A 144,179-nucleotide genomic window follows, 5' to 3' on the forward strand; every position below is an offset into this window, starting at 1 on the left:
ATTGGGCAGCTCCTGCGTGGGAAGCTGGGTGTTGAGACTGAGATACTGTTCTATGAAACAGAGAATGAACAGAACTCCTTTGTACACTTTGGTTTGGTCATCCATTTAAGTTATAACCATGGGTCACCTTGTTAAGATTTCTCTTTGACAGATGTTGATACGTAACAAGGCTCAAGACGCAACTTGTTCCGGAAGTACAACGGTACTTAGGAATGTTTTGCTGAACCCAACGCTGGTTTCCTCAAGGATCACAATGACTCTTGCTTTGACTGTTGCTCTTGTTTGTTAGTGGTAGCTGATTTAAACTGTTTTCTATTTTAGTTAATCCTATTTTTATTGCTTTCCTACAGGTACACTTGCACTCAGAGTTTCATGTTGTTTAACTACATGCTCTTATGGTTTCTTCCCTTTAGCACTTATTTTTGGGTTGTTCACAATGTGTACTTCTTGTTTTGGCTACCCGCAATGCTTTGGGGTTATCTTGTTGTTATTATCAGTGACTTATGCTCTTTGTAAAGCTCTCTCTTGGAAGTCGCTTTGGATAAAAGCGTCTGCTAAATGAATAAATGTAAATGTATAACAACGTTTCTGATTCCGCTCACAGTAATGACCAGCTGGGTGGGACTGAAGTGGTCCAAATTGAGTCACATCGAACAGCAGCTACAGTAGATGAAAGGATCACTGAGCCATGAAGGAGCTGCCTTTGCTCCTTTAAACACTGTGGGTGTGAAGAAGCCACCAGCACTTTCTCTGTACTTGTGAAAAAGGCAAAGACTGTAGGCAAACACATCACATTATTCAAGACTGGGCCTCAAATGATATTTCTCTATTGAAGACAAGACAACCAGTTTTTTTTAGCAGCTCTGTCAACACAGATATGATCAAAGAAATCTTTATTTTAAATTGTATTGATATATTTTTAGGTACTTTATTAAAAATCCAACTGTCATATGATACTCATGTCCATGTCAGATGTCCAGTATGTCCCCATTGTATGTATTCAGGCTGTCTGTTTATGTGGAAGAATTTGCTTACAAATCCGTTTATTGTTTCTTAACAGTGATTACCTGTCAAGTGAAGACAGACTGTGAAACCTTCAGAAACTGTCTTTGCTTTCATGGTGGGAAGAAAAGTGATCAATACAGCTCACAAACATACCCCATTTTCCTATTCCTTGAGAGGAAGAGAGCCAACAGTCAGTTGAACTTTAGTTTAGTCATGATCAAGATTCTGCCTCATCACTTTAAGTACTTGTGTCAGATGTCTAATGTTCAGGCTGTTGTGGACAAAGAGGTGACATATGGCTGTGTTATGTGACTGATGTCACGTAGGTGCTGTAGTGTGTGAAGATCGTGCTCTCAGTGGAGTGACAGACCATCCAGGTGGCAGGGCAAGGGTGCTAAGCCAGGGTCTGATCCGTGCTAAAAGCCTCATCACTTACCCGATGACTCATGTGTCTTTCCTGCCTCCGTTTCTAGATAGTTACACGGATGTCTTTCAGCTTCTCCGAAGACACTCTCATCAGCAGATGGCAGGCCGCTCACTGTTGCAGTGAAGTTACTGCAAAGCTTTGCTGTATGAAAGTCAGGCCCATAGACACAATATGTGGGATGGTGAAGATGATATGCTCTACTGTGGTCTGTCATAACTATCATTTCGGGACAGTGACTTATTGGGCGCAAGTTGTAGACGTCCAAGGCTTTTCTTCTAAAGTCATACTTCCAAAATCAAATGCACATTCCGTGATGTGGAAATATTCACCAATTGGACATAGAATAGGTAGGATGTGTTCACCATAGCGTATAGAAAGGGTATCTCCTACAGGCTTTGTCTTCATTAACCCAAAGATCAATATGTCATTGGTTCAATTACTGCAAACATGCATAACATTGAGCTGCCATTCAATTAGTTCTGAGTCACTTCTTTGTGCACATAAACCTCTTGATAAGTAAATCACAGCCATTTCACCAGGCTTTATCATCAGCAAGCCCACCATTATAGGATTTTTGCCCTTAAAGACCATTTACATAATGGTGTTTATGGGGTAAATAAAGCTTATTGTGATTGTGTTGAGGCCTATGACCTAGGGCGGGGAGGATGAGAAAGAGGCCTGGGTGTGGCTGGCAGCCTGGGAGGTTTCTAGGTTTGTTGGGCACTTCAGGCCATGAGAGCAGGAAGCTACATTTAATGAGATTTGTCCAAGCTTCTTATGTGTCTTACATGACTCCAAAGTGGCACTCTGTTGTCCTAGTTTCTAGTGCTGGTGCCTCACAAGAGTCTAGGAAAGCAATACTTTGACTATAGCAAAATGGAGAGTACGATTTATGATGGACTTAGGGATGTTATGTAACCACATAATGTTATATCCTACTATACACTACATTGGCATTGCATTACATGTATTTGTTTAGCAGACGCTTTTATCCAAAGCGACTTCCAAGAGAGAGCTTTACAAATTGCATAGGTCAATGATCATAAACAATTAGATAGCCACAAAAACATTGCGGGTAGCCAAAACATGAAGCATACATTGTAAAAAGCAAATAAGTGCCAATAGGAAGAAACATAAGAGCATGTCAGATTACAAATTAAACAACATGAACCTCAAAAGTGCAAGAGTGTATCTGAAGGAAAGTAAACAACAATAACATAATTCAAAGCCAGGACCAGTAGTTAAATCAGTTACAACTAACCAACAAGTCCCTCAATAAGTGTCATTGTGTTCCTTGAGGAAATAAACTAACATTGGATCCAACATATCTGTCTTCAGTACCATTGTACTCCCGGAACACTAGAGACTGTTGAGAGACTTGGGAACTGTTTTGTAGGTAGTCTGCTTTCATGAGATGGATCATTTTAGTAAAAGCAGACACAAAAGTGCCAAGAGATAATATACAAAGAATTGACTTGGTAGAAGCTTCACCTTTGAGACAATGTATTTAAATGAGTAATACAAATATGAATGGCCTGAGTGCTTTCCAGAGAACACTCACACGCTGAGCATTTGACGAGTGCTCGGATTCTCAAGTTCTTTAAAAAGATTCAGGCCAACCGAGTCAGAGAGGGTAAGTGTGTGTACGTGTTCACATGCCAGTTTTTGTTATTTGTGTGTGTGTGTGTGTGCGTCCTGAGAACTCATCCTAAGTCGGGTGCTCTCTGGTCAGACAGACACAAACAACAGATCAAGGTCTAATCCTTTTAAGGAGGGACCTCAGCAGCCCCTGTACAGTGTTTAACCCCTGTCCATACATACTGTGGCCCTCCAAGTATATGTACCCATTTACTTTACTGGAGAGACATGTCACCCTTGGCAAGCTTTCTAGTCTTGTTTGAGATTTGTATCCTTTTGTGTAGTTACCTTGTTTCATAATCCATTGAATTCAACCTTCAGTAAAACTGGCAACTGGAGCTAAAGCTGTAGTTGCTAGCAAAGCTGATCTCGGATTGTGCAAATAATACATTTGTCACCATCCCTCCAACGCAATGTTATGGTCATGATCTTTGGAGAGGCATAATCACTGCTGTAGAAATATACTAGCGTGGGGTGGGCATGCTTGTTATATTAATTATTTACTATGAATTGTACATATTCAAGGTTATGCAACAGCAATTTTGTCTGTATCAATGTTTGATTATCAAACTGTCGTCTCAAGGCTATTGAGAGACCAAGTGGATTGTCTATGTCAGCAGCACTGCACAAAGAAAAAAGATAAAAAGCAGCCCAAATTGTGTTTAAATGCTCCAGGGTTAGATAAAGTTTGGTTGTGACACTGAGATTTTTCAGTATGGTGATGTATGAATCATAAATCATAAATACAGATGTCCTCGTCTTCTAACTGACATTTTTCTTTGTTTTCCAGTGGATGTCCAGAGTCACCTGTCAGGCCTGAAGCCACTCACTCAGCTTGCTCCACAGATAACGTCAGGTAAGAAGTGTATTTCTCTATCTGTGCGTTCATGCAGTGTGTGTGTGTGTTGTGTGTGTGTTGTGTGTGTGTGTGTGTGTGTGTGTGTGAGTATGTCTGCGATTTGGTTTCTGTGTATCTCCACATGTGTCTGTCTGCGTGTGTGCGGCCAGCTGCATCTCAGACAGTAAGCTATGTTTAAAAGGTAATCTGTGTGTTTGTGCCATTCATGCCACAAAGACGGAACTGATAACCTGATTCTTACAACCTTATGCTGAGAGGATGGTGAAGACAAATGTCTTGCTGTAAGGCGTTGGCAGGCAGAGCCCATATATTACAGAAGGGTCACCTTGCTCCAGTCCCAGTCTCATCTCAAAATAACGTTGAATACTGTACCTCCTCACTGTGGGTAAGACCATAAACTGTCATATTTCCACCTGCTAAGCCATCTTTAGGTTAATCAGTCTGAACAGAATAAACTGAGAGATTGTAGAGCTGTGTGCTGTTGAAGGGTGCTCTCTAAGCAGACAGTATCTATTCTGTACTCAAGATAAATAACTTTCTTGGTCCCACATTGGATATTGTATTGGCTGTGCCATCACTCTCTCCTTCCATGAATCAAAGTCCCTTTGTACAGTAAGTGCAGGGGTATTTCGATAGCTGTCTTGTCCTAATGTGGAACCACAGTGATGCATTATATCCTAACACAGAATCAGAATCAGAATTTGGTTTATTCGCCATGTATGTTATACAAACACAGAATTTACTGTGGCAGGAAGGTGCAAACAATAAACATATACGGATCTTAAATTAAGTTAAAGTATAAACGTTTAACTATTCTTAGGAACTAAACAATCTAAGAATAAAACAATTTAAATATTATATATATAAAAATAACAATAAGAATGCAGCATGAGTGGTCAACAGTGCAATCAGATACTGAGATAAAGGTGGCTTATGCGTACTGTAATAATTGCCATTAGATGGATTATAATAGTTGAATAAGTAAATGAATGTCAGTAGGAGTCCTTGGCCTTGTTAAAGAGGCCAGTAACAGATGGAAAGAAACTTTTCTTATGGCGTGTGGTATTGATCCTGATGGACTGCAGCCTTCTGCCGGAAGGGAGTAGCTGGAACAGGGAGTGTCCAGGGTGGGAGGGGTCGGCCACAATCTTCCTCACTTGCCTCAGGGTCCTCGAGGTTTGCAGGTCCTCGAGGGTAGGCAGATTGCAGCTGATCACCTTCTCAGCAGTGCGGATGATACGCTGCAGTCTGCTCTTGTCCTTGGCAGTGGCCGCAGCGTACAAGATGGTGATGGAGGAGGTGAAGATGGACTCAATGATCACTGTGTAGAAGTGCACCATCATTGTCTTTGGCAGGTTGAATTTCTTCAGCTGCCTGGGAAGTACATCCTGTTGTACTTTCTTGATGAGGGAACTGATGTTCAGTTCCCACTTGGGGTCCTGGGATAGGATAGTGCCCAGGAAGTGGAAGGACTCAACAGTGTTGACTGGGGAGTCCCACAGGGTGATGGGGTGAGTGGGGCTATATTCTTCCTGAATTCCACAACCATCTCCGACATTCGACCATCTACAGACATTGAGTCTGAGGGTGAAACACTGCAATGTGGTGCACAGTTGAGAAATCTTAAACATGAATCATATAGTGAAGGAAGTACGGGTACTTAATGCAGGTTTTTCAGCTACAAGCAACACTTGGAAACCTCAAACAATAGTCTGCTGGTGTGTCACTTCATTTATAATGCTTTAACAACAGGAGGGAAGTCAAATTAACATATGGACCATTCGGGTCATGTTATAGGATCAGCCTCCCACGATGTTCAGTTTGCAAAAAAGTCAATTTATGTGTGTGCGTATTATGTGTGTTTAAGCATGTGCATGGGGGAGGAGGGCCTGGAGGAACCCTGTATTCAGTGCCAGAAGATGATTTCACCTCAGATCAATACCCTCTCACAGGAGATCCCTCTACTTCACTCTCCACAAGATTCTGTTACACGTTACTCCTCTAGGAAACAAGACCCTCCTTTAAGCAGAGCTCCTTTTGGTTTCCTTATCATGGGGCCACTATTCCGTTCCTTTTGTCTCACACACATAACCTGTCAGAAGGACCCATTTGTAACAATAGGGGCCAATGTATTTGGCATGAAAGGGGACTGTTTGAGCTTTGAAGAAAGGGAAGGCGAAATGTTCTTTCTCTCCAACCAGGCATTCACACTCCATCTTGGCAACCATGGTTACACAATTGTGTGCTTGCTGTGTTGTCTCAGCTTCTTGGAGCATCACAAGACACAAGGAACACAACACAATTACTGTATAGAAATCAGTAGTCAATAGACTGTGAAAGTTGGGTGAGAGATATAGGCAATGAGAAAAGGCTATTAGGCTGACAATAGGAAATGCAATGTTAGATACAAACAGTCATCTGGGTTGAAGAAAACGTGGACATAAAACCAAGGGGATTGATCCAGACAAAGGTGGCATAAAGGATGGAATATATTCATATCAGTGGAAAAATAAATGACAAAAAAAGGCATGGTGCTAGAGAACTACAGACACAGAAGAACCAATGAAGATAAAGGCAGAGAAAGTGATAAGGGAGAGCAAGAGAGAGAGGGGGGGGGGGGCATTCCCTGAGGCACGGCCTATGAGGCTGCCAGAGGGCAGACAGGATAGATTTGACCCGGGATGTGGCAGAAGAAGGGAGGAAGGCACAGACCAGGACAAGCACAGAGAGAGACTGAGGGGACATTAACAAAGCGTGAAATTAAAGCTGCCGTGCTGGAGCAGCCCTGGGCCTGGCTGGGTCCCACCGATCCCTCTGGGCCTACCCAGGGGGACGAAGCTGGGATGGGGGTGAGGGGCATGGAGGAGTCCTTTCTCCATGATGTATAGAGAAAGGACAGTGAGGAAGCAGATTATAAAGGGGCAGAAATCACAACCCCATAACACACAGCTCTATCTGTAAGAGAAGCTGGCAGACAGGTGGAAAGTAATCAACAATTCTGCTATGGGGTGTCTCCTGTGTGTGTGTGTGTGTGTGTGTGTGTGTGTGTGTGTGTGTGTGTGTGTGTGTGTGTGTGTGTGTGTACAGGTGTGTGTGTACAGGTGTGTGTACAGGTGTGTGTGTACAGGTGTGTGCAGGGGTGATTTATCCATTAAGTTTGTGTTTGTTTACTTGTATACATCCATGTTTCTCTTTATCAATCTCAAATATTCTTTTGAGATACAGCTACAGTGCAGTGCAACGTATGGCAAATGTGAATGTAATAAAGTTATGAAGAAATCTGGAACCCCAGAGCCTCCTGGTATATTCATAGATAAATAACCAGGTTCATGGCACTTTGTTCACATTCCTTTGTTAACTCTTAAAGATAGTGTTAAAATCCATTTCATTTGTTATTCACATGACAAGTAGACATCAAGTAGTGTTACAGTAATGAAGCTCTCTAAATTACTAAATGGCCTCACTTTCCTTTCACATCACATGGTACCATTCAGTGTATCTAAACAGGAAAAGGGAGAGAGAGAGAGAGAGAGAGAGAGAGAGAGAGAGAGAGAGAGAGAGAGAGAGAGAGAGAGAGAGAGAGAGAGAGAGAGAAAATGTTGATGTGTGAGCATGTTAAAAATCCAACGTTTTGCTGTAGATGTGCTGCATGCTTTGAATTTAAATGTAATTTAATTTTGAGGCCATTTTGTTGGTTGTTGTCAGCCAAGGAAATTAGGAAACCAACACACGTGTCAGCATCACGTTTCCTCAGATTTCCCTTTATTTCCTCTACTGACTCTTGTGAATTCCAAACATGCTCTTCATCCCCTCCATGTAGCTCAGACCAGGGACTAAGATTGGAGGATAAACTTCAATTTTGTCCACGTACCTGTCACAGTCTAGGGACATTGAGCATTGTGGCAGTAATGGAGGCTGGCTAATGACCCTGGCGTGAGGTCTGGCGACAGCACATCATCGTCCAGCTCTGAGCGGCTGTCAGGAGCTGTTTACCAGCACCGCTCCTTCCCTAATGGAACATCTGAGTCAATAAAAACAATCATCACCCTCATTCCCACTGAAAGCAAGGAAATCATTTTAGCTGGTCAAGGAAAACATGCCCTGACAGGGTGCTCCAGTCTGTCCGTCCAGTGAGTTGGCGTGATGTGCACTTGGGAAGGATGACATTTCAAATTGAGGTTTGTCACGTAGATTAACAATAAGTATTGTCTTTTGTACACTGCACAATTCTACAAAACCATAATATATTCAGACTTGCAATCAGCTTCTCTTTGAGACAATGATCCTGCTGTTTGATCTTGGGACAATGTAGTAGACAGAAATCTATGTGTCTGTCTGTGCTGGATAGAGCACAGACATAATCTACACCAAATGTTTTTCTCTTTCTCCCTGGTTTAATGAACTGCTCTCAGCATCCACTCAATATTCCCTCAACTAGGGCCTCCATCTTGACTGGGAAAGGTCAATAGCTGGACAGTCTGTCTTCGAGTGGCTTTTTGCCTCTCACTGTAAGACCCTTAATGGTGTTCAATGGAGAGGCCCACACACAGCATTCCCAGGGGCTGCTCCCAGATATCCGCTCATGATACCTAATCCGGACCCATTAGTGCTCCTTCCAACCATGAAAAACATGGCCCCCGCCCTTCAAAGAATTAAAAATTAACTAGCTAATATCCATTTGTCTGATGGCCCAATCCGTGCTGGTGAAATAGCAGATTCCCCCAGCGCTGGTTTGTGAGAGAGGACTCCAGCAACCCAATCTGCTGTGGAAAACGCTGACAGCAATGACAGGAAGAAAGAGAAAGATGAAGCCTAGCCATCACATTCATCAACACTCTCTAGAGTAAACAACCTGCAGATAGATAGCTGGTACCAACTTTACTCCTGTGGTCCAAAGCCATCATATAGATATCATGTTGTCAATGGTCAAAACACAATTCTGTTTGGGTAACCGATATAAGAAGTGCGAGCTTTGCCAAAGCAGAGCACAGAAACTCTCCGCAGAAGTGTTGAAGATTATGAAACAATTTGTGCTGTCGCCTCTACCACCTTGGATCCTTGTCCTCAAGGGTCTCCCCACCCTGACGTCCACAGAGGGGGATTTTCTTCCCATCAACAGCTTGTTCTATACCCCTTTCCTCTGCTGGAATTTTCTGCCTTTGATTCCAACCCCCCTCCTTCTGAATAACCAAGGGCTCCTTTCAGAGTTGCCAACTCAACAAGGGCTTATGTATCTTTCATCCTATTCCAACCCAGCACTCTCTTGCCATTACTCTGTCTTGTCCTTCTCTGCTTTCCCTTTTCCAGTGTCTTTTCCATGTGTTTGTTGTGGCTCCAGGGACCTTCAAGGGCGTCTGTTTCCTCTTGTTGAGTTGTCGAGTATATGTGCAGTCTCTCTAGCTTGAGGTCTTCTTTTAGTAACTGAATGCTGTGCGTCATGTAAACATTTAAAATTCTAGATGTAGAACTTCAGCTAATTCTTTCCGTAAAATGCCAAGCATTTTACATGGGGTATGACCTTGGAGTCAGTTAGTCTAGTCTAATGATTGCAGTTCAGAACCGGACCAAAAGAGAATTATACATGATAAGGAAGTTAGAAATCTGTATTTTATTGAATATAGGACTTTGATGACCTTTATAAAAAGTATATTTGTCAATAGCATGACCAACTTTCCATGTTTTTATAAGCATTAGTTTCCACTCCCAGTAATCCTATTGTGGTTAAGAATAAGTACATTAACAAGTACTGTAGTTGCAAAATCGTCACACACAACACATAATACAGGTGTGAGACATTACAGTGTAAATCAAACAAGGTGATACAATATAGGTTTCCCTACTGGTATTTTATTTCCTTGGCTGCCTTTTAAAGACAGGACTTTGCATATAAATGGTCTTCACAACTTTATTCTGACAAATGCGATTCTTTGTAATGAAGTAGTGATGTTACTGAAGTGGTGACTTGTGTTGAACCATATTTCCAAGCTACAGTGCAAGTACAAGAGCTCAAGCCTTCGCAGATACCCACATAGATGTTATCTCAATGACATGCACACAGATGACCTTCAAGAATACAATTATTTTGCCTTATATATTAACTTATTTTATGAATACGGTTCACATTTGTATATTTACTGTGGTACACATGTCATGATACAAAACAACAGTGCAAATTTTGATGTGAAGTGGATTTTTTTCTCTGACAGGTCAATTCCATGGGACATTTATGACTAAGTAAATTAATCTGTGAACGTCACCTACAGGAAGGTTAGACGGGTGTTACCCAGAAACAGTTCACAGGGGGTCCAGTCATGAAATTAATGATTGGTGATAGCGAGGGTGGAAGCCAAAACAGGTGGTGAGACTTGTCAGTACCCTAAAAATCGTTCAGGCCCTCATTACTGGGGGTCACAGTGACACAGCCCTGCAGGCTCAGACGTGCCGCTTGAGTGCTCAAGCACAAATGACCAGGATGTATGCTGAACCCTCACTGAGCCCTCCACATTCCCTCGCTCACAAAGCCTGTTACCAGCATATCCTGTCCCCCATGTCACTCCCACTTCAATAGCCTACTGTAGGCCATTGTGGCAAATGTGATCTTTGGTTAAGGAATCATAAAGGTCAAGTTTAGACGACACTTGTCTTTCCTGTCAATGTATTGGTACATATGGATTTAAAAAAATACATTTATAAACCCTTTCATGGCTGCTACCTACACAAACATTTACGTTTCGAGAGGAAAACGTTTTTAAAACAATTAAAATCTTTGCTTAAACCCCCCACTCTTTGTATGAGAATGGAATGTTATGGATTTTTTGTTCTGTCATTATTGTTTTTATATAATTAAAATTTGAGTATATGATAGCTCCCTATTACAAGGTCGGAACGTCGAAGAAATACTAAAGAATAGACAAATTCCGTATTGAAGCGAGCATTGCCGAATGAATCCGAAAATCCTCGCGACCAACCTGTGAGTGAGCGAGAGGGCAGAAGCGTGACAGAGAAGGGGACCAGAGAAGAAAGAAGTCCTTACCGAACCTGCCTCCGCTCTGGGGACGGTTGAGAGAACATGCAAGTTGACATTTGAATACAACTCTAATTACTTTTTTTAAGGAGATTATGGAGCTCGATTAAAAAATATATATATTAGTTTTCTCTTCATATAAGCAATCCGTTCATTGCACCAACATACGTCCCATACGTCCCAGGATTATATTACCGCGTGGTGCTCTTCAGAAGACTGCTCTCTTTTTCTTGTTTACTTGGGGGTTGGTCTTTGTTATTTTAAAGTGGATTTTTACATTTAAAACTGCATACGTGGTTGAGCGAAGTGGTTAGAAGGCAAGGAGAGAAATGCTAACGACGGAGAAGTGGAGATACAGTAAGTGCACCGTTCTCTTTCACTCGTTAGTTCTTTATTGCGGTATGACTGTCTCCCCATGTAAACTTGAATTGCGAACCAATTCTTTGGGATTATTTTGGTGTGGACACATCAAGTAAACTGACAAGTTCATTTAATATGGAATTGACATGCCGTGTAGTTATTTAATCAGTTACACTAAGCTCGGGAAACGCAAGAGGTCCCGAGTTTCCCGAGTTTATAGTGTGATCAAACCATGTTTTCTTAATCAGTCAGACTCAGACAGCTAAACGGCCAGTTCAGCCACGCATGCAGTCTGTTGCTGTTTTTAAATACCTAGCGAGCTAGCTAAAAGGCTATGACAAGTAATCTCGAGTCCCTTCACGACTGTTCATGAAATAAATAGCTAGCAAAATAGTTAATCAAGTGTAAATGTTGGCTTTCTAGCAGAATTTGCCAGGTTGCATATGCATAATGAGAGTTGAACGTAGAGTGATGCCTGTGTTATTGGCTGGATTGTGGCTCTACATAAAAACTAGTCTAGATTGCTTTGCAAGTCTGGCAATGTTTTGAAATGTTCCCGTGAGTGTCTTTAGTTTGAATTGCCAGCTAACGAAAGGGGGTTGTTTTGTGCTAAATGCAAGTTTTCTGAGTCGAACTGCTCTGTTGCTGACTGGCCAGCAGATGGAATAATGCGTGTGGTATTTGTCTGCTGCACAATTATTTAAGAAGTCTTTGCACAGTCCTCAGCAATTAGCTGGCTAGCTAGCTATTCAAATGGTGCAATGGCGCGAGCAAAGATCTATCAAAAACCAGGGGGCCAGAAGGAACGATCAGTATAGAGGTAATTCTTTGTGGTCAAAAGTGAATAACGTAGGTTCAATTTAGCCATTTCATCATAGCTTTTCACTTGCAGTGTTGGATATCTACAATTAGGAAAGCACAATATGACATTTTCTTGCAGTACAATATCGTTTTTGTCACTTATCAATAAATGTCGTTTGTGGTGACGTCATTTTAAAATCAGCCTTAGACATTATGTTTTAAATGTATATGATTATGTTTTAAATATGTATTTAAATGTAAATGATAGCCTTTCCAAGTATTTTCGTTCCAACAGTATTGTCATAGGTCCCCCTCCCCTCTTTCCTTGTCAAATCACATTCTGATGCTAGATGTAATTGAACTGTGGAGGAAGGAACGCATATTTGCTAAGAATGTATATGAACCAGAAGTTAAGCTGAGAAAATATGAATGCATCCCAAATCTTAGGCTATATGCTAGCTTTCCCATCTATGGCAGTTCCATTTTTGCTGATCTAGAATATAGGGACATTTGCGTATGTTTAGGTCAAGTTTTTTAAAATAATAATGTTTGAACATCTAAATCTTTTTTTATGAAACTCAGTGTCTGCAGTACAATATGACATGAAACTGCTACCAACTATTAACACAGAGACATCCACATTTTAATGAGAGGCAGAGTATGCATAATTTCTTGGAATTTCATCAGAAGCTTTATAAAATGTAATTAGTCAATCAGTTGGCAGATAGTCCTCTTCCCTGAAAAATAATGCTGTGTCTCTTTAAACCGATCTAGTGTAAAAGGTTCTGTATATATTTAATTTAAATGCATTTTCATAAAAAAAATTGTAGGCTTATTATGATTCTTCTACTCATTGGCCTCAGAGGATGCTGCATGTGAATCTGAGCTTCGAATTATTCATAATTCATAAAGGTATTATGGCAGTTTATGCATAAAGGCCTGTATATGAAGTCTCATGACTAACAATAGTCTCACATTGGATAATCAGACATGCGTCCAGTTAAGTGTTTCATTTACTAACACAACATGGTACAGGTGAGTGAGTGTATGATTCCATCTGTAGGCCTATCTATTCCTTATGTCTGTCTGTGAGTGTGTGTTGGTATCCGGTGTCTGCCTCTCTGTGTGTGTGGTGTGGGTTTTTCCTAACAGACCAGGCCCAGTGCCGGTAGCCAGAGCATCTGTCTCAGCTTCCTCCCTCCCTGGCGCTCCCTGGTAGGGGATAGGCTGATTGGCACTGTTAAAGAGCCTCAGCCCTCTGCGGCCACATGCTGAAAAACCACTCGGCACAGACCTCTCCCAGCTGACGCTTTCTCATGCTTTCCATATGGGCAAAATCTGGGTAATTTCAGGGCCCCAGAGTTCTAATGAGGGGTTTTGCCCATAGTGTGTTGGTCTGTGGTGGCAGAGATCGGCGTTTCAGGGGTTTATTGCAGGGATTATAAGTGCGCCGAGACGCCTCACTGGCATGCTGTTGGGGCGTTGGCACTGAGAAACCCGGAGCTCTTTTTAACCATCCAAACTGGTTTGAACTGGATGTAAACGAGTGCTTGGGGAGGATGAAAATGGAGCCAGACCCATCCAAAGGTTGTGACAAAGGTTATGGGACTACAGCCTTTGGTCAAAGACGTTATGTTATGTTAACCTACTTTAGTAAAACATCCTATCCTTAAAACAACTTGCATGACATTAGATGAAATTAAATGTAATTGAAGTGCATGGTGCCAAATGATGGCCTTGTGCCCTTCAATAGGAATGTTCTGGGACATTTTTCCTTTGGTTGCCCAGAAAGGTGCCTTGGGCAAAGCCCATCTTTGCAGCTCTACTTAACATTCCTACATAGGGACAGGGTGCCCTCAGTAGCACACATGGTTGGTTTTTAACAAGGCCTGTTCCTGAAACCCAGCGGCTTGGGGAGAGTGGTGACATAGTGCGCTGTTGGTGGTGGGGTAATGCAGATGGAAACCAGGTCTCCTATTTAGGAGTCCACTGGTGGCATTATAAACCATTTACACTAATGTTTTACAGGGCATTCCTGTTCTGGAGAAAGTGGAAACAGACGCCGGACTAGAAAACGTCCCAGACCGCTCCTATGGGGCCTATTGTCAACCATCCCTAGAGTGTGCTTTGTTTTGGGAGATTATGTTAATGCTATTGCATTAAAGTGGTGATGACAGCGATAGGTTGAAGTCAAGGTTAATTGGAGCGGTCTTGTTCCCATTTTGGCAGAACAATGAGGTTCCAAATATAGTGTCTAAAGGCGTCTACCATGTCTGTACCCAATTTGTAAAAGTAACTAAAATAGTATTTCCATGTTTGCTAGCTTTATTTCCAAAAAAAGTCAGGTATAAACTTGATTGTCTACTTGGCTGTGTATAGCTCTCAGATCAGACTACTAAATATGGAAGCCAATAAATCACAGCATAGCTCTTCTAGAATTGATTATACAGGAATTCTATGGCTACAAGGTGTTTACAGGTTTAACCCCTACATTTCTGCTGTATTACAAGGAATGATGCCACACGTGTGTCAGAACTCATGGCCTTGGCAGTGCATGTGCCCAGTCAGTAGAAGGGAACAAAGGACATACAATGCTGGATAGGTACAAATGGAGCAATGGCCTAGGAGGCAGTGTCATTTGTATGACTTGTCATTGTCACCCCAGTCTTCTGGGTGTCTTCTAATTAGAACACAAACACATGTACACAAGTGTGTGCACAATATAAGAACATGCAACAGTGACGTCATGAAGGACATGGGTGTCGCAAAATAGAGGACACTAAATTTGTGCATTTTCATTTTTGTAGGTCTTATGATGGAATACCAAATTTACATTCAGATTATAGATTTGCATTCAGCACCATCAAGTGAATGTGACCATGCAGGTTGGCTCAATAGCAAAACTCAGTCTTTTTTTTTTGCTCAGGGGAATAACCCAAAACTGATGTTTTTACGGTGTCTGTGTTGATGTCGATCCCCCTTCAAACCAAGTGCCAGGGCTTTACCCGACCCGTTATCACTAAAATAGCTTTAACCCGTGTCAGATCCATTCATAGTAAACCTTTGACAGGGAATTACTCTGCTGTGGCTTTGCATACCAGGACTTGACATCACTGTTGATTCTCAATATACATGTCAATTAACACCGGTAGACCCATTCACACCCGTGTTTAACCCCCAGGATAACCTATATTATTAATGGCATGCATCTCTCGATTCACCCGGGTAGGATTTTGAATGTTAGATGCGTCTTCGCGCACGGTGACATCTTAAGATAGCAACACATACTGCAGGATGTCAATGCCATGGCTGTTTCTCTTCGCTACCGCCTTTCATGTCTTTTTCTCAAGGGGATCTCTGTCCAAGCCATTACTGTTCCAGGAACAAACACTGTTATACAAACCAACTGACAGTGGGACCAGGGAAAAGCACAGTCTCAGGTGCAGAAACATTTTGTGCTAGTTATCTAAGGTACAAGGTGGCTGTGTCAAGGCAGTTTGTCAGATGCTGCACCAGCTTGCTGTTTCACAGAAAGTAAATATGGTCAGTTTTTTTCCTTCCTGTAATGGTCCAAGGCCGAGCTGTTGACACGTGGGACTGTTAGAAGAGCTAGTTGGGCAAGCGGAAGCGCGACGGGAAATGGCAGGAAAGTGCATTGCTTGCACTTGCCCTGCCCTGCTGATGCGGCAGATGGATGGGGTTTTGGGGAGGGAGAGGGTTCATAGGAGGAGAGGGGTGCTGATGACAGCTCCGCCTCCACAGAGGGCCACCATCCCTGCTCCCAGCATGCCCTGTTGTGTCCCTGTCCTCATGACAGTGCCTTGATGCCATCAGAGACCATTAGTGTTGACAGGATGACAGCATCACAATGGGGCACACAACCACGTAACGGATGCGTAAAGGTATGATATCGGACTTGCCCATCAACAGCGTTCAAATGTCTGTCTCTTGTAAGGCTTTTGACCTTTCTTTGTGTTAACACACAGGCTCTGTAAACTCATATTCAAGATCCAGTAGTGAAAGGATCTGAAGCCTCTTTTCCTGGAGACGCCTCACAGCTACGGCTGAAACGTTACAAAAAAATCCTTGATTGGATTAGAGCCAGATCATATGACCCAAGTGGAAGCAAGTGACTCTGATAAAACCTTTTGAAGGTAAAGCAATAAATCAAGACTGTAAACAAGGCTGTGTAGAAGATGTCCCCTGCTCCAACAAGAATCTTCCCACAACAAGGCCATTTCACAAAATAATTAAGAAGTGAGAGTAGATGATTACAATGATCTTAAATCCCTCTATGTGGTTTGTACTGCTTGGTGTCTTAATCTACACTTGACACCCATGTTCTTGAAGTAAAAACATCTAAAAGAGAACTCGCTAATGGGGTGTCCAGGAAGAAGACTATGCTCTGCTACCCCACTGTCTCTGACCAGCCTTTGCTGATGCAGTCAAAGGAAAGAGACAAGCCCCAGGACTTCTAAACTTCAGCTACTCACTGACTGTACTAAAATTGCCTCACAGTTACAGGAGCTTCGGTGGATGCTCCCGTTTGGCAGGAAGACTGCAATTATACAAATGATGTAACACTCAGTTGCACATTGCCTGCATCCATCACAGTCACTTTTAAGACATACTATTCAATGTTTAGCTTTGTGTGCACAAAGAGTCAGTCTTTACATATATTTTTCCCCTTTGAACTTGATTCAGTTTCTTAAGATGGTTTTCTGTGGACCAGAAAAATACATAGAAAGCCTTACACAAACAAAATCTTGTTTGAAATATGTAGGTCAAAAGTTCTCCTGAATACATCCCTGATCTTAAAACAAAGATGTTAAACAGGCAGCTTGGAGTTTTCCCATCTACAATCAGTGTGGATGTGTGGCATGTGGATGTGGCTACACATCTACAACAGAGGCAGTGATGCTGCCTCGAATTGAAAGAGAATTGAAGATCTTTCATGTTTGAGGTCAAGGCTGAAGTTACAGTACATACTTTCCCGTAAAGAATATTATTTGGACACTTGTGGGTCTTACACCAAACATCTGGGATGCTATATTGAGTGTCTTGTCCAGTGTCCACATGTTGTTGTGTCCACCTCTCCCTCAGTGACATGTCATGAGGAAACAGAAGACCCTGTGGACACAGCAAGGTGAGGGCTGTGCTGCTGCACCTCTAAGAGGCCTATGATTCATGAGGCCGGTTCCCTCGTCCCTGGGGCTGGGAGGAATAGCTGGCATTATCTCCAGCAAATGGGTTTGAAAACGCTCTCGGCCAAGTCGACCAAGGCACTGATTTATGGCTCAAGATGCTGTGAACAGTTAGCTCGGCACAGGTATGACTGTTTTTCCCCACTCTGCAGCCACAGTTCAAGTTTATTCCAGCCATGTTTTTGTGAAGGCACAAGAGGAAAACAAGGGGTGAATTTATGACACCAAAGTTGTTGTGGAATCGCCAGCGAGTGAAGTTTTGTTTTAATGTGTCAGGGACAAGGATAAGCAATTTCTTCCTCCTTTATCTTTCTTTGTCAAGAAGTATATTATGTACCTTATCCTTGAGCTGAAGAGTAGAAACAATGTCCGGGGAAATAGAAAATACCTGTTTGAGCTGAATTCTTGGACTTTTGCAGCTTGCAGGGTTGAGGTGCTAGGAAACACTTCACTTCCAGTGAAAACTGTCTGACAAGCATCATAGCTCAATTGCAACTGGAGAAAGTTGCTTTGGATTACCATTCATTAATTGTTCCTTTTTGTTGGCATGAGGCCCAAAGCCCAATGTTCCGTTGCTATACATGAAATGGACTGCTTTGTGTTTCTCACGAAAAAAGGCGTCGGCCTCGCAGTGAACTCAACAATGATTAGAAACTGATAAAGTAAAGTACAGACATTGTGTTTTCATATCAAACAGGCTCTTTCCTTGTGTTCGTGTTTTGTACGTTAGATTACCTACCTCAAATGGACCACAAACATGGACCCAAATATTTTCATTGCAAACACGGTTACACAAACCAGATCCGACTGACTTTGTGGAGCGTTTCAAATGCAAACCGACAGGTAATGTTTTAGCCGACATCACCTGCCTCCAGTGTTGCATGCTCCCCTATTAGAAATCAGCCAGTTGTCTTTTGCTAATGTTACGTAAGAGCAAATCCACATGAAGCCTTGCAGAACTCTCTTTCTTCTCTTTGTCTCTTTTTGACATGTCATACTTTGTGCCTCTGGAGTTGTAAGGGATTGTCAAAGGTATCCCTGGAATTTAATCAGTGGCATTCAGAAGCTGTCTGTCTCTGACATCTGCTCAATCTCCTGGACCTTTCGGTTCCATCCCTGCCAGAAACTCACCTTTTCCAAGGTGATGTTAATGTTTTAAACGGTGTACTTACAAGTGGATTATTTCAAAGGCTATATGTCAGACTGATCTTTATCTGGCTGCTTGGCAGCCTGACTTGGATGTTCTGTTTCCCGTCTGTGCATGTTGATTAGCTTGTTCTCCAATCCCCATCCTGCCTAGCTGTGCAGTCTCATTTACTTACCCTGCTCATGTGACTATAGCTTTATGTAGTAAGACGTTTCACATGGAATGGTTAATCCTTGCTAACATGGGCCAAATAATGTAATTGAATCAAAAGATTTTCAATGCGTACGGATTAGTACATACCGTACAGTATGTGCAGTGTGCATCAAGAGCAGTGACAGAGCAGTGAATGTAGCCGTGGTGATGTTGAACTTGCCATACATTGTAATGCTTCTTTTCAGTGAAGTCAGTCTGTGGCGTAGTGTGACTGGAGTAAAATGTACTCAATTTAATGTGCTTAGACTAGCTTGTAGTCTGTTCACTCCCCCTTAAAACAATTTGGCAGCAGTACTCCCCGAGGGAAGGTCATATTTTTGTGCTTAGCAAGGGACTTTTAAGGGCAATCCAACTTTGATGTCTCATCTAACCTTAATTTAAGTAATTACCCTTCCCACCTGAAAACACTCATTATCGTTTAAGCATGTAGGTGGTGCTTTCACCATCTACATCTTTTTGTATGGATTCCTTTTTTGTCAGGTATTAGGTCATTTCCTTCTCAGCAAATATGGTTGGCAAAGCACTGAATACTCATCACTGAGGATTTTTTTTTTTTTGAGAGAAAGAAGATGTCTGAGGAAAATGCTAAATACCATAATTTCAGTATGGGAACCAGACAGAGTGACAGTCCAGTCATTTAAGTTAGCTGTCACTGTCATTATCAACTGAAAACAGTCATGTGCTCATCCCACATACACTGGAACTACATACACCCCAAATCAACTGGGACAGAGTTTCAACCTTCAACATGTTGGTTCAGCATTGAGGAGGTGAAATATCACCCTACATTTTCCTATGATACTGCCAATATAAAATGTAAAGCTGTAAAGGCCTCATTCTTACTAAACTGCAGCTCCTCCAAGAAAATAAATGTGATTGAATGTATTTTAAGTATATAGCTGTAACAAATGCCGCTTTTCTCTTGCGACTTATCTTATCTTGTCTTATCTCCTCTTTTTACCTTGAGTTCAAATCAGAAGATCTTTTATAAGGTAGCTATATACATTCACATTAGTGGGGAAAAAAACCTAACTAAACAAACACCAGAGCATGTTCATGCATTCAAGCAAGTACAAAAAGTCTGATTATTATAATTGAAAAATTAATTGGTATACAAACTGACTCTCAGTGGTGGACCTGTTTGAGGAATCTGGTTTATTGGTCAAAGAGAACTAAAGAATTATGCACCCAAAGGTTTTTTAAAGATAGGCAACATAACACCTGTAAAATGGTGAACTCTTAACTTCATTTGAATTTCTTGATAAACTCCATAACTTGTGGATTCTGAAAGAAATACTAAGCTAGATGGTGACTTCTACCATTATTCAGAGGTTAATTTGCATTTTAAGCAGAATGTCATGGTCAAGGTCTGATAGTACTTTCTTTCACACATTCAATTCAATCCAATCTTTATTAAACCAACATCGCAGACATACTCATGGAGCATCCCACATTCATGAGCTCCTCAAGGGGACAGCTATTGGTAAAAAAAAAACTACTGAAATCAGCTGATCACTTCTACATAGTGTTCCATACTGTATCATTGGATGTGCATGCATCAACAAGCCAATTCTGTTTGTCAGATCAGTGGATTCTATTGGTTTGTGAAAAATCATCCTACTTCCATTTTGCCAAATTATTTCTGCTCCCTCAGCCTTTAATCTAGCTTTTGTCACAGATGTTAATTAACAACAAATGTTTGTCACTAATGAAGATGTCAGTCTGGCTTGGTTCATAAATGGTTAGCATGTGTCGGTTTTGACGTGTGAGTGGCGTGAAAATTAAACTGTGTTATTTATCTTTGCCACTTGTATTGGCACAGGAGATCATATTCTATTGAGCATTTGCTAGAGTTTTTTAATGATTATTATATATATTTCTTGAATCTCTTAATAAAGTATAGTCTAGCCTACATAGCATAATATTAGTGGAATCACAGATGAATTACCAATAAGACTAGCATGCTAAATAGTAGCAAGCATGGTAAGGTTTCAGATGTGACCTATTATAAGTGTGGCTAACCATGTAGCCTAAGTATTGTTTACTATGAATATAATTCATTTAATCTGCTCTTTCTGGCAGCATGCCTGCATTCAACACATTACACCCTAAAATGTAGGGTCCTTTTTTTGTGTATATTTCTATTATAAAGGCGTCAATTGCCAGAAGGTTTATTTTGGATCCTAATGAGATTTCAGGCAGATGCAGCCTTGTGCTTGGTAGGTGTTTGTCCTGGGGAGTTTAATCTCTATGGTGCATAAGGGGCCCGCCCCTTTGAATTAGCAGGAACTCCACCGCTTGACTCAGAGCTCGGAAACAAACCAGCACCCTCTGTGAGGTTGTGACATGGGATGAGCAGTAGGAGTATGTGTGCAAGACTGGGTCTCGCTAGCACACATACATTAACAATGAGGAAGCGAGGGGATTACATTGCCCCTTGCCAATCTAAAAAGACAGCCTAAGAGTGTGCTGTCATGGCCCGTGGGCCACACCAAATGAGGCAATATTTAAATGTGTCAAAAGGGTGGCAAGTGGGTTAAGCTTCCATAAGCCAATAAGTTGACATCACATGCAGGTAGTTCTGTACTGGAATAAGATGTGAATCGGAATCGTTTACATTTCTACTTTTCATCTGCATCACCACAAACGCTTGACTGAGTCTGAAGTTCATTCAACATCAGCTATGAAAGCATTGTCTACAGAGTTGTCTGTAAGCTGTGAAGGGAATATAAGGAACGTTTTTTGTGATTGACAAAATGTAACTTGATCACAATGCTAGTATTCATGTGGGCTTGAAATGCTTGAAATGTCAGCAATGATATGGAACTCCAGTCACGTTCCTATATCATGCAGCCTTCCCAATATACCTCATCACACAATTATGTCTGAAACATAGCACACACTGGCTTCTTAGGTGTCAAAGTATTCTCCACTACTTTGAGGAGAGGGAATTATCTTAGTTTAGTTATGTATACCTCTCATGTTCATGTTGCCAAGACAGTTTTTGTTCTAGACTGTCATATTTTGAATGATTAAGAAGACGCAGACCCTGGATGAATATTTTAAAGTATGTTGCTGTTTGTTATTTGGTTCATTCAGCAGTAACCAACCAACTATAAATATACATACTATATGCTAAATGGTTCTCATAACAGCCTACAAGGTCTCCATTAAAATACATAAGTAAATACTAAGCAGATATGAGCGATGGTGCAACTGATGGAAAACTCCTGATGTTGCATCAAAACAAGCTGGATTTGAACTAAAGTCACCTAGTAACAATTATAGAAATCGACTTTTAATGTACCTTAAACTTCAGATATGCTACACAGGTGTATATAATAATAGCTGTGTCTTAGACTGGGATGTCTATATGATTCGTCTTCACAAGTTTCAATGTGACAAATGGCTCTGACATAAAAAAACAAAAAAAAGTCATCTGTATTCATATATTAATGATGCCTTTTGAATTTGAACAAAAATGGACTGTCAATGTATTTCTGTAGTGCTTTACCAGGACCATGTGAATATATGCATGGCCTATGCTATTCAATGGAGCAATCAGGAACATTTCAATCATCTGTTCTTGTGCTGAAGGACTGAGTTATTATAATCAGAATAGTTTTAACCTCAGATTCATTTTTTCTCTGCTCGATTCTTATTAAACATGCTTCTCATACTGTAATGTTACAAAATATAGCCTAACCCAACGGGCAATATGTTGTGGAATTATTCCATCTAGGCCTCACAGTTGTAGTGCCTTATCCAAAAGCATATTAAATAGGCCAGAAATGTCCAACTCTATGTGAACACCATTTTGTCCTTACGAGATATTGGATTTTGTACAGTCTGTGATTTTATGAGTCCATGCTACACAATAGTTTGAATACATGGTAGAGAGCCTTTAAGCAATTCAAGAGGATGAAACATTTCTCAAATAAGAACACTCTGAACAGCCTTTTACAACAAAAGGCATCAGAATAACGGCCTTCACCCTGAGGAACAAGAGCACTAGTCCCTCCACATCTCTTCTCCCCCTCTGTTCCACCCCACCACGCCACACAGAAAGCCTCTCTGCAAACTTATTGTGATGGTGCCCTTGGAGACCTTCAAAAGATAGGAACATGGGGTGGGGGTTGAGGGATGGTTTTAGATGACTACCTCGGGCCTTGACTTATATTGTCCATTTTCAATAACCTGTGTCAACAAACTTTACGTTTTGTAGGAAATTTGCTTTCACTGTCTGCAAGCAACAGTACAGGGGCATGGGCTGTTTGTTGTTAATGTCTTCAGAAAACTGGACACATAATAACAATGTTTATGTGCATTCATTCTTTAGCCTGCATGTCAGAGACTAAAACGAATTCATTAAAAAACACATTGTCTTCCGAAATCAAGCAAGGCCAGTGTTTTGTTCAACCATGTATGGTTATGGGGCGGTCTGTCCCTTGTGAAATGAGTTGAAGCTAAATGAGTTGTCCCACCATGGCATGATGACAATGTTGGCATAGTTATGCGCCTATCCCCCCTCCCTCTGATGACCTCCTATTAGATAAATGGGGCAGCCTATTCACTAGCCTTCGCCTCTGATGGACAGCATCAGGCTGTTTCCGATAGCCTATCCTTGTGAGAAATGTGAAAACAAAAGCCAACCCCCCCCACTCCCCTTCCCGGATGGAAGTTTGTGTCATATAGTTTCTCTGAGATGATTCTCTGGGTATAACAGAGGGTGGGACGGAGCAGATGCTGATTTTCCCCACTTGCCGTGTTGTTTTCGGGAGGAAGTTGAATTGATTTGTCACACTTAACAGCACAACGGTTGCTGTAAGAAGCCTTACTGTGGCAGGAATGCAATCATGGATTCCATTTCTCTTGGACATATCTTCACGCGTTCCTGTGTGGATTTAGACACAGATTAAGGGAATTATTCAGCGTGTCAAGTCAATGCACCAATGCCCTCCTACCCGGAAATATGTATCTCTCCATCTCTCCTTATGCCCGCTAAGCATACCCATGCCTGACACAAATTATGTATTTCCATGTCTTACAACAGAGAATGTCATTCCAATACAATGCATCCTGAGAAGTGACCTGTCTTATAAATCTATCTAATCTCTTTTTATCTAAAAATTTAGATTTTGCTCAACTCAGCAAAATGCAGGACCTACAATATCACTAGTTACATTTGCAAATGTATATGTTATTGTGACGATGTTGATATCATCTCATTCTCAGGCTACAAGCGCTAAGTCTAGCCTTTTCTTTAGTCTTTATTCCTTTGCCCAATACGAGACAGATAAGACTAGACTAGTTAAGAGACCGGGATGCCTTTTTGGAAGGAAACACTGAACTCAGACTGAAAACCTCTTCTATTGAACCACTGCAGAGGCAGCGCTGTCCACAGCGACATACATGCACAACAGTATGTTTGAGGTGTGGCCCTACTGAAAGCTGAGTTGTGGAAAAGGCCTTCCTCAGCACTCCTGTCACCTTACAGTATGTGCATCAGCACAGGCAGACAGGCAATCTATAACCCAGCTTGTATGTCACGGGGAAAGGTCTCCCAACAGTACTGTAGTGCTACACATACCATCTTCTGTATGTTGGAAGGTCTGTTGGTTGTCCCTGGTTCTTTACGCGTGGAACAACGCCCTTGTTCTTCCTCATTTATTGCTTCTCAGGTTTTGTGTTCTTTTCCAGCCCACATCATAAATAATCCCTGATTTATTACACCACCCAGTGCAGTACAATTTGTGGTCTAGATTTTAAATAAACCATCAGGCTTTTAGCCATCCCTGTGTCCACCTCTTTTGTGGCTTGATTGAATGGGTTCGCTGACTGCTACTTGAAAGTGCCGGTCTAAAGGTGTAACGTCTGATGTCATATCTTCTTGTCCAGGGCTTGTTCTTCTGCAGCCCTGCTGAACCGAACCCTCAGGCTATGCTTTGATCTCCAATTAAAACCGCAAATGCTGTTGTGAAAAGACCTTGTTATGTTTCACTGGTTAATCCACAATGTGCATATCTCAGCAATTATGGACCATCTTTCTCACCCTGAGCACAGTTTAAAAAGCACTGAGAGGTTGTGTTAAACTCAAAGGACAAACTAAGAGTTGACTTGGCTGTTTTTGGTTAATTTATGCTGTGTCCGTTTCAGGCAAACACTGATGACAATTCCGTAGATTTGAGACTGCGGAGAGAGCAATAGATTTAGCTCCACTGGTCATTCATGGTAACCAACTACCCTTTTGATCTGATGCGACTTGCTTTAGTGATTTTGGTTTGTTTGTTACACAACCATAAGAAAGACAAAGATTCAGAACCCCAGAAAGTCTTTGAGTTTTTGTCCTTGTGCTAGCATGGATGATGCAATCTGATGTACCAGGCTCCATATGGCTGTACTCGTCCTAACATTGTTACCACCAAGTTGTCCCAACTAATCTAACACAACATTTCTTATCAGGTGGCATAGTAACATTGACATTCGAGGCTATGCCAACAGTTTGCTTTTTTCACAACTTGAGAAGGAAAGCTGGTAGGATTTCTGTATTTTACGAAGTAGAAGTGGAATGGATTTTTAATATGTTTGTTCTTTTTGTTGTCTGTGTTGCTAGATTCCTGTGGGAGCTGTGAACCACAGAAACCCATGTAGCTTTGGAGCTCTTAAAGCTCATGACAGACAGCAATTTGATTGTTTTCCTTTTCCACTTTTGAAGCTTCCTAAAGCTTGGTTCCCTAGAAATGACTGTCTTGACTTTTTATAGTATGAGGAAAAAAAATTCTTCAATTGGACATTTTCTTTTTGCTTGCGAGTTGCATAACTGATTTCTGCCTGAGTCATGGTTATAGGCCAACGTAAAGAAAACAAGCCTAGTTTCAGGAAATAAATTAAATGTAAGAGAAGCAGAGCGGATGTTGCTTATTCATGAGAATGTATGGACTATCACAGGGATTGTCACTTCTCATTTGTTTATTTCATGGTAAGCACCCTGGTAGAGAAAAGGGACTGAAACTCCTTGAAAATATCTTGTGTATGTCAGTCTGTATTATTAATAAAGAGGACCAAACAAAAGGTTAAAACCGAATCATAAAACCGTCCTCTGAAAGGAAAAAACTGTATAAACTTCGAGACTTAACGTTTCGAACAGACAGTATGTTGCCGTTGATTCTAAACAGGTAGTCAAGACAGAATGCTATCAAAAGCCTACCTCCAACAGAAGGGCACTTCAAATGTCTATTCCATCTGGAGCTGACGTTAAGGTCACATAGACTGACTTACATGATGCCACTACTCATAATGTGATGGGAAAGCATTTATTCTGAAGGCTGAGTGCTACGCTGAATGCATAAACATCTCAGAGTGTTGAGTAACTAGTCAGATGCTCAAGAGGGCAAGAGGAGACCAAAACTTCCTCTTTCAGGATACTACAATCCTCCAAAAAATCCTCCAGTGACTGCATTACCCACCTTCTGTCCAGGATTGTGAAGCGTCTGATAAACCTGACACCACGTGATGGATTTCCCAGCCAACTAACTCTGATGTAATGGGAATCCAGAGCGTAACAAATGGTGGTGCCAGGACTGGAGCTGGCTCTGATGGTGTGCAGGTGGTCTCCCCCTGTTCCCCTGTCGGACCCCCACTGCTCCCCCAAATGGCCACGGAGACTTAGGCTGCAATATTTTGAGTTCACGTTACAGACCAGCTTTGTCACTATAACCTCTGTAACTACATTTGGAATACCTTGACTGAAATGTCTTTAGGAAGCCTTGTGCATTTTGTCTGTTCAGGTTTTTTTTTTTATTGTGGTCTTCCTCCAAAAGTGTACTTATTTTGATATGTCTCCAGCTACCTCAAGGCAACAGCAAGTTATTCAGAAGTAAAGTTTGAACAGTGACCACATTTTGTTCCCACTGTAACTTGTCCTCCTACAAGTGTTTGCCATCTGGTGTTGCAATCAAAGAGCCTTTCCCATGAAAATGAGGCATTGTATTACCAGAAGAGTTGCATCCCCCAAAATATATTTTATAACCTGCATTATGCATTTTTATAAAACATATAGGCAGATGGAGTATTGGAGCAATTCATCTTGCACGACAGATCTGAAACCTGGAATAACTGCCATAGGTTCTGACTTATTACATTGCATAATCAGTTTTAACAATTGTGACACTACTTAGTCCTTTTACTTGGAAATATAAAAAATGAATTGACATCTAAGGACGTTCTGCTTTTCTTGGTCCCTCTTAAAAAGCTGTTCTGTGAATGTTTAGAGCTGATATCCTTGGTGTCGAATCCATAATGCTTTGCAATAGTAAGGAGATTGTTTCATTTTTTACATTCATCAGATGTCACTCCAACCTGGGACTATGGGGAAATCAGTCATGTCTAGTGACAGAGTTGTGATATTTGTCCATCAGGAGGCTGCTCTTAATATTTTAGGTGATATAACTGCTGTGGCAAAACTCATTACTGAGATGTGAATTGATCTGAGCACTTTCATAGAGGGAAGCCTCCTTAGAGGCGAACACTGGGTGCAGCACATCGGGAGATGGTTGAGAAAATTTCATCATGGTTCACCTCACAATTCGGTATGAGACTGTCCAATGGGATCACCCGTATTGCCCGAGGCTCTGAGATCACCCCTCAAAAGGAAGTTGCACCTTCTCTCCAGTTCAACCTAATCCCAATCAACCCCTTTAATAACATCCCAGACAACATGGAATCATGTCTGTCTGTCAGGCAGTCTAAAAGGGGAGAGAAGGATTTACTGTACAGGGCAGGGGGTAGGCTAAATGGTATGTTGCGTTTTTATGATCGTGAAGTCTGAGGTTTAGGACTAACCTATGACCTCTGTCTGAAGTATTCCATCAATGTGTCATAAGGCATTGGGTGGGTACCAGCACGTAAGTCTCATGTGCTATTTGACCCATATGTTGCTGCCATGTAGCCAGGCAGTTTTGCATTTCAGACAAGCACTGTGTTGGTTATGCAGGGAGGGCGGGCGTGGGGGACTTAAAAGGAATTTAGCGACACTAGGAATGCTGATCCCTGACTGTGGCGACTACTCTAGTGTTGGTACAGTGTTCCAATCACATAGTGATTACCAACAGGCTACATTTCAGTTGTTTTCAGTTTCACTGTATACGGTCAACGCTCCAAGAGCCTGTGTGTGGACTGGATGAGTTCTTGATCAAATCATAAAGGACAACCAGAGTTGTATGAAGCATTACTCATCACAACCTCTAGGAAAGCTTTTATTAGAAGGAAAACAGGGGCGCTCATGAACGACTAAATTTAGCCTCATTGATTGAAGGAAAATGCAATGTCAATGTCAATTTTTGTTCTCTTGGTAAAAATAGCACCAGGATCTCTTGAACTTTGAAATGTTGAAGAGCAAATCTAGGTAATGCACTGGTACTGTAGGTTCCTTATTCATTCAGGAGTTTATTCTAAAATGTTTTTTGTGTCTTTGTTTTGCTTTCAACAACACATTGGACTTTTTATAATCTATATAGTGTATAATGGCATGAGAGTAACTGAAAACATATTAGGCTAACCTAAAATATAGCATATTGGTAAAAGCCATTAAATGCAGGACTTTAGAATATGTATGTAAATGGGGTTGCACACGTTTTCTTAAATCTCGTTGAATGAGAATACAGGGGGGAAATGTTACAGCTTACCCCAACACGTTCATTTCAATTAATCCAGACTCATTTAATTTCCTTTTAATGTTTTAGTGCATGTGAGAAACTGATTCTAAATGAGGAGGCTCATGTTGAATATTTAATTTATCTCATTACTTTGGAGTAGGGTTCAAGTCCATTTCTCTCTTCCAACCTAGGATGGTTAATGATGGAGCCCAAGTAGAAAATCGCTGTAAAATCTGTAAAAGGCAAAAACAGTCTTTAGAACAATCTAGTATTTCAGTTATTGTTTATGTTCTCTTTGTGACTGTGTGTGTTTTTGTTGCTGTAGTAGACTGTGTTGTACACTGACTCAGTGGCACAGGGGCTCTTATCTTCTCCTGTCAGTAAAGCTATTGGTAAAGAAACAGACCCTACAAATAGAAAACGGCACTAGTGATGGATTACTCCCTCATTTTGCAGCCTGTTCATCTGTTGACTAGCTGAAAGGGCCAATGTGTGGGAGTTGTGTGTGGGGGTTGGAGGGTTTGCATATCAGTGGGTGGATGCATCTGGTGGGAAAGAACTCGTATATGGGTCTTTTGCTGTTTCATGTTTTGACGTGTTGAATTCATGACTAAATTGAATGGATTTCATAGGTTCCCTAATATAATATAATTTAAATAGCCCATATTTATGCAGCACATGGGTTGTATCCTACTATTTTAAGGGCTATTTTGTTGTTCTTAGCAGATCTGTTAAACTGGCCAGGCACTAGAAAGACACTATTTGGAATGTGATTTTGTGGATGTGTGTATAGTAAATGTGCATTGACGCTGCATACGTTTCACTTTGTATATGAAGAGTCCTTCACGTTTCAGTGTGTCCTTACTTATCCCCCCAGAGTGCCGGCACCATATCCTCTTTAGAGGGACAGCAGCAATGCATTGTGGGAGAGCGACTGGAGAGACCTCTCACCAGAGACAAAGTGGCCATTCTTCAAGCTTGGTGAAGCTCTCCTTCTCCGGCCCCTGGGATTTAAACAGGGATCATCCAAGGAAAACTTTCCAGATTAATCAAGTTGTCCTCAATACATATCCCTACTCAGCTGAGACTCTCCACTTGTGAAACACACATCTCTTTTCACCTTACTCTCTTCTTTCTCCTTTTTCAGTTTGTCACTCTCCCCTCTCACTTTGTCACTCATTCTGTCACTCACATCGAAGGTCTCATGGAAGGTCACATCAGGGTCAGTTTTGTTAGCAATGAATTGCAGTCATTACATTTTTTTAACATTTTATTCCGTTTTCATTTTGTAAAACATAAGTGCTGCAACCTCCATCTGCCTGGAAGCCTTCTAACAGTAATCTCAATGGAGGAGTCATTGATCAAACAGACAAACAGAAGAGGTGAAGGTGGGCAAGAAGAGAACAAGGAGATAAGAAGAGGGAGGAGCAAGGACAAGGTGAATCAAAACCATGACTTAGTTGGAAGAAGACCGAGAGGACTCTAAATGTTCAGCTATGCCTACATATAACCTGAGTCCAGTGTCAATATCATTGATTTTGGCTTTGACTTTTAAAAGTAGTTTGAAGTTGAATTTCAGATTCACATACCAACTATTGACACCGCAGCCAACTGTTAGACATAGCAGCCTACAATTCTGCTACATAAAATGAGTGGGCAAAAAAGGATGGCAACAAGACAAGTGTTCAACAGGAGTGTGGTCGCTCGCCACTCACTAACAATTCTCCCTCCATAATGCATGTTGTGCCCGAAAGCTAATTCTCCCTGCCAAATCTCTACTCCTTTACCACTCCCACCCTTCTTGACACTACTCTGAGGAGGGCTCCATCTCTGGAGAGGTTGGGCAAGTGCTGGGGCCCGGAAGAAGAAAAAGGGGCACCGTGTTTTAAAGTGTTTCAATGTCGCTTCATTTCCTTATTTTAATTGGGCTATCTAAATGCATCCCCGGTTTGTCAATACCCGCCGGGGTCCCAGATAAAAATGATTTGTCTCCTGCATTCGCCGGCATGCCCCTCTGTTACCTTGGAGGATGCACCCCGCCACTCATCAGCATGAGTGTAATGAAGAACGCGTGTTTTGTTTTTTTTAATCATCCAAACGAACAGGGAAACAATGTCTCGTTGGGTCCAGCGTTCCTGGCCGTCATTCACAGAAACGTACGCTCTCAAGCACACACAAGGTCAGCACAGTGAAGTCTGTCTTATCTTAATGCTCCAGTTGGCGTTCCCACCATACTTGTCTTGTCCTTTCACCATGTGTGGTGGCCCTCTCAACACTAGAGGCTCTGCTGTCTGCAGTCAGCAGCTGGCCGTGAGGTAACGCATGGTTAAAGCCCTTAGCTTGGCGAATCTTGGACTGAAGTACTCCTCAAAAATGTTGAGGATGTGAGGAAGCTCAGCCTACAATTTAACATGGAGAATTCAGGATTTTAGCTCTGCCACAAATAAATATTTGGTTCCCAGCCAACCATTCAGTAACTCAATGTGGTCACAGCCAAGTATTCCAAGGGGAAGGTTACATCCAGTTGTGTAAACTGGTGTTGGTAGATTGTAATGTTGATAGATGTAAACCACCCTGGATAATGCTGTCCGCTATGTGTACTAGATAAATAGACAACAAATATAGGACCTTTCTGTAACGCCCAGGTAAATTAGCTTGAACCACCTGCAACGTTAGCACTCGCATAACTTGTAAATGGTCTAACCCCTGCTGTGGGTGTTTCTGTGAGTGAGTGGGCACAGGTGCTACCCAGATGTGCTAATGCACACGATGACATGGTTCTGGCCTCAGTCCATCAGTTCCGTACTCAACCAACTCACTGTTTACTAAAGTGGAACGTTGTCCAGGAGAGCAGTACCTCTGCTCTTTTTTAAAGGTATAGCCTCAAAGTTTTAAACAAAAAAGGTTTCTCTGAGCTACACATCTTGGGGTTTGTGGAATAAAGGTCATTGGGGAGAGAAAGGAGATATCAACACATCAAAACATTGAATCGTATATGAGATCTCTCTTTGCCCTCAACATTTTAAAATAATGTATCATTTATGATTTTGTGCACCACATAAAAAAATGACACCCATGGGATTTAACTCCTGAATTTTAAATGAACACTAATTTGTGGCTATGGTACTTTCAGATAGAGACTTGACTACACCCTTGGACATCAGCTAATTTCACCTATAAGAGCTTATCCTATAAATACTTATTAAACAAATCAATGTAGTTAGATCTGCAGTTAGACAATGAATGTAGCCTAAGCTTAGGCTTTGCCTCATTGCATTTGGACTCTGAATCTGGCAGACCAGCTTTTTGCATTCTATTTTGCCAGTTCATTGCCCTTGCTTCAAAATCTTTATCAGAGAGAGCACTGGTTACCTGTCAACCTAAACTAAACCTAATGACCTGTTCACGAGATTTTTCAACCTTGTCAACTGATTCTGAAGGCTTTTATTCATAAAGACATTGACCAAGGAAATCACCAGCTGGTGACACGTCTCTCAAGTATTGAGAAAGTGTGTGTGTGTGTGTGTGTGTGTGTGTGTGGAGATAGATCGGAGTGCTCTTATCTGGTCAAGGAAATAACATTGGTGTTGTGCAACCCAACTGTGCATGCTGGTTTGCACGTAGAGGAGTAAACTAACCAATCAAGTCACAAATCAATCATTGTCCATTACATTGCCTGCTAATGCGGGGTGTTGAAGGGGGGGGGGGACTGGCTGTAGACAAGGAGGGGTCGGCTTCTTCACATTGATAGAAGTAGAGGGAGGTTGTCAGCCTTTGAAATTGAATGAAAGGAATCGGGGAGGAGCTTTGGTGAGGGGTGAAGGGGGGGGGGGGGGAGGGTCATCTTGTTATAAATTCACAGACTTGGTAGTTCTCCAAATCTCAGTTACATCTCTTGGGGGAAGAGGTTCTAAGTAAGTTGTGAGACTTGGTTTTCAGAAACTAACCAAGCTAACTCAAGTAAAGGGGGACAGGATGAGGACATTGGTTATCTTTTATAACTTGATCTTCATCTGTAGTCTTTATTGAGTTTTACCCACGAGGATTGGTAGAATTAGCTCCGGATGTTTACAGCCACAGAAATAGTTCTCATGCCGTTTTCTTGCTGTGCTGCGTAGAGCCAGTGGGCCTACTGTGGATTATGGCTGTAATTACGGCCCAGAAATCCCTCTCTATGTTATTCCCTTAGTCTCTGAGGGACTAGAAGTGTCCTAAGTAGTCGGACTGTTTTTTGCTGATGGTTATTATATAAGAAAAAATAGTATGTTGAGATGAATGTCTATTTTGAACTAAATGTAGTGAAGTTCACAGATGACTGACTTTTTACATTTTCTTAGTACCCAAAAGGCACAGGATATCCAGTAGTTCCTATTGCAAGAATACCACTATTACCAGTAAAGGATCAATGCAATTTACAAAGAAATGTGCATTGATGCATTAAGCTTGCATCATAAAAGTAACTGTGTACACAGTTTTATTTGGATGAATGAAGACACTTTTTCTCTAAGGTCTTAGAGGCTTTGTGATCTATTAAACAGCCCTGTCTTGGATTGCAAACCTCAACTTGGGAGGGTATTTTGGGAGAGTATTGCACTGCAGCAACCACTTGGAGTGAAACCCCCTGTCCTTGTAGAAAGAAAGAGAAAATCAGCACAAGAGGCTGACTTGGCTGTTACCCCGAGCTTCGTCATAAATCCAACTGAACATTTCTGAACATCTGCTCTGGATGATTAGCTCCTTGGCTAGTAGAATTTGACCGGAGGGAGTGAGAACCAGTTTGTCTTTTTATTTGGGCTCTTATGGGTATGTTGCCACTCTGCAGGCTCAAATAATGAGGATTTATTGTCATGTTCAAACTAAATGTTATTATAGAATTTTAAATAAGTTGCATCAGTTGGAACTTGTTGTTAACATTGTTAAATTAATTCTGGAATTCTCCAGGGAACACTTGGGTGTGGGCTAATCTTTTCAAGGTCACTCACAATTAACCCTAATTTAAGTCTCTTCTTCTTTGTTCTTGTAAAATGTTTCAGGGGGTCTGTGGGAGTGGGTTTGTGGAACCTATGAAATATTCAAATAATGGTGTAAACTCAGGCTCTGAACTTGTAATTGAAGCTGTGTGTGACCTTGTAACTGAACTCCTTTTCACAAATTCAACATACAAAATATAAACAGTATAAATAACTAAAATAAATGTTTATTTATGTATGTAAAAAAATATTCTTAGTCTTATTTTTTTTAAGTGCAAACCATAATCAAAGTAGTAGTCTATCAATAAAAGCAGCGTTGTCTGGCCTTTCAGTGTTAGTGGCAGTTGCATCTTCTATGGTAATTTTGTCAAACTCCAAGGTCTTGCCGGCTGAAGCTCAATACACATTATCAACAAGTTTTCATTTGTCCCTTTTTTACAAACAGGTGAAATCCAAACACCTCCTCTACTGGTCACAGTTCAGGAAGATAAAGCTTTAAAACCAGCCCTTTCTCCTTGCATTGAAACCTGACACCTACAATATGACATCACATGTTAGACTTGGCTCCTCCCAGCCCGGCTCTGTGCACAGTTCAGTGTGTGAACAAGCTTAGCCTCTGACGGTTCTCCCTCCAAGCCACCTTACAATACACTACTACTCAGTAGCCTTCACCGGACTTGCCATTGGAGTTTAAGAAGGCAATGCATTCAACTGTATAACTGTGGAACTGAAATAGCTGAAAAAGATAAGGACTGGCTTTCTAAAGATACCACTAATCTCAGAAAACCTTACTTGGATACTTGGATTATTGGATGTACTCTTTGGAATAATTGAAGATTTAAGATTTTTGGGGGGAGGAAAAATTATTTACTTGTGAAGAATTGCTTTGACATGGGTAAGTGTTAACCTCAGACCTGTTTAAAGTATTTAACTTTACAGCCTGCCTTATTCAGTAAAACATGCTAGAATTACACAGGACAGGTGCTAAGAAAAAAATCATACTCAACATAAAATATTTAAATTAAATAACCTAAAATGGTTTATGTGAGGGGCAAGACTTTAACAGTGGGGTATTTCTTTTGTCTATGTTCACTGTTGCTTGTTAACCCAAAACAATAGTTTAACCTCGTCTTGGCTTAGGTATTGACTGGCTCTTTGGCAAATTGCCCTGTCTGGTTCTAGTCCTCCTCGTTTTTTTAGGGGAATTTGAATAGAGGGAGCAAAAAGTGTCCCTTAGCTACTGCTGCTAAGGTGAGACACCCTGCCGTTAGACAGCACTACTTTGAGGCCAAACAACCTGTTATTCCAGTTGTCTTTCAGCTCCTGGGCAATCTCGTAGCTTATGTTTCAGCAGGGGAATTGAGTAAGTTCCTCTGTGAGTTTCCACCAGTGGGAGCTGTAAGAATGACAGCAAATTATGGTTTTAACAGATATCTTGATTATGTATTTACTTTTCATCGGGTTTACATTTGACATGTAAACACAAATGTCCCTCCAGGGTAGGCTGGACAGGTTTGAATAGTGCCTTTTGGGTTTTCATGTGAGGCTCCTGAGTCTTTATTCTTTATTATTTGTTGGACCATTTTAAACATATGGCATATATGGAGTTTTCTTGATCCACCAACGAAGCATATATTACGCAATATGTCCCCTACTCAATACTGGATGTTGCTGTCAATAGAAATAAAATAACAAATATCCTTTTTTTTTCGTCTTGCTCTTTTCCACCAAAGCTGTCTTAGGCTTTTAGGGAACAGTGTAAAGACAACATGTCTGTCTTGCTTTGTTTGGCATGAAAAGAGAGAGACCTCCCCATGGGTGTGTCTCAGTGGGCTGGGAACTGAACGCTGCTGTCCTGGTTGGGACACATTTGAACTCTTTCTTCTCAGTTAATCATTCACTAACACAGCTCTGTGGCCGGTTACTCTTGGCAAAGAGTGGGAACACAAACACATAAAAAATGACCTTGTGATGAAATCCCTGCATACATGAAGTTTATATCATTTCCTCAACAGCATAAAAAACCCACGTTTTGCCGTCAAACAGGAGCAGGGGTCTTCCCTCATCTGACCTCGGAATCGTCTTTCCTCACCTCTGTTGCACGGGCCACTGACCCCACATTCCACTTTTTACGACTCAGGCTCAGTCACGTCGCCAAGGGTAACGCTCCGGGGAAGCAGTTGGCAGCACAGGAATGGGGTGATTGTTGTCCACAAAACAATTTATAATATTGTTCGCTATCATGTTGTACTGGGACTCGCTATAGACTGGGACTCGCTATTTCTTAAGGTTAAACGCCCTCAATATAATTTGCTTCGTATCATCTCTACCTTTTGAAATGTTTCTGTGTGTTCAAGCTTGATAAGATGTCAATCAGCAATATCTGATAGTCTGTTACTTTGTATTGAAAATGAAAATATAATAATAATATAATTGGTTCCTACTGGGATTCCCAAAAGTAATTAGGTGTACAATGTGGATGGTTCATTTTGTTCTGCCCTTACTCCCACACCAGAGAGGAGGGTGAGTGAGTGTGACAGATGTAGATGTGATGAAGAATGGAAAGATGTTAGAGGCCAGAGTCAGTGTTATTGTTGGCTGCCCACTGGCCTCAATCACAGTACCACATGGACACTCTCATCCACTCTGACCAACTGTGATGAGTGGTGTATTGTGTGAAAGTGCTAGTGAGCAGTGCTAAGCAAGTTTTAAGTCTTTTTTTGCATATTGACTTCTCATTTGGTATTGGTGTAATTTTTGGCCAAACTAAACACTGTACTCTATGAATCATTCTGCATAAACCCTTGAAACTAAATGTACTTATCCATTCCTTAAGAAGATTCTGCTAAATACTATAATCTATTCAAATTAACATTGGGAATATCATGAACAGCTTCTAGATATAGCCTAGCCTAGGAAGAGTTTTATTATCTTGTTAAACAGTGTCTCGCTTTACAGATGTATGGTCCTCGACTGAAGCGTTCTGTGGACATTTCTTCCATGTACAAATCATTTGACTTCCAAATGATGCTGAAACAGCCTTTTTCCCCAACATTTGCCACGTGTACCACGTGTGTTGTATGACAACCGAAGCATATGAAGTCATGAGCAAAATGTTGTGCTGTAAATGTCTGTGCATGTCTGAGGTAGGGCAGCTCCTGAACATTTTACATTTGTGTAGCCTAATAGGTTACAGTACATGCAGGAAATGGAGTGCTTCTTGAAATTCTAGCTATTACTTTGCCATTTGATACTCTCCGACTTGAAAACTTGGAACAAAGGAAAATTTAAAAGATGGAGATGGGGGGGGGGGGCTATTTGGAGTGTGAACTGGCTTTTGGGGTTACCCAAAGGTCAGTTTCTTTGTGGTAAATGTCTCTGTTCGAACCAAAACTATGTAAGGTGATGGCATAAGTCCAAATGGGAACCACAGCTAAACAACAGAAAGACTGTAATGGAATATGGATTGGTCTGCGCCAAGACACTATGGAGTAGTGGAAAGGAGGGTTTGTATATCCTATCCCTGCCGACCTTGTTCACTTCTCTACTTTCTAGGAGTGCCTGTCTGGTGTAGACTGCCCATGTGTTGTACTTGATTACCAAATCGATCTCCAGTCTTTTCTCCCATACTCATGATGAATCCCTCCCTGTACGATTCACTGCTGCTGATCTCATACAAGGAGAGGTGAGCTTAGAAGGTTTTTTTCTTTTTCTTCTGTCAAGTAGAGAGTTATGGGCACCTGTTTTGTCCGTGCGTATGTGGGTGTGGCGGTTGGAACAGTTGTTAGTAAGTTTGTGAGGTGTGTGTATAGGGTAGGCCTATGTTGTGACACATTAGTAATCTGTGTGACGTTTGCCCTTTGTATGTCCAGTAGTCTCCCTCCTCAAACACACACAGTGACTCGTCTCTCCCCTGGCTGCCTAGCAGCGCCCCTGCTTGTTTTAGGAAGATGGATGGAGATTCATTATGTTTCATTAGTGGAGCCTCTCTTATTTATAGCTTGGCAAGGCTGGGCCAGGTCAACCCCATTGTGCCCGAGTCAGGATGCAGGGGGGCTGGGGTGTTGATGAAGCATTCTTGTGTCCGGAGGGTATTCTCAGAGGAGCGCTATGCTTGCTTCGGGGGGAAACAATGCCATGCAAGGCTATTGAAATGCGAGTCCACTAATTCTGCCTAGTTACAGCACCCCCAAAATTTCTTTAAGGTCAAAAATAACACATTGCCAAGGAGGCATTTTGACCCAGGCTGTGGAAGTGCCTGCTTGACAGAGAAAATTGAAATAGTATGTTTTACACAATTGAGGCTGAAGTGTCGTATGGAGTTAACATTTTGGTGATTTAACTTCTTATCCCTTACTGGCATCTTCCCTACAAATCTCTTGATTTTAGTTCACTGGTGAACACTAGCAGTCAAGCACACATTGGAAGTGTGGACCACTTTATGGTCAACAGCATGGAAAAGCCAATAATTTACTAACATGGAATAAAAAAACTATTGTATGTTACATAGCATGTTACACAGTCTTTCATGTTATACTCAACAGTAGTTTCTTGTATCTGTCTTACATAGGTCTTCCTCAGTAATTATTTCTTAAATTAATTAGCTTTTTGACCTGAATACTGTCAGTGCACATTGGTATGGCTAGACTTAAGCCCTAACTTCAAAGGAAAAAAGTTCCTTAGATCTAACTTCACAAGCAGAGATTGGTTAGTTACTATATCTAGGCTAAGCATCGACTGAGTAACAGATGTTGGTAAGGTCTAACTACATGAAATCCACCACCGGTCCCGCGTGAGAATGCAGTAGGAAGCCGTAGGCTAGTTTTGAGCTGACTGTTGATGTGTTTCTGCCACCTCAGTGCGAGTTCTGTTTCTGGGTGTCTCTCAGCCCCATTGCCCAGCCAAGTAGACATGACAGTCTATCTCGAGCTGGATCAAAGCTGACGCCACAGGCCTGAACACGTTCAACCAAATATAACAAGCACTGGCAAGATATCTAGCATTTAACAAGTCCCTATCACTGCTGTGTATTGGAGTTACCTCTGCTTGATGAGTGCTACATTGGCTGTGATGGCCTTTGATTTGCTGACCTGACATGGAGGCTTTGAAAATCTGCTGGTTTGAGTGGCAGGTCTGTCTGTGGTGCCCTCTCTGTGATGGCCTCTGTCCACTCTAATTGTTGTCAGAGAGAGAGAGAGAGATGAGGTGGCACGGAACATTTAGCTGGAATTCTCTTTTTCATCAAATCATAGGTCTTAGTCAGAAATCATGTGATCAAAAAAGACCGGTAGGTTCATGGGAGAGAGAGAGAGCGAGAGAGAGAGAGATTTGGGCAGCTGGCTGGGGGAGGGGGAGGGTGGCTGCATGGAATGTCTTTATGTCTGTACTGTCAGCTGTGCTAAATTGCACTTTCTGTACATTGTAAAAGGGCCTAATTAATAGTCTGAACACTGCCTCGGCTGCAGGTACATTCATTACCTCTGTTATTGTGTGTTTGTCGTGTGTGTGTGTGTCTGTGTGTGCGTGTGCATGCGAGAAGGAGAGAGAGATACAAAGAGAGAGAATGGGTCATTTGTGAAGTACGAAAACATCTTTGTTAATAGCGCTAAGCCTTGCTCTCTTACTACTGCACTTAAGTTCCATTGGCTTTAATGGTAGCTTTAACTCAATTTCAAACCCTGTCCATAGACGGAAGATTCATCCATGGTCTTGTGGTCGTGGTAGCAGAGAGAGATTCATAGGTGGTAATGAGTATGTCCGAGGAAAGCAGTGCTGTAGCTCTGTCCGTGTCAGTGTAATGGACTGCACTTTTCACCCAGGGATCAATAGCACTCTCCTCTCTTCTCTGCCCGAGCATGTTGTTTTTCACTCTTCCTGTCTGTCTGCCTGCCACCTGGAGATGGAGTTTACCCCCCAAGCTCTGACAACAGATCAGAACGCACATCTTCATGGGGAGGCTTAGAATAATGATCCAGGGTAATATAATCCTACGTTTGTGATTTGGGGATATGGCCCGGGGAGCTCCTGTGTCAACTCAAGCCTCAAGAGAGATTTGGGCTGACTGGCATATCTCAGATCAGTGAAGTGTCTCCTGTAGTCCAGCCAGGCTCTCTGCAAGGTTGTACTCTTTGACTTGTCTCAAAATATATTGGGGTATTTGTGGTTGTGTCTCCAAGTCTGTGGTCCTCTATGGAGGTTCCTGCTGATCCTCCAAGCTAGGCTCTTTTACATTTTAAATCCCCAGGTCTCTGGACAGCGATGGGGATATATGACTCCATCTGCTCCAGCAGACTGGCTCATAGCTCAGACAGAGCGCCGCAGACAGAGAGGGTTAGAGACTAGGGAATAGAGAAAGACAGAGACTGACAGAAAGACAGAGAGGCTTATTAGAATCAAGCTCTTTTCGAAGTAAGGCAGGGGGTATAACAGAGAGCCTTCTGGAGTTGGCGGAAAAAGGAGTAGGATTACACGTCTGTGGTCCAATTCTCTAGGGGGAAGAATGCCATTGGCTACTACTACATTGGCTAGTCACAAAAAAGCTCTATTACTAACTAGACTTTCTTTATTTTCCTCAGCGTTAGGACATTTTTGCCTTTGATTGCGATAGTAGCATACATTTTGAAAGCCCCTTTTTAGTGTTGTCAACCAGCACGTTTCAGGCTTTAGGGTGGTCTTCCCCTGTATTACTAGACACGATCAGCTGTATATCCCAATGTCTTTACATGCTGTGAATGGCGAACAACATCAGTGCTCTGTTTCTTCCCCTCCCCTCTGTTAGGCTAACCCTTCGCTGTGTCAACATGGAGGTAGTTTTCTGGACTTTGGTCCACAGATGGTTATTTATTCTGTCTTTCACACACATACACGACAGTTAGATGAAATAAACTTAACCAGTCCCTCAATAAACAGCTCAGTCCTGCTCAAATAATTTACAACAACAAAGTGGTTAAAGGGGGGGAGGGGAAAGGGGGGCAAGTCGGACGCAAATCTGCCACGGCTGGTGCAGACCAGTAGACCAGTATGACTTATTTGTGTGAATATAACTGCCGCATAGTTTGAAAATGGTTGAAAAGCAGAATGACCTCTTATATCAGCCCCTGGGGTCTTCCTTCTGGCCGAGGGCTTTCGGTTCCAGCCTGTTACAGTTACTAATCTACCCTGACACAGAGCTGATTTACAATGCCCTGCTACCGTTAGCACCAGCCTGCTGACTGACTGGCTGGAGGTAATTGATTTAGAACCGCAAAACAGACACACCTGCTCAATACCATGAACCCCCCCCCCCCTCTCTCTCTACTGCCTTCTCCTGATTGGACCACCTGAGGAAGGAATTACCAACAATGACCCTCAACCCTTAAAGGAAACAAAGACAAGGAAAAAGATTGTAGGAGAGTGTATAGAGGATGCAAATTGAACACGCCCTCTGTACAACCATTGTTACCAAACCTAGGGAAGCCCAAGGTGTTTTCACATGGGCTGGTGTCCTGTTTTCAGTAACCACTGATGAGCATGGTTGGACCGAGCCCGAAGAGGAGCTTCTGTTTGGGTAGACATTGATCCTGGCCCAGGGACCCCTCATTTGCCAGCTTCCTTTTGACATGCCATCACACTGTTTGTCTTGTTCTCACCCAGACTCCCAGAGACAGCCTCAGGGGCCAGCAGGGTTGGACTGCTCTTTATGTGAGGGTGTGTGTGTGTGTGTGTGTGTGTGTGTGTGTGTGTGTGTGTGTGTGTGTGTGTGTGTGTGTACATGCATGCTTAAGCCTTGGTCCCACCATGTCATTTTATGATGCCATCTGCCTGCAGATAAACCCTCAAGTGGCTGTATCCAAAGCCATTCTACTGACTGCTCAATGTATGTTTCTTTGCACGGACATGTGCCGTTCATGCTGATGTTATAGCCTTTGAAATGTTCAGCTAATGTAGACACACAGCTAGACTCATTGAAATGTTGGATTATAAGAGCCAGGTTTTAATGTAGGCAATTTTGGGAGCAGGACAGTAGACCGTGGAAAGTTATCAGATTTGTTTAATAGACACAAATGTAAGGTCTTACTAGGCATCTTTTGACCAGCAATTTAAGTTACCACCAGCAGTAATTCTACTTGTTTGCAGTGACCTGTGTGACCCATAGGTTTAATACTGAGTCTGGTAGGATCCAAGCGGTGGCCAGCCATGTTCTCAATAGTAGTTGAGCTGATTCATTAGATTTTATTGCTGTTTTATGATGAATGTCAGTTTTACATTGAATCCGTGGGTGATTTATCCAGGCTTTCATACCAGGCTTTTTCTCTAGCTCTGTGTAGGGCTGGCCATTTATACCTTGCTCCACTCGTTGACAACGTCAATAATCACTTTGCGATAAATTCAAATTGAAGTGGCTCTCCTGTATGTGTCTTTCCTACTCTGTATAACACATATAGCTTTTCATCTGAATCGCCCGCCGATTGATCTGCAGCCATATGGACGAGTAGTCCCTAAGAGGAGCCTGTAAATCTCAACTCCACTGGTAATTTATGTAGGTCCTTGAGTTTTGTTAAATGTTCAGTCAACCGGAATAAATACCAATCGACACTATATCATATGGGAGTGTACGTAACAGGCCTCCCATTCTGGGTCGTAGTGACTCATGGTGCCTGCCAGTCTTGACGTGATCTGAGGGCAAGCCCTGCTGAATCCAGTCCTCTCGCTTTAGCAAACTGAACCCCTGTGCGTCATCAGAGAGTGTGTCATGTCTTAACGGTCTGTGTGGATTTGATGACTCTTTTATTTGATGTCTAATTATGAAAGTGGCTCGGTTGCTCCCGCACATTTATCTAATGTGACTGACGCGCTGCTGAGGAGTGGCTCCTGACCTTGTAGTTGTTTACCACGGGAAACGTTGGGTCACTTTTGCATTTTTTTGTTTGGCGTAATCAGTTTTTGTCACTAGCTGCTCGTTTCAATGAAGTGCACTTTGCCTTTTTTTGTTGTTGCACCCAGCAGTAAAGCATTTACAATCAACTCCACAGGACAGACTTGTAAACAAAATAGCTTAGTTGTAAAAAAAATAAAAATAAAGGTTACAAGACATTGGCCTTTGTTGTACTGAATTTCAATACACTGTATTGTAGCAGCACTATAAAAAGCATGCACGGTAAGGGCTCCTAAAACAGCAATTCTTTGAGTTGCAGGAAGCCATTTGATTACCCTCCTTTTTCATTTAAATTGAAAGACAATCTTTAATGTCTATCACATAATGATAGAAAACCTTAGGCCAGAGGCTCACCATGAGCCCCTGGGCTCAGCCGTGGGTTGTAGTCTCCTGACAGCTTCTCTTTCCGTCTTGCTTCTCTCTCTCTCTCTCTCTCTCTCTCTCTCTCTCTCTCTCTCTCTCTCTCTCTCTCTCTCTCTCTCTCTCTCTCTCTCTCTCTCTCTCTCTCTCTCTCTCTCTCTCTCTCTCTCCCCTCTCTCTCTCTCTCCCCCTCTCTCTCTCTCCCCCTCTCTGTTTTGCTGCCATGGCATGGAGGACTAAGCCCAATCAAAAGGCCAGAGCTGTACAGTGCTGCTGTGCAAACGCTCTGCCTGTGATTGTGTTTATGGAGCCCTGTAGTCTGGGCCAACACAACCCTCCCTAGGTCGCCTTTATCACCTCTAGAGACGGCCATGATTAGGTCTGCACACCACACACAGGCAGACGTATATCTCATCTCACTCTGCTATGCTGCACGTAGGGTGAGCTATAGAACAGGGGGGAGGGGAGGAGGAGGAGGAGGAGGGGGGAGAGAGAGAGGAGAGACACACAGAGAGAGGGAGAGAGAGAGAGCTAAGCTAATTACATTGTTTATTCAGCCTTCTTCTCTGCAGCGTTCTTACACTGCCTGTTCAGTCTGCCTGTGTCAGTGAATAGGTGGCTACACCTCCCAAGGCTCTAAAGCGCGGTGTCCTGAACGAGGCTTATTTAGGGCGTTTGACCCATGTTGCAAATGACTGATCCATTCAGTTTAAGATGGGCACCTCAGCTCTCTGTCACAGCAGAGCTGGTGCTGATGACGTTTTCCACATGTCTCTGCGAAGCTGTGTTTTAGATGGGATAAACATACCCAGAGTGAATGTGGGGAGTAGATGCTGAAATGTTGACCTGATGCAAATGGAGGTCCAGTTGTCATTCTTGACTTCACAGGCTAATACAGCCATGCTGTTTGAACACCCCCATTGTCTCTACAGTAATTAGTATGCATCACCTTCACAAACAGTATGCACCCACAAAGTTCCACTGAAACGCAGGCATTCACATGCTTATTCACAGAATAGGCGCAAACTCTCAACTTGTTTTCTACGTTTCCTTCACTCCCACACGATGGTAAACAGAGCGACGCGGTTCTCCGAGCCACATGCTCATTTTCCAGATCACAACGCCTGGCTTTTCCTGCGGTGCGTTGCTGTTGCAGAATCAGGTTTTGCTACACAGCACGCACACACACACACACACATTCCATTGCGCACACACACACACGCCCAGACCCCCCCACACAGGCAGTCTCGCAGCAAATGTCCCACTGTATTTGCGTGCAGCAGGGAGGTGCCAAGCCGCACTGGGATAATAAGTAGTTAAATAAATAAAGAATAAACATGGCTCTAGGAATCCGTCTCATTGAAGATGAGAAGCATCTGCCTCTCCCTGGCATCTGCTGTGAAAGATATCCCTCCACTGCTGACGGTTGGGCGCACGGCGAGCAGCCAAGTCTATCAGCCTCGCTCTCTACCTTCCGACTCCAACTAATGTCATTCTCACACAGGAAAAAAGGCAAAACAAACCTTTGAGCCAACAAACTTGAATATGAAAATGAAGAAAAACCATTAATGCGGTTTTTATTTCGCAAAGTTAACTTGAGGTATTTTTCTTTCTGTAACTTTAAGGTTTCCTTAGCCGTGTGAAGGGTCTTGGGCTTTGATTGGCTCTTTGGCACACTTCCTAGCATTCAGTGTGTCAGCTTTTCTGTGGCTGTTTGGGATTAGCGCACTACAATGAGCCGCTTTCTCAGGACCAGTGAATGAAACAGGGCATAGATGGGGAGGATCGAATGTAAGTGTTTTTCACAGTATCATCTGATGTTAGCCATAAGTGAACATTGACACGAGGGGTTATTCAAAATGCAATTAAGTAATTCATGGTCAAATCTAGCACTTTGTCTGGTGTAGCAAATCGTGACAGTTATCCGTTGCCAGTACTTCTCCTCAGACGTGCCTAGGTGATGCGCCAGCAGCGCCAGCAGTGACTCACCGCACAGCACACCATTCCTTCACGTCACTCCCCTCCACTCATCCGTCTTTCCTTTCTGTGCCAAGCAACTTGTCAGAAAAGATTAAAGGAGAGTTGGGATGAAATTTCCCCTTGTTAAGACCTCCCTCCCACAATGTTTTTCTTGGCCCTGCTTCATAAAGGGGGTGGTCGAAGAGATGGCCTTGTGTAGATCTACGTGTCTCGGCGTTTCCACACGCATTGAAATGCTCATGAGTAATGGGATACTCAACACCTTCCCTGGCTTAAGAAAAGCAAGGTTTTTCTCTTCAGAATACTAGACGTATTGTATCCCTGACACCTCTACTTAGTTAAATTACTGGACTAAAGTTGACTGACCACCCACAAAGCTCTGAGACACTAGGTTTTGAAGAGGCTGTGGGATTGGCCAGACTTAGTTCCTTTTCCTTTCACAACGCTTATGAGCTTCGCTCTGTACAGCATGCACTGAGTCAGAACCGAAGTTAAGAAACTTCCTAAATTGAATTTCTGTCGAACTCTCGCCAAAATCTTTTTGCAGGATTCATGTCAAAGAATTTTCCATCAGCCGAGACTTTGTTCTAAACTTTTCTCATGTCGTTTTTTTTTGTCATGCAGCTGTCTGCCAGTCTTCCTTTGTAAATTCCCAGAAAAAAAGTGAAGTATCCTCTTCCTCCTCAGGTGCACTGTACTTCCCCTCGTTTGAACTTGTTTTATTGCCATGGGGAAGGGTAGAGGGATACGTGATTGAGTTAGGATACTTTGTGTGCAGTAAGCTTGTCCAGTTTGGCAATAGACACTAATTGAGTTAGTGGTTGGACAACATGACAGCCTTTAGGCTAATATGGCTTTAGAATGAGCCAAGGAGAGACAACATCTCAACATCCCAGTTGCTCCCTGATGCCTGTTCCAAATGTAAAAATTAATTAGAAAGGCTTTGCCAAAATGTTTGTCGGTTTGTTTTCTTGCCGGTCTATCCACCAATCTCGAGGAACTGGAAAGGGGAGAAATACATTCAAGAGCTAGCGCAATCATGGTTAATTTGTCGAACACCTGCCACCACAACCACGTCCAGACCCACTTTCCCCGGGGAGGATTTGTGCGTGTGTTAAGTGTTTACTCGTGCGTGTGCGTGTTCTCATGCTGTGATATCATAGCACTTCGTGAGATTTGAGTCCCATCTGGAAGACGGTGTTTCAATTTCTTAATGGGAACATTAAATGGCCAGGGGTCCTCAGGGAGTGAGCCTTTGGGAGGTCCCCCGGTTCACCTTTTGTGGGAGGCTGGGTTAGAGGGGGCTAGAGGGGCTGGCCTGAGTCCTGGTATCCCCGTGAGCCTTTGTTTCTCTCCAGGATAATTTCCTCATTGTTATACATTCACTTCACTTTCAGCTGTAATGCTGAAGGAGCTTATGGTTCGACTTGAACTTGAATTTTTAAGAAATAAGAACTGCTTATGCAGATGATAAGGATATCATGTGTTTAGAGAGATCATGTTGAAATATAGTTCACTGCTTTTTATTTGCAAACGTGCCTTATAATAGGCACTTCTCCAGATGCTAGTTTGTTGGTGTTAGTGTCTGTTGTCATGCACATTGGAATACATGCAAATCTGAATGTTATGTCATCTCTGCTCTCTCTCTGTGTTTCCTCCCAGGTGTTAGTTTTTGATCATCCAAGAGTGGGAAGTGTCTTCTTGTGGGGACCGAGGGGGAGCTGTACCAACCTGGAACATGGTGCCTAACATCCAGCCTCCAGTGTCCCTCCAGCACAGAGGGGCAGCACCAGTCATGCTGCTTCTGCTCTGCTGTATGGTGGTCTGCTCCCATGCAGACAGTAAGTACCAGTCCCGAACTGTAAAATCCCTTTTTGTTAGCCTTAAAGCCAGACACGAGGACTAGGACTTTGTATCTGGGTTAAGAGCAACAGTGCTGATCATGTCATTTCATTTGTCTACTGCCTCCTAAAAGAAGCGTCGCTTTTTCAGAGTGTAGCCGCATTACTGCCTGCATATTAATTGTTTGTTTGGACGTTTAAAAGAAATCAACTCATGCTGTGCAATTTACTGCCTAATTAGACTTAGAACATACTGCTTCAGTCCATTTACATTTAGTCTCCTTGGTGAATTGCAGTAAAGAAAGCATCAACAGCGGCATTTAGAAGGTAGCTTTTGTAACAGTAGTGTGTCTCTGGCAAAAAAGGATGGTTTGAAGTGAATTGGCTCTCCTGGCCCCTGTGACTGAATGGATGTCGGGGCCATAGCATTCTGAAAGATGTCACTGTCACTAGGGCTAGAGGCTGCAGGGGTTGGGTGTGAGGCAGTGCCCTGCAGCACCCAGGTTCAGGGACAAAATTAATTCTGTGCATGACCCCTGTGAGGCCTCCGTCACAGAGTTACTGTAATTCAATTAGACCTGCTCTACGAAGCTCAGATAGGATTTGTTTTACTGTACCACCCCCCCATCCCGCATCTCACTCCTTCCCCTCTCTCTCTCTCTCTCTCTCTCTCTCTCTCTCTCTCTCTCTCTCTCTCTCTCTCTCTCTCTCTCAGTCTCTCTCTCTCTCTCCTTACATTTGAAAACTGGGTCAGAATTAAGCTGACCTCATTCCTATATTACTGGCTCCCAGTACTACATTCTGGGAGAGCCTTTATCTTATGACTAATTCAATCACATTTTCACCTCCTGTATGTTCCATGTGTTTTAGCAGAGCGGCCTAAGAGTGCTAATGGGAAGGTTTGGAGAGACCCCCAAAAATACATGAAAGAAAAGGACACCAGCCTGCCTACACAATCGTGTCAATCACTTTTTGTAGCAGGTGGCAGCTTTTGTCTTCAACAGTAATTGGCTATGAGTAAACCTTTTGTGTGCTGCTTGCCTTTCTATTCTATATACATGCCTTCTATGTCAACTGTCCCTGTGTGTCTATGAAAGCAGGTCCCCTCTGGTCCCCAGTTTGAGTAATCATATCATTACAAGATAAAAAAGACCCAGCCAGGCCTTTTAATTACCAGACAAAGATGCTCTTTGTGTGATGTCTGATGCCGTGATGAACTGTAAGTGGCATCTTCTGCTTGTGCACTTTGGCACTGATCCACATTCAATAGTCATTCAATAGTCATTCAATAGTGTTTGTGAGGACTGGAGGTAAGGAGACGGATGGCATGCAAGGACAGGGAAAAGCAACTGTGTAGACAACTGAAAAAGGGAGAAATAAGATAAATATAGAAATTACATTAACATTAAGGCCGGAGCATTCATTAGAAGCCAGGTTGGAATCGAGTATAATGCATGTGAAAATCTGAAGGCCTACTATTACCTGGAGTGCAGACTACCAACAAACACAGAATTAGAATAAGACGGGGGGGATAACAGCTACCACAAATGGAGGGTTGTGTGCATTTGTTGTCTGTAATTGATATGGGTCTCAGTTAGGCCTATGTGTACTTGATAGTAGAAAGAATGACAAGGCATGGTAGACAGATATACAGGGTGGAGTGCCTGGCCACACAAAACAAACCCTGTGATTACTGTGTCTGTGAATGTTCTCAAATGCCAGCCTTGATAGGAAGTTCAATAGACCGAGCAACCACTGAAGGAATCTGGATCCTACCTATATTCCAGAGACCAGAAGGTCTAAAACTCTACGGTCGTCTGCTTCCCATTTTGGAAGGGTTTGTGCTGGTTCAGGATGCTTAAAGAGCAAACTTGCTGTTGTGCTTACAGTACTTAATTACTTACTTCAAACCATTCCCACCTTGTTAAACAAGGTTTATTGGTTTGTGGTTTTGGACTCAGTCCAGTTAGTGTTGCAGGCCTGAACAATTTCATCTGTTTCAATAGTACAGTACATGGAATAAAGCACACACCCCCTCCCCCACCCATGATTGTTCCAGTTCTATGTGACATTGTGACATCATTTATCTCATATCATCATTGAAGCCTGTCGAGCGACGTGTGATTACCCAGAGTGCTGATCTCAGACGCCCCATCGATCCCTGGGGAGCCTAGTCTAATCAGCCCCTCCTTCCACAGCCTTTCCAGTACACAATAGACCAGCACTCAAGGAAGGTCGTACTCAAAGTCACCCACCACCCACAACACAGCGCTGCACTTAAATGTAATGGTTATCTTTTTGTTGTGCTGTCATTTTGAGTTATTTCATTTGCTTTAATGTGCCTGTGATGTATGTGTGGGGCCTCCCTCCCTGCTCTATCGTGTTCTAATCTGGGCCTGCTGTTTATGAGTTGTCTTCACGAGAGTTAAGTCCAGTGAGCTTGTCATTGTGTTCCCCCAACTCCCCCCGGCAGCTAGGTTAATAAGGCATCCTAAGGAGCTTTCAAAGGTTAGCTTGACTTTACCAACCAAGACAACGTCAGACACTTGAGTTTGAACAAAACTTGTTAGCCTAATATCACCTAAATGGCAAATTACAGGATTGCATTCACAGCCGGGACATAATTGTCTTCCCATTCCTTTAATGGGATGCTTAAAAGCCTCTGAAAGAATAAAAGTGTGTTTTAGAATTGTTTCAACCACTAGAAGCTGAATGTACTGTATGAGAGGAGTGAAACCTCTGTAAATCAATTATCCATTGTTTGTTTAGACTTGAAAGTGGAGAACAGGGAGGGTTAGAAAGGTTGGCGTGGAAGGGTATTGGGCGGCTGGAAATTGGATTGTGTTTTTAAGTGTCCATATGGTCACCCAGCTAAAATTGACAAGGATGGAAATGGATTCTTTTTAATTAAAAGTAACCACATCCACCACGGTGAAGCACTTGGAGACTAATGCTGTTAGTCCACAGCTGTGGTCTACAGACTATACTGTCCAAGAGAGGGAGGGAGAGAGGAGAATGCATCAAGAGGGGGCAGAGGCGGTGAGGAATGGACAGAAAAGGAAGGGAGGCTAAGAAGGTAGGAAATGGAATGGAAAAAAAGGAAGAGACAGAGAGAGAGAGAAGAAGCTTTTCATGTTCCTGGTGCAGCAATGTCAGGATGGCAGAGGGGAGTGAGGGTCGTCGGAGGTTAATGATGTGAGATTAATAGTTTAATTAGGCGGCTGGATTGCAGGGCCAGAGGCAGTCACCCAAACCCTTCGCCATGGCCTGGATTCAACACTGCCATCAAATGACAGGACAAGCAAGTGTCCTTTCCAGAGAGGGCACATGGAGTAATGGCTCAAGACATTTCAATCTAACTGTTTCCCATTGTTAGGTTTATGCTCACATTAGCCACATCATCCACATGTCAAGATTTTTATGGGGATCTCTGACAGGGAGTAGAGGGGTTCTCTCAACATGAAAATCTGGTTGGTGTGTGCCTCTCTGTCAGTCTGTCATTATTACAGATAAATGTTTGGCATCAAATAGTGAATGCTGAGAGGTAATTATTGCCATATGATGAAATCCCTGAAAGTATTATTGGAAATAAATATCCCCACACAAAACCCTCTCATTGGACCACTCTATAAATCATACTATTATTCATATTCAAGGTGTCCAAGGATTCATTTGCACCTTTCCATGTGCAGCCTAATGCGCCTTCATTTACAGTCACTTTAGCTCTGCTGTTTATCAGCTGCTCCTCCAAGGCACAATTAAAGCCAATTAAAATCACGCAAAACAGCCTGGGAAAACAGTGTCATAAACATACCTGTGATGTTGGTGATTTTTTTTTTAATCACTAGGCTTTCTTGACTGCAAATCAGATGTTTAAGTGTTAGACCAAGACTCTCAGGATTGTTGGTTATAGACTAAGCCTGTTTGTTGTTCCAAGTCTGTATTGTAGCGTAATTTAATTTCACCCACAGTGCGTTTTGGGGGATGAATACAACGACTTGAGACCCCTGTACAGGATGGGCAGGGGGATGAAATATGGGAGAACAATAACAAGGGAGGTCTCTCTGGGAAAGTTAATTTCAGGGAGACAAATTAATAAGGTTAGTGGGATCGGACGGGGTTGCATTGTGATGGATGACGAAAGTCCCGAAAGAGACTGAGTCGATCCCCTACCCCCTCTGCCACCACCCCCACCCCCACCATGCCTTTCCTGCATTCACTGATCTCTGGCCCTCCCTCGGGCACCCCACCCTCTGGGGATCACTTAGCCCTTTCCCCACAACTGGTCCATCAATGACAGGGGCCATGCCTAGGTGACGGCTGCCCTTTAGCCCAAGTGCATTAACAAAGCCCCCCGCCATCCCTCTCCTCTACGCCCCTCCCACCTCCACTTTAGAGACTAGTTGACCATTAACATCACAAAGGGCTCCAGCCGCTGCATAGTCATACATTCAAATGTTGTTTTCCTCCTTTCACTTTTCTGCAACTGAGAGGCTCTCTGGGGCATCATAAAGTACTTTGTCTTGCACACAGTGTATGATTCTGCCTTTTTAGAATGAAGTCAGTTTAAAACGGCAAAACAAATGTGACATTTATGTTCTTATGTTATAAAAATTATTTTTAATACCTCAAAAGAAAGAAAGTGCATAGTCTAACAATTGTAGTGGAGTTGCAGTGGGAGATGTTTCTGGCAAGCAAGCACCTAGAATGATCCGCTGCATGTGGGTTTCAGTTGGGGTTTCCCTCGACAGTGAGAGAGGATCTGTACACCTTCTCACTCGCTGGCAATGAAGCAGTTACTACCAAGATCAAACACCTAACCTAAATCAAGGAGCTATAAGTCTCAGGAGAAAAAAAGTCATAAAGAAGCTTGTAGCTAAAGCTCAAAACATCTAATCGTCTAGCATTCGTTACATTAGCTGAAAGCGCTAGTGTTTTAATAGACTGTGTCCTATTAAAAATACATTTTGTGTTATGTGGCCAGAGAATTTCGAGACACACTTACTACATTTAGTCATTCGGCAGACGCTCTTATCTAGAGCGACTTACAGTAAGTACAGGGACATTCCATCCGAGGCAAGTAGGGTGATTACTACAGTGCATCTTTGTCTGTCTTTGTCTCTTTGAACTGATATCTTGATGACATGCCTGGCCACAGGTAACGTGGCACGTTTGAACAGACAGGGAGGGCGCCAGTGGAAACGCCTCAAGTCATGCGAAACCTCAGGCCCACCTTTTTATATGATACAATTCATCTTAATGTGGGGAAGATCTTTATCATCAAACACCCACTAGAGCCTAAACAACGGCATTTATAAATAGCAGCTATGAAAGCTCACCTTGGCTGTGTTGGCCAGTACCTTAGGTATTAAACGCCCATTGTTCTTCAGAACAACTGCGTATTGTCAAGACCAGGCAGTGTTGGAGAGTCAGACTGGGGACATAGTTACTGTATCCGCCTCGCAAGTCTTGTAAGGATAAAAGCTCTAATAGTGTTAATGTTGCTCACACGGGGAGGAGAAGAGAGTTGGGTAATTGCACTCAGAGTTTATGTTCTTCTCTCCTCCGTCCTGAATAATTCAATGAAAGCTGGAGGGTCCAGATAGAAGCCTTTCCTGATTGTCGTAGGGAGGGTTGAAAGTTTAATGCTGTTGTTCTTTCTGCGTGTGTATTTTCCTGTAGAGAGGTTGATCTTGCCTATAATGGGGGTGATAAAAACCTGTTTGTTTAGTAAGAGCATGTTTAGGTTGTGGCTGAGTTGTTTGGCCTAAATGGCTTGGATGTTGTCCTTTTGAGGCTCCGCTTCTTTATTTGGGTTAGGTCATTGGTATTCATGAACAACATACCCTGTTATTGATTGTTCGTCAGTGCAAGCTACTGCTACAGTGTTATATTTACAATAAAGCAAATATTGGTGCAGTTAGTTCCAGCTACATTATGTTTATGAGATTAAACAGGCAGAGTGAAAGGCTTTTTACTTGATCTAGGTAAATAACTAGCCAGGAAGACTGCATTATGGGCTTCATTGCAATAAAGCATGCAATTCTGCAAATGGTCTGAAAAAAACACCTTAATGGAAGGGTCCCATTAAAAGCAACCACAGCTGATTCCATCTGACAAATTCCCGCTAAGTGTGCCGAGTGAAAATGATAACTTGCTAATTTATTATTAATTAGAATTAATGGTTTGCACTCGGCCGTGGCATATCGATCCTGCCACTCAGCTCAGCAGAGTGGCTCTCAATGGGTGCTCTAGCAGAACTTGGGAATCCACAAACTGTTGGCAACACCATTGCCATTGACTCCCTGCTGTCTCTGCATTCATTACTGTCTTTTCTCCGGAGCCTTCCGACATGAAGTGGGAATCTTCAGTCCAGCTGCCCGGGAAACATGCCATAGCACCGCTGTTGCCAGAAGCTTTACAGCACAAACTGAATGAGGAGCCTATATCATGATAAATACACTACCAAGCCATTTCCCCATTTATTCATTTGACAAGCACCCCCTTTCATGCCCCTTCACTGATACGTGACACATTTTCAATTGCCTCATTCTTCACCAATCCACCACCTTAACCTGCCCTTGCTCTGCCAAATGCATGACGGGAAAGGTCAAAGGGTAATGCGTGTGTTGACAGGTGTTCCTGGTCACCTGTTCCAACACCTCGGGATTTGTTTGGTTTGGAACAAAAGAGTCTCTAACAATACCCCAAGGACCTGGCAGGTCAAGACCTCAGGTGTCTTTCATTTCTGCCTTGACCTCCGATCCCAGCGACACCGCTGGAGGCACAAGTTAACCTGAGAACCCCCCGCTAATCCCCCCACACACACAACGCAGGGCCGTATAATGGACTGCCTCAACGCTATCTATTACAGGGATCTATGCAGATTTGTCAATAGGCTGACTGGGGGCCAGATCTAATCTGGTGGCCGGTGTGCCTATCTCTGGTGTTCTCAGTGAGAAAACGCCCGTCTGTCAATGTAGAATGAGGGGGCTATCTGGAAATAGATAACCCGAAGCCTGAATGAGGAGGAGGGGAGAAGTAAGCTTTCTGTGGACAGTTTGGATTACAGTGGCTTTCGTAGTGGTGTTCCCGTGGAGATGGCAGAGAGGAAAACAAACCTCAATTTAAATGAAATAAATGTAACAATTCGGTTGTGTTTGCTTAAAGACTTTCTCATCACACTGGCTGTCTCCAGCGCTAAGCGAAAGATTTGCTAACATACCCAGACAGGTCACTGTGTGGTAGTCTGACACATCTCACTGTATTTCTCATGTGGCTGTGTCATATCTGTCAGGCTGAAAATAAAACTAAACTATGACAAATTGGGAGGCTGGGTGTTTCTTCTTGTAGAAAAGAGCTGATGAAAATTGTCTACCAGCAGGGTTTCCTAAAATGCCAGTTTAGAGAGAAAAATAGGACAACTACAAAAATATAAGAAATAAGAACTTTCCGGAAATAGTTTTGGCATGAGCAAACCCCTACCATCCAAATGTAAGAATTGGTAGGTTACCCTAACCCCCAAAGATGTCGAGGGGCCTGGGTTAAGGCGGATGTTTGCGGGCTAAGCATATTCAAGGAAGCACAAATCAAGGGCGCACATCCCAAAATACACTCTGTCAAGGTCCTCTCAAAGGTCAACGTTGAAGATTTGTGAAGAGAGATGGTAGTCTGGTTAAGAGGATTAATTCATCAAGGGCTACCAGTGCCCTCTTGTGAGGTCATTCCCCTTCCCCCAATCCCTACTCAACCCCCCAATCCCCACTCCACCTACCCCCAAAGGAAAAACTCCCAGATTTGATTTAGCCTGTTATAGCTACCACTATACAGGCTTTAAGTCTGTGTGTTTATTTTGAAGCATGTGCGCTAATCTGCTTAATGCCCCCTGATTGTAGCACTTAGCAGAGATGGAAATGACCCCCATATGATGATAAACATTAACAGAAAATATTGTTGACAGATGTTACCCAAAAACAACTCTTGAAAATCTGAATGATGCTAATCAAATCCTGATGCTGTGAACTCTTTAAGGGCAATGATGCAGACACATACGCATACAGCTATATCAGGAGCAATCTTCCCTTCCTTCCCTTGATTTCTCTCGCGGTTGCCGTGCAGTTTTACCGCCGTCATTCTTTCAAAAAAATCCTCATCTAAAGTATTGAAAGGAAAGGCTTATAAAAAGGTGTATTTATGATGTCATGTCAATCAAAACCATGTCTCCAGTGAGAGGCAGGGAGAAAATGTCATTTAAATGTCAGGTTGGCAGGGGTAGTGGGAGAGGTCAGGGGTGAGCTGGCGGGATGTGTTGGATTAGATTGCATACACATGTAGCTACACAGTGCAGGTACACAGGCAGCCACAGAAACAGTCCACACACTCACTGCCACTTCACCTGTTTGTTTTTTAATGGAATCTCCACACAGACAGCCTTATCCTGTTTTTTTATCTCACTGTCTCCCTTGTGCACTTTAGTTTTGACCTTACTTCCTCCCCCGCCCCCCCGCCCCACGCCCCCGAAAAACAAACACACACCCATACACACGCAATCTCCCCGCAGTATACCGCCCTCGTTTTGTAGCACGCAGTTCACATATCTAGAATCTAGTGCTTACACAGCCAGGGTACATGGTCCTGGTGATGGGTTAAAAGAAGCTGAGCTGCAGTGGAGATGTCCTAGAGCAAGGACAACATGTGCCACACCGTCACCACTCCTCTCCCCCCCCCCCCCCCCGCTCCTCCTGCCAGCAGCGGGAGGACACACACAGCACACAGACGCTGTCTCACGCACGCGCACACACACACACACAGGCACAGGCACACACACATAAATCCATAGAAGTAGCATTGGCAATGAGCTGGAGGATGATTCAGCGGGAGCAGACAGAGACACTGCGTGTGTGTCTAGCAGGAGGTGCTATGTTATGTTAACTAGATATTGATTTTGTTGCCCGCAAATCTTCTATTAGTACACACAAAAAGACAGAGGCTTGTGGGGGAAGACTGGTCTTTCCATGTTGTGTTCTGTTCCGGGGGAAACACGCACCTCATGTGTACACAGCGATACAGTGGTAATTCAAAGCCTAGTGTGTCTGTGTGGGCAGGGTCCCCCCTCCATGACTAGGGCTGAGGTGAGCTTCCCTCCTCTGCCTCTCTATCTTACACAGCTGAAGGTGAAACAGGATGTAGCACGGTAGATAATAAGGGCTGTCAAATCTCCAGCATGTTCTAGATGACTTTACAGTGCCGGGTGTTCAATGGCGTGTTTAGAAGGTTCTGCATCATGTGTTAGTGTACATATTTGTTTTGATGTCACCTAGTTGGGGTGGCGCTTGACTGGGTTTCGTCGTTGGACACGTTAAGCTGCAGGGCGTGGCACGAGCCTGTTTCCGTCACACTTGAAATACGACGTGTGCGCGGGGAATGAAAACGAGGGAAAAAGCCGTGCCGATGTCTTAAGCTGGGCCTTGTCAACACATAAACAGTAGAACATAATGGAGCGTTCTGTAATAACATTGTAGCATAGCAACAACAGAGACTTTAACGCCGTGTCCCTTTCGGAGTTTCGACGGGGTTGATTTGAAGTTTAATCGAAACGGTCGTAATTTGATGGATGATTTGAGTGTCCTCTTCCCATGGACTGTGCTCCTTGCTTAATACAGGATGAATAGTCCATGTTTTTGATTTGTCTACTTCCTTCGGAGAACATAATAAGGCCTGTAACACCCTGTTTTGGAGTGCCTTCATCCCAGCTTTGTGTACGGAAAGCTGAGGGTGAAGAGACAGAGCTTCTTCCACCACCACAGGTGTTCATAGCGACAATAACCAAGAACTCTTTTATTGTCCGCTTTGTTATCGAGTAAACGATATCCGTAGGTAACCCGTTTTTACATGGTAAGCTGTGTGTGACCTTGGCGCTAACATCCTGTCTTTATCTCCGCCCTCTCCCTTTCTCTGTGACGCTCTCAGGCAAGCCGAGTTTCGTCAAAACCCCAGAGGACCAGACGGGCATCTCGGGCGGAGTGGCGTCGTTTGTGTGCCAGGCGACGGGAGAGCCCAAGCCCAGGATCACCTGGATGAAGAAGGGGAAGAAAGTCAGCTCCCAGCGCTTTGAGGTGTGTGCCTCCGTAGCCCAGGGTTATGTGAGCGCCAACAGGCAAGCTGTTGCCGGCTCACACGCACACACACACACACACATATATATATATATATATATATATATATATTATATAGTCTGCTTCATCTAGGTTCACATGTTTTCACTCTCTTCCTGATTTTATTCTCGCCTTTGTGAGTCTGTATGAACGTCCTACTCTTCATCTCTCTCCTTTCTCCTTGCACCTATACTGTGCTAGCCTATGTAGGCACAGTGAGAGATCACAGCTGGTGTGATGTCACACCTTGTCTGTGATGTCACACCCTGTCCGTGATATCACACCTTGTCTGTGATGTTACTGCACACTGCTGGGAGACCGTGTGTGTGGGAGAGAGAGTGACCGTGTGTGTGTATGTAAGTGTGCATCTGGAGGTGTGTGTGTGTGTGTGTGTGTGTGTGTGTGTGTGTGTGTGTGTGTGTGTGTGTGTGTGTGTGTGTGTGTGTGTGTGTGTGTGTGTGTGTGTGTGTGTGTGTGTGTGTGTGTGTGTGTGTGTGTGTGGAGAAGGCGTAGGGTCAGCACTGGGACTACCAGATAGATTGTCTAGAGAGATACACAGTTTTCTGTTCCATCCTCGTCAGGTGATCGACTTCGATGACAGCTCTGGCTCGGTGCTGCGGATCCAGCCACTGCGCACCGTCCGGGACGACGCTATCTACGAGTGCACCGCCACCAATAGCGCCGGGGAGATCAACACCAGCGCCAAACTCACCGTGCTAGACGGTGAGAGACCCTCCCCCGTCTCTCTGCTCCTGCCCTGCGTCTCCCCTGTTCTTCTTATCTTCCTTTCAGTTCCCTCCCACAAACACACACTGCATCAGCTCTCTCTTCCCCTCCCTCTTCCCCTCCCTCTCTCCCCCCCTCCCACTTCTTCCTCTACTCTCTACCCCTCCATCTCTCTCCCTCTCTCCAGCACAAGCTGCTGCTGTTGAGGTTCTCTTTAAACGTGCCCCAAAGCAAATACATGTGTTTGACTCCATAATTTATCCATAAGCATTGGTGAGCCCTGAGGATTCCTGACATTGGCAATGTCACAGACTATCTGCCATTTCTTCAACGCAGACTCGACTCTACAAGGTGCATTTTAAGTGTTTGGGTGAAAAACAGACCTGTGTCGAAGGTTTGGATGTTGTCCGGGGGCTAATATGATAAGTGGATGTTATTGTAATTTTCACCCTGTGCTGAGATAAGGCTAGTCCTTAATTTTACTGAGTAGATAGACTTTCTTCTAACAGCCTGTGTGTGTAGTTATTGGATAAGTCCGGCCAGAGGTGTGTTAAACCCAACTTGATGTCTGTTCAAACCACAATCTGAGCGTAGGGAGTTTTCGCACCAACTTTCACTTGTTTGTTCATTCATCTGGAGCGAGCCAGTGGGAAGATTATCCATGTCCAGAATCGTTACTCCAACTCTAAAACTGATCTCTTTTATTAAAATACAGCTTTCTGTTCAGAATCTCTCTCAACTCCCATGAATTCCTTCTCCCTCGTCTATCCAGATGTATATTATGATATCATCGGCCGGCTTGCGTCATCTCGCTGAAGGGACTGTTCCGCTCGCTCTTTTTCTTTGCCCAGTGGCAGAGAGGAATACGGCTCAATACACAAACAAACACTGTCATCATGACACGAGCCACATATGAACAAGATGACATTAATCAGGGAATTACTGTTGAAGTGAAGATGCGTTTTCCAGCTCTTGCGTCAGTGGGCTTGAAGTGCGCAGGCCCTTGAATGACAGGAAACTGAATTCATATAAACTCACCGTGTCGAACTTGACACGTGTTAAGAAGTGAACCAAGGCTCCTTATGCAATCCTGGTGTAAGTCAATCATTTATGATTGACCTATAAGAGAAAAACAGGTCAATATGCATAGTCTCTTTCTACTGATATGTCGACTATGTGACGTGCACAACATGGAAGAAAAACCCCAACATGCGTCTGGTCACAGGTCACAAGCTGAGTCCCACTGTACTGCAGCCTGCAGTGTATTTATCACAAGCATAGCAGAAAAGTGTGTGTATGTGTGCCTTTTTGTGATCTTGGTAGTCCCAAGCCACAGTTAATGGCCGTACGTTCTGAAGTGCCCACACACGCACACACACCCGCACATACACCCTCGCTCTATTTTTAGACTATTGTTTTTTACCCGAGTGATATGTCATGTCCATTTCATCTGAACAGCAAAAACCAGAGCGCCAAAGAGAGTGTGATGGATGATCATTCTGTTTAATAGGTGTGTATGAGGCTGACTCACTACTGCTAGTGTTTGCTGGTGTCCGACTACAGGCAACCCTTATGGCTCCTCTTCCATCCGGTGTCTTAGTGCTGGACAGTACAGTACATAGCCTACTGATGAAACACTTTGGATGAAAGTTGATCTTGATAAGGAGTTTTTAACTGAGCAACAAAAGAGGGTATTAATGACGACGGGTCCTCATTCTAGTCTCAACATACCTGGGACTGTTGTTGTATGTTTGTAGGCAATACGGGGGAGATCTCTAGCTTGTCTTCTTTCTTTCTTGCTCACTCTTTCGCTCTCTCTTTTTCTCTCACTCTCTCTCCCTCCTCCTTGCTGTCTCTTTTTCTCTTGCCCTTCTCTTCTTGCCCCCCCCATCCCTCCCTCCACACTCTGTCGTCTCTCTGTATGACTCCCTCCCCCATGCCAGACGGTGGTGTTAGCCACATCACCTGGAAGGAACGGCCAAGGCATGTTTTCACACTCTCAGAGGCCCAGCACCATTTCACAGTCGTCCCTGAGTCACTCTGTAATTCTGTCACGCTGCAACGGCAAGGCTCTTTGTTCCTGCCGGTTCTCACGCCCTCTCACGAGGGGAAGGTCACCCACCACCACTTGGAGCCCCAAAGTCAGCTCAACGGGTCTCCTCCTGAGTGTGTGTGTGTGTGTGTGTGTGTGTGTGTTTGTGTTGCCAAATGTGTAGCAACTCCTGAGCTGTAGCTGTGTTGACCGAAGTTTGCCATGCTCTTTGTTGTTTCTGTGTAACTGTGCTCGACCCGGGGTGGCATGGCATGGAAAGGTGGAGGGAGGGAGCACGGACTTCTGTGGGTGGCGTGCCGCAAGAATCTCTGATTTGGTACTACTGTAATGATAACACTGTCTGTAGTCCTGACCTGCATGAATGAATGATGATGCAGCAGAACCTGACCCTCTGGCACAGAAGAGATGGGTGTATCTGTATGGAGGGGAGCGTTTGCCTGTGTTGAGAATCGTTGGTATTGTATTGGTATTGTATTGGTATTGCAGAGGCAGTGTGGTACTGTACACTGTCCCTATATCATGATTCCCTTGGTGTGATGACCTAGGCACCATTGATGGGCCCCCATTTGCAGCAAAGATGATCTATGGTGTCTTATGTTGCATGATGTTCAGGAGGCTTGGTAGTCTCGGTGCATTCCTCTGATAGTCTCTTTGTGTCTCTACTCTGCTCCTTGTGCTGTCTTCGAGGGAGCAGTGAATGACAGGCCGACTCGTCTCTAGACACGGGAATGTAATCTTAGGGCTGCACCCTTAAGCCTCACTACTACTCACTACTCGTCTTGCATTTGAGATAATTCATCAGCTTTTGAAGTTATCAACCAACATATTCAGTAGATATCTTTGTGGAGAGAACTGTGTGTGATTAGGAACTTTTGGGTCAAGGAAATAGAGATGGAAATTAATGCTTCTATGGGACAATCAATGAATCAATACTGTACACAGGAGCCCAAAAGGTTAGTTTTGAGGAAAAACAAGTTCCTGTATTATGGTCTATCTTTATTTTCAAATAGCACTGAATCACCCAGACTTGTCGACTTGGAAAAGAGCAATCAATTTGGGGAAAAAAAGAAGTATTATACCATAAGAAATAAATAGAAAAAACGTCACCTTATATTCAGTGTCAGTAAACAAATTACAGAGCCACTGGTTTGGAAAGGGCTTTATATGCATTATGGTCCCATGGCTGGCGTGGAGGCAGAAAATTACTGCATTACAATGTGAGTAATAAATATGTCAGAAACCAGGCAAGTAGGGACATCAACCTGACGGGATAAACAGCATAGAAACCTCATTGTGCCTCCTCCCAAGCATGAGAAACACTGTGGGTAGGCCTGCATCCCAATGATTTAATGCAGCACACCTTTTTCCGACAACTTAATCCACAGTGTTCTCCAGTATTCAAATCATTCACAAAAAGCGAGGGATTGTAACTTCAGTACTTTTTCACCTCACTTTCAAATTTTTCTCCTAGATGTATTTTGTATTACTGGCTGTCGAGAGAGTTGAATCATTTTCAGATATACATATTTTTCCTCTCTGTGTTGAAGGTGTCCAGGGATGTTCATCTATTCTGCTTGCCTTCCATTTATAAAAAATTGCACTATACAGACACACAGCATCATACACAAACACACACACACACACTCTTTGGCACCTTACCATAGGTGTGATCTCCGACTGTTCCTAAACTCCAGTCTGATGGTCGATGTCACAAGTTTAATTTCTCCCACCATCTGCTGGCTGGAGGCCCAGCGTCGTAGATCACAACCAGCCTGACAGATACAAACTGCATCTGTCTACCAACGCCTCTCCCAAGGACTCACGCAATATGGCAGGGCGGAATCACTCTCCTAGCCGGCCACCCAATCAGCGTCCCCCTGCATCCCTGCCTAACCTTCAGGTGCTCAGCACCATGCTAGGAAGAGGACACGGCTACTGCTTTCTAGGCCAGGGCAAACGTGTCAACTCCATCTCCTGTACATCTGCCTACAAGATTAGTATAAACCTCAGTTGGATCGTGACTTCATCAGAGGTCATCTAATGTTCGTATAGACCAGGCATTAGCCCTCTGGCAGCCTTGACTTAAATGACACCCGCATGTGCCAGTCAGTGTAGTTTGTGTTCCTGGTAAAACAATATCTCCAAATACTAATATGTGTGGGAAATGTCGGAAGTGCTGATCATGTTGAAGACCCCGGGGGATGCTATGCATCACGATGATATAACCAAAACAAGAAACAAAGGAAATAGGGGCCTCGGAATTTAATGGGTGAATCATTGTTTTACTGGTCGAATATTTTATGCGGATGAACTATAAATCAGGCCTACATTTTAGCAGCTGTCATAACACAGGTTTTTTGGCTTGGTGTTTTTGTGTTTTCTTGGCTGGTTTGCATATGCTATGAGTAAATTATTTAGTTTAGTTCATTATTGAAAAATGTAGAGTGAGATGATAGTGTCAAAATAGCAGTATCATACTTGATGAAAATTTACAGTATGCTTCATTTATTCACATTCTATCCCTAACATCAGTCTGTCTAAAAGTGCTATTGATAGTGATATTTTATGACCGTCAAGGCTATTTGTGTTTTTTGGATGTCAGTTTATTCCAGAGATATGCATATACTGCTCTTCTGTTTCTATCAGGTAGAAGATGCAAGTGTCTTAAAAGTGTTTGAGATATTTAATTTAAGAACAGTCGTCACATCATGTCGTATCAGATATTTTATTTGACTCTGAACCCTTGTCTAAACATCCTCTTCAGTACTGCCCAAGTTTTGTCTCACAAATTGCAGACATTTACCATGTCAAATATTTGACTGTGATATTGCAGTAATCCTCTTCACATTGCATATGTAAACCATACTTAATAAACCTAGTCCCCGTCTCCCTTCAGAGTTGTCACAGTAGACCTTTCGGGGCCTGATTAATTAGTTCCAAGGAAACACAGCTGACCCGCTGGCTGCCTGTTTAGCTACAGGTGAGGCGGGGCGGAGCTCCTCCCCCATCCCCCCTTCCCCCTCCCCCTCCTGAGTCTGTGGGCCAGTGAGCCAACGACTCCCCTGGCCCTGATAGCTATGGATGGATGGACCTGCAGTGTGTCAGGGGGCTCTAATACCCACGCTCAATGAGCTGGCTAATGGGAGTACCTCTTACCCTGACCCCCATCTTCCAACATCCACACAGTTATAGACCCTGGCTTACCCACTGGGCCATTGGGGAGAGGTGATGGGATAGCTGTACTGTAGCCTGGATTACTGCTTGACATTTTCAACATATTTTAAAGGCACTGGTCCATCTCTGGCTTTGGGCCATTTTCTAAATGTTGAGAAAGAACCTTTTGAGGTAATTATCGCTGGTAATATCAGCTCTTGACAGGGTGATCTCCTCACTCTGACTAGGTTTGAACATGAGTTCTTCAAGTGGTGGTATTGAAATGAGTTTAATAAACAAGTATGCAATGCACTGTGTTGACATCCGTATTCATTAAACTAGCACTTTGTAAAGATTCAAAATGGATGACAGGTCATGCATGCGTATACAAACTCCACCCATGTAATCAAAGTCTTGGTGACATTGATGTCGAGGATGTGTGTATTGTTCATTATTTCTAACTGAGAGAGTAAGTAAAGCCTGTCAAAGGAATGGAGCCAGTGAGGATTTAATTAAGCGAACCTGCCACGTTCCACTACACCCACTGCCTTTCTATGGACTCATAAAAGCCACCTCGATCTGCCGTAATTACTATAAACATGTCACAATAAAACACAGGCAATGATTAATTTGAATTGTGGAGAGGATCAATTAAGTCATTTATTTGCAAACCCCTCTGCTGCACTCTTTTGTTGAGTGATTCCATTAAGCGTCACATTTCAAAATTCTGGCCTTTGTTCATGTCCTCGTTTGAGACACCTGGATGAATAGTGTGTGTGATTAGCTCAGTGTCTCGCCCTAGACATATACCACTGAGACAGCTGGAGATCCAGCCCTCAAGCCAGGTTTGGGGAACTCATGTTATATGAGAAATGCAGCAAAAACATCAAAACTATCCATAGACTTTAAATTCTCATGGACATCTTGTTTTACGTGATCATGATCACATGATCCCAGTCATGCCGTGAGCTCTACTGTACATCGTAAACCTAAAAGCGTCTCCACAGCTTCACTCCTGGTACACGGTAGTTAATGGAGGATGTGATTGTGCTGTGCTACAGCGCTTGTTGTTCCCCCAAGGTGACTGGGTCGGTCAGCCTATCTGTTTGGATGCAGGAGACCACCTCTGGGTAGCTGTAATGGGTTGCGGGCTACGGTTATGTACTAACTGGTGTGCTTCAGTTATGTACTAACCGGTGTGCTGCAGCATAAATAACCGCCGCGGGCCCCTAGCAGGGCTGTTGATCAAACTGACGACAGTGGAAGTGGGATAGCAGAGAGGGAGAAGAGGAGGGAGAGATGGGGAATTCAGATGACTGTTATTGATTATGTGCCAGTTGGCGAATGGAAGTTAGGCTAAATATTCCGCTCATTGAGACCCCCCCCAAAAAAGTGTATTATTTCAAAGGTCATGGCATGCATTACACACCTCTCAAATAGACTGGTATAAACAGCCCGTACAGGGACGATAGAACCAGCAGCAGCTAACAGTTTGCTGTTTCTTGGGTGTCAGCCAGCCAGCTTACCTTTGTTCTGGAAGAGGACTGTGGAGGGTGTGGGGGGCCGTGTTTGTGGTAGGGCTTGACTCCACACAGGTGTGTTCACGTTCACGCCATGACCCTTCAGCAATATTTATGTTCCAGTCTCCCGTCTCCATAGAAACTCCACGGAACACCCAAGCCTTGAGATATCGCCTTGTGACACAGCCGTTTCATGTTTTTCCGACCTGTTTCATTATGGTTTTATACTTTACTAATATATGTTAAATGTGTTATCGAAGGACATTGTTAATGTTAATAAGGACATTTAAATGTGCTAGACCTTGTGTGAAAAAGGGTTTGTAAAGCTTGTGAGGTTCATACAGACAAGTAATTATTCTATCTGAAAGCAACATTTCAGCTAGATAATGTGCTTTGCCTTCTCAATGTTTCCCTCCCCTCCTCATCATGCCTCTAGACTTCTTTCAGTGTGATTCTGCTTGTCTTCATTTGATTACAACAGTATTGCCATGATGCTCCATGCAGGCTCTTTGATGCTGAGGAGTGTGTGGATGTACCGTCCCTGCTGAGGAGATCTCGGTGGGAACTCAGCCAAACCCAATGTAGCATAGGCTGTGAGGGCCCCGGTCACATGGCTGTCATGGACAGTGACATGTGAAAAAACAACTTGCCTTTCAGCGCTTTGCAAGTCAAAAACACTGAGGTTGGCCTACGAATACCTGTGCAACCAGTAGCTATGCTCTGTAACGTCGGCTGAATGAGGTATTGGGTGCCTTATGATGTCACCTACAATAAACAGTAGTAAAAGAAAGCATTTTGCAAGATGAAACTTATGACTTTGGGATGTGATTATACGGTTGAAAGTTCAACGGTATCAGTGGGAATAGAGTTTAACAACCATTTTGTCTCTTAACATCATCTAGCACAATGTGTTCCACGTAGGCACTCCTCGTAAACACTTATCAGTCTAAGAAATCTCCATAAAGCACGCTTGCTTGTTTACAACACATTCTTCTTCCAGTACCTGCATTGCATTTCATTCCTGGCCTTGTTATGTTGTGTTTTGTTTTCTCGGTACAGCTACCTCCTGCTGCCTTCAACACTCTTCTGTGTCTTCGAGAGATGCAAATGTCTGGCTTGTTGATGTTCTCGGCAAGAACAGCCTTAGGGCCAGACGCTTCATTTCCGCAGACGTCATGTGAGAGTTTGACTCCAGACTGGTCGGAACAAACACTCGACTTTCATGCTTTCTGGCAGTGTGTCACTCACACTAGTTGCAGTTGAGAAATAAACAAGACAGATCTGTCTGAAAGGCATGGCATAGATTTGGTGACTCCTGAAAGACATGTTAACATGATGAAGGATCCCTAACAAGTGGATTTAATTACTTTGATTCCCAAATCTTGGGTACTCACAGGCGCGTGCTCAGTACTTACATTTCAGTTTGGCAAATTATTAAATGCCAGAAAAGTCCTTGCTTTGCCTCCTCAGAGGCAAATAAACATCTTTCCCCTACATAAAAAGCACTGATGTATGGGTAAAAGGGTACATTTTTAGTGTAGTAATATTTCATGAGGCGAGTAGCTGTGTAGCTGCCTCTGGGGTCTCTGGGTTCTCTATCAAAGGAGACATCACCTTTAATTGTTGTCATCCATCACCTGCCAACAGGCACACATGGAGATCACAAGGCCTTCTATTTCTGCTCAGGGAACGAGTTGAGCATGGATTTAAAATCCATTGAGTCCACAAAAACTCAATTGTTGTACTTTATTGTTAATGCTTGGATTTTAATACTGAATGAAATAATGAAATTACTTTAAGTATTGGCCAGAGAAAAGCAAAGTAGTGGGGTTTTTGTGAATACGTATGCATTTCCAGTTTGTGTTCACGTCATGTTGTCTCATGAATAATCTTCTAGAGAGCCTGTCCTCAATTCATATTTCATACAGCCAGTTTCTTTTTCTGAAACTGGCATGTTGCTGGACTTAGCACTTTGTTAAATATTCACCACCAGCACGTCTAACACTTGGTGCCACGGTTCTAGCGAATAGAAGTGGAGAGGTTCTCAAAAATAGAAATGAGTCCGATAAGTTTCTGCACACCGTTACAGTGAACGGGCCTGCCACTCACGGGACCCCCGCAGAGCAGGGGCTCGGGGCTGGAGCGTTTGTCCCCACAGAGAGGAGTTTGTTTGGGGTGAGAATAACCGGGGCTGACGTTAGCGTGGATTGAGCTCCCAGTGGGACAGGAGTATGAGGACGGGTCCCTTTCAGCGGGGTTCTGATTAGACCCGTCGCCCTGACTGCCACGCTCCACTCACACTGGTAATTGGAGCTGGCAGGAGGCTGGCACGCACCCCCCCCCCCCATCCACCACGTCTTTCTTGTCCTCCATCCCCCACTGCCACAAAAATGTTCATCTTCATCAGAAACCTTGCTGGATTCTTATTTTCTTGTTAGTGCGGTAAGGCGGGGGACGTTTGGGTTCACTCCTCCCTGACTAGGGGGCTGTTTGATGAGAGGGGAGGGATTGGGAATCAACCCATTAATAATATCGGACTCCAATTCTGAAATGTGCATGGTGTTACCTGTAACCTTGAGTGCTGACATATCTCCTACATAGGTGGGTTTCTATGCTTGATCAGGGCACCGATCTCAAAGGCTACAGAGTTAACCATGATTAAAGCATACAAAACTCAGCCCCATCGCGTAGGGTGACATGCCCCAGAGCATGGAATACTGTACTGAAATAGAAGAAACAAAAGGACACAAAATGCAATTTAAAAACGGTTCAAAACAGTATTGACAGAAAAATGACTTTTTATGATATTTCCAGTGTTCATCAGGTCCATTTCCTTTACAAGTATTGTGATTCCCCCTAGAGGGGGATGAATCCCCTTGGCTTCCACTGGGGAGGAGGGAATTCCCCCTCCTTTGTTAGCATTAGGAGGAAGATGCAAACTCTGGGAATCAGTGGGCTCATGAATTGTCCCCTAATTCAGCCCTGCAGTACCAATAATACAGGGGCAGCAGTGTGTTGAATGAAAACATGATTTACTATTATTAATAATAATAATAACATTCCCCTCATTATCCACTCATGGCTTCACCTGCAGGTGTTAGTTCCAACTGTGTATTAGTCCCCACCTCATTTGTGCGGAAGTCTTCCTGTCTCCTTTCTTGTTTTCTAGCAGTTTTTCCTCCACCTTATCCCCCCCCCCCCCCCCCGCCACCCTGATTTAACAGCCTAACCATAAAAACAGATTATTCACATGACCCCTGTTCTCTACCAATGACCGCACCTCCATAAGCACTGCAAACTGGTTTATCTGCTCAGTTGCTCACACTGCAGTGAGTAAATTTCCTTGTGTGTGATGCGCAGAAGCAGGAAGAACAATGGACCTATTCATTCCACACAATGTCAGTGCCCTAGCTTGTGTTTGCTGGCTGCAGGCATTGACCCAACCTGGTTGCAGTTGGCCTTAATCCATAGACAATCCAGGTTGCTTTTATTGGGTTCTGTCTCAGGCAATTGAATTACAGTTGCACTTTACCAATAAAACAAGGTTCCATTGAATTACATGTTACAGGAACCATGAACTAGTACTCAGTTGTATTAATACTAGACATACATCATAGTACACATCATATTGGCTAAAGTGATGGGAAGTTGAATTGCAGCAGCACTTCTTCATTGGAGCTGTGGCTTGTCAGTCAGGTTTGTCTGCCACTCTCTCTAACTGCATGTTCCACCCCTGTCTGACCCAAGCAAGATGGCTGTCCAATTACTACAAAACCTATTGGAGACCTCCCATTGTTGCCAGGTGTTTTAGATTCATACCGGCATCTGTGGCAAAGGCACCCCTATCCATGATGAGCTGCCCAGCCGAGACCAACAAACAGAGTGAGACATTACACCTCTTTTTGTTTTGTTTTTCCGCTCAGTGTATTTCATCTTGGTAATGGAGCCTCTTCGTGACTCAGCATTTATGGCAGGTCTCTACTGTTTCCTAACGCGAGTTTAGGCCGAGGAGGCATTTCAATGATGATTACCCTCAGACACGTAAGGGGCTTTTATGAGAAAAGCTTGGATATCTTGACAAACATAAGCACACATCATCTGAATTGTTTTCTTTCTCAGTCTCTCAGAAAATATTGCCAGTTTTTTTTTCTCTCATGAAATTACAAAGACAAGAACAAAGGGTTGTCTACCCAGGATGGCCAGGTGAGCAAGGCCGTAATGGGTGATACAGCAGGAGCATGACAGACAAAGTTCTCAGTGCTTGGAAATGTGACAGTACAGGTGTCTATGCAAAGAAGTAGACCTTGAAAACTTCTGGGAATCTGAAGGTGGATACCAGGACTTTTACATATCTTGATCTCCACAAAGCAGCACCCCTCTGTTCTGTCGTGTTTAGAACAGCATATAGATTGCATCGCACAGTGTGAATTTTGTTCGAAATAATTAAATCCAGCAACACAGAAAGAAAAGAAAACATAAAAAGCAACATGCCATGTAGCCTACCCACTGGCACAGATTTGACACCTAACCATTTGTAAATTCATGGACTCACTTAAGCTATGGTGCTGTGGGAGCTGTGTTTTGATAACTCCTTTTGAGGTTTTGTCTGCAAAACCAACATTTGTTTTTGTCTGGGAATCTTAGACAATTTGAAACTGTATATCATGAATTAGTTTTTCAGAGTTTCTCTGAGGGGTGTAATACATTGTGCACTTTCACTGTCAATGATTTCTCATAGACAGAATACATTATATAGGAAGTTGTATTCCATTGTAGTGAGATGTCCTACATATTCACTGAATCTGTTCTCTATCCAACACCCAGCTGTCACAGTGGCTGTGTGGTGTAGGAGAAACTGTGGTCGTATCACCTCAGAGATAAGAGGCCTAGTAGGATTCAGAGAGGTACATCTGAACATGAGACAATCTGGGCCTCTGTCCAAACCTGGGGGTGAGAGTCTGAACCAGAGGAGCATCAAGGAGAGCTTTTCCCGTGCATGTTAGCTTGTTTTATTAAAGACCCTCTCTCGTCTTCATGTTTGCACTACTTCATGGAATAACTTTGTCCTGCACATCATTTTGAACTCATTTCACTCTGGGGGTTGTTTAGCTTTAAAATTCCAACACTCGTTGGTTGTTAAATATTTTTAGACTACCATTTTATTGCTGAATTTGAACCGTGGGTTAAGTATGCATCTGGGGAGCCCAGTAGTAGGAGGAGGGTAATGTTATAAAGCTCATGTCTGTTTAGCACAGCCTATCGTACCTTAAACTGGGACAATAGCCAGACATCTCAAGGGGATTTGGGTTTTCAGATGTAAATTAAAGCTGGTCCCTTGACAAAAGAAAAGGCTAGTGTATCAGACTCATAAATGAGATGAACCATCACCTTCCAATAAATAACAATCACAGTGCTGCGTTGTGGGTATGTCGCTGTAGATCTTATATCGAGTTGTTAATATTGCTTGGAACGTCCAGGGCAGCTCAAGTAGCCTCGGCCCAAATGACTGTCTCTTTTACTCACGCCTTCCAAACTCACAACTATGTCAGATAATCCATGCAATGATAATCAAGCACTGTGTTTTAGTTCACGTTTTCAGCCCAAATCAATAGACATAGTGAATCAATGCCTCAGGGGTCTAGATATTCTTTTTGAATATACTGGTGACAGGAATTTGCAAGGTCTCTCCATACTTTGCTGGTCTTTCACCATATCCCACATTGTCCTTGGTATAACAGTGTCATACATATTTTGGAACGATGCTTGATTTGTGGGGGGATTCAAAGAATGTCTTTGTGTTTTCCAGAGAACGAGATCCCTCATGGTTTCCCCACCATAGACATGGGTCCCCAGCTGAAGGTGGTGGAGAAGACCCGTACAGCCACCATGCTGTGTGCGGCCAGCGGCAACCCTGACCCAGAGATCTCCTGGTTCAAAGACTTCCTGCCGGTGGATATAAACAGCAGCAATGGACGCATCAAGCAGCTTCGCTCAGGTATAGTGTTATGTACATTGCTGAATATACAATATATGTAGTGTATTATATATAAAGGATAAATTATAACATATTGGTTCTGAGAAAATCCCAATCAAATTTTCATACGACACATGTCGAAATTAATTGCTCAAAAAAGTACATCCGATGCGATTTTCTACCGTCCGTATGCTAATTGACCTTTTTGCGAAAATGAATTTGTGACCCCCCACTGTGTAGAAAGCAAATCATCTCTGTGCCCTTTACTTCAAATGAGCCTTAAGCTCTTCTTTAACATGCACTGGGCCTAGAGTAATTCCAGCCTATGCTGCATTAGCAAGGATCCAGTCTGGCAAGAAATAATCGATGAGGGTGTGTGTTCATGACGCTGGCGCACTTGATAAATAAACAGCTCAAGCCTGACCCTGGATCAGATGGAAAAGCGTGAGTCAGAATGATTAGTGGCTTTTGACCAAGTTCAAATATTTTCCTCCTATAAATCCACCTCGTTTGGAAGGGTGACTCACATGAGTCATAGTGATCAGGTCCAGCTCAGTGTGGAAAGCTTCACTCCAAGTCCAAGGTTTAAGATGAACCTGTTAAGGAGCAGCGTTGCACATGTGAATGAGCGACATTTCTTAGTTTAATTTGTTCCCACACAGCTATAAATATCAGTTTCATAAATGTAACGCTGACCCCTGTGTCTACATCATCATAACATCTTAAATAAACAACTCTCATATATAACACACACAGTGGCTTTCTCACCACTGGACTAACACTTAGTATTCTTACATACACTTCAGTGTATATCAAATCTGTGAATACTGTCATTCGTTTTCCTTATCCTTTCACTCTCTTACTAATAAATTTCTCCAAACTTGTTTGCTTTCAAATTACCTTCACCTAGGGGGTACACCAATTAGAGGTAAGGATGATAAAGTGTGCTGAAAAATGTCCCCTCACATCATCTCCTGTCAACGTCAGTCTCCTTCCACCTCACCAGTGCCATTCCCGCTCACTTGCCCCCCCCCCCCCCTCGTCGTCGAGCCCATACTCAATGTGCTGTGTCTCCCCTTTCACAAACAAATGATCACCAACCCTGATGTTAGTTTCTGGGTAAATGGACCTAGACCAGGCAGTCAATGTGGTTGTCTTGTAAATGAGCCTCTTCATGACTTCTTGGCCCTGGGCTGGAAATGAACCCAGACATTGTTAACCCCAGGAGGCAAACACCCTTTCCCAACTTCTGCGCTTACCTTACTAAGAAATAAGGTGGGACATTAGGGGCTGTAATTTAAAGGCCACTGTTGCAACAAAATAATCAACGTCTCTGTTATGCAGTCCCACTGAAATTGCAATAACATGATTTGCATACAGGCTATGTACCGTCGACCCTGTCACCGGGAATGGAAGTCTAGCTGAGATTGTTAAGATGGAAACTTCAACCTCTTTTTAATGGAAATCATCCCTCTTTCCCTGAGTTGAGATAGGATTGTTGTTGAGCTACAGTGAAGGAAAGGTGGACATATAAAGAAGGGGGGGGTTCTGCTCCCTTGATACACAAAGCCAGCCTCTGCCCTTCAATATTCTGCAAGGTATTATTTAGAATTAATTTTGCAAGTAAATTGCAAAATTGCAAATTCCTGCAGATTCTCCTGTAAATTGGCAAGGTAAAACAGTCACCTTATGAAATGGAAGTTGTTGTCTATATTGATACTTTTCTGATATCCATACAGCAGAATCCTCCTGGTTCCCACCTCAGGTAGTTCTGCTACGCATTCATCCCTTCAGAACGGTGCAGATTGACAGATTGGTGACATTCCGCATTAGTATGCGGGTGCATGCTGACGCTGAATCAGTCCAATATGTGCCGGGCGTGTGGAGCGTCTTTGCAGGATCTGTTGTCATAAGATCTGAAGTGATATTATCTGATGTCACGGCCCCTCCTTCCTTCCTTGTCTCTGACACCAAGACCTCATCTTGCTCAGAGTCTTTGGTTGGTGCTGAATCTGTTTGTTACATCCATCTCATATTGCATATTTGGTTTACAAAACGTACCCTGACATCCTCGTATCAATGCTTGTCAACCTTTGGAAATGCATGATGTTGGGTTATTACTCCACGTGTTGCTTCTAGCAAACTGGTAGATAACTTATTTTATTGATATGATGATCACGACGTGTCATAGGCTGTCTACAGTGCACACACTAAGTGTTTGTTTAAAATGGCACTTTGTTTGGGGGTTTTCAGGTAAGTCTGTGAAATGTCACTGTCAGAAAGGCACTAAGGCTGCTGGTAGCACTTGTGTTCATTTTCCATTTTGCTAAAATATTTATTGGTACCTCAGTCAGTCCACTATTCCAATTTTAGCAGAGGCAGGAAATCCTTGCAAGTAAGTACACTGTACTATATCTCTGTGAACGTAATAAAACATATTCTGAGCTTTTGTTGTTTTTGTAAGGAAAAAGATGTTGGTCTTTAAAAAATGTCTACTTCTATGTGGATTTTGGCTGTGGATGGAACCCTTTCTCTCATTGGGGCCTCTTTGAGAAATGGTTAGCCAGTAACGGAAGTATTTATCGATCTTAGCACTTTGTGTACTTAATCAAGACCTGATGACCAATACCTGCATTGGCAGTTGTTTCTATTCAAATGCAAGGCCATTAAACTAAGATTGAGGAATGGATTTGCGTGACTAGTCAGCCACCTGCCTCTCTCAAACTTTGCCAGGCTCTTAAAAGGAAAGAGTAACACGAAAAAATGTTTTTATGGTGTTTGTGCTTTTTGTTCTGTCGGTTGTTTTCATAGTCAGGGGGCAGACACAGCTGTGGTGGTTCTGAGGTTTTGTTGAGGTGATTAATTGACCCCATGTCAAGGGCTTGACATGAGTGTCTCGCCAGCTCTTTTCATTGACACAGCCAGGCAAAATATGTTGATTTGTGGACACTGTAAACCTGCAAAATCAGCCAAGTGCTTGTGTTGTGGTAGGCATATTCCAGATAACTCAAACTCCTTATTTATAGCAATTAATCATGAAAGTGTTGTGGGCTATTTGGCTTCAGGCTTTCTCCTCTACTGTAGGATTCAACATGGCTAGCTTATATTGCATGTTAACTCCACCCTGTCACCCTTTATGCTGACCTGTTGAACCGCTCCTCCACAGGGGCACTGCAGATTGAGAACAGTGAGGAGTTGGACCAGGGGAAGTACGAGTGTGTTGCCATGAACAGTGCCGGCACCCGCTACTCCGCACCTGCCAATCTCTACGTTCGAGGTAAGATTGTGTGTTTGTTTGCTGACACTAAACAACAGTGTTGCAGCACTGATTCACAGGTGTCCCCTGCCCCACAGGATGTGTCTTCACCTCACCTTTGTCTTTATCCACTCTGCAATATACTCTCCGCTTCATTATGTTGACAGTAGGAATTTCAGCATTGCTGTCTAAATGTCACCTCCACCCGGTCCTGACCCTGACACTCCTTCCATACCAGATTCATCAACTAGGCTAACCTCACCCTCCTGTCTCTCTGCCAGCTCCCCCAGGTGATGTCTCTGTGAAAACAGCTGCATCGAAACGGTTTCCGCCTCTGACAGTGAAAACATGCCAGAGGTTTCTGTTTTGACTGTAGTGAAGGTTTTTTTTTCTTCTTTTTTTTTCTCCATTCTGGAACATGTAGCGTCTGGAGGTAATGAGCCGATGGAGAGGGACAGAGTTGTGTCACTGATGTTCGGCCTGGCTATAAGGTCGATTCTCAGTCAGCCAGGAAATATGCTACTGGGACTGTTTGGTGTCCATCAAAACGCAGAGCTGGTGGAGGAATGGATAGGACACGTCTTCTCTTAGTGAGCATCTATTTTGAGTAGGATCTGAGTTTGTCTAGGCCTAGGCAAGAGGAAATGACATGAGGCTGAACTCCTTTTGTCGTAGGACAAAGACTTGAGGTATTTCTTCTCATGCAGGTAGGTAATTACAGTCCTAGTGTGGCCTGGCGCCATCATGGCCTCACGCAAGTCTGTAACAGGGCCCATACGCTGTCAGCCAAACGTCCAAACAGTCTCTAACTCATCCCCCAGCAATGCCTTTGGAAAGATAGGAACCAAGCCAAGCGTAACCTTTTTAAAAGTGCACTTGTCTAGGAGACAGAACAAAGGCACCTCGTTGTAGGCTTTTCACTTTGACTTTGTTACAAGTCCTGAAATAAGGGAAGCTAGGCTAAGGATTTGACACTTAGGAAGAATAGTTTAAAGTTCCCATCTTCAAAGAATATAGATTATTGATATATTTTATGTTGCTGTGTGATTTTAGTTGTAATTTAAGGGAATTGTTCTTGCTCAAGTTCAGGTTGCTGGACATAACATGTTTTTATAGAAACAAACAAAGTCCCAGGACACCACAGAAACCTTTATAATATAATGACATTCATTATATATGCTCGGTTGTAGAGGTGAATGGAAGAAAAAAGCAAAATGTTGCGAATGTAATATCTGATGACTAGACCATGGAGTTCCGACAGGCCCTCATCAGATGTGTTTTTGTCTGTATATCATGTGTAATGATTTATACCTTGCCAGAATATCGGTTTCAATACTTCTTCACAGTAATACAGACATTCAAGCTACCACTGTTCCGACGTTTGAGAGCCACCGAACAATGATATTTCATCCGCTCACATCTCTGTGAGTGGGTGGGGAAATAAGAGAGTCTGCTCATGGATTCGTTTTTGTCTTCTTTCATTTCTGTCTGTTTATGTATTTATTCTTTTCTCTGGTCCTCATCTATCGCGTGTGTGAGCGTGCAGTTGGTCAGCTGCTGTGACCCTCTCTGAAGGAGGACTCCATCACCGTGGGGAGAGTCCCACCCGCCATGTGATTTGGTGTGAGAGCTCGTTTGTCAAGTGCTTATCCCGCAATCGAGAGATGTCAGCCTCTAGCTGTCTGCACTCCTTCATGTTTCCATGTGACTTGTCAACATGTCGCAGAGGATGGAGTGGGCAAGGCTGGGTTCCATTTGATGTGTTTTCATCACATTTTGTGTGTGTTTGTCTGTTCCTGTCTATAACCTCCATTGTACCTTTACTGAATTTCGAGGTTTCGAGAACACCCTGCGTTTTCACTATGTTTGTCTTTCTCTCCATTTTGTCTCTCAATTCCATTGCATTCGTCCATCAAAACAATTCATCTGCACAACTCAGGCCAAAGGGAAGGTTGGTCATTTTTTCTCATTATGCCACAGTACTGTGTCAAACCAGACCTTCGACAACCTACTTTGGAGATCCGGAGTTCCAGAACGAGATGTGCTGTGCTTCACCCTTACCCTGTACTGTGATTGTTTTGTTGCTTTTATCATTTCAACCGACGTGCATGCTTCCATCATTCATGCTTGCATCTTTCCTAACCCTGTCCAGCAGCATGCCATTGTGTCCACAAGTCTGCCCCTCCCTCTATTCACACCTTATCTAGCCTTTTTTCTATGTTTGAAGTCACTCGCATATGTACAATATCTTGGGTAGGTACAGCCTTTCCCTTCAACGTAGCCTGTACTGAAACTACTGTGTGGTGCAATAGATTACTCAGGCATTCAAGTAGCAACAAGAGCCTCCCTGTTGAGAGATGCGAGTATCAGAGCTGCCAGTGTCAATCACATGGGATTATGTCTGTTTTACCCCTGTGGCCCTCCTCCGCTTTGAGACTTGGGGAGGTGATACTGAAACATGGAGGAACAACCGGTGCTTATTTAGCATGTTACAGTATGTGGCAGTACAAAACCCCACAGCCAGTCTCAATGCCTTGTCCCATGTGGTACCAAGGTCCCATTTTGATATTACCTGTACCACAGCAATTTTTCTTGTCATTGGTATTGTGTCGGCCGTGGATAAATGAGCTATCATGCTCGACCAGAGCTGTTTCCAAACAGACCCTAAACTTGCAAACCACACCTGTGTGTGCTTGTATATTGATTGGCCGAACAAGTTTCACTTTCCTCTGACACTTAGTCAAGACAGAGACATGTACAGGTATCCAGACAGCAAGCAGGCAGACAAGGGAGAGATACTCTGTGGTTTTGATAGAGTCCTGAAGCCGTCTCTCCCAAGCTCTCAACGGGAGGCGAATATCCAGGGGAATCGATAGCTATTACCTGCCCTCTAGTCAATTTGTTCCCCAGCTTTTCTCCAAACTAACCGCATACACTGAATTATTCACGACATTAAGTGTTCTTATACACAGACCCATTGACGGGCAGCTCTTTGTATTGTTAAGCTTGAAACCCTGAGAGACTGTGTTTGTGAGCATTAAGAAACATTAAGGCCTGACCTGTTTCCCTCAAAAGTATAGTTTTCTGTAGGTAATGTACACTTCAGTTAATGCCCCATTAGTTAGAAAATGTTCAAAGTGAAAATGTATCTGAGTGTATCTTATGCAGTCTGAAAGGGTATCTTATGCAGTCTAACCCCCAACTCAGCCTGGATGATTCATCTAGATTTTTCTATGTCTCCCATCTCCCCAATGCACGCAGCCTATGCTTGAGAATGTATACCCTTTTCCAGCACATAACTGATGTTCTCCTGACTGTTTTTGTGTTTTTGCAAGTGAAAGGGAGACCCCAAGTCTTTACCTGTAAACCTTGTAATCATTGCTGTTAGCCTTCTGGACCATTTGCTCTGCCGGTACATTCTGCGTCTTACTGTATTACTCCGCCTTTCTTGACTCAACACTCACCAGCTATTATAGCTGGTGTGATGTGGTATGAACTAGCTTCTGGAGATAGTTGTGTTTTGCCATCCTATAAGATGCTTTTTGAAATGTAGGTTGATAACTGAAGTAGAATATATTTACTACAGTAAATATTAAATTACTAAATGTAAAAAATGACTAAATATACTACAGCAATGAAGGTTGTTCAGTATACTGTGATTCATGTATTTCAACAAGTCTAATGTTACCTGTCTCTTGGGAGTTGTATTCACTACACATCACACGGATAATCACGTTATTTCCATATTCACTACTCATGCATTGTTTTCTTTTTTCCTCATGACATCCAAAACTGTCTTTGCATTGAACAACAGATTTTTCCCCTAATATGCACATACAGTACTTTGGCATGGGGAGATTCACTAGTGGGAACCAGGTTTCCCTAATTATCAGGCTGTTCAGAAACCCTGTCTTTCCCTGACTTGAATCTCAAAAGGTGCTTTTGTGTTTTTCCATTCCACCACATAATGAGGGGAGTAACAAGCATAGCTGTAACGACGTTCCGGTTCAAATTAGAAAAGGGAGAGAGAGGGAGAAGAGAAAAAGAAAAGTCACATTTGAAAATCCATTTTCATGGGGACCGGTGCAAAAAAGCAATTACAGACCAAGTCATTTTTCCCAGGGAGACACCGAGACGCTGTAGTGCATTAGGGGAAACAAGCTGTAAAAATTCTGGGGGATAGTTTCATGCCATAGTGTTTTGAATACATACAGTATGACCAGTGACTGTGATAGTAGGGTACTCATGACTAAACTGAAACAGGGGTTTTGTCTAGCTTGCTGGCTCTCCACAAGCAATGTTAAAGAAACCAAAGAAAGGCCGTTCTGTTCTTAGATTCAATCCATAGCATCTAAATGAAGGGCTGTAACTGACTGCTTTTAGGACATGTATTTCATATGCATGTAAAGTTAAAGTTTAGTTTAAAGATCTAAGTGGATACTTCTGGATTTTCTCTTTTTTCCTTTTTATTTTATTTATTTTATTGTTGTTTTTTGTTGTTGTTGACAAGTTACTATGTAAATGTTGCCTGCCTATTTATTCAGAGGCAGCTATTTAGTATTGCATTCAGCCTCTGCATCGATGGTACCCTATTCCCCAGCCCTCAATGAGCCCTTCTTGTCTCCATGGGAACCTCTTTTTAATGTCAGCCTATCTGCATATCAGAGCGAAAAGAGAGAGAGAGAGAAAGAGAGAGGAAGAGGAGAGAAAGACAGGCCAAGCAGAAGCGAAACAGGGAGAGTAGGAATCAAACAATAGTGTTTTTACAGGGTCTCTCCCACTGTCAGAATGATGCAAGTCTCACCGCCATTTGACACTCTGACAAAAGACAGACAAAATATAGAAGGGCCCAACAGCTCAAAGTGTTACATTTGATTGCGCAAAACCCATTTCTTTTTTGGTCAAGGGCAAAACACATTTACACAGTTGTGGTTTGAATTTTAAGCCACTTCAGTCTCCCGCAGAAAGTCAACGTTCTTACGTAATGCCAACACACACAGACCGGTGCTCTCTCTGTTGTGAGTAAACCATGTACAGCACGATACGTAAGGTATGTATCCAAATCCAGAGAGGCTCACTCTCACCCCTCTCCGTCTCCCCCAGTGCGCCGTGTCCCCCCGCGCTTCTCCATCCCCCCACCAACCACGAGGTGATGCCGGGCGGGAGCGTCAACCTGACATGCGTGGCGGTGGGCTCCCCCATGCCCTACGTCAAGTGGATGATGGGCCAGGTGGAGCTGACCAAGGAGGAGGAGATGCCCGTGGGACGCAACGTGTTGGAAGTCACCAACATCCGAGAGTCAGCCAACTACACCTGTGTGGCCATATCCTCCCTGGGGATGATCGAGGCCACCGCACAGGTCACAGTCAAAGGTAAGAGGTCGCTGGGTGGGCTGGGTTCGGTTACTTGATGTTTCCTTTTTTTCGTCATTTTGTGCCCTGCTCGTTTGAATTTGCGGACCATTCCTCAGACTTGCGCTAGCGTTATCAGAAACTTGCCCAGAAGCATGTTTCAAAATAGTCTTTTGATTGTGAAGTATTTAGCTATAGGAGGGACCTTCTGAATGTAATTGTGGGTATTGGGGCTGAAAAAGAGAGGCTTTGGGAGCACCTAAGATGATTCTGGCTGTGAATGTGTACCCAAACCAGATGTTTTGACTGCTACGTGTGTGTGCAGGCGTATGTGTGCTGTTTGAGTGTGTGTATGCTGTCTGCCTGGCCAGCCTCTGTTATCTGCCGTTGTCTGTATTGATCCCACTTCGCACTTAGCCGGTCAATACTGAGAATGTCACAGTCATTTATATGGACTGCTGCTATGCAGACAGACTTAAAGACACAATAGACGGCCTCTCCTTTTTGTTGCTCTTCATCAGTTTCTATGAATAGAAGTCAGCTCTGCAATCTTCTTCTGTTGTCAATGATGGCTTAGCATTGTCTGGACAATTTCTAATCGTCATTCGAAATGATAGTGGCAAAATGTTCTTTGACAATATACTTTTAGTATTAGATTCTCTGTGATTAAAAAAATGCTCTGTGATTATTGCCTATGCCACCACAAGACAACACAGTGGAGTTTTCAGGATTGACACATCTTCCTGTTCCGTAAAGGCGCCAGAACAGCACAGACCTAACCGTTGTTTCTGTCATGTTAGGCGAACGTCACACGTGTATCATTCTATTTTGTGCACCTCAACATCTCTCTTCCCCACCTTCAGCCCTGCCCAAGCCCCCCGCCTCGCTCATCGTCACGGAGACCACCGCCACCAGCGTGACCCTGACGTGGGATTCGGGGAACCCGGAGCCCGTGTCCTACTACATGATCCAGTACCGGGCGAAGGTGTCCGACACCGGCTTCCAGGAAGTGGACGGCGTGGCCACCACGCGCTACAGCATCGGCGGCCTCAGCCCCTACTCCGAGTACGAGTTCCGCGTCATGGCCGTCAACAACATCGGCCGCGGGCCGCCCAGTGACCCCGTGGAGACTCGCACGGGCGAGCAGGCCCCCTCCTCGCCGCCGCTGGCGGTGCAGGCGCGCATGCTGAGCGCCAGCACCATGCTGGTGCAGTGGGAGCCGCCCGAGGAGCCCAACGGGCAGATCCGGGGCTACCGGGTGTACTACACCTCGGACATGGACGCCCCGCTCAGCGCCTGGCAGAAGCACAACACGGACGACAGCAGGCTGACCACCATCTCCAGCCTGACCACGGACATCACCTACAGCCTGCGCGTCCTGGGCTTCACCTCGGTGGGGGACGGGCCCCCCTCCGACGTGCTGCAGGTCAAGACCCAGCAGGGAGGTGAGGGAAACATACAGCGAGTGTGTGTGTGTGTGTGTGTGCACTGGCTTAAATATGATTGTTATTCTCTTGAGTTCTGCACTGCCAGCCCTCTCTAAATCAAGGTATTGTTAAGGACAGTGTTTCCTTTCCTTTCTCTGGCAACAAGCCTGGTTTATGGCCCTGTCTGTCTGTCCCTTTGTGTCCAGTTCCTGCCCAGCCATCCAGCTTCGAGGCAGAGGCCGAGCTGGACACGCGCATCATGCTCACATGGCTGTGGCCGGTCCAGGACTCCATCACCAAGTATGAGCTGCAGTACTGGGAGGCTGACTCTGCCAACAAGGTAGGTCGTGCGAGCCTTGGAGTCATTCTTTCTGTGTGTCTCTCTCTCTGTCGCTCGTCTGTGTCTTTCACTTTCACACAAACAAAGAGGGAGTTTCACAACTGACTGTGAGGTAGCAGACAGATGGCTTTTTTTCCGAGCTATTTTACGATGCAATTTCGAGGAATGGGGTGTTCGTGGTTTGAGTCACGGCTGCAGTATTAGAAATACAGCCTCTTGTGTGGCTGGAGATAAAGATTTGGCCGATATTGACGGGCAGCGCAATTATCCTGGACTGCTCCTCAATGTCAATCCCTGTAATAACCTCCTTGGTCTGTATCTGGACTGGAAGAAAAACTCAGACAATCAATATGCATTGAGAACAATTTTACCTTGCACAAATGTGTGTTTAATACCTGTTTAATCTAAGTTTGTATGCCGGCACTCAACTTCACTGCATAATCTTTTTTCAAGATCAATATTTTGCTGCAAACATGTTCCACAATTTCACGACGCTATCATCAGGTTGGAATAATAGACCATGCCGTCTAAGACTGGTCTAGCCTGCTTGGATAACGAGTGTTCCAACCTCTTGTAGATCCACGTGACCTTCAACCCAGATGGCAAATATGCGGTTGAGGGCCTGAAGCCTGACACCCTGTACCGCTTCTCCCTGGCAGCCCGCTCTGAGATGGGCCTGGGGGTCTTCACCCAGCCCATAGAGGCCCGCACAGCCCAGTCCAGTAAGTCTCTCTCTCTTTCTCTCTCTCGATTTTCCTCCTCTTCAACTAACAGGTCAGTTAGTATGTTTAGGTTGCCCATAACTGACAGCTACACAGTCAGAGGAGGTTTTTTCAGGTTAGACTTGGGGTAAGGTATGCCCCCGAAACGTCCACCGCCTCTCCCTCCCTCACTTTGCCTCCCAAAGCCCTCTCCCTCTCCTCCTGCCTGACTGCTCTCTCCTTCTGCCCCTCGAGGGCTGAAGGCAACAAGTAGCCAAAGGTACAGTAGGTTCAGTGTGTCCCTCCCTGCATCCAGAAACTCTTTTCTAGTCATTTATAATTTGGCAATGAGTATTTTCTGTTTTATTACGAGTTGTTTTTGTATATCTGTTTTATATATGATATACTTTTTCTCTCTCTAAAAGCCAGAGCAATGAACCGAGTATGTCTCTATTACCACCCCCCCCACACACACACCCTGCCCTCAGAGCTAGCTACTCCTCACAGTGTAATGTGGCTGTGCTAAAGCTGAGCCAGCCCTAGCTTTCTCTCACACAAATGTCACACTCGTCTAGACAGAAGAATCAACAGGCGTGTCACACAGGATAGACGGAAGAGCTCCATCCTCACGGCCTTCGCTCTAGTCCCCCTATTTCACTTCATCTCAGAACATGTATCTATTTCCCTTCCTCCTCTCAGAGAGCTTTGATCTTGCGGCCGCTCTGTCAGGTCCTATACCTGCTGCTGTTTTGATACAGCTCCGGAACGCTTTCATTTTTTTTTTCATTTATTGTGTGGCCTCAGCAACTCTTTTTTTGTCAAATCTTTGTAGTGTTTCCCTCCTCTCTGCTTTTGACAGATTGGGGACCACCTGGTGAGACACACTTCAAATTTAGCTCCGTCTCATTTTTTGGGTGTGGTAGTGTTTTTATGTCACACCGCCCCTGCAATTCAGTTTCAGGTCCCAAAGAAAAGACTTTTATATAGAAATATTTTGTGTTGTTCATTACTCTGGTTATTTAGAAAGGCACAAAAAGAGGCATGCTACTATGAGAAAACACCCAGCTCTTGGTTTGGCCCACTCTCGTTCCTACACCTCACCCCTTTGAAGCTTTTTTTCTTTGTAGTTGCATCAAAGTTTCTTCAAGGTATGAGTAGCTGCATGCAGGGAATGAACATTTTTGTGTTTGATGCTTGGTATGGAATTATTTTTATTTTTTTAAGTTGAATCCCATTTAAATGTGTTTTGTTTATTTTGTTCCCCTGGACTTTAGAGATTTGGTCAAGTTATCAACAAAGTTTGGAACAAAAAGTCGCAGTAAACTACTTAACTAGACTGTTCAGACATCTAAAACCCTAATTACATTTCCTCTCCCAATTCACAAAACACTTCCCAGTGATAACATTTTGAATGCCTTGTTGCTAAACCATTTTTTAAAGACTGAGCAGGGGTGAGTAAGCATGCGTCGTGCGTTTGTGAGAAACTCTGTATCTGAGCTGTAAGGCTCAGCAGCACCTGGCAAACGCCAGCGGCTGTTATCAGTCTCAGGGCATCTGCGTCGACGTGTGAACACAAGTTAACATACTCACGCCCTGGTTCTCACATTCACACACCTATGGCCTTTTGATCACTCAGGCTGCATGCACCACTCACAGGAACAGGGAGGAAACAGCAGACCCAAGTCAGACCCGCTGTATGCTTATTGAGAACAGAGGTGTATACAGTAGTCACACAGTCTGTTTTAACGGTACCTTACGGTCACATTAAGCATTTGTGTGTACCAGAAACACATAAAACCGGTTCTAGATCGCCTCGCCGCTAAGTGGAGTTTTACTCTATTTGTGAGACCAATCTCTCAGTTCAGAGGCTGCACCGTCAACCTTCCCTCCCCTGCTTGTATTTTTGTGTTTTTAGTTCAGTAGTAGTTTTGTTTGATCTGCCGCCCCACCCCCCACCCCCCCTCCCCCGTGTGGTTGTGCTCCCCTTGCAGCGCCCTCCGCCCCCCCTCAGGAGGTGCAGCTGTTCAGTCTCAGCTCCACCAGCCTCAAGGTGAGTTGGGTGGCCCCGCCCCCCGCCCGTCGCCACGGCGCCATTGTGCGCTACACTGTCAGCTACCAGGCCACGGACGGCGAGGACCCCGAGCGCCACCAGGTGTCTGGCATCGGCGCAGAAGCCTCCAGCTACGTGCTGGAGGGCCTGGAGAAGTGGACCGAGTATCAGGTGTGGGTGAGGGCCCACACAGACGTGGGCCCTGGGCCCGAGAGCTCCCCAGTACGGATCAAAACCAAAGAGGATGGTAGGTTTTTTTGCGGCCACCCCACCTTCCTTCCGATAAAAGGATGTCTTCACATCCCCCCCTCCCCCCGGCTTTGGGCACCGCTCCAGTTCCTTCCTGTCTTTCTTTGTGCCTCCACTCATACCTGTGGACGACCGCTTACTGGTGCTTCCAACTTCACTACTTTTCAGATCAGTTTGAAGGTAATGAACCATCAACTGTGGTCCCCATTTCTCCCCCTCACTCTCTCTGGCTCTCCTTTTGTCTCCTCTTTGACTTTGAGCCCCACTCTCCAACCGAGGCTGAGGCTCATCAACCTCACCGCCCACTTCTCTGGCTGCTCGTCTCCTTGTCCTCCGTCGTCCTCTCCACTCGGTTTTGTCCCCCCCTTCCTGTCGTTTCTGTCCTCATCCACAGTTCACGTCGGGCCCCCCCCTCTGAGCCTGGTGAAGTGGAGCACAACTCCATTCCTCCTCTCTTTCTCTCCCTTTTTTCCGTCTTCTTTTGTTCGCAGTGTGATAGCACATGAGAGAGTGTTCCTGAGAGGCAGCAGTCTATAATTAATGTGTTTGAAGTTGCTGAAAACCAGCTCATTCCCAAACTGTAATTAGAGACATTACACTCTCCTCTAGACTACGGGCTTCCAGGCGGAACCCGAAGAACCCGTATTTTGGGCGCACGGTAGAACCGGGGCCCTCTCAGACACGCCCCCTCATCCTCCTCAAACCACAGATGTGGAGAAACAGCCGGCGCTGCTGCCTCGGTGGCTCCGCCTCCTCATGCCACAGCCTACTGTATGCCAGCTCTGGTCCTTGGACAACATGTTCTGGATTGAGTCTAACCTCTCTCTCTCTGCCCCCACCCACCCCCCCTCTCCCCCTGTCCTCCTCCAGTGCCCGGAGCTCCCCCCAGGAAGCTGGAGGTGGAGGCTGTAAACTCCACGGCCATCCGGGTCGCCTGGAAGCCGCCTCTTCCAGGGAAGCAGCACGGCCAGATCAGAGGCTACCAGGTCATCTACTCGCGGCTGGAGAACGGCGAGCCTCGCGGCCAGCCCAACATCCTGGACGTGGCACTGCCAGAGGCCCAGGTACTCTTCTGATGGATGTTGTTGAGCTGTGTTTTTCTCTCTCGCTCCCCTTTTTTTGTCTTCCCACTCATTTCATCTCTCACTCTTCCCTTCTCACTTTTCTCTGGCACGCCTTCTCCTGCCTCTTTCAGTTGGTCACTTGCTTTCACTCTCTTTATTTTATATTTCTCTCTCCTGGGTCGTCTGTCTTTTTAAGTTCCCTTTCCTCTCTCCTACCCCATTTACACATACCCCCAACCCCCCCATCAGGACCAAGCCTATCTGATTTGTCTAGTTCCACATGTATTTCTTTTTCTTCTCTTTGTCTCTCACTTTCCCTCTTCCCTTCTCTCTCTCTGCCAACATGTGACACTTGACTCCAAATCACATTCAGACCAGTACCCACGTCCCTGTGCGCAGGATTAGGAAGTAGAATATGCGCCCAGCTAATTCAAATAGGTGTTAAATATTTCATGTGTGTATTACCTCAGCAAAGGCTTAAGGGGAATCAATCCTCCTCCCTTTGTGTCTCGACTATAATACGTATGCATTGCCTTGTTACTCTGTTTATAAATTAGACATATTTTGTCTCGGCTCGCTTTTGCACATTAATGCAAGCAGGAGAACCGACTCGTCCAAAGCTGAGAGGAGCCGTGAGATGGATGAGAGATCGTAATCCTTCAGAGGGATTCACAGATTCATGAATATCTTAAAACCCCCAACCTCTTTTTCTCTCACGGACTGGAGAGAAAGACTGAGAGGGAGATAGAAGAGAAGGAGAGTGGAAGAGGGAGATATTATCCCAGGGTTTCTCTGAAATGCCTCCCTGCCTCTGGACTGTTCTCTGGTGTCAAAGATCCTCTGGCACTCTCGGTTCTCCATAACTGGACCTTCACATTAAAACATGGATGTACTCCGCACTCCACCCCACAAACCCTATATGTGTCCAGACCGACCAGGTCCTTGGTCAGGAAGCGTCACCAGAGAAGCTGCCTGGTCGTAGGTGTGCGTCAGTACGTCTCGACGTTCAGCTGTGGGGGTTATCGAGACGAGCAGGGTCGCTAGTTCACTTCCCAGGGGGTGCTCAGCGACGCAGTGTCCTTGAGTTGGTCTGTGAAGCCTCACTTGCTTCAGTAACCACCTCCATGTGTACACGGACACGACTGAGGAGCCACCTCGGAGGATTGGAGACTGTTGGATCGCGCAGTGGCACCATGTCAGGGTGTGGTTATCTAAGTGTGTTTGGACAGCTGCTTCATTTGGTGGATATGGAAAGGGCTGTCCCTGGAAATGTTTTCATGTCAACTCTGCCAGATGACTTGTTATTTGAACTAGAGGTGATCCCTGCCTGTCCAGACATTAGTCTCCTTTCCGCCCTAATTGCACACAAAGTACAAACACTCTTGCACGCAGCCACCCACACATACCAGTACACATAAACGTTTTTTTTCTTTTTGTCTTCCTCATCATCTTCACCAGCCAGTTCAGTCCCTCCACTCTCACGCCAACTTTCAGAAACTCTGGCCAGTTTTATCTGACAGTTGAGTCATTACCATATCGTAGTGTGTCTAACCCCCAGGTTGAGTCACTGCTGTAGATAAGTGGGTTTCTGAGTTTCTCAGGCAGACTTGCCTGGACCTGCTGAAACCATGTTAAGGACCTCACAGTCTGGGAGCGTTCCTCCCTCTTTCATCACCCCAAAGGTGGTTGTCCCGCCATTGACGCACCCCAACGACTTTGTGGGAAACACATCGTCATAGTAACGTGAGAGAACTTGCGTGTTTGGTGGCGTCACCAGGCAATCTGAAGAAGCACAAAGAGCTTCTGACTCAGAGTTAACTAATCACTGGAGCACACACCCTTATTTGGTGGTGAAAGCCGTTGTTCCACATTAAAATGCCTGTCTATCACCTGTGTTACTGACAGCAAAGTGATAGAGCTGACCTCCAGCCTTAACTTTACCCAGTATACAGCTGATAGGATTGGAGGGGAAAGAACCCCCTTTGGCTATGAGCACATGTCTAAACTATCTGACTGGATTGGGGGGCAAAACCTTCACCTTGGTCCCATGCCCACTAGTCGGTGAGAAATTCTCTCACTACCTTTCTTTCTTTCTCTCTCTCTCTCTTTTCCTCCATCCCTCTCCCTCCTTTCATGGAGGAGAGCAGGACTTGTTTGTGTGTGGGCTGGTTAAGAGCCTCTCTTGTTTCCAAGCCGAAGCCCACACAGCGCCCTCATTTCCTTTCTAATTTTAAACAGGAGTGCGTGTTAACAGTCTGACGTAGCAGCCCTCGATCCAGCAGTATCGCTACCAAGGCCAGTGGCTCTGACCTGAGGGGGCTACCGTAGCTACACCTCTGACACATGACTCTATACTCCCTGCAGTAACACTGATACACTCACAACAGTTAGCTGTTAGCGTAGCGGCCCTTCATTTAGTTAGCTAACGTGAAATGCTATGACTATTTCCTAACCGCCTTTCAGAAGTGTCCTTGGCTTGACTTTTTGGGGTTCAGTGTGGTCCATTCTGACGTCTACTCCACACTGGTGCTTTAGGTTCATTTTATTTGACTACCCATTCAAATTCCTGTGTGTGTCAGAGGAGGAAGAAAGAGCGCCGTGCTTCACTGCCTCCGCAGCCTTGGCCGGCCCGAGATTGCAGTTGAATGGACTTTGTGGGGGGAAAAAAGGAAGAAAAAAAAAGAAGCACCTCAGCCCGTTTCCCTCTATCAATCACGACAGCTCCCTCTCTTCCACATCACTCGCTCCTGCTCTCTGTATTCTACCCACACATCTCAGCCATGGCTTCACAGTTGACTTTGCCCACCTGCAAATTACAGTACTCCCATTTGCACAAAAAGATGCTTATCAGCAACCATGTTTTCAACTCGCGTTGGCATTTGAAAATCATCATTTATTCAAATGTTGTCATATTTTCAGAGGCATTTAACTAATAGCAGAATAGCTGTGATAAAAAAGGATTACTCCTGAGATGAGATAAGAACTACTCCAGTGAGGCCTCTATAATGTGTCCCTTGCTGCGCTGTCATTCCCAGCACACAGCACTGTAAACAAATTAAGCAATTAGACACGCTACAAATTGTTATTCATAGTTGAGCTGCAGCTATTTGAAAATTGCTGTTGTAGGTTGGATATCTAGCTGCTACAGTCTATAGAGGGAGTGAGACAGCAGTTTGGACGAGGCGTCGACTGCAGCTCTGCCAGTCACCAGGGGGACTTAGTGTGGACTTGGTTTGGCTGGCACTCACTGCTTCATGATAAAGATTGTCTGGAGAGGAGAGCAAAGTCAAGCCTTCTGTTTCGTTTGTTTTTTTCCTTTAGTCTAAACTGAAGTTCAGCAGCACACTGTAACACACTCCAAACCAGCGGCCTTGGAGAAGGATTTGTGCGTTTCCGTCGTGGAAGGGACCAAGGGGGTGTGTGTTGAATGATAAGAAGAGAAAGAGAGAAATGACAGTGAAAGGAGAGGGTGAAGAGAATGTCAGACTGTCCGAGCGTGTCAGAGATGGTCACCACTGGTCACCCACTTCCTGTGCTCCACACAGCCTCCGTGTTCCTCTTGTTCACCCCCCCCCCCCCCCCCCCCCCCGGGGCTCCAGTCGCCTCTCTGAGGTGCAGCGAGGGGGCAGTGCTAAGCGCAGGCGTCTGCTCGGGCGCTGACGTTGGGGGTTTGATGTCACGGGGGCCGGCGGAGCGGCGATGGTAATAGGATTTCACGCTCTGCGCCATCGGAGCCTCGCAGCACGAAATGGGCTTTCACATCCCCCAGGAATAACTCTGGAGAAAGTTTGGAATAGACAATGTGTGTGTGGGTGGGTGTGTAAAGAAAATAACCTGTAATGTTCACTGGGCAAAGAAATAAAATGAACAGGATGAATGAATAGGGTCGGCCTCGGTTTTGTCTGCAAGGCTACCTGTAAAGTTTTGTGGCTGTTACGTCTCACATCGTTTTTTAGGATTCCTACTCAAAAACAAGGCAATGCATACTCTACGGTCTCATCATAGTCATTTGCGGTGTGGGAAGATGCCCTTGACTCTTTGCACAGTTGCATAGCCAGCATGCACCAACTCAAACATCCATCTATCTAGTTTACCCTGCACATTTAAACCGACCCATTTTTTCTCACCGGTCTCCTTCTCTCTAACTATCATGCCTCTGTCTCTTCTACACACCCTCTCTGTACCTTCTCTTTTCTCTCCCCGCTCTCCTCACTTCTCTAAAGCATGACATATGTCAGTCTTTAAGGGGGGGAAAAAAGGCGCAAGTCTTTTTTCCCTCAGGTCAGTAGTGCTGTCTGTCTCTGACTCACCCCCCCCCCTCCTCTCCTGTGTGTCCCATGTTTCTCTCCCCCCTCAGTGGGATATTGACGAGTCCACAGAGCATGTGAGTAACTCCAGAGTGTTGTGATGGGTTGTGCTGTCTGGGCTGGTTTCTCTCTCCCTCGCAGGCCTGCACGGCCTGTTGGGAGCGATCGGTGTGTGTGTTTTTGTGTGTGCGTGTGTGTGTGTGTGTGTTTTTGTGTGCTACAAACGATCTATGCTATATCTGTATGTGTTTCTTTTGAGAGAGTTCACAACTCCGTCATAGACCTAGCGAGAGACAAGGATGTCTTGGCAGATCACACTTGTTTGTATGGTGTGGGTCTGCACTTTGCACCAGCAGATCTATAAAGCAGAGCAACTCCTGTTTTCCTTTTTTTGACCGCTCGGCTGCCTCATTCTTCAGCAGCTCTTAGAACATGCAGAGACACAAAGATAATACCGACTGTAATCGTCACATGACCCAGGCACCTCCCACTGATGAAAATAGTACTGACATGACATGACATGACCTAAAGGCCAGGTGTCGTCGAGCGGGGTTTGATGTTGTTACAGACGTTAATAACCCCCCCACACACACACACACACACACACACGCATGTTACCCCTGCTGTTTGAGTAGGCACGCTCATCTAAAGGAAGACTGTTGCCTTTTATCATCTCCCACATCCAGAGGACTGCCGTCAGCAGGCTTTCATGTTCCTCACATTGTCCTCCCCGCTCTCTGTTCCTGTGCTACTGCCTGTCACACTCCTTAGTAGCTTATTACCTTCTCCAGGCCTCCTGTCACACTCACACATACTGTGAAGCCACAGCCACACACACGCCGACATCTTGACAGTTCCGAGACGCTATATAGCCTTTTTTTGTTGTTGCCTAAATAGACTTTTTGATGCCTTTTCTCCTTTCGGACCACTCACTGCACACTGTTGATTTGCCTTTACCCTGCTGGCATGAAGAAAAGCTATTGGGTGTAGCTGTCGATCCGCATGCATAAGGGGATGAATGTATACATGTTACAATGTGTGCCTGGAACATGCGTGTGCCATGACACTCTCTAAGTGCTAAGAGAGGATGTGGTGTTGGGGGCCTGTTCCCAGGCAGCGGTACACGTCACGGATGGTTCTTTCAGCTCATGATTAGCACCTGACAGAAGCAGGACTACAAGTTGTCAGAGAGAGACATCTGTTTATCCCTCGGTGTGTTTGTGCTAGCTTTCAGCCATGTTGGCAGGTACTGGAGGCAATAGATGCCAAGTCACTAATGAGCTGTGACTGGGTACAGACAGATGTCGGCATAACCTAATGAAGATTCTTAAAGGAATCTTGAACCCAGGAAACTTCAACTTCTGCCTTGGAAACAAACTGAGCAATATGAGTAACAAGATGACAGTGCACTGCCCATCTTATGTAGAGTGACAGTACTGTACATGGTCTCTAAAAAGATGGATGTTAGTACACGATGTGGCTCATTCTATCCGTAATACCTCAGTATATATAATACTTACAGCATTTGCTAGGGAAGGAGTTTCAACGCTATTTGACTTTGGAAGGAAGGGTAGATCAGGGTGAGTCCCAATATAGTCATTCTCGGCGATAAAAGAAATGAGCCCTCTCTTGTATAACTCAAAGAGGTTTTATGATAATTCAACATTTCTTCTCACTCAGTCGTCTCGAGCTCTCTCAAGAGCTACCCGGTTCTTAAAAAAAAAAAAAACACTGTGAAAACATCTTCAGGTTAGACATTATGTTAAATGTACTTAAATGCAGTCCATTCATTTACCATTTACTTTCCTGATTAGAAGATGAGGCATTACGGCAGAACTTTGTAATATTCAGAGAGCAGAGGAGCTTGGAAAGTCTTCCAGCAGTCAGGAAGGTTGGCTGGCTGGCTGGCTGGCTGGCTGGCTGGCTGGCTGGCAGGCTGGCAGGCAGGCAGTATTCTTGGTGTCCTCTCCGTGGCCCCAGTCACACGCAGAGAACTCCAGGATGTGTACTTAAGCCGCAGGCGTTAATTGGCTCAGAGTTCCAAGTGTGTGTCAGTGTGTTTTTGTGTGTCTTGTGTGTGTGTGTGTGTGTGTGGTAATACCGGTGGAGAGATGCAACCTGCTGTATTGAGCGCTATTCTTCAGAGTCATTATGCTGACAGATCTCCGGAGCTTTGAACAATGGTTGATTGTAATGTTTCTTAACAATTTTTTTTTATTGTGTGTTGTTGCTGGTTTGTTCAATGCCAACGTTATGTGTCAGTGTTTATTTCCTTCTGGCTTGCCAGCCATTTACAATAAGTGTCCTTGTTATAAAGAACAATGTGGCCTCTTTCAGCGAGAAAATACATCAGGCAAGTTCGAATTACAATTTGAGATGACAAGATATATTTAATTTGTTAGCTATCTCGAAACCAGTCAATCTCCCAGTGCATACAGTCTACTGTGGAATGGTTTCGGGCACATGCATAGTTTTTTTATTAAAAACATGGTAGATCCCATCGAGGTAAGTTGCCATGGTTACTCTTGAGTCTCAGGCTATGGCAAGTCAGAAGGTGTGAGCACTGGGGTTGTTCTGCTCTGTTGGTTGCTTCATGGGTAGCGTGTGCCTTGTGTGTGGGACACAAGTTTTTCCTGAGCAAGTTTGTTTCCAGGAACAACTCGTGGCCCAGTTTGTGGTGGACTGAGCGTCTTTAGAACCTTTCTCCATTACTGCTCTCAGTATTGATTGATGTACTGAATTTGAATTTGACTGGAACAATAAAATGCAGATGGATGGAGAAAGGCCACTAACTTTGTTTTTGGAGTTCCTTTATATCCGGGGGATAAGCGCTTGTGTGAGGGTCGGCCCATTTTGGACATGCTGAGTCCCCAGGCTGACACTTTGACCTTTCTTTGTCGACCTCTGACCTTTTGTGTGATATTCTGTGTCCCAGGAGTCTTTCATCACAGGGCTCCACGCCGAGACCACCTACTCGGTTACCGTGGCAGCCTACACCACCAAAGGAGATGGTGCTCGCAGCAAAGCCAAAGTGGTCACCACCACGGGAGCAGGTAACACGCATGACCAGCTCACTGTCTGCAATAACATGCCCCTGCGGACCACTGATATACTTTATCACTGATATACACTGATATACTGATATACTGATTATTGATCAGGTTTCCAGCAACACATTGTTCTCTTTCTGTCTGTCTGTCTCTGTCTCTCTCTTTGTCTCTCTCTCTCTCTCTCTCTCTCTGCCTCTCTCTGTCTCTTTCTCCCCTCTCCCCCTCCAGTGCCAGGCAAGCCCACCATGATGATCAGCACCACCAACTGGAACACGGCCCTGATCCAGTGGCAGCCCCCTAAGGAGATGGTGGGGGAGCTGATGGGCTACCAGCTGCAGTACAAGCGCGTGGAGGAGGAGGCCTACACGTCCCGCGAGTTCAAGAAGACGGACGCCCACCACACGGCCACCGGCCTGCACAAGGGCGCCACCTACGTGTTCCGCCTGCGCGCTCGCAACCGGGCGGGCGCGGGCGAGCCGTACGTGAAGGAGATCAGCACGCAGGAGGACGTGCCCAGCGGCTTCCCCGTCAACCTGCGCGTGACGGGCCTCACCACCTCCAGCACCCAGCTGGCCTGGGAGCCGCCGGCGCTGGCCGACCGGAACGGCAAGATCGTCCAGTACGTGGTGGTGTACCGCGACATCAACAGCCAGCAGAACACCACCAACCGCACGGTGGACACGCGCATGACCATCCAGGGCCTGAAGCCCGACACCACCTACGACATCCGGGTGCAGGCCTTCACCGGCCAGGGGCCGGGGCCCATCAGCCCCAGCATCCAGAGCAGGACCATGTCCACCTCTCCAGGTGAGGGAGGGAGCGCGTCACCACGCCGCGCCGTCGCGGACACGAGCCATGTCTCTAGGCTGCCCCCCACACCCTCTCTCACTCACACACACACACACCGCGATCCGACAGAAATTCGACACGGTCATCCTGTGACGAGAGTGATTAAGATGGCTCCGATGTGTTCAGTGCGCTCGCATCTTCTTCAACCTTTCCTTCCTCCCGACGTTCTCTCCCGATCCAGTCCAGATGGATTCATCCAGCCCTAATCTCATGACATGCCACCGCCACACGCTCTCTCCTCTCACACATGTGCAGCACAGCAGGCTCCCCCTCCGACATCATCACCCTCTAACGATCACATCTCTCATACAGTAGAGCTCTATTTTAAGACCCACCCCCCATGTTCCCCGCCCTCCTGTGTATGTTACATTTCATGGTAGTGGTGGTGACCCGGTGAGTGAATATTTTAGTCCCGGTTGGGGAACAGATGAAGGGGTTTTTGGAGAACGTTGGTTATCTTTTATCAAACATGAGCGGTACAACATGGTTGTTGTTGTTGTTGTATTAAGCCCCCCACCCCCCCCCAACGTGTTTCTGCCCCTGTGACAGACGTGGGTCACGTTGCTTATCCATGTGTGTCGTCAGGAACATAGTCATGCCTAAACTCGTTTCCATCCGTTGCAACGCAGCCTTCGCCACGAGCTTTGGGGTCAAAGCCGTCATGAAGACGTCCGTCCTGCTCACGTGGGAAGTGCCAGAAAACTACAAGTCCCAAGTGCCTTTCAAGGTGAGAGCCCATGCATGTCGGGAGCATGTGTATTGTGGAGAACTACCTCGTCCACTTTCACGTCCACTCATGAAGTGGTGATTAATAAGCCTTGTCTAAACGACTATATTCCTCATTGTAATGGAGTGCAGTCACTTCTGAGGTGTGTAAATGATTCCGTATGCACCAGTGAGTAGAGTGGAATACTTATGGTATGTACACTCCTGCATGGGGAATGAGGTATTAAATAGGTAAACAGATGGTTATCTAAGCTCTGCTATGACAGTCTATATGACTGGGAGCGTTTGACGCATCTGAATAAGTGACAGAGCGTGTGGGTGTGTGTGTGTATGTGTGTGTGTGCGTAGTGTGTGTGTGTGTGTGTGTGTCTTAAGACATTTGTGTGCATCCAGCCTTAGGTGTGAGTGTCTTGACAGCCAAACCCTCTCCCCATTCCTCCCGGGCAGATCCTGTACAACCAGCAGAGTGTGGAGGTGCAGGGGAACCTGAAGAGGAAGCTGATCACGCGGCTGCAGCCGGACACGGAGTACTCCTTCGTGCTGATGAGCCGGGGGAACAGCGCCGGCGGGCTGCAGCAGCAGGTGTCCATCCGCACGGCCCCAGACCTGCTCCGCACCAAGCCCGTCCTCTACAGCCACCAGCAGGCTCAGGGAGGCAAGCTCACCATCGACCTGCCCACGGTCCACACCAGCGCTAAAGTCAGGTCAGTAGCCAGTCCACAGTGGAGACCACCGCAGCAGTGACTGGACCGCCACACGCCAACCTTTCAAAGTGGGACAGACTAGATGGGTATCGCTATCGTGCTGATTGTCTTGGTGATCTTACTATAGATCCCCAGCGTGATATTCAGAGTCAGTCCTTACCTTTGGATCCCACTCCAGCTTATGAACCATTATAATCAAAACGCAGAATGTCTGCGCTTGATTCCTCCTCTCAGCCCCTGCTGCCCCCTCCGACCCAACCCCCCCCTCCCCACACTCCATCTCTCCTCAAGGTAACCAAGGTGAGGGTGGAGGGGGCGCATGCTCTGATGGATAAAAAAAGATTACTCGTCTGTCAAGACTCGCCCAGTCTGAGCTCAGATTGACATTTGGAGAGGAGGTGATTGGGGTGGGATGGGGTGGTGTTTTGTTAGAAACGTCTTATCAGACTCAGGGCGGAGAGGAACTGAAAGCATAGTTCCAAGGTGGAGGGAGGGAGGGAGGGAAGGAGGAGGGGAGGGAGGGAGGGAGGGAGGGGGGGAGGGGGGAGGGAGGGAGGGATAAAGACAGACAGAATTTAATGTTCTGGTAGCAGACACAAGAGCTTGCGCCCACCTGAGAGAGTCCTACGGGTGTCTGCGCTCGATTGAAGCGGTTCTCTGCGGGGATGCCAAGATTGTTCTACACTCGTCCACTGATGGTGATTGATCGCTTGGATGATTACCCTGTGAGAGCTTGGAATTCAATCTGTCTGTAGCTCTCTGACCTTGACCTCCAGAACCCACCTCTTCTGTGCCTGTAGATCATCCAGCCTGTGCCCAGGCCTAAACATTGCAAATAATGGGAAACAGCAATAAGGGCTTAACTTTATTATCTGGCATTTCTGTTTCCTATAATACATTTAACAATGCAGCTGCTTTGTCCGATGGTTTGGTTTGTTGAGATGATTACGTTTGAAATGAGTGAAACACCTGTGTGAACTTTGACCTGACAGGTGGTATTACATTGTGGTGGTGCCAGTGTCCTCGTCGTCACGGAAATGGGAGAACCCAGATGAGATGGATTTAGATGAGGTGGGTGTCCGCCTTTCATCCGATTTTTCCTCAGCCTGCTCTGATTGGCTGGTCCTACTATTTGAAATATGAATATAATAATATTATTTTATATTATATGCACATACATGTGCCGCTGACTGCCTCGGTGACAGGTCATCTTTGTGTGCCGTCACCCCTGCCTTGACCTCTGTCACCTCCTGGTCTTTGCACCTTGACCCCTGCGTTGACCTCTGTCACCTCCTGGTCTTTGCACCTTGACCCCTGCGTTGACCTCTGTCACCTCCTGGTCTTTGCACCTTGACCCCTGCCTTGACCTCTGTCACCTCCTGGTCTTTGCACCTTGACCCCTGCCTTGACCTCTGTCACCTCCTGGTCTTTGCACCTTGACCCCTGCCTTGACCTCTGTCACCTCTCCACAGTTGCTGGAGTCAGGCGAGGGCCCCATCCTGAGGCGAAGGCGCCAGGCAGACTCTCCCAGACCCTACATCGCCGCCAAGCTGGACTCCCTCCCCGCCACCTTCACCCTGGGGGACGAGAAGAGGTACAACGGCTTCTACAACATGGCCCTGCCGGGCCAGCAGCAGCACCTGTGCTTCGTGCTGGCAGCCCTCGTGGAGCAGGACGAGGACAGCAGCGACAAACCCGTAAGCGCCGCTCTGATGAGGTCGCTACCTGCACACACTGAAGCTCGCTCTATCTCTGTCTCCCTCTCTCTGTCTGTCTCTCTCTTTCGCTCTCTCAAACACCCACAGACCTAGACCAGCAGTCCTGTGGTTGTCTAGTAAGCATGCTATCAGGCCTTCCACTACTCAGCAGTCGCGAGGACCAGCTCAGAGGGACAGCTTGTCCGTTCAGCTCGACGCGGGAGTCTGTGTGCTGGTCTTTTTTGCAGCACCACTCTGGGCTGTCCAGCTCTCGTACACTCGTCAGTCAGCCCTGGTCTGTAGGTGACTGTCCTGCAGCACAGTGAGAGTCAAATACACTGGCTCAGAGCCTCTAGGAACACCCCAGTCATACATATTCACCAGGCTGCCTCTCTGGTAGCATTCAGCGCTGCATGTCCACACCAAAGCCTCTCCTGCCCCTCCCCTTCCCTCTTTCTCTCTGTTTGTCTCGCTTTTTCGTTTTTTTCGACCTCGCTTTCTTCTCCTCTCCTTTCCTCACCTCCTCCCGCCACCGTGAAGAGTCCAGAGCAGATTGATTTGGTGCAGCTGGAGTTTCCGATGCGAGGAGCATGGTTGTCCCGGGCACGGGGAGCTGTGTAATGCAGAGCTGATTCCCATGAAGAGGTCTTCTTAAGTGTTCCTAAAGCCTCGCTATTCATCCCCCCCCCGTCCCCCCTGCTTGGAGGTGGAGAGGGAGTGGGGCTACGGTGGAGGATGAGTGACCCTGGGACGATCCACTTCAAAGGGGACTGTTAAGCCCTTCGCCCCCGCACCCCAACTTCTGCCCCCTCCTCGCCCACCGTCACTAATGTTCCAGAACCCTGAGTGTGGATGATACACTGTAGATAGACTCAATCACACCGGTCAGCCTGGCCTCGTCTCCTGGTGGAATCAATGCTGAGCTCAAACGGTCTACGGCAGTGGTTCTCATCCCTGGTCCTCAGGGACCCCCTGTCCTGCATGTTTTAGATGTTTCCCTGCTCCAATACACCTGATTCAAATGAATGGGCCGTTATCTAGTTATGCAGAAGCCTGTTAACGACCACTCATTTGAATCGGGTGTGTTAGAACAGGGAAACATCTAAAACATGCAGGACAGGGGGTCCCTGAGGACCAGGGTTGAGAACCACTGGTCTACGGATCCATCCAGACTGACAGTAGCGTTTGCGTGCAGTAGCTTAATCTCCGTGGTGACACCTTGAGGTGTTGTCAACCCCGCGTGAAGCCCTATGTCAGGCTGTAGCATATACAGGCTGAAAGTCTGCAGGGTCATTTATTAGTCACTGGTCCTCTGGAAGGTACTAAATCCCACCCAGGGAAGTAACACCGGTGTGAAGTAAATGACTTGTGTCTTTACATCGTAGCCCCCTAGTACACATCAAATACACCCAACTCCTTCTTAATTACCACTCACTCAACATCCCACTCTTAAACGGTGACAGTGGCGGCGCGAAAAATGGAGAGAAAAAGAGAAGGCAAGAGGGAGGGAGGAAGAGGACGAGTGCCTTCATGTCACAGTGGTACCCCAGGCAGATAAACAAGCTGGAGGAGGTGTGAAATGGGATGATGGATGCTGGGTGTGTATAAACAGTATCATTTAAAGCGAGGAGAGAGAGGAGGGGGGAGCGAGAGAGAGAGAGAGAGAGGAGTAAGGGATGAATGTGGGGAGCATGAGATATTGTATGATGTGTGATAGAGAGGAAGAGAGGGGTTGTGAGAGAGGAAGACAGGGGCTGTGAGAGAGGAAGAGAGGGGCTGTGAGAGAGGAAGAGAGGGGATGTGAGAGAGGAAGAGAGGGGCTGTGAGAGAGGAAGAGAGGGGCTGTGAGAGAGGAAGAGAGGGGCTGTGAGAGAGGAAGAGAGGGGCTGTGAGAGAGGAAGAGAGGGGCTGTGAGAGAAGGGGTCTCCTCTGTCCCGTCAGAAGCCTTGTCGGGGCTGGGGAGGATGAGAGCGGAAGGGAGAGGAGGGACGGGCTGTGCAAATGTGTTTGCTCAGTGACTTTGATATGAGAAGGTAAGCCAGAAACAGAGAACATTCTGCAGTGTGTACCGCAGTTGTGTTCAAAGGACATTTAATAGGTTTTGGCGAGGCAGAGAGGGGTGGAGGGGGTTGCTTGGTGGGGTGTTGATGGAGGAGGCCAATGAGTGCCACGGAGAGAGAGAGGAGGAAACTGCCAGGAGAGACAGAGGAGAGAGACAGAGAGGAGAGAGACAGAGAGGAGAGAGACAGAGGAGAGAGAGACAGAGAGGAGAGAGACAGAGAGGAGAGAGACAGAGAGGAGAGAGAGAGAAGAGAGACAGAGAGGAGAGAGACAGAGAGGAGAGAGACAGAGAGGAGAGAGACAGAGGAGAGAGAGACAGAGAGGAGAGAGACAGAGAGGAGAGAGAGAGAAGAGAGACAGAGAGGAGAGAGACAGAGAGGAGAGAGACAGAGAGGAGAGAGACAGAGGAGAGAGAGACAGAGAGGAGAGAGACAGAGAGGAGAGAGACAGAGAGGAGAGAGACAGAGAGGAGAGAGACAGAGAGGAGAGAGCCAGAGAGGAGAGAGACAGAGAGGAGAGAGAGAGAAGAGAGACAGAGAGGAGAGAGACAGAGAGGAGAGAGACAGAGAGGAGAGACAGAGAGGAGAGAGACAGAGAGGAGAGAGACAGAGAGGAGAGAGACAGAGGAGAGAGACAGAGGAGAGAGACAGAGGAGAGAGACAGAGGAGAGAGACAGAGAGGAGAGAGACAGAGAGGAGAGAGACAGAGAGGAGAGAGAGGAGGGTCAGCTCTCAGGGTTAGCGGGGACCTGCGGCGCCGTCTCTGTTCCTCCCAGATAAAAGCTGCATTAGCAGAAACAGACTGACAAACAGGCCGTGCTACTCTTATGCGCCCCACTTTTCCCTCCCACACACATTTGCAAACACACACATACAAACTGACACACATTCTCTCTCACACACACACACACACACACACACCACACACACACGGTGAGACAATGAAGAAGTCTTGGGTCAGTGCGATTTCGCAGCCGCCTCAGGAAGGCACACAACAGCCGTGTCTTGACACGTATATTCGCTTATTTGTCTGGCTGCCATGTTCTCTACGTTGCTTTGAAGACGCGAGGTGGATGGTGAGGTCGAGTGCTGCGGCGTGTTCCTGGGGGTTTCTCATCAGGGACTCGGGGCTCACCAAGACAGCCAGCACCTCCGCTGGCTAACTGAGGCACTGCTAGCCCCGCGGGTCAGAGAACTCTTACATTAGAGTTGTCTCTTTAGCAACACCCCCACACTCCCTCGACTTCGCTGTCTCCCCTCTCTGTCTCGCCCTGCGGAAGCTCACACCCTCTCTCTCTCTCACACACACACACACCCTCTCTCTCACCCTCTCTCTCTCTCTGTGATGGACTTTTGAGACTCTTGATAAAGGAGCAGGAAAAGTGAAGCAGAAGCGCTCTCGAACGAAACTTTATTACACAAAGGCAGACTCACACACACACACAGTCAATAAGGCTACAACACACATTCAGATGTGTGGTTACGCACACGCCCAGTCTGGCGTGATGCTATGGGCCCACTGTGGCTCTGTGCTGCCAGTGGTGGCTGGAGGGACTGCGTGACTGAGCTTTTATCAGATAGGACGATTCAAATGACGGATCCCAGTGTTTGCTCTGAGCGTCACAAAGCACTCTCATTTTGTTCCTCTCTCTTCCTCTCTCTTCCTCTCTCCTCTCTCTTCCTCTCTCCTCCTCTCTCTTCCTCTCTCCTCTTCTCTCCTCCTCTCCTCCTCTCTCTTCCTCTCTCCTCCTCTCTCTTCCTCTCTCCTCCTCTCTCCTCCTCTCTCCTCCTCTCTCTTCCTCTCTCCTCCTCTCTCCTCCTCTCTCCTGCTCTCTCCTCCTCTCTCTTCCTCTCTCCTTCTCTCCAATACGCTTCCCTTCTTTCTCACTCGGCTCCTCATTGCCTTTGCAAAGAGGCACAGCTGTGGTCGCTGGTCACACAAAGGATTCTCTGGATTGTCCTCAGCAAAGGGACAGGCTGTTCCCACGGGCAGCTTCCCATCTTCCTGCCATGCTCTTCATATGGACGGAACGGGGTGTGAATGGAGCCCAGGGTAGTGCCCTGGGGAGGGTAGCAGGGTAGTGCCCTGGGGAGGGTAGCAGGGTAGTGCCCTGGGGAGGGTAGCAGGGTAGTGCCCTGGGGAGGGTAGCAGGGTAGTGCCCTGGGGAGGGTAGCAGGGTAGTGCCCTGGGGAGGGTAGCAGGGTAGTGCCCTGGGGAGGGTAGCAGGGTAGTGCCCTGGGGAGGGTAGCAGGGTAGTGCCCTGGGGAGGGTAGCAGGGTAGTGCCCTGGGGAGGGTAGCAGGGTAGTGCCCTGGGGAGGGTAGCAGGGTAGTACCCTGGGGAGGGTAGCAGGGTAGTGCCCTGGGGAGGGTAGCAGAGACCTCTGTGATCTTGGTCTGCCTTGGTCTGCCTTCATGACCCTCTTATCTCCTGTTTGGCCTCTCTCTCTGTCACACAGTGGCGTGGAAGCATGCATGTCGTCACGTACGTTACGCACAGACATAGAAATACGTGTAGCACACGTGTGTGTGTGTGCTACACACACACTCTGTGTGTGCTCCCTCTATCTCTCTCTCTCCTCTCTCACACACACACACACACACTCTTTATCTCTCTCTCTCACACACACACACGTACTCATCTCTCTGCCTTTGCCCATTAGTATAGCTAGATAACTGAACTTCATATTGGGGATCTCTCCAAGCTAATTTCAGCTTATCTTTCCAATTAATATCTCCCTGCATGTTTTAGAGCAGAGTGCTGCGTCGTTAATGATCCGGATTACCGCTCCCTCCGCCCTGACACCCCCACTGCATGCTGGGAGTCTAAGGGACCAGAGGGGGCCAGGCCAGCCCTCAGGGGGCCGTGTCTGCCTGTCTGTATGCTCCTCTCACTTTCTCTCACCCTCTCTCTCTCTCTCTCTTCTTCAGATAAAGGAGACATGCTGAGCGCTAATGACACTTCCTGATCCTCCTCCATGCCTCCCTCCTCACCTCCCGTATCTCTCACCTCTCCTCCTTCCAAGCTCTGTCGTTCTTTTAACCTCACTCTGCTTCCTCAGTCTTCTTTCCCTCGCGTTCCATCCCTCCTCATTTAAAGAGGAAAAAGCAGGGAGATGTCTCATTTAAAACTGGGGGGAATAACTCCCTCCTCCCTCCGTCACGGTATGAACACTAATGAAGAGGAGATGAGGCCTTTCCTCTGCCCCCATTTATCTCAGCTACCAAGAGACGCACACTCTCACTCTCTTTTTTTTTTCTTTCTTCTTCTCTTTTGGGGGGGGGGGGGGGGTACGGCTCTCCGTCTAGCGCTGTCCCCGACTCTGTAGTTCCTCAAGCCTGTCTGGTAACTGCAGTTACAGTTAAACGTCACAGGTGGGAGGGAGGGAGGCTTGATTTGTGAACGTGAGATGTGTTCTTCGGTGTGCCTCGCGTGCCTTTCTCTCCCAGTCACTGCCGTGAGCATCAGACCAAGACCCAATTCATGTGCGAGTGAGTGTGTGTGAAGCGCCTGTGCCGTGTGATTTGAAAGTAATTGCGCTGTGCTTCTGATGTGCCTTGGAAAACTAACTTCTGAGGGGTGCCCTGCTAGCTTCAATGCAATAGGTGACATAGCCGTATTTGTAAAGGATCATTCACCCATGCCAGTGTTGACAATTGACGCTGCACTCCTCTGGGTCAACAGTTACCGTGGTGTATTCTGTGTCCCGCTTCCCCCTGCTCACCTCTCTCTCTCCCCCCCCCCCCCCCCGCCTTCAGAGGACCTTCTCAGCCAGCCCCTACTCGGACCCCATCCAGGTGACCCCCGGGGTGGCCCGCAGCGTGGAGCAGCCCGAGATGCTGTGGGTGATGGGGCCGGTGCTGGCCGTGGTGCTCATCATCATCATCGTCATCGCCATCCTGCTCTTCAAGAGGTGAGGCCCTTAGCGCGAGGCCGGGGGAGGACGCTGACGCAACCGGAGGAAACCCTCGGGGGGGGGGGGGGTGGGGGGGGCGGAGCCTACGCAGCCCCGTCCCGCTCTCAACCTCGCAGGTGCAGCCACGGCCTTTCAACTGAAAGACCCTGCGTTTAGCACTTTGATTAGTGTCGTCCCTTTGATATCGGAGGACTCTGGAAAGAGAACAGTTCTTGTCACTTCCAGGTTTGGTTCTTTTCCATGTCGTGGCGGGAGAATGTGAGGGAGGCTTATTAAAAGACTCGTCTCTCCTCTAAGAGCAGGGCTGGCAGCCTGTCACGCCGCAGAGACGAGGACGACAGAATTCTGACTCCCGTTGCTCTTTAACCTGACATTGCGAATTAAAAGGAAGAGCGAAAGGTAGCCTGAAATAGAGAGGGCTCATGTGTGTGAGTCTTGGCCCGCTCCCTCCCCCAGAACACACACACAGGGACACACACGGATGACTTCATCCTTGCCACACTGCGGTAGGGACCATTCTCTTAGGCCTGTCATCTCCAGTCTTCTTTCTGTGTGTGTGTGTGTGTTTAGTGTGTGTGTGTAGGGTAGTGTATGAGCGGTGTGTCTGCTGCAGCCTGGCTAATAATAGGCCTTCAGACAGGCCCCCCTTTGAGGAGTAAGCACTATGTACCCCAGAAGTGTCTCCACACCGGCAGATTGGCAGGAGAGGGAGACCGGGGGGGGTGGGAGGTCTTCTCCCTGGAACTGTGTGTTTGCCAGAGACAAGTCGGAACTCTTGCCGAGTTGTTATCGCACCTGCACACAGTCACTAAACCAAGCTCTGTCTGGGCTGCTCGCACGCATGCTGCCATGGCTCGCAGGTCGAACTGGTGCTTAGTAACCCAAGCTCCCAGTCTCCTCTGCACCAATGCTTTGGAATAGTTAAGCCCCCTCGAGAACAGTGCAGAGTGACTAGTACACGCACACAGGGACACACACACACACACACACACACACTGGTGTATGTAACCGTAGCCCCATGTTAGTGTCAGGACTGTGTGCTGTGACTCACTCCTGGATCTCTCCCTCTCTCTCTCCGCTGTCTGAATGCAGCAAACAAGAAAGGTGGGTACTGTCAGCGCTGTGTCATGGCCGCTTCATTTGTCGTTGTCAAGCTGGTGGTTGCGTTTGTTTGTCTGTTCTTGGGCTGCAGTGTCTGCGTAGCACCCCCTCCATCTTCAGACGTGAAAGACGCGTTCAGACGCCTGCCTCCAAGCCTCATGTGCCGCGCAGAGTAATCACCTCACTGCTAAACACCGACGCTAGCAGACACTGCAGGCCTTCAGGGTCATTGATTAGAACCTTCCCCCACCCCACCCCCCCAGTTTGTGTTGTTGTCAAAGTGCATGTTTCACGTCGTCTGGTGTCAGTGTGTCTCTGTAGATGCGGTGTCTGAAGCTGTGCATTGATATGCCGGGTTTCATTCGGGGAGTGTCAGGGTGCAGCTCCGAGGCTGCTCCAATCAGACGCCAGTCTCCTCCTGTCTGCCGGCTCACCTGGAGCTGAATGGCCCATTGTGAAGCAAAGGCCAGATGGGGGAGACGGCCCAATAGAAATGTTCCTGTCCTCCCAACCTGACATTTTCCATTTTGAAAAACCTTTCGGTATTTTACTCCCGTTTCCTCCTTGCCGAGTCTCCACAAAGGGCTCTGTTCATTAAGCAGACTCTTATCACACAGGCGCACAGACACACAGACACATACTTCACACACACCTTCACCTCTATTTCTCTATTTCCAAATGAATACCCCTATTGAGCTTCTATGTTTAAGTTAGCCTGGTGGTAGAGCGTAGAGGTAGAGGTTTGTTTGGACAAAGGAGGGAAAGGGATATGGGGGGGGGGGGGGGGGGAGGGGAGGGGAGGGGAGGGGGGGGGGGGGGGGGAGGGGAGGGGAGGGGAGGGGAGGGGAGGGGAGGGAGGGAGGGAGGGAGGGAGGGAGGGAGGGAGGGAGGGAGGGAGGGAGGGAGGGAGGGAGGGAGGGAGGGAGGGGCCCACAGGCCTGGCCCGGCTCCTAGCATGAAGCAGGGTTCCCGCTCCGCGCTGCACCACAGCCGCAGAGGGAGAGATGGCTGGTGGAGATGAGACGTCAGCATAAGCGTAAACCCTGGCAGCATTAGATAACAGGTGTGCGGAGGCCTCGGCGTCGGCTGGACTGTGTGGATGCACGCAGCCTGGCTGGGGGGGGGCTGCCCCCTCACCACAGTGGGGAGGACAGGGAGGACAGGCAGCCTGAACCAGGGCCGGGAACTTGCAAATGGAGCGCGATGAGATGTGAAATTTCCACCGGGTGCCCTGATGCTTCCTGCAGCCCATCTCCATTCTGCTGTCTGGGGGTTGTGTGTGCGTGTCTAGCTGAAGTGTATGTCTGTGTGTGTGTCTGTGTCTGTGTGCGTGTGTGTGTGTCTTTCAGACTGGGTCTGCTGACAGGAGTTGGCTGTCTATACATTAGCATGCTGTCGAGCTGTGCTGTGAATTTTCCTTTAAGTGGATGGAGAGAATTGGGCTGGGCTAGGACTAGCTGGGCCTGGGCAGGAGCTAGGGCTGGGCTGACGTGGGCTGAGCTGTGGTTGTGCTGGGTTAGGCTGTGCTGTCTTGTCTTGGGCTAAACCTGAGCTGGGCGGGGCTGAGGCTGGGGCGGGGCTAGGCTAGGCATCACAGGTGCCGGACGACCAGTATAATTATACAATGTTGTGCCACCCAGCTGATGGGCTAATTACAGCATCCGCCTGTTTCCCTCTCAATCTGGCAACCCAGTAAACAGTGCACACAGACACACACACACACACACAGCTGTCATCTATCCAGCAACTAAACTGTCCCCACCCCAGGGGAAATGAGGCTGTTCCTATCGAACCATCAAACAGCAGTTGCCGACTTGAGGATCGCAAACTTAAACTCTTCTCCCTAATGACTGGGCCTTTCAGCACACAGTCATCGACCTGAGCTCCTACCCTTCAATACCGTCACTCCTCTGAGTTGGTTTCATATCACACAGCCTTTCACACTGATATTGTGTCCTGTCCAAAACTCCAGAATTTGGCCATTTGAAGCCCAGTATCACCATCATCAGCCACCTGTACTGCCTGAGAGCCTTTCCACACAACACTGTTGACTGTCTCTGTACGCTTCCTGATTTGAAGTGATTGTGATGGTAATGAACCCTTCCTGTGTGCCCGGTGCTCCCGCAGGAAGCGGGCGTCCCCTCTCCCCAAGGATGAGCACTCAGGAGGGGTGAAGGACTCCCTGCTGGCCAGCTCCTCTGACCCTGTGGAGATGAGGAGGCTCAACTACCAGACCCCAGGTGATCCACTCCAGACACTCTGCCCTCTCCCTGTCTATTAGCTTCTCCTAAAGCTCTCTCTCTCTCTCTTTTTTTTTCTCACTGATCTCTTTTATTTCTTCTTCTCTGACAATACCGTCAGAAGCCTCGACCGTAAAACACACGGGAGGGTTGCTTTCTCTCGACTTTGAGCCTTCTAACAAATCCCGTTCAGCACACCTTCCTGCCCGGGCTGCAATCCCAGTCAACTTCAAACCCTGTCCGTCGACAACAGAGCAGTGCGACTACGCACCCCCAGCGCTATGCAGTGACACTTAGCTCAGCCAAGTGAATGCAGACTCCCTGGATGTGCTCTTTGAATAGCGTGTCACGTTTGTCTCTCTCTCTTCAGGGGAGCGAGAGGGTTGTCGTAGGGCTCGGCTCTCTCGGGTTCCTTCCTTCCTCGCCCTCCTCCCCTCTTTTCAGTGCTCCTCCCACTCCTGCCTCCCTTCTCTTTTCTCTTCCTCCCCTCTCTTCCTTTCATTCCCTGGCGCCCTGGTAATGAGTCCTGGGCCGCCTCTGATGTCAAGGTGAGGCGAGGAGACGGATACAATGGGGATGAGAGAAAATGTCAGCTCCCTTCTGTCTGTTCTCTCCCTCCCTCTCCCTCTCTATCTCTCCCCCTTTCCCCCATTCTCTCTATCTTGCCGTCGCTCTGTCTCTCTCTCTCTCTCTCTCTCTCTCTGTTTGTACGTCCTTGCTGTGCTCTGAGGTTATTAGAGACCGCGCTCCCCCCTGCTCAGGCTAACACACTGAGCCTCCCTGAACCCTGCCCAGGAACAACGCAGTGCTGCCCCAGAAGAGCGTGTTCTCCTCTCCCCCTCTCCCCCTCTCCTCCTCTCCGACACCCACGTCTTCTCTCTGTCTCCTTCCCTTTCTGGCATCGTATTTTCCTTTAAGCAACCTGCTAGCTTGTTTTTCCTTCTCTCTCTCTCCCCCCATTCTCTCTCCTCCAGTCAATACTTCCTGCAGCCCAGACATATCACCAGCTGTTCAAAGCAAGGGCAGGTTTATTCATACTGCCTGACACACACGGTGCTGCATTGTACTGCAGATCCACCCACGACTGTCCACTGTGATATTCTCTAATAGAGTTTGGTGAATGCCGAGTTCTGCTCCTCTCCTCTCTGTCAGCTGGCTGACTTCAGTCCCAGAAGCTTGTTTGTTAGGATTCTAGACTCTTAGCAGTCCTTGCACCTGCTCCCCAGGCCTACCTGCCTACCCTCCTACCTACCCACCTACCTACGGGCCTACCCAGTCTCCTCCATTGATAGCTCTCTCTTTCCTCCCCCCTCATCTTCTCTCCACAGGTCCCAGCTCTCCCCGCTGCCCCAACACTCCAAGTTAGTCTGCTCTCCTACTGTGTATTGTCACATATACAGTCTCTTTCGCACTCCCTCCTCTCTCTTTCGTTTTTTTTTTTTCCTTTCTCTTATTACCCCTCACCCTTTCTCCCATTTTCCCGCCGCAGTCACGACGGACATCTCTGCCCCCGAGCGCCTAGCCTCCGCGTCTGTGCGTGTTGAAAGATGTAACATTGTTGTGTTCTCAGGCCCAGGATATCCATGCAGGCAGCACTTAAGGAAGGGACTTAATGGGTAGTTGAGCTGCGGTTACATTTTAATTAGCGGTGCTATCTTATCTGTCTCTCTCCCCGCCTTCCGCCCAAATGTCATATTGGTCATAAAAGATCTGGCTGAACACATGATCTCACAAGCACACACACACACGCACACCAACCTCACACAGGCACACACTCTTACGTAACCTCACACCAACACACACTGTTTTACATGCGCAAATAAACACACACACACACACACCCTGAAGCTAATGGCGCCAGTCTCTAAGCATCCTAATATTAGATTAGCTTAATTGGTCAGGTCTTGTCCTGTGGAATGGTCCCAGTTAGCAGCCCTTCACTGTCACTGTTGCTGCTCTAATGAGCTTGTAGTGGGGCTGGGTCCCAGTGTGTGGGAGCCACTATCCTCACAGACAAACCAGCCTTTAGCCACTGTAATGTTATATGCACAATGGTAACAGTAATAGTAATCCTGTGTGTTTTTGCCATACTGGTACATTGTTTTGCCCGTTAAGTTTTTCTTACAATTCTCCGTGGCCTTCTGCGACACACACACCGGCTATATGAAGTTTCTCCAAATCCACTTAAGCCCAGAGCCAGGCCAAGTTCAGAGTCACCAGGGAAAATTTGTGTCGGTAGATTAGCCATAAATCATCCAATAACTCGGTGATGAGAATTCTAGAACCATGTGGAGAGAGGCGAATTTGGCCGGATTAAATCCTGCCCAGCCCTTCAGGCTGGGACAAAAAGATGCTCTATTGTGTCAGGAAGTTTCAAAGAGAAGATGTTTGAGTGGTGAGCAGTTGGGGGGTTTCAGAGAAGTGACAGTGTGACTGATGTGTGCAGACTGGGGCCTGGCTCCCAGCCAGCCGCTGGACCCAGGACCCACACCCGCTCCAGCCACGCCACCGTTGCTCTGAGGCTCAGGGAGATGTCTGCTTCCTGCTTCCAGGAGCATGTTTACTCACACAAGCGCATCGCCACAGCCCCGCCCACCTCCGTCACCTCCCACGCAAGCTCAGCATGATGACCTTGCCAACCCATGTCCAATATCTCTCTGTCCCTCTCTCTCTCCCTCTCTCTGTCTCTCTGTCCCTCTCTCTGTGTCTCTCTCCCTCTCTCTGTCTCCCTCTCTCTCCGTCTCCCTCTCTCTCTGTCTCCCTCTCTCTCCGTCTCTCTCTCTCTCTCTGTATTTGCTGTTTCTCTCTCCATCCCTTTCTCGAGTTCTCCCTTTCACTCTCGCTTCACTTGTCCCTTCATGCATTGTCAAGCACAATGCCTCAGCCCTCACTTGTGGTCCTGCCACCTCACGGTGTCTCTGGCAGCCTCACTCATCTCTGTGGTCAAGTGTGTGTGTGTGTGTGTTTGTGTGCAGACCGTTCTCTGCGTGTTTTGAGTGTGGCCACACAGTGATGTCTGACAGTCGTCTCCCTGTTTCTATTCCCTCTCTCCTTCTCCTCCTGTGCTCCCCTCCTCAGGAATGAGAGAGCATCCTCCCATCTCTGTCAATGACCTGGCCGACCACATCGAGCGCCTCAAGGCCAACGACGGGCTCCGTTTCTCCCAGGAGTACGAGGTGAGATGGGCGCATCTGCCAAGGAATAGTTCCAAATAAGTAACATGAGTGAAGTAACACTGCATCAATGGGAATACAGTTACATTACATAAATGAAGTCATACTAAATTAAGTGTACTAATGCTACTATGAAATGTAACTACATTTAGTGACGTTATACCACACGTAGGAAGTCAAACTAAACGGATACATAACATGGGTGCCATTCGTGTTCTTTGAACACCAAAACCTCATTTTATGGTATTCATGTCAGCTAAACCATCCGTTCAGCTGTGTCACAAACCCTAAGCCTGGCTAGTTGTTCTATTATGATAGAAAAACCAGAATCATCTCCCAGAGGCAGTGAGCAATCAGGTAGCAGGTCACAAGAATCTGCCAGCGTCATAGTTATCCTGCTTTCCTGTAGAATGTTATTTAGCACCGGTCTCTCCTACGTAACTGGGTGAGGGATTATCCCTCGTCAGTGTACTCCCCCCCCCCCCCCCTCTCCCAAAAAAGAGAACATTTGCATTTAAAGTGGCACATTTTGTAGAGAGGATTGCCGAAAGCCAGAGCAGAGGTTAGTGGTCTGTAGGCCTGGGGATGACACAGGAAGAGGCACATCCTTGATTACAGAGAGAATTATGTTGACTTTAATTTTTCCTATCTTTTTCTTTTTTTACTCCTGTTCTTACTGTTTGCTCCCTCCTTCCTGGTCGTCTGTTGCCCTGACGTTGAAACTAAGCCAGCCGTTTGGTTAGGAAGACCGAGAAAAAAAACATGCTTTTTATACTTACTGAGGTGTCAATGCCCCACTACCTCACTTAGCCTATTTCAGTCAAGGAAAACATGCCACATGACAACGTAGCGGTAGCCTGTGACTGTTCCTCTTCTCACACACACGAAACACAATCTCTTTCACACACACACACACAGTCTTCAACACGTAGCCGTCTGAAAAGGGGAGCCCCCCCCCCCCTCAGTGGGCCAGATGGCCGCCCGTCCCTGTTGCCAGGGGAGACAGCGTGACACAGCTCAGTCGGTTTGTCCCAGTCACGTTCGCCGGCTGCTCCTGCGGTGCCTCTTCCTCCTGAGGACAGAGCCCAGCCCGGCACGGCCTGGGCGCCCACCTCATGCCCCACGCAGCAGCACTGTCGAGCTCTCGGGTCGCTCGCAGGGTTTTGTCAGGCTGGAGGTGTGCGGTGCTCAGACAGTCCTTTCCAAGAGGACGTGATGACACGTGGTGTTTAGCCTCTGTGGCAGTGTCATTATCCTCCCACGCGTCGGAGAGGAAGTCACCCCGCTTCTTCTCTCCTGCCCCTCGAACGTGTTTGCCAGACGTTGCCAGTGGAACACTCCCTGCTGTCTTCTCCAAGCTCCGCAGTCAGTGGGACAAGTTTTCACTGCAAATCAAATGTTCTTTAGCAAAGTGGCCGGCTGCTGGCACGTAAATTGGCTTTTTTGAAGCTCATCGGCGATTGGACGACTTCTAAAAGAGTCCCACTATTGGGCAATTTGTAACTCCACGGGACGTTGTTTACTAGGAAGGGCTATTCATTTCTCTGGAACGTTCTCCACGTGATTCTGCCCTTTTCTCATCAGAACTGTTTTTGTTCAATTGGCTCAATCCTTTTTTACTGAGTTTAATGTATTTCATACCACAATTTCAAATAATTTGAAGCTTGAATTTGATTAAAAAAGACCCACTTCAGAGAGGTTCCAGATTAATGGAACATTCCAGAAGGTGTAGCTCCGGCCCCAGATAGCTTTGGGAGGTGAAAGGTTGTGGGAGCTGATGGACATGGTGTCAGTCTGAGCCGGCCAGTTCGATGGAGGAAAACAAGAGACTCTACGGCCTTAGTGAGCTGGGGAGGGATGGTCACTTACACCTGAGGTAAATACAGACCTGAGCGGTCCTGGTCTCAGCCAAGGAGCCGGGCCACCTTAGAATGAGCGCGGAGAGAGAAACAGTTATCTGAACGTGGAAAGGCTCTTGTGAGAGGGAGTGAAGAATGAAATGGAAAAGGAAATCCAGTGAGAGTAAGGTAGATCCAGGAACTGGGGCTGGAGTGAGAGAGCGAGTGAGATAAAGGACATGGTTTATATGTGATAGCTTGGATGGTGGGACCAGGTAATTCAATACGCTCAGCCACAGGGGAGGTGATGAAGAGTGCTGTTAGCCTGTAGGCTTCTTTCAAGTCTTTATTTAACCCCGGTGTCAAAATACAAACACTTATCAATGTGTCTGTCTGCATTTTCCTCTGTAATACCCAGGGGGCTTCATCTCTTTCTCCCTCCCCTCCTGTGTCTTTCTCTAATGTTTCCTCTTTCATCCCCCTCTCATATAGTCCATCGATCCTGGCCAGCAGTTCACCTGGGAGAATTCCAACATGGAGGTCAACAAGCCAAAGAATCGCTACGCCAACGTCATCGCCTACGACCACTCCAGGGTGGTGCTCACCTCTGTTGATGGTGAGTGTCCTCTCGGCACTCCTCTTGACCTCTCCCACACTCTATTCACTCGGATTGATTTTGCCGCTCGGTCAGTTGGACCGACAGCTGAAAGGGAAACGTAGCTCTAGTGAATACTCCATAGTTTTTTTTCCTGAAGAACATGTAAACCTCAGCTTTTTTTTTTTTTATTAGTACTACAAACTGAATTGACCCATGTACCACACGTCCGACACGCTTTCCGAGTCACGTCGGCCAGATGTTGCGCATGAAACCCGCCGACGGCCTCGTTTGTGTTTGCGATCGGCGAGTGTTTCGGTCGTTGCCGCGGTGACTAAAGCCTGTGTCCCCGTGCTCCTCTCCAGCCGTCCCCGGGAGCGACTACATCAACGCCAACTACATCGACGGCTACAGGAAGCAGAACGCCTACATCGCCACGCAGGGCCCCCTGGCTGAGACGCTCAGCGACTTCTGGAGGATGGTGTGGGAGCAGCGCGCCAACACCATTGTCATGATGACCCGGCTGGAGGAGAAGTCCAGGGTAAAGGCCCCCCGTCTTTACGATGGGAGCGACCAACTGTCTAGGTCGTACTCTTTTTAAATGCTAGCGGGAAGAGCTAGCTTCAGGTTGCCGTGCCACTGTAGATATCCTGTTTGCTTGCTGTCGTCCCAGGCTTCCCTTTGAGTCACACCCCTGTCCCAGGCCCAAGGTCAGGGTAGGGCCACTGTCCCCCTTGTCCACCTAGCGTGCGTCACCCAGCCCACACACACACACACACAGGCCACAAGAACAAAGGCAGCCCTGTGTCTTCGACAGGCTTCAGTCTCCTCCACTGATAAGCAGCTGAAAGGTCAGATAGGAAATAGAGGACCTGTAAATGAGACTGTGAGTCACCACGCCACAGACAGATAAAGATAGGACAGGTATATCTGTCTCCATCACATGCAAAGGTGATATGTGACAGAGGGCCTGTCTGATGGGTTTCTCAGCACAGGCAGGTGATAATGATGTTTGCTCTGCTGCGCGTGTCGCTGCAGGTCTAGCTGTTTGATGGAATGTGTGGTCCAGACTAGCACACAGACACAAGGTATCACTTACAACCAGGACAAATCTGAACAGCTGGAAGCAGATGACGTCATTCACTTGTTTGTTTATTACTTGTGTCTGGGGAGAAACTGCATTGGGGCCGTGAAGGGAAACTGTGTGGTTTGGCTGATGTGTGGTTTGATTTCTCACTTAGAGTAGCCAACTTACTGTGAGCTACCAAGGTACAATGGTGCATCAAAGGTCTACTCCCAAGTTGTATAGTAACAGTGTTTAAAAGACCACCTACTTCTCCCATGTCTCTTAACCTCCCGCCTCCTTCCTCTCTCATATACAGTACCAGTCAATTGAATGGGAAAATGTGTCCAAGTTTTGACTGGTATTGTATCCCAAATCAATAAGTGTGTCCCAGCCTTGAAACAACTGGCATTTACAGACATTCTCCACTTCCTCTGACCTTAAGCTGTTCCGGGAACCAAGGGCTCAACAGTTGAACTCCTAGTTATGGTATTTCTGGGCAACGACTATCCTGGATATAACCCGGCTACCATAGAGCCCTAATAAGGATCTCTGTGTGTAGGTAGGCTGCAAGAGGCCAGTTGGTGTGTGTGTGTGCACACGTGTGTCCTGGGAGAGGAGGAGGGGGGGGGGGGGGGGGGGTTGGCCCTGTGTTTAGCCTACAGCTCCAATGGTGGCGTGCCATCAGGCCTCATCTAGCCAGGCAGGTTGTTCCTTAGGAGAGATGTGTCCAGGTGGCCAGCCCTTCTGTCACCGGAGCCTCCATGCACACACACACACACACATTAGACAAACACTAGGCCCCACAATGCAGAGCTGAATTTTCACCAATGCTGCAGAAGCAAGTATAAACAAAAGGCGAGTGATCCGCCAGACCATTTTGCTAACTGAAGGTAATCACAGCTCTGGAAATAAAGCGGCACTCTGACTGTTGTTGATGTTTAGCTGTTACACTAGGCGGGTTCCAAGCGGTCTAAAACCATGTGGTTTTGTCAGATAATGCTGGGTTTTGTAGTCCTCTCCCTCTCCCCAGGCTGCGTGTGGTTAACGCTCTGGCAGTGGCTGAACTGGCCCTCCTCTGACGTCTCCTCAGTCGCTCTCATGAGCTGTGTGACCACACGCACTCTGCTCCCCTCAACCCTGACCCCGGGCTTTAGCTGCCATGTTTTGTGGTCTCTGACCTCTGCCCCCTGCCCTCTGCCCTCTGCGTGCAGGTGAAGTGTGACCAGTACTGGCCCGTCAGAGGGACGGAGACCTACGGCATGATCCAGGTCACCATGCTGGACTCTGTGGAGCTGGCCACGTACAGCGTGCGCACCTTCGCCCTGTACAAGGTAAGCACACGTTCATCCAGCCCTCAGACACGTACCCATGCCTAGTTCTTTCGAATTTCCTAAACAAAATGAACCGTGCCCACCCGATGAAACTCTCTTCCCCCCCCCCCAGAACGGCTCCAGCGAGAAGAGAGAGGTGAGGCAGTTCCAGTTCATGGCCTGGCCCGACCACGGGGTGCCCGAGTACCCCACCCCCATCCTGGCCTTCCTGCGCCGGGTCAAGGCCTGCAACCCCGCAGACGCCGGGCCCATGGTGGTGCACTGCAGGTAGGGAAGGACACGCCCCCGGGGGGAACCTGTTCTCCATGCGCATCCACGATGTGTGGAGACCTTCATCCATATTCCTGTGTGTGTGTGTGTGTGTCCCCAGTGCGGGCGTGGGCCGGACCGGCTGCCTCATCGTGATCGAGGCCATGCTGGAGCGCATGAAGCACGAGAAGTCGGTGGACCTCTACGGCCACGTGACGTGCATGCGCGCCCAGAGGAACTACATGGTGCAGACGGAGGACCAGTACATCTTCATCCACGAGGCCCTGCTGGAGGCGGCCACCTGCGGCAACACGGAGGTGCCGGCGCGCAACCTGTACGCCCACATCCAGAAGCTCACCCAGCCGCCGCCGGGAGAGACCGTCACCTCCATGGAGCTGGAGTTCAAGGTGAGGCCCTACACACTCACACACGAGGCCACGGCCTTGCTGTTAAGCCTGGGTGCCAACACACCACACACACACACACACACGGACATACAAGCCTATGCCAGGGGATCCTCTCCGCACACACTCCTGTGCCGTCCATCTGTGAGTGGTCCGCTGCCAGCACAGACTCAGTCACGCCTCCCCTCCCCTGGCACAGACCCATGCTCTCTGTACCCCTTTAGCCAATCAGCGTGGAGCTCCCCACCCAGCTCCTCTACTCTACCTGCCAGGGTCCATTCTGTCTCGGAGAAGCTCACCAATGCTCTGGTGACCACATGTGATGTCCTGTCTCCACTAGAACTTCTTATTTACTCTGACAGCTAAAGAGAGACTTGACAGAGAGAGAACGACTGGGGACTGCAGACATACTGGTGTCCCCTACGGCTGAGCTCAGAGTTTGTCTGCTGGGGGGGTCAAAGGTCACTAATGCTGTCTCTCTTCCTCTCTCCCATCCCACCCCTCCCTTACAAACACACACACAATTTGACCCCTTCCCCGCAAACTCAACCCTTCCTCTCCGCTCTCCCTCACAGAGATTGGCAAACTCGAAAGCCCACACGTCTCGCTTCATCAGCGCCAACCTGCCCTGCAACAAGTTCAAGAACCGTCTGGTCAACATCATGCCCTTCGAGTCGACCCGCGTGTGCCTGCAGCCTATCAGAGGAGTCGAGGGCTCTGATTACATCAACGCCTCCTGCATCGACGGCTACAGGTACGCACCAGCTCCTGTCTCCTGGGGGGACGGGGGTGTGTGTGTGTGTGTGTGTGTGTGTGTGTGTGTGTTCATATGAGTGTTTGCTAAGGTAAGTGGGTGTGTGTCTTCATATGAACATTCGCTCTGTTTGGTGAATCAACAGGCCTGAAATGAAGGTAAAGATGGAAGGAATGTGTGTAGAAACAGAGGAGAGGGGGGGGGGGGGTCCTCTGGCATGGCGTGTGTAGACGGCAGGGATTCAATGAGCGTAAAATGTCGGTCCATAAGGTACGGAGGGATGACGCTCCTCATACTCCTCACCCCTCCTCCTCCCCCTCCTCATACTCCTCCTCCCTCCTCCTCCACAGTGAGAGCTGCTCCTTTGAGGCCTCCGCTGTTGCTGTGTAAATAGCGTGATTGTGGATGCTCGCCCATACGACGGGTTGCCTAAACAGAGTGTACTGTAAACACATTTCTCTCGGTCGCTCCCTTTCTCTCCCTCTCCGCCCCTCGTCGTGTGTTCCCTCTGAGTGTCTGGGCCCATCGCAGGGACCTGCAGTGTGCTCCTGCTGCTTTGATAGTAATACAATGCTGTGTGGGCTGTAGCGCATATACTAGAAGCAGGTAGCACAGTGTTGGACGAACGCACAGACGAGGGCATACGGTGGGTTTCCTGGGCTTGCGGCTCCCTTCTTCACGCCTTAGTGGAGAGAAAGAAAAAGACATGTTCTATTATGTCTGTATCTGCTCTGATGACCAGAAGGAATGACAAGTGGTTCTTCTCATCTCTCCCTCGCCTCTTCCATCTTCTCTCGCGTTGGCACCTTGCTCTCCCCCCCCCCCCCTCTCAACTCCTCTCAGCTCCCTTTCCCCTCTCGTTAATTCTGCTCCTCACGCGCTCCTTCCTCCTCTCATCTCCTCTCCCCTGTTCTGGCGTTTTCTTTATTTGTGTCAGTCGGGCCTTGAGCACTCTCTAATCTCCTGGTTCCACATTATTGCCTCGCCTGCAGCACCTTCATTAGTTCTTCACCCGCGGCTCAGTACGTGTGTGTGTGTGTGTGTGATAATGCGTGTGCCTGCGTGCGTGTGCAGTATGCGTGCACATGCATGCATGTTGGTGTACGTATGTCCTTTCATACGTGGAGCATGGGTTCACCCTTGTGTGGTCAGTGCAATGCCGCCCCCTACAGGCACCGGGTGAAACTCTCCCCCCCGCCCACCCCCTTCCCAGTTACCCATCTCCTACAAATGCAATGCAGTTTGCCGAGACAGGCACACAACAGAGGTTCACCTGATTGTAGGAGCAGTGTTGTAACAGGGCTTGCTGCGATATGTTCAGCGTGTGTAGGAGCAGTGTTGTAACAGGGCTTGTCATGTTGTGTTCAGACAGCAGAAGGCCTACCTGGCCACCCAGGGCCCCCTGGCTGAGACCACAGAGGACTTCTGGAGGATGCTGTGGGAACACAACTCTACTATCGTAGTCATGCTGACCAAACTGAGAGAGATGGGACGGGTAAGAGAACACACACTGTCACTCAACACACACACACACTTCACACATTCATATTCCTAGTTGTAACCTCCTGTGTGTGTTCCTCCCTGCAGGAGAAGTGTCACCAGTACTGGCCTGCTGAGCGCTCAGCCCGGTACCAGTACTTTGTGGTGGACCCCATGGCTGAGTATAACATGCCCCAGTACATCCTACGAGAGTTCAAAGTCACAGACGCCAGGGTGAGTGTGTGTGGTGTGTGTGTGTATAGAGGTTTTTCCTGTAAGTGAGCAGTCAGTGGTTTTTCTGTGAAATGTTGAGTTGGAAACTCCCCAGGGCTAGTCCTGGATCTTCCTGTGACGCTCTGCTCTCTGTCCTCCTGTCCTCCAGTCTTCAGTCATCAGAGGGTTCACTGCACTTGGCAGCACTCTGATCCACACACTTACACACGCACACACATGCACACAAACAAATACATTCATAGCCGAGAGTCATTTAGAATGAAAACTTATGGTCGGGGTGTAATGCTACTTGTAAATATACTCAATGCCGGTAGTAGTGTATCGTGACGACTCTAACCTACTGTCATATTTATGCCCTCAGGATGGTCAATCCCGGACAATTCGCCAATTCCAGTTTACTGATTGGCCGGAGCAAGGAGTGCCAAAAACAGGAGAGGGCTTCATTGACTTCATTGGTCAAGTGCACAAAACCAAGGAGCAGTTTGGACAGGACGGACCAATCACTGTACACTGCAGGTAAAAAGGATGTTATGGCATAACTGGTTGCGCCTTTTAGATTTACAGCCTAAAATATTTGTTTGTGTCTCATCTATTCAATGAAGCGTTTCTGTATAGTACATGTACTGTATGTGTAAGATGTGTGTGTGCTCCTTCTCCTCAGTGCCGGTGTGGGCAGGACAGGCGTGTTCATCACGCTGAGCATCGTGCTGGAGAGGATGAGGTACGAGGGCGTGGTCGACTTGTTCCAGACCGTCAAGACGTTGCGCACCCAGCGACCTGCCATGGTGCAGACAGAGGTAAGGGGCACGCAGCAGTACTGCTATGGTGCAGACAGAGGTGAGGGGCATGGCAGCAGTACTGCTATGGTGCAGACAGAGGTGAGGGGCATGGTAGCAGCACTGCTATGGTGCAGACAGAGGTGAGGGGCATGGTAGCAGCACTGCTATGGTGCAGACAGAGGTGAGGGGCATGGCAGCAGCACTGCTATGGTGCAGACAGAGGTGAGGGGCATGGTAGCAGCACTGCTATGGTGCAGACAGAGGTGAGGGGCATGGCAGCAGCACTGCTATGGTGCAGACAGAGGTGAGGGGCATGGCAGCAGCACTGCAGCACGCTTCCACTGCCGGAGGAGTCAGCAGTCACCATTAGCGATGTGAGGGACGTGTGTTTCACTGTGTGGCCCTACCAAGCCCATCAGACGTCCACAGAGGGGGTGACACTGTCTCGTGTGCTTGTGTCTCCTCAGGACCAGTACCAGCTGTGCTACCGGGCAGCACTGGAGTACTTGGGCAGCTTTGACCACTATGCAACGTAACCACGCCCTCCATCACCCATCCACCCTGCTGACCGAGCTTCCCTTCCTGGTCAGATCCATCAGGAGTGTGCCAAGTGTCCCATCTCAGCCACCATCCACCTGTTCCTGTCTGCAGAGACACCAGAGGGGGAGGAGGTTCTACTAATCACAGAGATTCACATCGATGGATTAACAAACCCAGAGATTGCTTTAAAAACGAAACAATGCCAGACTATGACAACTCTTGTATGGAAGAGAGATGACAGTTCTTGTTCTGTATATGCCAACTTGCCCCTAATGTCAAAGGCTACTGGTAGCACTAAGAGAAGATTTTTTTTTTCTATCGTTTTATTATCATTATTATCAAATGAAAATGTTATTATTTAGTGTATTTCTTTGTAATAATCATTTAACATCAGACATTTCTTTTGTCTTACTGGCCTAGCTATGGGCATATTTTTTTCATAATGGTATGACTTTTTATTTTTTATTTTAGGTTATTTTAGCACAAGGGACATGTATTTTTAACATGTTCCTAGATACTAATACTGGAGAATTGCCATTCTCCGAGCTGCTGTCAGTTTTCTATTTGTATCCTAATTTTTGGTTTTATTATCATGTATTTTGGTCTTATTCAGTTCAATGGAATGGGGTTCTCTTTGATATAAAGTGTATCAACGGATGTTTCTTATCAAAACTGTAGTAAAAAAAAAAAAAAGTACAAAATGTCAAAAAAGATTGCCCACTGTAGTTGTACTATATACACACAGTAACTAGCGAAAAGTGAAATTGATTAACGTCAAAGTAAATCATGGTGTACAGAAGTGGAAGAGAGCACATGAGTATACAGTATGGTACTGAGGCCTTTCTACTCCAGCCAGAGGACGAGGGAGCGGACTGCAGACTTTTATACCTGAATCCGTTGGAAACACAACTTTTGAATTTTGATTCCCCCGCCAAGCCCCTCTCCAATCCTGGCTGTCCTCGGCGTGTCAGTCTGCGGGGGTCCCGACACAAAGACTGCACAGACCAGGAGCAACTGACACGACGAAGGGTGGAGTAGCAGCTACGAACACTGGCACACCTGTACAGAATCAACCATTCCTACCAGAGGGACAGAGACACGGCCCTTTGGACACAACCTGCTTTTATTTTATACAGAAATACAATTATAAATATATATATATATATAATTATGATTGATTATATATATGTACAATTATACATAGATATATACTACACAGTTATATTGTTGAACAATTCACTCTTCTCTCGACATACCAACCGAGAGCCCTCTATTCAAGAGTGTCTCTCCATGGAACACCGTTGTATTCCACTGTAACCATAGTGAACTTGACAGCAGCCGGTTATAGCTTGTGTAGGAGGTGGGCCGACAGCACAATCCGACCAGTGGACGACTCCCCTGCGCCAGCCATCACACCACTGAAGCACATCTGTCCCCACAGGCGTCAAAGGGGGGGAATGTCAGGGACACAACATGCTGGCGAAAAAAAACAAACACAAACAAAACGTTCATTTTTACCTTGTGAATGCTTAGTGCTGTAGGGGTTCAACCTGTTGTATACACAGTCTGTTTTCTATTTGTTGATAAAGAACTGGAATTTAAAAAAAAGATGTTGCTGGAAAAAAAAAAAAACTCATCAATGTTAATAAAGTTGAATAATTGGGTTTTTGTACAAATCCCTGTTTGTAATGTTTCTGTCTATAGGGAGAACTATCCAGAGAATCTCAGAGAATATTACACCAGTTGGCAGCCATTCAGAAAATGATGCTTCAAGTTGTTTATTCATCTGGAAGGAATATTGACACATCTCTGTTCTAAATGTCAGCCGCTCCTACCTCCAGCAGAGTGGTCAGGTGGTGAGGAAGTTATTGTCCATCTTGCCTCTGTGAGTGTGGTAAGAACAGTTCTCAGGGTGCTGGTAATTAGACACTGCTCCAGTCTCAGCAGAGAGCAGGGCTTCTGTCAACTCCTCCCTTATTACCTCCTGTCTCCAGTAGCCCAAGTTCCCTCTGCCAAGCAACCGGCCTCGTCCTCAGAGCCAGCATTAAAAAGAGAGGCTTTGTCTGTTTAAGTAAAGACCGATGTTGAAGTATAAGTCAGCAATAGCCCATTTGTTTGAGAAAATATGGTGAGAACAGCCTGCCCAGAATTCTGATTCAGCTTTATCCAAAGGATACAATTGTAGATTCCAAGTAAAAGCATACAAATGTAATGTTTACAATAACATAATATTTTAGCCACGTTCTCTAGACTTTCCATTCCCATTGATGTAAATATAGAACTGTACAATCCATTTGACATAATGGCACCTAGTTTTAAAAGCCTGTGGAGTTGCTCAACCTGGCTTGCTGCGCTCCCTTACAGCATGTCGTCATCCTAGTCGGATCCCCGGAATGGAAGTTTTGTACTTGTAGGCACTTCAACCACCCTGGCAGGAGCATGCTGTTCTGAGCTTCTGGAGGTGAGTGACAAAGGCACCAAAGTCAGGCACCCGAGAGCCCCTTCCTAAATGGCTGCTGCATGCTGCCTCCAGCACAAAGCTGCTGGCCTGGAACCCGTTTGGAGAGTTGTCAGGAGAGGTCGCTGAAGCCGAGGTCCTGGAGAGAGCTCTGAGACTGCAGCGCCCACAACAACGTCACGTCCCTGCGTCTCCTCCACCCTGGCAGAGAGCTGCCGGTGGAGCTGGGCCCGCAGCATGTGTGCGGTGGTTATGTGGTCTGACTGTTTGGATGGCGTGCGTAGGGCCCTACGGTGCCCTGAGGGGCCGAGGAGGAAGCTGTCTCAGGGTAGAGGGGCGTGCGTTTGGCTCCTCTGGGAAGCCCTGGCGTGCGTTTACGCCACTCCAACAGAAACTCCACCGCGGAGGAGTGCGAAGATGAGCCTCTTGAGGAACACGGCCCGGAGGCAAAGAAAACAAGTCAAAAACAGCTGAAGCCAGTGAAGGACCTCCTTAGCTCTGTGGAGGATTCACTTCCACGGAGGAGCTCAGAGTGTGGCTCCACCCTGGGGGCTCCCAGCCTACCGTGCAGGGTCCAGCGCCACAGGTCCCTGGATGGTCCCCTGGGTCCTTGCGGCGAGTCTTCCTCATCCGGCAGCCTGGTGTTCTCCAGGTCTGCTGGTGTTGGGAGGAGTTAGGTGTTCAGGTGACTATGCCCAGGACAGTGTTGGAAGCTCCTGGGTTCAGCAACGCAAGGTTGCTACCCATGTCGCCCACCCGGAGGTAAGCAGACACTTGGGGAAGCTTGGTGAACTGCTGAGTGGTGTATTAACCACTAAGCCCCAACAGCACCAAGGGCCTCCATGGCAACAAGGGGAGGGGCATCCTGCTTGAGAAGTAGCCAATCCCTTCCCTGGATGACACGCTGTTCTGAATGACACCTTGGGAATTAGTTTGTCTCTAGATATTTGGATGGATATGTTTATAATGATGATATTATTTACTATTTTAAAAATTATTCTTGTTTTAAAGATGAAAACTGATTCATATTTTGTCTTGTTACAATTGACAGCTTTTACATTACATTTAGCAGACGCTCTTATCCAGAGCGAATTACAGTAAGTACAGGGAAATTCCCCCAAAGCAAGTAGGGTGAAGTGCCTTGCCCAAGGACACAATCGAACTTGCAACATTCAGGTTACTAGCCTGATTCCCTAACTGCTCAGCCACCTGACTTTTAGATTAGCTTCAGCTCTGTTCTTTGCTATGAATGAACAAGCCTGTTGGAGTTTTTTTTCTGAACTTACAGTTGCATAAACTCTGCCATAATTCATGAACTCATCCTGTTCCACAAGGTGTATTGTATGCTTACACCAGCTGGGGGCAGTAGAGCACTGACATATAGGAAGGAGCACACTTCAGTTTCAGCCTCTCTGTCTGAAGCTTCGTCAATAAATACTGCCATTCCCTCTGTGATAATGACTCTTTCAGTTCTATAGCTTCCCAATTGCTGCCAGATCACTAATCATGTAGATATGGATAATGTAACCCTATATTGACACATCGGTAACTTATTCCACTAATTCCTAACTCCTTTTTTCAAAATAATTCCAAAACATCTGTCACCTCCATGTATGTCCCTGGGTCCCACATTGAACCACTTGTCCTGTTTCTGGTGTATATTTGCTCTCAATTTAGATAATGACTTCTCATTAAGACTAGAGAAAAGCCTTTTCTTTCAGCAAGTTCCAGATGTCTATGTACCCCTTTAAATGGTTTGTTCTCACATTATGCATCCGACCATCCAACCACACACATTTATGTTGTTGTTCCGTTCCTTTGTATTCTATTAACTTTAATGACACTGGGAAAAAGGAGCAGGGTACAGATGACTTCCTTAAGACTCACCTTTCCCTAAACAGAATTTGTTTTATAAACCAGCCACAGTTTAATTGAGAAAATATGGCATGTGTTAGTAGAAACAGAACTGGCTTTTGTTGTTTATTAAAGGTAAAATTAGTATGCAATTTTCTAAAAACAATTATAGGTAGACTGAGGTATTACCTTACTGGCCGAACAATGTGATTGCAATTGACTGGCATTTATTTTTAGTTTTTGAAGAAAAATTATTTTAAAAACAATGATTAAGACATCTGGGGATAATAGTGTGATACATTTTTTATTTAGTACCAAAACCTATATTGGTCCTATAAGGATGTTATTCAGTGATTAGTACATATTTGAAAATGTTGATATTTGATAGTGAATATTTAGCGGTGAGTCAGTAAAAGTTAGCCCTGTATCATTGTGAAGCTGCATATGTTGGTTACCACCATTGTTTTGGTGTTTTGGTTTTCTATGACAACCATTAATGTGCCTATGTATCTGTTAGATTAGGTAACCAACATGGTTCCATGATCAGAACAGCACTGCTAGTGTTAAGTAAGAGGAACAGGAGATGAATAACATGTTTCTGTACCTTTATAGACTTCTATACAGTTTTGAGTCAAACCGTTTGACCGTACTATTTTCAGAGGAAAGCAGCTCTTGTGAAGTGGGATGTTGATTAAGTCCACCAAAATGATTCAAGAGTGATTCATTTTATTTGTGGGAGATACTGAAGCAATTATTTAATTTGCTACAACAATTTGGCTATAAATATGACACCCTACTCTTTGAAAGGGTAGCTGGTTAATTTAATATATTTGTATCATGAACACAGTGAGCCTTGACTGTAGCTAAATGTGTTTGTGCATGACAAGCCTTTCAAACCTCACACTCTTCATCCACAGTGTGGTGTTTATTTATTGTCCAGATAGAAAGAACAGGCCTGCCACCTGCTCGTCATTTACCTCTCATGAGACTTTAGGAGTTAAAAAGTAGCTTGTATTGGAGCGAGAGGTACATTTGAAATCTCAATCTGTTTTCATCCCTGGCCAGCTTCAAGGAGAATTATTGACAATTCGCTTTTATATTGCATTGTAAAATCTAACTATTGATCTAGTTGTCGATAAAAATAGTAGCTCACGTGAGTTAGGATCTATTTATCATTGCTTTAAATAATTTATTATGGATTCAGATAGTAACTTAAAACTCAGCACCTGTTTGATTTAGGATAGTGACACCTACAAATGTGATCAAATTCACCTCACATACTTCCGTCTCCTTTTCAACTCTTCGGGGGTGACTATGGATGACATCTCTTCTTGGATGTTTCGGATAGCAGCCATGTCAACGCCAGAAGGGGACATGTAAGCTTGCTCGGGCCAAAGCATCCTCTATCACTGGTGGAGCTTGAGGCAGGAAGATTATCACTTCTAAAGTAATCTGTTTCAGACTGAGGCCCAGCTATGAAGGAGGAAAAAGGGGAGGAGGAGGAGGAGGGGCACCGGTTGGTGGCTGAATCATGCTCTAGAACTATTCTACCTCTCCCATCTAAGTAACCCCTGCCTGTACCCCAGCCTATCTCCAGCGTAGTGGTGAACCATGCTGCTCTGCTCCTGACACCGGATTATACAGACCAGAGGTAAACAGACAGGGATCTGAGTGGACAGGGCTTCTTCATGGATGTCATAGTATCACTGTGAGTTGCGTGTCTCTATATTAGTTGTGTGCAAGCTTCTATAAACAGTATATACATTGAAAGTTATCCTAAATCCGAATGTTGTCTGTTATCTATAATTTTCAATGTGCAACATTGTTTTTGTGTGTCAAAATAATGTAGAGGGAATAATCCAAGGTTAGACTGAATAATACTGTGTATGTATGGCTGAATCAAGATATGATACCTTCTTGCTTCTTACAGTGTGTATTTGTTTCAGATGCAGTGGGTGATAGCTTTTGTTTGAACAGTGACAACAGTCTACATTTTTTCATGGAACCGTATGAATAGTGAGAGCTTTATAAAGTGACACATGCCATATTTGTATCCCCGAACTCACTTCTGCTGCTCATCCTCCGGATGGAGATCACACGAAGCTATGAACCACCTGGAGAAACGTGAAGTTTGACCGTTGCAACATCATGGACACTTAGTGACCACAGTGAATGGATGAGAAAACCAAGAGTGGACCCAAGTGAACCCACGCTCACTGTAAGAGAGTGGTCCGAGGCACGAGGAGCCAGAGTCTCTGTGAGAAGAGGACCTCCTAGGCTTCTGCTGTGGTGGTGGTGGTGATGGATTCAGCCGGCGCTTTCCAAGTCGAGGTCAGCTGAAGACGACGCCACAGAGCTAAATCTGGATTAGTCGTCCCCACGGTAAGGACACATCTTCTTTTGTTAGTTTAATCTGAGGCTTTACAGGTAGGTGGTAGGTGTGTTGGCTCACCAAGCACCAAACGTTCCAGCAAAGACCAGATTCTTGATATCAACAATTGCTTTTCGTCTCAGGAGTTGTGTATGGTAGCGTACACGCCCAGTCTGTCTTGTAACACTGGATGGAACAATGGTGGTTCGTTTCCCCTCTCTCCTTAGATACACTTTTTAAACTTGTCAACTGAGAGACAGAGCAGACTACTAACAGTTGATACACAAGAGAAAAACGTCCTGCATTAATGCATTAAGCAGCATCCTGGTCCAAATGTCAAATCAATAAAACCTTTGTAGCCGGCTTAATATGTTTTTACAATGAGCCATCTCTCACTAAAGCCATCCAGACCTGGCTCCAGTCTGACCTGAAGAGAGCTTTGAAATCAAGTGAAATGCTTGTCAATTCTCACTGCTAAGATCTATGCACATGTATACGTGTAAGTGTACATATACATAACCACTGCACTGATACTCTGAATTTCATTTAGTTCAAACATCAACATATTGCAGATTTTTGTACCTGCATGAACATCAGCCAGGGCCATCAGGATAGCATGACACAAACACATCACAATGATTCTCAGTCCAAGCTGTCATTAATCCTATTTCACAATTAAGATCGACGGCGATGGACTTGATATGGGAATCTGGGCCATACTAACAGCCCGTTAAATCAACTACTTTGACAAATTGGTCTTCCAGTCCAGTCCTTAATCTTTCCCCTTAATTCTTATGTGTCTTCTCATGTACCGCCCAGAGGTTTCCCTGCCTTAGGCGTCATCCCCCAAAGGGGTTTCGTGAGGGAGGTGTTGTGAAGAGAGAGGACAAGAGACAATCCAGTAAAGAGCCATGATTCTACCTGTACCTGTAGGAGGTTGTTCCTCCTGGTGTTTCCCTTCTTCTGCACACGCTCACACGTCACTGTCCCCATCTTGACTGTTCAAACCACTGAGCTGGGCCACACATCTTAGGTGCATCATCGTCCTGCTCAGGTCACCTAAGATTAATCTGCCTTGACCCCTGCTAGGTGATACCAGGGATTCCCTTCACGGAGACTACTTCTTCCATCTCACATGCCGCTACACTGGGAAAACCAATCATATCAACAACACTGGTTGAAGAAACTTCGTGTAGTTGACTTTCTTAGTTGAAGTCCTAGTAAAGACTTCCTCAGTAGTAGGCTTCTTACCTTGCACTGCATAAGAGATTAACAAGTCAGTTATTGAGCAATTATCAAATGCTTGTCAATATCTGACAAGGGACAGTGGGTGTTATGTTGATTTGCATTTTATGCAGTTGACATCATGGTGACGTCTGAAAACTGAAGGGTCTTTATTGTAGATCAGAGAAGAATGTTCCGGATACCGTCCTCATCTTGTCTTGAAATCCTAAAAAGGAACATTCATCCCTTTATTGAAGGAGGTGCCTTCTTGTGCAGTACAAACACTGACTGACTCGTTTGGGTATTTCATACCCAACGTCACAAACCGTTTGATCCTTACATGACGAGGAAACACTTGACATGTACCACATAAACGCTTTATTGGCTATATACTTTTACTTCCTCATATTTGCTCCAATACTTACACTACCTTATAGTTGCTACTTGTATGTGATTATGCACAAGTGTTAAGGTAAATAAAGTCATAGCTAAAGACGAGAGCTGTTTTGGTGAAATTTTTACAGCGTGAGCAGTGTCTCCTATTAAATCAGCTTTTTCTTTGTGGCAGAGAAAAAACATTGCTGGTTTCAATTATCCAGCATAGTTAAGCGACAGCACGCCGTCTCGTCTCTGGAGAAAATTTCTTACTTTCTCTTTTCTCCCACAGCATGTTTTGAGGTTGATCTGTCCTTCTCTGAGGCTATAGATTGGATGTTGATCTTAAGTTGACATCCACTGGGATCTGTGAATCATTTTATGGGATTGCTTGCAAAACCTAAGGCTATACTAATACAATTAATGTAGAATGATTTGCCAGTGGCACAGTCAACACAGCTAACAGGCCTAGGCAGGCAAAACTGAAGCTGGGTGAATAAAAGTCAGTGTTCTTCAGACTTGACCCATCCATTGAGATCATAGAATTTTCCTCCCGTATACCCCTAACCTACCTGCCAACTAACCAAGGCTTCACCACTGGTCTACTTAAGACCCAGAGTTGAGGGGCGGTGGGCTTAGAGCTTTCAGACATGTCCCCTCTCCCCCTTGACGGCCTAACTCAAAACAGAAAAGTGTCTAGAAGATTACCCCCCACACACGGCGAGGCCTCCACCCTCAGCCTGCCAATCTCAGGTGTTAACCCACGTGACAACAGATAAACCGGCAGGCATTAGTCCCTAATCCAGCGCTGATCTTTGGAGTGTGTCCCTATTACGTTCTCTATCTGTCCTCGTGCCTTCCTGATGCTTGCTGAGAGAGAAAGAGGAGAAGGCCTGTCTATATTTGCTCAGACAAGGAAATACAAACAGTAGGTGTCCTACAGTACATTGTGTATGATGTGTTGAAATTATTATTTTTTGGAAGCAATTATCCATTGGGTTGCACAACAGGGTGAGAGGTCAACTGGGAGGAGTTTAGTGTCATTGGCTGTGTATGAAAAAGAGCGTGTGCATCCGTGTGTGTGACTGCGTGTGTTTGTTTCTGTGTTTGTGTAAATGAGTGTGTGTGCATGTGCACGTCTGTGGTCCATATTAACCATATGATGCCAGATACCGCTACATGTGACCAGAGTTCATGTCTTTGTTGGTCTAGACTAGAGGAACTAGTTATCAATAAGCACTGTCAGATCATGGAACAAACAAGGAACATCTCACGTTATGTGAGGAAAGCACAACTCTAACATAGTAACATTTTCTTCTTGCATTTGAATGGCAGTAACATAGTGCTGTATATTGTAATCAAACACAGAACGGATGCTGCCATTTTGCATTTGAGAATGTGTGTGTGTTCTAGAATGTCTGCTAATGCACTAACGCATGTGAGAGATGGGGATGGGGATGTTCCGGGGAATGTGTCATAGAGAATAATAGACATGAATGTTACAAGTAATCAGTTGGAGGACAGCATCTGTTTCACTGGCACAAAGGACTTTTTCATTCATAATCATGACACACTGTACATCCGTACAGGACAATAATTCTCTGCTCAGTGCCACCCCATGTCTCAACCCTATTCACAAAACTGTCACCACAGTCTTGGTTTTGTGTCATTTTTCAATGACACACTGTTCAGAAGTCCTTTCTAAAATGTGAGGGTGAACAACAGAAATACACTGTCATCCAATCACAGCAAGCCAACAGTTACGACTGCTGATGATGATCCAATTATTGCCAGACATGCATTTTGGTCTGTCATTAATACAAGGTTTCTCAAGGTTTCTTTAAAACTGTGGGCTTGTTTTTTCACACTTATGACATTACTAAAATTGTCTCAAGAAAGGAAATATATGCTTGTTTGGTTGAATACAGGGAATTAGATACTCTAACACTGGAGCATAAGGAGAATGTTTTCTATAATAATTAGTCATGCTTTATATGCTGTAGGCTGTAGTTTAGCATACAGTCCATTCTACTTGGAACTGTCTGGAAGCTTTAATAATTGCAGCACTTACTAATACACTTCTTCTGAGTCAAGCCTGTCCATCAGGGATCTTTAAAATGCATATATACACATCAACTGGTGGCATGCTCCAGGACATTCCGGTCCTACGAAGTAACTATGACATTGAGGCTGTGTCCTTACATTTGGCTTATGCTGGAAATAGAACGAGAAAACAATGATATCACCATTTGCTGCAGCTATCATAGCTAGTGCAGTCAGTTTAGAATTAACAGACATTTGTCATGTCTGAAGAACAAGCAAATAGAGATCTTAAATACAGGATTACACCAGTTGGTGCTGACCCAAAACATACAAATGAGTGTGCTTCTATCTTGACATACCATCATTTTGAGAAGTTAATTTTAATAGTCAAGATGCTCTCTCAAGAGAATGAAGTGAGAGTTTCCAACTCTGAAGAAGAGAATGTTTATATTTAGCCTGCATTTTAGTATGTTTTGACTCGATAATAAAAACCATTTCTCTTTTTGGCAGCCAAACTTTGTGAAGCCACAGACTGTTTGATATATCATACTGGATTAGAATGATGATGTGCAAGTCTTAAATACAATCCACTCCTGTTATGTGGAGAGATTTTAGAAGTCATCTACAAATACGGTTCACTTGACATTGTTCTCTGAATGTAATCACGTAAGCACACATGAGTCCTGACTGGATACTGTATCTAGTCTGGCAAAACACTTTGGACGACTGCATGGTCTGGATTTGCTCTTAGCTTCTGCCACTTTGCCATTTCCTGATCTGGGGAATGTCTGACTTGCCTGGGTAAAAATAATGCAATTAAAAATACTAAATAACAAACTTGTGAAACCTCTTTAAATGCTTTCATTTGAAGAAAAAGACAGACAAATGTGATGCAACTCTTTTGAATGGACAGAAACATGTACTTTGCATAGTTCCTTGGATGGCTGAGATGAAGAAAGGGGGGGGGGGGGCGACATACAGCACATGTTAGAAGCCCTGCGGGTATGCATATGGCAAAAATACATGTTTTTTCCCAGACTTATGACTCATTGCACCCACCACATTCCTACTTGTCAACAAGCGATGTATGGTTTGCAGATCAGAAGCCTACTGCTACTTATTTGAAAGACAGAATCAATATGACAGCTGTTCTCATGCCATGTTGCTTCACTTAAGAGGAGAGTTATCTGAAACTCTCAATGGGAGGTTGAGAGATTCGTCGAAAAGAGTTCAGAGGGATGTACAGATGAAGAGGGTAACAAGTATGAGGTTGTATTGTCTTAAACAAGGATGAGAGGGAGATGACATGAGTGAATCCTTCTAGATGAATCACTTCATACCCAAAAAAGCCCTCACTCAAAATGGAGAATACAGTTTATAATAGTATAATATTTAATAGTTCATTTTATTATCTAGGGTTGATGGTTATTATTACAGATGTTGCTTTGCGCTGACGTGTCTAACCAGCTCATTTTGTTTCTCTTTCTGGCAGAGTTTCAATGCTCCTCCACGTTCTAAGATGAAGTTATGGAAAGGTGCTGCTTTTGCCTTCATGCTCTGTGGTGCAGCCCTGTCCATCTTCCTAACTAGAACTATGCCTTCCTCTGGACAATTTGAACCCAGGATAGAATACCCCCTGTCACCCTCGTCGTCATCTTCAATGTCATTATCAAAATCACCACTGCCAACAATGGCGATTCCATTATCATCACCTCTGTCGTCATCATCATCATCTTCATCATTATCAGCATCAGAATCAGCATTATCATCATCCACGATGGGTGGTCTTCACAGAGCAGCCAGAGCGACAGATAGCATCAGCTCGCTCCTCTCAGAATGTAAGATCAACTGTTTTTGTCTATCTTAGCAACCTGGTGTCCTCAGACGAGGTGATGTGTGAAAGGGTTGTCAGGACACTGACAGCAGGCTTAGGGCCTCCGCCTGCAGTCATAGTTTGTTTATACAACTTCCCTTTTTATGTTTAACACTAACCTACAGTCACTGAACACCTCATGGTTCATGGGCCTGCCAAGTAGAAAGGTAGAAAAACAAAGAAATTGTGTTATTGAAAGTGAACTATACTTGGTAACCACAGGTTCAGAGACGTCTGGCTAGAATTATTCACAATTCCTATATTAACATCATTGGCAAGAAAAGCCAACCAAGTGAATGCTACATTGAACTATGTGACATCATGGTTTGCTTGCACATGTCAATGACAGGGTTCTGTGGTTTCCCTTAGAAATCAACCAGGTTGTCAGTTAAAGCCACAAACCTTAAGTAAGACTTGCCATGTAAAATCAGGTGATAATTGAACATGACTGACTGGTTTCCTCTCTCCTCCCCACTAGTCTCCAAGCTGCTGCAGAGCTTCACAGAGGGGGAGATGCAGCAGGTGATAGGGACCCTGGTGGACAGGAAGGTCCGCCAGGACAGCCAGGAGGACAGCCAAGAGGACAGCCAAGAGGACAGCCAGGATGACAGTCAGGAGGACAGTCAGGCAAGAAGGACTAAGAGGGCTAAGAGGAGGCTAAAGCCCTGCTCCCTGCATGAGCTGGAGCTGACTGTCAGTGAGCTAGGCCTGGGCTATCACAGTGATGAGACTCTGCTGTTCCGGTACTGCAGCGGCAAGTGTACAGCACGTAGGCGCAACTACGACATCACTTTGGAACACGTGAGGAGGACTGGGCTCATCAAAAAGAGAGACAAGGTCCAATACAATCCTTGCTGTCGGCCTGTCACATATGAGAAGGATATCTCTTTCCTGGACAACAGCAGTAGATATCACACAATTCAGGAAGTGTCAGCACAGGAGTGTGGTTGTGTATGACCTCCTGGTTGATCTATGATGTAGTACGCTGCTTGATAGTGTAGAAGATGAAAATTAAGACTATCCTAAATAGACCAACCTTCTTCACTGATATGTGATACTGGATTGTGTGAAAGAAGAGGCTTTGTGTCCATGGTAGAACTGTTGCTCTTGGTACTACAGACTTGGTGTCCCCAGATACTGCCATATGGAACAGTTTCATACCCAAACACCAGGACACTTAAAATACGCAGTTAGGGTTTAACACGATGGGGTTTTACGATGAGATGTAAATTGGTAAGATTTAAGAGAAAGTTTCTCTTCAGATTTTGAGTAACACTGTAATTAGTTGAGAAATATGCCATTGTTAAATGTTGGAAATGTTACTTTAATATTTTCTTTGTATTTGAATGTCAATATTTAAGCAACAAAGAATTTATACTGAAATAATTACAGTGTTACTATGTAGGTATAACAGTAAAAGTATTTAGCAATTGATCAACTCCAACAAATCTCCCTCACAAGGGTATATCCATCAACAGAAAGAAAAAAAAACGAAAGTTTAAAATTCTCTTGTACAATCTTATATAAATAGCTATTCATAGGAACTATTCATCAAAGTCATGTTTAGTTAAACACAATTCCCATTTTTCTATTTCCATTGAAGCCTTGCATCAACTGAGACCTTGTTAAAAAAGACTAACCCATAATTCCATAATATATCATATAATCTTAAAGCATTGCCAAAACGAGGGTTAGGGTAGACATTGTGGTTGAGGGTTTGAGCTTTAGCATACCTGATAGCTTTACACTTGGCTGTCTCCTAAAAATAATACCTGATGGATGCTGAAAATGTACCAAAAAGAGCACTCAAATGATCACGAATTGTGAAACAAAACTACTATGGCGTTATGAAAAGAGAAGATATTGAACATCTGGGAAAAAATGTTTTTGAATTTGTGGTAAATATTTGGGGACATTCTTTTAATCAGTATGTTGCCGGATGGTCTCTGTAAATACGGTTGTTTTTTATGTCTGGGCAGGAAGGGCAAGTTCAAGAGTGTGGATGCAGTGCATCTTTATTGTGTAAAGATATGTATATTTATTGGAAGGCAAATTCAGGTTTGGATATTTATGAAATGCAGAGGCCAGCTTTTACACTGAGCAATTGTGCCAAAAGGGTTTTAACGTGACGCACTATTCATTAACTGTTGAATAAATATCCACCCTTTTTTGGGTTGTCACCAGCTCTGTACATTTCCATCTTTCTAACAATCTCATTATCAGAGATGGTAAAAGTACACACATCTTTCTCTCAATTAAAAGTACAGATACTCATGTTAATAAAAAAACATTGTAAAAGTTGAAGTTCTGACTACACTTTTTCACTGAAGTTAAAGAAGTATGGGCTCTGACATATACTTAAATAAAACGTACCCATTACTACTATAGTATACACTAAAACAGGTGGTAGTAAAACAGGTATAGCCTATAGGCTATACCTGTTTTACTACCACCTGTTTTAGTGTTTTAGTAAAAGGTTGTCTGAAAAGTACTGATACCAGAAAAATCTACTTAAGTAGGCCTACAGTAACGAAGGATTTGTTCCTTTTTACTTCTCATCTCTGCAACAGTGTAACAACAGTTTAATCAGTGTAATGATAGTGTTATAAGTGTAACAACAGTGAAATACCACCATAATAAACGTGTAATAAGTGTACAGTGCAAAAAGTTTATAAAAAATAACAACATACCAGTGTAAGAAAAGTGTAATGACAACATAACAGTCACGTTTAAGTCAAGAAGTGGGTTCTGACTAATGGCCTACTTCAGCAAAAACAGGGCTCTCAAGTCTCATGCATTGAGACTCACGCATTTCAACCATTTGTTACGCTCTCACGCAAAGCCTTATATTTCTGAAAAGTAAGGGATAACGTGTTCCGCATACAATTAATGGACGAGGCGCAGGGAGGGAATTTTTCGGAGTTATACAGTTAAATGCCACCTACTAGCCAATCAGAAACATATAGGCTACAGTTAGGGCAGAGTAAGTTCATTGTTAGAAAATATGTGATTCTCAGTTCAATTTACTTCCTTTCCTTGTATGATCCATATTTAAGATCAATTAGCAAAGGTCAGTCTTAAATACTTATTCTACCTCTGCATGTGGTAGCAAAGTTCGTTTGGTTGCTCCCCTTCTCATAAATGTGCTTTCATTGTGGTAGAGTGAGGTAATTACTGTTTGCCTACGTTTCCTGGCAACTGGTGCCACCAACATAGAAACCCCTTCACTTCACTTTCTTCTTTCATTAACCTGGAACGGATAAGGTAGGTTGAATTATTTAAAAAGTAAATTCATGCGTACCTTGAGCACTTCACAATAGTAGCCTAGGGCACATGCATTCAAGGCTTTTCCAATATCGCTCTGGATAAGAGTGTCTGCTATATGACTAAATATAATACAAAGCTTTTATGTGGAAATTACTAAAAACTGAAAAATATATGCTAATTTAATTGTTTCTGTAGTAATATAAGCATATTTTAGTATGTATATGGATATATATGGAAAACAATTGGAGTAGGGTATTGTGGAATAACTCGTAATTGTCCATTGATTTCACGTGCGCTTATCTATGTTCTACCCGAACTTTATCTTGCTGTTAGCTACCTGAGAAAAATGACGTCAAACAGTGAACAGTCAACAGAGCCTCTGCAGAAACTGAGACAGCAATGTCTGGCCAGAGGATCTGCTGGAATCAAAGGATTGGCAAGGCAAGTAAAACACTTCAGAAGACATACTGAACGTATCCTTTATCCCTCTTTGGGTTGGTCAGAACTCAAGCAAAACATGTTGTTAAGCCCCAACAGTTGTATAGTAAGTGTAAGTAAGTAGGTATGAAGGACACCAGTAAACTGTAGCCCATGTTTGGCTTAATGGATTTTTCTAGAGGTGATATCTCTGTGCTGGGTTTTTTCTTTTTCTTTAAGGACATTCCGCATCATGGATGATGATGGCAGCAAGTCACTGGACCTGCAGGAGTTTCTCAAAGGCCTGGACACCTATGGGGTTACTCTGAGCAGAGAGGAGGCCCAGCAAATCTTTGGACTGTTAGACAAAGATAGCAGTGGTACCATTGATTTCAATGAGTTTCTGGAAAGCTTGAGGGTAGGTATATTCAACATTACGACCAAATGTGTGCATTAAGCTGTAACCATCTAATGCATGGTGTACTTATTTCTGTCAAATTAGAGGAATATAAGTGTAGGAATACAAGTGTAGACACTATCTGATAACCATGCATAGTCAATGAACATGTAGTTGTGTTTATCAGCCTCCAATGTCGAGCTCCAGGAAGCAAGTGATTTCAGAAGCCTTCAGGAAGCTGGATAAGACAGGAGATGGAGTGGTGACTGTGGAGGACTTGAGAGGTGTGTATAATGCCAAGCAGCACCCCAAATACAAAAGTGGCCAGTGGACTGAAGATCAGGTTTTCCTCTCCTTCCTGGAAAGTTTTGATTCTCCCAACAACAAAGATGGCAAGGTAGTAAAAAAGGTTTTAAAAAATATAATCAATTTCAGGCAGTCAAACATTAATTAATAGATGTACTAGAAACTGATTAGTTGGTTTCCTAATTAACATCCTAATCTTAGATGATGGTTCATTTGCCTGTACCATAAACTACTTCTGGCCCTTTGCTCCCCTCCAGGTGACTTGAGGAAGAGTTTCTAAATTACTACAGTGGAGTGAGTGCTTCCATCGACGAAGACGGCTACTTTGTAACCATGATCAGGAAGGCCTGGAAGCTTGTGTAGAATTCCTTACAGTTCATGTTTGTTTTGCCTACTGTAAATCATTATTGTATTTAGTATACATTTTTTTTTTAATTGGGAGGGGGGATTGGAATTCAAATATACAAAATTGTGTTACGAGATCCGATTAAAAGAAAATCTCATAATATTGCAATGAACGTTTATACTTTATATTATAATCAAATTTCAATTGATGTATTGTTAATGCAAGGTAAATTCTTTCTGATCAAACTATATTATCAATCGGTTATGTTACATACAAATAACTAGATCTTTTGTGGATTTCATCCTTGGCCCTTTACTGCCCCCTTGTGTACATTGTGTACTAACCTCGTGCTGCACACTGACATGGACATTAAGACTGAAGCAAACATTCCTCCACCAGAGCTGCTTCGAGCTCCATGAGCCTTCTAAATGAATAATACAGTTCAGTCCAAAATGTTTTATTTTGTAAAGAGGAAAGGAGTCAGAGGAGTCAAGAAACATGGTGCTCTACTAAATGATAATATATTCAAATATACATGACATTCAAGGGTAGTTCAGTTGTCTAAATGCACTCCACACAATTATCTTCATTACAACTTATTTTTTGCAAATGACAATGAATAAAAAGTTTATATAATATTATCAAAAGAATATGTATTAACACAATATAAACCCTTGAAATGTTGGAAAGAAATACAGTTACATGCAGAATGTTGATCAATGCTGTCTAGTTAATCTCTGGAGAAACATGACAAAGAATTACCCCATGAGGGTCAACAACTATAACACAAAGTTATATAACTGAAGAGAAACCTGGGTGAGTCCTTCTCCTTTGGTTATATCCTTAACATCATTAACCCACAAGAGGACAGATCATGTTGTTTTAGTCCTTTATTCACTAGGTCAATCGGAAATATATGAAACTGCTTTTATTTTAGAGTGAGTGGTATTGGCTAGCTGTTACAGTGCATACATGTGTTTTACCGAATTAGATGACTCATGTATAATATTGTAAACCGAAATAAGTTACATGACCTGAAACTATCCAACAAACTTGGGTTGAGGGGCAGGGTTGAACTGGTTGAAATGGAGGTACAAACAGCTGACTGGATGACTAGTCAACACGATACACTGTGACAATGAGACGCCTGCCTGGAAGTGTGTCTCCCAGGGGTATGGTAGAAGAGTGAGTAAAAAGGTCCCAAAGTAGAAACTGCAGTCTTGACATGTGCCATACCTTAAATGGAGAGGAAACACCCTCATGCTCATCAATATGATGAGCAGCCAAGTCCCAAACCAAAGCTTTGAAGTCTTTATTTTAGCTATCGAAAAAAAAAAAAAATTGTAAAACAAACTGGGGAGAAACTAGCTCCAGATTTGATGTTGACTGCAGACAAAAGACGAACTGCACAAGTCAGGTGAGACGCTCCAGTACAAGGTTGTTTTTTTCTTTTTTTCTTCTTCTTCCTGGAGATAGACTTCTAATATCCAAAAGTACTAGTCTGGGGGGGGGGAACCATGTTGGTCAGGGTTGTCCATAGAGATGCCTGCAGTAAAATACCCAAAAAGGCAGCCTCCTGGCAGGCCATCCATGAGGATGACGTTATGTGCTTCCAGTTGCTGGGGTCTCTCCTCCATCTGAGTTAACTACAGAGGAAAGATAAACACAGCTAGTAAAGTACTAATGATAATGATAACTAGACAGATCAGAGCATGTTCAGGGACTGGTTCCAGAGGCGTTACAAAATATACTAAACTCCTCAATCCTTAATACAATTTTTGCTCCGGTAGTGACTTATGACAGGTGTCTCCTACTCGCCCTCTATCAACACACACACACACACACACACACACACACACACACACACACACACACACACCTCCAGCAGGAGTGGATGCAGAGGCCGCGTTGGCCACCTCGTCCTCGTCACTGTCGTCCTCGTTTGACTGCGGCACGTCGGCCTCAGGAATGGCTGTGGTTGGGGCTTCAGGCTCCTGGTCCGCTCTGCTCTTCAGAGCCAGGATACGGTGGTGCAGCGCGGCAGCAAGCTGGCCTGTGTCCTTCGAACTAGCCTGAAACACCATCACAAACAGATACTTCAGTTGCATATCTGCCATTTGCTTGGGTATGAAAAATCTTAAAAGAAGCACTCTTTCTGAACTTGTATCCACTCCATTCATTGACGGTGGGCATATTTAACACAGAAGACGAGCATGAATTTAACGTCATGAAAATGAGACAAGGTAATGCTGGTCATGTACCGATATAAGGAAGACCTTAACCCCCTGGTCCTCTGTATCCATGGCAGTGATTCGCACGCTCTTCTCACTGGCTTTGTCCACCTGCATCTGAGGCCACAGCTTGGTGTTGAGGATTAGTCGCAAGCTGCCCTGGGTTCGCATTACTGACGACAGGGGACAGAAACGCAGCACACCATCACAAATACGGATAAGACAATTGTGTAAAAAAAAGGTATGTATTTGTACCATTTACCCATCACACAATACTAGCTGTGGAGGGGAATTCCTGTGAATCATTGTTGATCCGTTTTCTAATCGAATCTAGGTCAACAAGAAAAATGTCTGTGTGTAACTGTTTGTCTGCTTCCTATTACGAGCACAAACCGATCTTGTTTGCACTCACCTAGACGAGACTGTAGTGTACCGTCTTCTGTGGACGCCATGTCGTTGAGTCTGAGAAGCCCTCGACCTCTTTCTATCCATGACTGTGCAGTCTTCTCAAACACAAACAACTTGCATTGAATCTGGAGGGAGAGAGTGAAAAATGCAGAGCTGAAACAAGATTACCTTCACGCATTTGACCCATCCTGAAGCACCTGGGCCAACACCACATACCTGTAAAACATTGCTCTCCGACTCTTCTCCAGTTTTGACGTCTACTTTCTCTAAGATGCACTTCTTGGCTGTGGCTTTGGTGTAAGCTGCTGCAGATTCTTCCAGAGACTCTGTGATGCTGTTTGCTGCAAAAACACACACACACACACACACACACACCAGGGTCACATGTTACTATATCTTCCCTCGCGGGGCACTGGTCCACCTGCCTTGGAGGAGTGATATTTACCCTTCTCTGGGGTGGGTTCCTGTGAGGATGCCTCAGATGCAGGGGCAGCTGGGGCCTCTTTACTCTCCTCTACTGTTGGCTCACCCTTGGGGGGACTCTGACAACACAACAACAGAAAACATGTGACACAGCATTAAAGATACAGAAGTTCCCTCCATTCCTTCTTTCCATGATGTGACCCAAAGCAGGCCCACTTTAAAACAAGCCACATCCACTCACCAGTACTCGCTCAGACATATTCTGTCCAAAGACAAACTTTGCCCCGGTGTCTGTTTTGTTTACGGTGTTCTTTGCACTACAGAGAAAATTACAAAAAAGGTATGGAAAAGACCGTAAGAATCCATGAGAAGATTGTTTTCCAGCAGAGAAGAGTGAATCACAGTCATCAACAAGTCCTCTTCCTGGAAGGAATTTTACCTGGGGGTGCCAATGTATTGTAAGAAATAATTGGTGCCCTCGGCCTGGGAGATCAGCCTGGGGTCTTTCGACTTGCCATCTGTGCTGTTTACCTCCAACTATAGACAGAAAAGGATGATCAGCAATTAAATCTGTGTATTTCTCATTGGCTAAAATGTTTACTCATCATAAAACAATAGACCAACATTACTTTATAAATGCAAAATTGTAGAAACCTTTGCTCTATCTTTGATATTCTGCCCAAAAACAAAGGAGGAGGCTGCAGAAGAATCCTCTCCACCTTCCCCTTTGTTTCCACTCGCATCATCTTCCTCCTTTTCATGCATCTAGAGAAGACATTTCGAATCACATATACAGCAAATAGATATTAGGCATTGACATCTCTGTAACATATGAAAAACACTTTACAAAAAGATTGTGTAGCTGAAGAAGACAAAAAATATTATATTCAAATTACATACGAGTGCGCCAAAAGCATTTGTGCAAGACTAGGCCAATCACACGAGTCCTGCCTGCTGTTCACTTTCAAGCAGGGTCCCGTCATACTCACCGGCGATGTGGCTGGGCCAGCTGAGTGCTCAGTGTTGTTCAGGAAGACAGGCTGCCCCAATGATGCCCCATCTGAGGACCTCTGTACCCCATTGGTCCCACAGCTGGAGTCTATAGACAGAGGAGTGAAAGGTTCTGGATAAGAGCGTCTGCTAAATGAGTAAATGTAAATGTCTGTTTAAACTCCAGAGTGAGTCTGGGTCGGTTTCATCATGTGTGGTGAGAAATGGTTTGCACTACTCACTGGACTCTGTGTGGGCCTTGGAGGGCGGGGCCTGGAGCAGGGCTGGTCGGAGTACACTGCGCTGCAGCTCCTTAGGTTTCTGACTTGGGACACCTGGGATTGGATCCAAATAGGATAGCATAGGGGGTTTACATTTAAGGAGTCCCCCTTTAAAAGGTGCTGAGATGCAATGATACGTTCTCTATGGATCTGGTCCCACGTATATGACATCTCTGACACTAAACAATATTATTACCCACCTGAACTTGGAGCTTGTCCATGGATGAGGGTTGGTGGTTTTAAACGAAATCCAACAGGCTTCTCCTCTGTAATCCCATGAAAAGAGAGATGTTAAGGATATCCCAAATGACTGCTTTATTGCCCTGAAAGGTTTACTCAATCTGCCTTTGTAACCCCAGGGCCTGTAACCATAACAACCCTGATGAACCCAGAGTTGTGCAGCTGTTCAGATCCAGCAGGGAACCGCTGCATCCACTAGTGTTGGTCTATTCCAACACTTTTCCAATCACCGTGTGAGGTATTGTCAGGTATTACAAATTCACTGTGAGTAATCAATTGTTTGTCATTTCTATAATTTCCCTCTAGATTTAGCAGACATGCACACCCCTCACACGCATGCACACTAACACAGAGTCGTTGCATTCTGAATACATCCAGACACAACACAAAGGTGACCAATCAAGAGCCTCCAGGCCTTCTCACCTGGCTCAGAGTCAGAGTTCCCAGTTGGTGACTGACAGAAACTTGAGGGCATGAACACATTGTTCTTGGGAGCTAAAAAGAAACCGTAAAGGCACATATACCATGATCCACAAAATCAATGACATCACAAACACTTGAGATCTTAACTGATTGTTTGGATTATCAAGATGACGTTTATTACCAGAATGTGAGGGTGGGAACTGAGTTAGCGATGAAGTTCTTTCCCTTTTAACCGGTGGACAATATCCTCCTTCGTCTTTGTCTGAATCTGGTAAGGGAATATTGGGATTTAGTTTGGTCAGTCAAATAAATAAATAAAAAGCAGAACAATCACTTAAAACACTGACAAAATATTTTAACCAAACAAGTATGAAGGTGAAATTTGCTGGCAGTCCTATGGGCAAATTCACCTTCTCCATCTTCTGCACTCGATCCATCAGCTGATCGCTGAAATGAACAGGCGCATACATTTGTCTCTTGTAAATGTAATACCATTTTGACGATGTAAACTCAAGTGTAAATCCATCCTGTTAAAAACTGAGGAATATGGTTCTCGGCTAAAGAGTCAGATAATCTTACCTTCTGTGCTTTATCCTTTTGGAAAACAAACACTGGTGGTGCTATGGCAGGCTTCTCTGTAGACAGAATAGAACGTCATGCATTAGCAAGGGCTACATGAGAAGATCGAGTACATTGAACTGTAGCCAAATTCAATGAGCTATATCAACTAGACAGATTTTTACTTATGTTACTTGCTGCAAACAATCGTCAATTGGGTAACCAGTTATCAGTATCTAAATTCAAAGGGTAAATGAAGTTAAAAATGTATCTAGTTTTTGCTGATATTTGCAGCCATTATGCCATTGTGGCGCATACACACACACACGTTCAACAATAATACAACCAATGACGAAAACAAATAGCCTAGCAGAAATCAGATGACAGACCAACTAGCAATGCCTATCCTCTATAAAATTGTAAAACAACAGCAGGTAGCTTCAAATATCAAACGCCCAATGACAAATTACTAGTATCCGATTTAAGAACAGCTAGCAACGCCATGACAAAATCACATATGTAGACTAGTAAAAAGAAAGTCGAAAAAATAGGAAACATGTGTTTTGACAAGCAGTACGCTGTCTAACTAGCGACTTCATTTGAAGATAATATGCTACATGGATGACAGCAAAACGTCAGGAAGCTGCCTGTCCGAACATGACACTATTGACTTGGCTAACTTCCTACTGTGATGCTAGCTCACGTTTGAGCAAATGAACAGTCATTGCTAGCTAGCCACACAAAAATGTCTCCGGTTGTAGTAAACAGACCATTTTAAATAACACTACCCTACTTAGTAATGGAAATTAACTAGCCTGTCTAGCGAAGCAAGTGCTGTTATCATGCGCAAGATAAACAGCTAGATCCAAATTAGGAGGTAGGGTTTAATTGGCTAGCTATATCCCGGCAGATTTATAAGACAATGTACTGTATAGCTATGTAACCATGTGGTGTTTATTTTGCCAACTTGTTTATTCTTGAAGTAGCTAGCATGTAAACTGCATTGAAAGCTAGCTAGCTACTCATCCCCGCCTAAATGGATGGAGGTTTCTACAGTAGTAGTAAATCTAAACTAGCTAGAGCTAGCTAGCTGGAGCCTTGTTCTGGCTTAACTGAGTAAGTTAGCGTGGCTAGCAAGCATTAGATAACCAGCACTATGGACGGTTAGCTGGTTGACGTTAGCTAGCTTCCTAGTAAACGTTATCATGCCCACTAGAATAACCAACTCGCTACCTAAGATGTAGCCTGTGTTAGCTAACCGGTAAGCAATAATTTACATGTTTGGTTGGAAGTCAAAAACGTCTAACCATGGTCAGATTCAGTAATTTGTCGAATCCCTAGCTGGCGGCTAGCTGGCGGGCGATAGCTAGACTAGCATTGTCGTCTTTCATTTACCACCATACCGAAATAAAACACAGCTGCTCCGTTTCTGGATGTGCCGTGAAGCACTTCTTTACGTTTATCTCTCCCATCTATATTATATAAAGATTACGCAAATAACTATGCAGTCTTTGTTTTGTTTCCTCACCAGGCCACCACTCACCTTCGTTTGCCAAGTCCGCCATTTTACTTCTTTGCTCACACCCACAAACCACCGCGCAAAAATAAGTTATAGTACAATGCTTCCCTGGCACCGGCTTGACTCAAGTCTTGAGACGATCCGTCATTGCATTGATGTATGTTTACTACTGCATGTGTTGTTTTAACCACCTTTTTTTATCTCACAAATGAACATGGTGTTAATTTGAAATAACACATTATTATGTCAAATTCTAAATAGTTATAAACCGAATCAATCCTAATAGGAAATAACGCAGGTTATCTTTTGTAACTAACGTATCCTACGTCTTCTAGGGTAGCAGTAGCAACTCTAACCATGTTCAAAACAGGTCATGACCTTTTACTGTTACTCAAATGCGTTTTATCCAAGTCAACAATGAAAGCACAAATAGCAGAAATTGCCACATGACTTAAAGCTGGCTGGCTGTTGGCATCACTGGAAAACACAATAAGCTACGGTCAAATTGCTACATTTAACAAAAAAAATGTTGTTCCAAAGCACAGACATCCTATATTGCCATGTGGATGTAACCAAAGCCATTGGCACTAGCCTAAACCAGATGAAGAATTTCAGAATTCCATTATTTCATCCCATCACTAGATGGGGTAGTGTAGCTTACCTAGGGTTAGCTTGCAACATTTTGAACAGGCCCTTCAAATCTATCATTGCTAAACACGTTAAACAATCATTTTGGAATTTTACCTGCTGCAAACAATATTTTAATTGATCACACAAGCTTGTTTGACCAGTATATTAATACCCTAATTATTATTACATTTACATTTATTCATTTAGCAGACCCTTTTATCCAAAGCGATAATAATAACAAGATATAGCCTGCGGGTAGCTAAAACATGGAGCACACATTGTGAACAACCAAAATAAGAGCCAAAGGGAGGAAACCATAAGAGCATGTAGTTAAACAAGTTACAATTAAACAACATGAAGCTATAAGTGCAAGTGTACCTGTAGAAAAGCAAGCAACAGTAAAACATGTTTCACAGTAAGTACAACAATTTAAATCAGATTACTTGAGTTATAGTTGCATAGTGCCCGCAACTATGTCGGTGACTAACTGATGTCTGGAATAATATATAGTGCAGTGCCCATCTGCAGCTGGTGATGCTCAGAGGTTTTGGTACCGACAGATCACAATGGAAATTGTGTAAAAAGTACTTGTTCAACCTCCACATCATCTATTCTAGTCAAATTGCCAATGCTGTGGTAGCCTACATTCACACAAATTATTATGTAGCCTCATTTGTCTGCTGTTTCCTACATAATGAATTGCTTATGTTATGTTGATCAAAATGTACTATATTGCTTCTCTGTTTAATTGTCTTATCACCACAAACATCTAAACATTTAGTTCATAACAGAAGTCATTACATGCATAACGGTTTTAGCCATTTGTCATATTTGTAGACCTAATTCACCATACAGCTCTTGCATGTACATTTGAATGTGCAGGCAGTTTTGACATCTGTTAACACATTAATTTATGTAACAAAATTCACTGATCTATTCTGAAAGTATATCCACTTTATATTGTTGATCTGTTAGCTAGCCAGAAAACCACTTTGAAAACTGAAGTGGGACACATACAAACACACACATACAAACAGAGCAATTCAGGGAATTCATTTCCAGACACCATTTCCAGACATTTATTATTTGTCCATTTACCCCGAATATTAATTTGCTTGTCTTGTTTAGATAGATAGATTGATTCTTAGTTTGTGGTTTAGCCTACTGTAAGAGAGAATCTGTAGCTGTCAATTTGTTTTTCCATTATGAAGGTACATCCAGTTTACACATGCCTTGTTACACTCAAACAAAATGATGGATCGGTTTCAATGAAATGAGTATAAATTTAATTCTGTATTGCAATGTCTTGAAATGCCAGTCACTATCTGATTTAAGGGATAAACTCACTTTGAGTATCAGACTGTTCTGTACTACAAAGGTTAGCATGGGAACTGGAGGCTTGTCTGTGCCAAAATAAAGCAACTCTAACATTGATTAATGGCTTTAGAGATATTGTCATCCTCAAAAGCATACAAAGAAAAAATATGATGGGCTAAAACAACCTGGCTCGCATAATTTAATGGAATGTTGAAGACAACCGTCATACAACCTTAATCCAATTCACCTTGGCAGTGGACCATCATCTTTTGGAAGAAACATATCTTTCTGCCATTGTTATAGATCAGTGCCATTGATCTATCAAAATAGGTGAGCTATGATTACCAGGTAGGTGAGAAATCATAAGTGAGCAATCCTTACCAGGAATCAGGACACCTGATGCCAACTTTATGCTTTTTTTGATCGATGCTTTGCCCATGACTTGGTTGTACGGGGTATGAAATATGCAGCTAACAAGAAAAGTAAAGAGAGTTTCATGGAGGACTGATGCAATGAAGATATAAGATACACATACATATATCTTATATTTTTGCAGAAGTGTATGATTTATTAACAGTTTTTTCACAGTCTTGACTCATTGGGTGGTATGGAAAATGAAATGATTGTTTTGTCAAAAAACAATCATCATAGCGGCAGTATTAAACGAGCTTGCAGAAACAAAACAAAAACCATACAAATTCAGCACATTTGCTTGCACAGCA

At 45.2% G+C, this 144,179-nt stretch overlaps 4 protein-coding genes across 6 annotated transcripts; 3 read left to right on the top strand and 1 right to left on the bottom strand.

Annotated features, from left to right (window-relative positions):
* Positions 1-10,935: 10,935 nt before the first annotated feature.
* On the top strand, positions 10,936-119,182 carry LOC146271736 (receptor-type tyrosine-protein phosphatase F-like). Its single transcript, XM_084706537.1, is given in 35 exon segments — positions 10,936-11,310; positions 46,218-46,396; positions 56,366-56,511; positions 57,132-57,273; positions 69,809-69,997; positions 73,143-73,253; positions 78,336-78,362; positions 78,365-78,604; positions 79,447-80,028; positions 80,217-80,350; positions 80,928-81,072; positions 83,043-83,348; positions 84,221-84,414; positions 88,772-88,798; positions 91,657-91,774; positions 92,000-92,578; positions 93,250-93,347; positions 93,794-94,050; positions 95,043-95,121; positions 95,523-95,747; positions 101,566-101,720; positions 104,952-105,064; positions 106,393-106,425; positions 108,143-108,240; positions 110,568-110,691; positions 111,036-111,211; positions 112,948-113,067; positions 113,180-113,334; positions 113,438-113,723; positions 114,296-114,474; positions 115,843-115,969; positions 116,062-116,187; positions 116,549-116,703; positions 116,849-116,984; positions 117,434-119,182. Coding segments are annotated over 34 exon segments (5,754 nt in total). The 5' UTR covers positions 10,936-11,310; positions 46,218-46,293; the 3' UTR covers positions 117,503-119,182.
* Positions 119,183-129,326: 10,144 nt separating this feature from the next.
* LOC146271737 (neurturin-like) lies at positions 129,327-130,661 on the top strand. 3 transcript variants are annotated; one of them, XM_084708417.1, is made up of 3 exons: positions 129,330-129,669; positions 130,183-130,253; positions 130,299-130,661. In XM_084708417.1, exons 1-3 carry the CDS (start codon positions 129,351-129,353, stop codon positions 130,659-130,661), a joined length of 753 nt encoding a protein of 250 aa, XP_084564543.1. In that variant the 5' UTR covers positions 129,330-129,350. The 3 variants fall into 3 exon arrangements, with proteins under 3 accessions (XP_084564542.1, XP_084564543.1, XP_084564540.1); XM_084708414.1 differs by having other exon boundaries at positions 129,351-129,459; positions 129,562-129,669; positions 130,183-130,661; XM_084708416.1 differs by having other exon boundaries at positions 129,327-129,669; positions 130,183-130,661.
* Positions 130,662-132,892: 2,231 nt separating this feature from the next.
* On the top strand, positions 132,893-135,097 carry capsla (calcyphosine-like a). Its single transcript, XM_084708194.1, has 5 exons — positions 132,893-132,968; positions 133,305-133,412; positions 133,629-133,806; positions 133,973-134,194; positions 134,359-135,097. The coding sequence occupies exons 2-5, from the start codon at positions 133,318-133,320 to the stop codon at positions 134,452-134,454; spliced, it is 591 nt and encodes a 196-aa protein (XP_084564320.1). The 5' UTR covers positions 132,893-132,968; positions 133,305-133,317; the 3' UTR covers positions 134,455-135,097.
* Positions 135,098-135,314: 217 nt separating this feature from the next.
* ranbp3b (RAN binding protein 3b) lies at positions 135,315-141,624 on the bottom strand. The gene is made up of 17 exons (XM_084708193.1): positions 141,535-141,624; positions 140,013-140,068; positions 139,844-139,880; positions 139,615-139,701; positions 139,434-139,505; positions 138,971-139,036; positions 138,732-138,824; positions 138,489-138,598; positions 138,154-138,264; positions 137,939-138,036; positions 137,741-137,816; positions 137,522-137,618; positions 137,293-137,417; positions 137,081-137,201; positions 136,699-136,841; positions 136,317-136,509; positions 135,315-136,083 (listed from the first exon to the last, which is right to left on the bottom strand). Exons 1-17 carry the CDS (start codon positions 141,554-141,556, stop codon positions 136,040-136,042), a joined length of 1,551 nt encoding a protein of 516 aa, XP_084564319.1. The 5' UTR covers positions 141,557-141,624; the 3' UTR covers positions 135,315-136,039.
* Between the last annotated feature and the right edge of the window lie 2,555 nt (positions 141,625-144,179).

This window comes from Hypomesus nipponensis, chromosome 10 (assembly GCF_054491055.1).
Source record: "Hypomesus nipponensis isolate SF chromosome 10, ASM5449105v1, whole genome shotgun sequence".
Taxonomy (NCBI): domain Eukaryota; kingdom Metazoa; phylum Chordata; class Actinopteri; order Osmeriformes; family Osmeridae; genus Hypomesus; species Hypomesus nipponensis.

Bases quoted from the DNA above. Each gene is read 5' to 3' on its own strand.
- capsla (XM_084708194.1), top strand. From the start codon at position 133,318: ATGACGTCAAACAGTGAACAGTCAACAGAGCCTCTGCAGAAACTGAGA. The intron at 133,413-133,628 runs GCAAGTAAAACA...TTTTTCTTTAAG, and splicing joins GGAATCAAAGGATTGGCAAG to GACATTCCGCATCATGGATG. The intron at 134,195-134,358 runs GTTTTAAAAAAT...AGGTGACTTGAG, and splicing joins ATGGCAAGGTAGTAAAAAAG to GAAGAGTTTCTAAATTACTA.
- LOC146271737 (XM_084708416.1), top strand. From the start codon at position 129,351: ATGAAGTTATGGAAAGGTGCTGCTTTTGCCTTCATGCTCTGTGGTGCA. The intron at 129,670-130,182 runs GTAAGATCAACT...CCTCCCCACTAG, and splicing joins CAGCTCGCTCCTCTCAGAAT to TCTCCAAGCTGCTGCAGAGC.
- ranbp3b (XM_084708193.1), bottom strand. From the start codon at position 141,556: ATGGCGGACTTGGCAAACGAAG. The intron at 137,817-137,938 runs GTAAAATTCCTT...TTTTCTCTGTAG, and splicing joins CAATACATTGGCACCCCCAG to TGCAAAGAACACCGTAAACA. The intron at 136,510-136,698 runs GTACATGACCAG...ATGGTGTTTCAG, and splicing joins TTAAGGTCTTCCTTATATCG to GCTAGTTCGAAGGACACAGG.